This window comes from Capra hircus, chromosome 4 (assembly GCF_001704415.2).
Source record: "Capra hircus breed San Clemente chromosome 4, ASM170441v1, whole genome shotgun sequence".
NCBI lineage: Eukaryota > Metazoa > Chordata > Mammalia > Artiodactyla > Bovidae > Capra > Capra hircus.
In genome coordinates, this window is record NC_030811.1 from 1,853,822 (window position 1) to 1,997,104 (window position 143,283).

The window sequence follows — 143,283 nt, forward strand, 5'->3', positions numbered from 1 at the left end:
TGTCGTCCCCTTCTCCTCCCGCCTTCAATCCCTCCCAGCATCAGGGTGTTTTCAGATGAGTCAGCTCTTCACATCAGGTGGCCAAAGTATTGGAGTTTCCCCTTCAACATCAGTCCTTCCAATGAACACCCAGGACTGATCTTTAGGATGGACTGACTGGTTGGATCTCCTTGCTGTCCAAGGGACTCTCAAGAGTCTTCTCCAACACCACAGTTCAAAAGCATCAGTTCTTCAGTGCTCAGCTTTCTTTATAGTCCAGCTCTCACATCCATACATGACCACTGGAAAAACCATAGCCTAATAAGCATTAATACTAATAAAAACAATGAATATTTATTTAGTGACCCCATTTTTCAGATTTTTTTGAACTGCTTTCCATGAATTTGGAAGAGAATATCACTGAAGCAGAGAACAGGCTAAAAATTGATGCGTGTCTTCTTTTGTTGTCTTTGCTTTTTCATTTTTTGTTCAAATATAGTTTGCATAGAATGTTGTTATAATTTCAGGCATGCTGCCTAGTAATTTGACATTTGCCTACATTATGAAATGATCACCATGGTAAGTCACATGACTGTCATCCCTCTACAAAATTGTTGCAGCATTACCTACCATAGTCTTTATGCCGTCTGTTGCATCCCATGACTCACCTATCAGCTAACTGGAGATTCGTGTCTCTTCACCCCCCTCACCTGTCTCCCCTCCCCTCCCAGCCCACCTCGCCCTTCCCGTTTGGCAACCACCCATTTGCCCTCTAGGGCTTCCCAGGTGGCAGCAGTGGCTAAGGACCCGCCTGCCAGAGCAGGAGACGTAAGGGACGCCGGTTTGATCCTTGGCTTGGGAAGGTCCCCTGGAGGAGGGCACGGCAACCCACTCCGGGATTCTTGCCTGGAGAATCCCGTGGACAGAGGAGCCTGGTGGGGAACAGTCCATGGGGTCGCAGAGAGTTGGACGTGCCTGAAGTGACTTAGCCTGCACACATTTGCTCTCTGTATCTTTGAATCTGTTGGAGTTTAGTTTAGATGGAAACTGTATTTCTGAGAATTCATTAATCTCTTCTGTTTCTGTTCGTGTTACTGGTGCGTATTGTTTGTAATAATCTCATGATCCTTTGTGTTTCTGTAGTGATGGCTGTAACTTCTCTTTCTTTTCTGATTCTATCTATTTGGACTTCCTGTCTTGTTCTCGATAGGTCTGGCTACGGGTTCATCAATTCTGTTTATCTTTTCAAAGAACCGACTCTTAGTTTCATTGCTCTTCTCTATTTTTTTATTTTTTGGTCTCTGTTTCAGTTTCTATGATGGCTTTCCTTCTGCTAACTTTGGGTTTTCTTTGTTCATCTTCTCCTAGTTCCTTGAGGTATAAGCTTAGCTTATTTATTCTAGATTTTTCTTATCTCCCGACACGGGCTTGCATCGCTGTAAACTTCCCTCTTAGGACTGCTTCGCTGCATCCAACAGATTTTGGATTGTTGTATTTTCATTTGTCTCCAGGTATTTAAAAGCCAATTTCTTCTTTGATTTCTTCAGTGATGTGTTTGGTTTTTAGCCTCCACATGTTTGTGTTTTTTGCAGTATTTTTCTTTTAGTTGATTTCTAGTCTCATCGCATTGTGGTTGGAAAAGATGCTTGATAAACTTTCTTAAATTCGCTGAGACTTGTTTTGTAGAGTAGCATGCGATCTATCCTGGAGGATGTTCCAGGGCTGATGAGTGTCTTAAAGAGACAGGAGTGGTGCAGACAGGCTCCACTCTGGGTTGACTGCAGCGCACTGATGGAAGCTGGTTTAAGTGAGGAAGCCGTAAATTTTCTCCAGAGACCAAATGGATTTTATAGCCAGGAAGAATTATGGGCATCTTTCAGTGGAAAATATTTCCATCCAAATGTTGCCTTTTGTTATGATCTGAATGTTTGTGTCCCCCACAGGTTTATCCATTGAAACCTAACCCCCAAGGTGATGGTGTTTGGAGGTAGAACCTCTGAGAAGTGATGCAGTCATGAGGAGGGAGCTTCAAGAATGAGAGTAGTGCCCTTATTTAAAAAAAAAACCCCGCAAAGCTCCTTGCTCCTTCCTCCCCACATAAGCACACGGGGAGAAGGACCCTCTTTGAACCAGGAAAGGGGTCCTTAGCAGGCCCTGAATATACTGACACCTTAGTATTAGATTCCCAGCCTCTAAAACCATGAAAAATAAATTTCTGTTCTTTCTAAACTGCCCAGCCTATGAGATTTTGTTACAGCAACTGCTGTCTTAGATTTTGTCTTATTTTCAGGTTTTAATTTTGTGGGTAGGATCACAACATTCTCTTTAGAAAGGGCTTGACTCCTTGCAGCAGAGCAGAGAGGTGTCTGCATTTGGGGTAGACTGAAGTGTGTCTCCAAATGCTCCCGAAGCCCTGCTGAACTTCCTGTGAGAGACTTTGAGATCCCAGCATAAGACACACTGGAAGTTTCCCATAATTTGCTATTGAAATGCAACAGACAAACAAACAACACAACCTCATAGAAATAGCAGTGACATCTGCTAGCACCTCAAGAGGGACTCGAGTGGGCAGAGGGGTGGGAGTGGCGGCTCCTGGATGGGGAAGGACCAAGAGACCAAAGGACCTGTTTCACACCCTCCATCTGAAGTGTAGAGAGCCTTAAGCCACTTCTAACCATGAGAACATTGCCTACGAGAGCTTTAAAAGTAGAGACTTGACTAACTCTGTCTTGCTTTTTTGAGAAATTAGAAGTGCTCCTGGATTAGCTGCAGTCATCTGTGTAATGCATTTGTGAGGTGATGGTGGGTTTGTCCCATTCCTTCTATTTTTTGGCCTGGCCCCTCAGCCTTTGCAATATTAGTTCTCAGTCTAGGGGTCAAAAAAAAAAAAAAAAAGCTGGCTTAAAACTCAGCATTCAAACAACTAAGGTCTTATGATCTGGTCCTGTCACTTCATGGCAAATAGAAGGGGAAAAAGTGGAAGCAGTGACAGATTTTATCTTCTTGAGCTCCAAAATCACTGTGGATGGTGACCACAGCCAGGAAATTAAAAGACACTTGCTCCTTGGAAGAAAAGCTGTGACAAACCTAGACAGCATGTTAAAAAGCAAGGACATCACTTTGCAGACAAAGGTTCATCTAGTCAAAGCTATGGTTTTTCCAGTAGTCATGTATGGATGAGAGGGTTGGACCATAAAGAAGGCTAAGTGCCAAAGAATTGATTCTTTTAAACTGTGGTGTTGGAGAAGACTCTTAGAGTCTCTTGGACAGCAGGGAGATCCAACCAGTCAATCCTAAAGGAGATCAGTCCTGAATATTCATTGGTAGGACTGATGCTGAAACTCCAATACTTGGGCCACCTGATGCAAAGAGCTTACTCATTGGAAAAGACCCTGATGCTGGGAGCGATTGGGGGCAGGAGGAGAAGGGGACGACAGAGGATGAGATGGTTGGGTGGCATCACCGACTCAGTGGACATGAGTTTGAGCTCTGGGAGGTGGTGAAGGACGGGGAGGCCTGGTGTGCTGCCGTCCATGGTCACAAAGACAACAACAGCAGCAACAGTAGGGGTTGAGCCTGTGCCTTGTGCATTGGAAGCACAAAGTCTTAACCACTGAGCCTCCAGGGAAGCTCCTCTCCGCGTTCTGTAGTTGAGAAAATCGAGATATAAAGAGGTGAAGTGACGCTGACCTCTCTGGAGTTCTGCTCCAGCATTCTCTCCCCCAGGTGATGCTGTCTTGTCACACATGCAAAATCTAACACCTTGGGAAAAAAAGACTAAAGGACCCAGGCGAAGGGAAAATACTGAGGCGTCCTGGAGTATAGCGTATGCTTTGGGGGCCGACTGGGAGAACTCCCTGCTAACGAGGGAAATTCCAGTTCTGCCGGGGAAGCACCTTTCACAGCCTACGTTTATGTTTGGTCTCAGGTGAAGTTCTCTTTTGGTGTCAGAGCGTTTTGTAATGCCATGCCAACTCTATTGAAGTTAGCTCCTGATCTGAAAACTCTGATGGTGGATGAGTCTTTCCAAGGGGAACACAGAAAGAAATGTAGAGAACCCTCAGCACACACGATGAAGGTCAATAGCATACCATTCCCTGAATGGCTTATGAGTGGTTGGAGCAGAAAGACCTTGGCAGGTCTTCCGTGATTCATGATGCGTTTGCAGGGAAATCAGGAATTTGAGACTCACTGCTTTAAACAGATTATCTCTTTTCCTACTAGATCAACAGCCAGAGAGTTTTTTTCTCCAAGAGACTATTTTTAGTTCCCAGAAATAGTGACTTCTTTATTTCACCCTGTTATCAGACTTGTTTGATTTTTAAAAAGCGCATTTTCCCATATTTTAAAATCGACACTGACTTCTTGTCTCTGCCCTCATGTAGGAAGGCTTTTCGGGTGGGTGCTGGTTTTGTGAGTCACTGTGAGCGAAATGCTGGGCTGTCAGGGGCTCCTCGAACGAGGTGAAGGCGGGGAGGTTCAATTGGAGGCCACACCGTTGTTTTTATCTGCCATTCCTGAGAGGACGCAGTGTCTTTCCACGGAGTGGAACCGCGTGAAGGTACAGGAGGGGAAGGAGCGGGCTCCAGGGGCCGTTTGCCCTTGCGGACCACCCCTCTCCCAGGGGTGCGGACACAGGGCAGGGAGCCTGTGCGGCCACCACGCTGTGTGGGTCTCTGCGTTCTGACTGACAGGCCCGTCTTGTTAAGGAAGTCCTGATGGGAGGGGGCCTGCGCTGTGGGCTGTGGGCACCTGAGATGCGCCGTCTGAAGATGCTAAACCGCAGCAGCGACGGCTCTTCTCTCGAGTTCACGTCGGCAAGGCCCCCGGTGCCTTTGCCACACTTTCTGCGTGGAAAGCATCTTAGTTGTCGTGAAGCAATAAGAACGCGGTGGTTGGATGAAGCCTCTTCCTGGTTTGCTGCAGTAGTGTCTCGTGGGTGAGGTTCTGGCAGAAGCAGAGAATGCAAGTGCAGAGACCATAGTGAAGGGGTTCCTAGGTGGGGCACTGAGGGAGTTTAGGGGCCAGCCCCCGGAGGCTGCTCCAGTAGGAAGCTGTTAGCCAGGGCCAGGGGGCAGGGGCCGGGGCGGGGTGGGGGCTCTAGGGGAGGTCCCTTTATGCAGCTTCTTAGGCCTGTCTCCCGACCCTCACAGTGGCTCAGCTAGAAACTCGGAGTCACGGGGTTGGGGGGTGCACTCCTATGAGGTCGGCAGGTGGCACAGAGCCATGCAGAGAGGGTGGGGGCCACTGGGTTGCGGGGTGATGTTGACTGTTTGCACAGCAGTCAGGGGAGAACAGTGTTTATGTGGCCTGTGGCAATGCTCAACCCTGCCTGAGACCAAGATGGCAGTGAAGATCGTTAAAGAGGAAGTTGCTCCCATTTAGAAAACTAAAGGGTTTTCTTTGTTTCTTAAGGGCTGAATTATTGAGAAATGATTAAAATTATATTATATTTTGGAAGGATTGAGAGATTTTTAGTTCTCTCATGAACTTATAAGTATTAACTAGAAGAGACTCTCTTATAAGTACTTCTAATGAGAGGACAGAGTAAATTCAACCTGATAATATAAAATTTAGAAAGTCTGTGGAGAGAGTCTCCTGAGTGAGGGCAGGAACGGAGACCCTTGGTCAGCAGAACTGGGTGGACCGCCCAGGCCCTGACTCACAGGGTCAGTGCTGGGTAAGTCTGCCCCGTGGGGCCTGCGGTTCGGGACAGCCCCCTCTTTCCAGCCCCCTTCTTCCGTCTCTAGGATCCCTGTCTGTGAGCGGACATGGGCCTCGGCTCTTCCAGTAAGCAAGAAGCACGAGTCCTTAGTGGAGACACAGCCCATATGCTCCTGACTTCAGCTTTGTGTTGTTGTTCAGTTGCTCAGTCGTGTCCGACTCTTTGTGACCCCGTGGACTGCAGCACGCCAGGCTTTCCTTCCTTCACCATCTCCTGGAGCTTGCTCAAACTCATGTCCATGGAGTCAGTGGTGCCATCCAACCATCTCACCCTCTGCCATCCCCTTCTCCTGCCTTTAATCTTTGCCGGCATCAGGGCCTTTTCTAATGGGTCAGCACTTCTCATCAGGTGGCTAAAGTATTGGAGCTTCAGCTTCAGCATCAGTCCTTTTAGTGAACACTCAGGGTTGATTTCCTTTAGGATGGACTGGTTTGATCTCCTTGCAGTCCAAGGGACTCTCCAGAGTCTTCTCCAACACCACAATTCGAAAGCTTTGTGTAGAAACATTCTGTTTTCCCAGCGTGACCACCCTTCTAAGTGTCAGGGTCTCCCCAAGCACTCACTCCCCTCATCTGCTCCTATTTTAGAATCACTGGAGCAGAAGCCCAGCTCCACGTCTCACCATGAAGCCCCTTCCTGTCCGGTGCTTGGACACATAGCCCAGTCCACCCAGCACGGTGCAGCATTTACTGACTTTTTTCTGCTTTCCCACTTTCATCACTAACTGTGAACGATTCCTGGACCTGTGGTTCAAACCCTACTCTTGAGAACCCAGAGCTCTCTGTGTCCCAGTTCACCTCCAAGGAAGAGAAGGGTGTTTTGCCAGCCCATTATGGCCAAATCATGCCCCAAATCCGTGTGCTGAGGTCCTGACCTCAGTACTTAGGGTGTGACTCTGCTTGGAGACTGGACTTCACAGAGATGCTGAAGTTACATGAGGTGTGTCCGCTGTGACTGACGTCTTCTGAGAAGAGGACGTGACCCCGGGGCTGCACGTGTGAAGAGGCAGCGGGGGCATTGCTGTCTGCAAGCCCCGGAGTGGGGTCTCAAGGACATGCCCCCTGAGAACAGTGAGGAATGAGGCTCTGCTGGTAGCGGCCAAGCAGACTGGCCACCAGGGTGCGTGAGGGGCCGTCCCTGGGAGGAGCCCGAGCTGGTTCGTGTGCTCATGAATCCACAGAGGTCCGCCGTGAACACTAGGACATGCGGTGGCCAAGACAGTACGCAGACCTTCACGGCACTTCCAGAAGGGAAGCGGAATTTTAAGCTTAGTCTTTTTACGACTCAGTCACCTCAGAGAACATAGAATATGGACTCCTCGGTCACCATATTTCGTGAAAAATAAGTCGATCTCAAGTCGTCCGTGTGTGTGTGTGTGTGTGTGTGTGTGTGTGTGTGTGCGTGCGTGCTCAGTTGCTCAGTCGTGTCTGACTCTTTGCCACCCCATGGACTGTAGCCCACCAGGCTCCTCTGTCCATGGAATTCTCCAGGCAAGAATACTGGAGCAGGTTGCCACTTCCTTCTTTAGGGGATCTTCCCAACCTGGAGATCAAACCCAGGTCTCCTGAGTCTCCTGCATTGGCAGGCGGATTCTTTACCACTGCACCACCTGGGAAGCCCAACCATTTAAAACTGCTATCTTATGTAGCTTCTTTAAAAAAATATAGCTACCATATGATCCAGCCAACCCACTGCTGGGCATATGCTGGAGAAAAACATGATCTGTAAAGATACATGTACCCCAATGTTCATTGCAGCACTATTTACAATAGCCAAGACACGGAAGCAAAATAGATGTCCATGGACAGATAAATGGATAAAAAAAGGTGTGCATACACACAATGGACTATTACTCAGCCATGAGAAAATGAAATAACTCCATCTGCAGTAACACGGATGGACCTGGAGATTATCATACTAAGCGGAGTAAGTCAGAGAAAGACAAATATCATATGGTATCTGTGATCGGCGGAATCTAAAGGTACTTAATCACAAAACAGAAACAGGCTCACTGGCTTAGAGAGTGAGCTTACGGTTACCTTGGGGGAAGAATAAGGGGGGGGAATAGTGAGTTCAGGATTGAGATGTACACACACTGTGTTTGAAATAGCCAGTAGAGACCTACTGTATGGCACAGGAGACAAAAAAGTACTATTACAAAATAAAAGGGAATACAGCTTTACGCATATATTCTTCCATTTAAATTGGTCAGAAAAGGGTAACTGGCCTCCTTTCTTCGTCACTGTTAAGTAGTAAGCACAGTAAGTATAAGAAGTAAGCTTGACATGCCTGATCCTAACGTTCCCAGTTATTTTCCCTGGCACATCAGTCTGGTCCAAGAGGGGGGAGGTGACCAGCCTGCTGCTTGTGACAGAGCAGTGTGAGGCTTTCTGCACACTTGTTCACGCACAGCCTGTGCACACACTTTACACAACACCCGTTGTAGAACATGCGTGCATGCAAGCACACCCTTTGTAAACACACATGTATGCACGCGCACTGTGGCCCTTCTGTTGTGAGTAGGCGGTAACTTCATGTCAAAATAGATCCGGGGAATGCCCCTCAGCAGAGCAGCGGAATGTTCTGGGTGAGGCTCGGGTCCCATGACGTTGACCATCCAGGACCCTGGTCTCCTGGAGCCGATCCGGCTCCTGCAGCCCGTATGCGTGGGATTTCCCGCTTAGTCCATTCGATGGGGCGGGTGGCGAGGTTGAGATGAGCCCTGAGGTAACGAGGACACTGGGGCTGGCCCGTCGTTTCAGCCCCGCCTTCAGGCAGCGGCAGCAGCAGCGGTAGTGGAGCCGAGCGTGATCGATCACGACGCCGTGGCGGGTCCGAGGTTAAACATAAGTGTTGGACAGGAAGGGAAGGCAGAGGCCGTGACGGGCCGAGGCGGCGCTGTTTGCCTGGGCAGGTCTCCTGAGAGCCGCGGTGTCAGGCTCCAGGGCAGGCCGCGTCCGGCTGGACGGCGGCTGGAGCCTGGCGGAGCAGGCGGGCTGCGCCTTCTGTGCGGACTCCGGCAGACTTGACGCTCCTTTGCCCTGCGTTGCCCTCAGGAGGAGCGGAACCTGGCGCGTGCATCTCCTTCTTGCCCGCAGCAAACACTGTTCAGTGATCCTGGGATCCGCTTCTGCAGTTTATACACAGTGATTCCTGAGGGATGTGTGCGAAGTCACCATTAGGCATGGTCTGCTTTGCTTTTTGTTGTATTTATTGTCAGAAACTCCAGGTATATGGAAGAATGATAGAATGATGTAAGCGCCGGGTCAGCCACGTCTCCTTGCTGCCACGACCCTGGGGCGGAAGCACCGTGGAGTAAATTATAGATGCTCTCGGCTCAGGGGCACTTAGTCCTCCAACGCTCGGTGCCTGTGCTTCCACGGCGAGGGCGTCTTCCTGAGTAAACACAGTGCCCTCACCACGCCACACAAGATGAAGCAGCACTGTCAGATGCCCAGGCTGTGCTCACAGCGGCCAGCTGCCCCCTCAAGGTGCTGGGGCACTTCCCTTCTGTCTGCAGCATCTGACCTGCTTTTGTCCTTGCACGTGCTAAGTGATGACATGGCTGCCCGTGCTTCCTGTCTCACCGAAACGTGGTGAGAATAGGAGAGAAAAGGCATGGAGCCCCCTTGAAAAAGGAAGGAACTCGACTAACTTTTGGGGTGATTTTTATATGGAAATGAGGTTTCTCCGAGGTAAAGGAGGCTGGACTTTCCAATTAATCCTCACTCCAGCAGGTTTCATATGTGTTTGAGAGAAGCCTTTGTGTCTGGGGACTGACAGGCAGCCCCTATCACCTTGCTGGAAGTGGCCCACTACCTGGGAAGGGTGTAAACATGAAAGCCAGGGAGAAACACCCCACCTTATGGATCACGGCTGGAGGTGTGGTCTGATAGCCGCTCCCCTGAATGGGCCCCTGCTTCTGGGGGCGTTGGGGCCCCAACACTGTCCTCCTGGGACAGAGTGCTCCCAGCTCATGCTCTCAGCCCCCAGCCCTCAGGAGTCTCTCCAGCTTAGTCCCGCTGTCTGTGGCCTGACTCCTTTGCTGCACAGGTTTGCCTTGTGAAATCTGGCACACCTTGCGCTCTGTACTTTGACGTGCTCTAGGTTTTGACACGCTCTGGGTCTCTGACCTCTGCACCTAAGTCATTAGCACCCCATAGGCTAGAGATGGTGTTGTGTGCCCCTTTCATAGTGCAAAAGCTGCCACAATGCTGGGAATATCTGATAGTCATAGATTGTAATTATTGCTCACAAACTGGGAAACCCTCCTTCATTTCTGAGTAGTAAGTAAAGAATGAATGCCCATTTTATAGTTTTGATTAATTTACCACTTAAAAGAAAAACAGGCTTTTTCAAGATAAAATATATGGCATAAGGCAGCTGGCTTCTTGTGTTGCCATTTTTTTCTGGGAAATATTTTATATCCTGTATTTCCTTGAAGAATTCGACCTTATATCAAAATCAGAGGCATCAAGGGCAGGGACAGTGGTCTTGAGGGAATGCCTCCCACTGGTATAAATTCAGAGGAAGAGGAGCCTGGCTGGGAAGAAAGGCAAGAATCAGGAGAAAATCAGAGTGGTTTTAAATGATTAGCTCAGCCTTGCAGGCACTGAAGGCAAATGCCTCCGCACCTTGGTGACACCTTTCCCTTGTTTCTAACCCCGCCCCGGCACACTCAGCACCCGCCATCATGAACGTTTACTGAGCGCTGGACCCGAGAGGTGGGCTGTCGTGTGTGTGCGCGCGCGCATGTGTGTGTGTGTGTGTGTGTGTGTGTGTGTGAAGAGCTGACTCACTGGAAAAGACTCTGATGCTGGGAGGGATTGGAGGTAGGAGGAGAAGGGGACGACAGAGGATGAGATGGCTGGATGGCATCACCGACTCGATGGATGTGGGTTTGGGGGAACTCCAGGAGTTGGTGATGGACAGGGAGGCCTGGCGTTCTGCGATTCATGGGGCTGCAAAGAGTCGGACATGACTGAGCGACTGAACTGAACTGATGTGTATATGTGTGTGTATGTGTATATGTGTGTTTGTGTATGTGTGTATGTGTACATGTGTGTGCGTGTGTATTTGTGTGTGTACATGTGTACATGTGTGTTTGTGCGTGGGGTGTATATGCATGTATGTATTTGTGTGTGGGGTGTATATGCATGTATGTATTTGTATGTGTGTGTTTGTGTGTGGGTGTATATGTATGTATATATTTGTATGTGTGTGTTTGTGTGGGTGTATATGCATGTATGTATTTGTATGTGTGTATGTGTGTGTGTGGGTGTGTGTTTGTGTGTGTGTGTATATATATGTATGTATTTATACGTCTATGTGTATATGTGTGTGTATCTGTGTGCGTGTAGGTGTATGTGTGTTTGTGTGTATGTATGTATTTGTATGTGTATATGTGTGTGTTTGTGTGTGTGGGATGTATATGTATGTATGCATTTGTGTGTATATGTGTGTGTGCATCTGTGTGTGTATGTGTTTGTGTGCATGTATATGTATATGTGTGTATCTGTGTGCGTGTATGTGTATCTGTGTGTGTGTGTGTGGTGTATATGTATGTATGTATTTGTGTGTATATGTGTGTGTATCTGTGTCTGTGTATATGTGTGTTTATGTGTATGTATCTGTGTGCCTGAATGTGTGTGTGTGTATCTGTGTGGGTGTGTGTGTATGTGTGTTTGTGTGTGTATATATGTATGTATATATTTGTATGTGTGTGTGTGTGTGTGTGTGTGTGTATGTGGGGTGTATATGTATGTATGTATTTGTGTGTGTATGTGTGTGTGTGTGTGTGTGTGTGTGTGTGTGTGTGTGGTGATGAAGGGCTTGGGTTGGGTTTGAATCTCCACCTTCTCCTTTCTTACTGACTGTGGGCAGCCTTCAGGCTCAGTTTCCTCGTTTGAAACTGTGGATAGTTATCTCATCTCTGTCATAGAGATGTTTAGTGTGCCGCCTGTAAGCATTCAGTAAGCCGTAGCAGGTTTTGTTGTGGATCAGTGTGTGGTTGCTATGGTGCCTCCAGGATTCAGTAAGCGTGGCAGTGGATTGACCGGAAAGAGGCTGTGCACAGAGACTATGTATACATGTTCAGTCTCCGCACAGAAATGGTGATAACATGCACGTGGCCCAGTGGAGGCTGCAAGGCTCGCCGTTTGGGAGGACCAGATGGAGGGGGGCAGGGGGCCTGCCTTCCAGGGCTGGGGCCGCCACCTAGACCCCATCCCATCTCTGTGTAGATGGATCCATTTGTTCAGCGGCTCCCAGCTCTGTCTTTCAAAGCATCAAGCCTGTGAGATGCTCCAGCAAAGAGGAATCCCGTGTCAAATAAGTTTGGGAAACAAAGAACATTTAATCTCCTGCTTGGAGAATCACAGTGTCTTTAAATGCTCTAAATTACTGTTTAATTCGGTTAAGTTCAAAATTTCCTGTAATGATTTGTGTGGCAACCACCCCCTCATTTTTACTTTTTATGATGTCCTTTAGCATTGTGTAAACCTAATGTTTCAGAAAAATTCTTAGAAAGTGTTGTACGAGATGATCCTCCAAGTGCCTCTGAAAAGTTCATTTTTAGGTACAACACAAGGTTGATGTTTACTCCATACCTAGGATAGTTCTCTTTCTGACTTTCTCATCCTTAAATATCTTTCTCAGTGTTACTCCTTCTCTGTAACCTCAGGTTAGGCTGTTTCTAGAAAGAGGAGTTATACCACCCTTCAGTCTACTGTTTGGATTTTGCAAAAGCATGTGCACTATCAGGCCCTCTAAGTAAAACTTCGTATAATAGAATTTTGAAGATCTCATGATAGATCAATGGAATTATTAATGTTCCGTGAAGGAGATGATACTGGGACACCAAAAGCCCCAGTAAACAGCCTGTAAGTTGAAAATCCACTTGTAAAGCCTGATACATGGCCATTTAGAGCGACAGTGGGTGATAGTGACAGCAACGCTTGTTTTGGTTTTAAGTCTGAATTTCAAGGGGGAGAGAGCAACAAATCTAGTTAGTAATAACTTCCTTTGTTTGGAGAGACAGTTTTTAATCTTAAGATTTAGCTAGCAAACTCAATTAATCATCTTGAAAAATTCATGGGCCTCCAGAGACTATTTGAGATGAAAAGTATTCATGTGTTCACAAAATGTAAAGAGAGAGGAGCTGGAATAAGCAAGATTAACCATGGAGTCCAGTATTGCCATAAAACCTTATTTATCTAAAACACAGAGTGTCCTCTCTCCCCATTTGCTGGGAACTCAAGCATTGACTGGGCCCTTTCTTTTTCCTTCCTCAGTTATGAAAGTCCTTGTTAGATGGATGAACTCTGCCGTTATTTTTGTTAAAGGAATCAATAGCCAGTGGGGAAGATTTAATCTTTCTGTGTGACTAAGAGTCTTGTAGTTTGTCTGAGTCATGATTCTGAAAGCAAATTTCATTTTGTACGTGAGGTTGCCATAGAGGCTGGACACCCTGGCCGTGGGGACAGAGTCCTCATTCGGCCACTAAGTGGATGAGTGAGCCAAGCACTGTTTGCCTGAATAGAAGATGGAGAGAATAAAAGGGCCCCTCAATAGCGTTCCTGGGAGGCTCCCTGGGGCAGGCAGGTAGAGGTCTTACCTCGTGTTTGGCACATGGAACTTTGTAAATGTTAGTTCTGCTTATTGTGGACTCAGATATTATGATATCCACTCCTCTCAAGGGTATCTATAGATTCAGTGCAATCTCTATCAGAATTCCAGTGGCATTCTTCACAGAAATAGAATAGATGACCCTAAAATTTGTATGAAACCACAAAGAATTCTGAATAGCCAAAGCAGTCTTAAGAAAGAAGAACAAAGCTGGAGGCATCACATTGCCTGATTTAAAACAATATTACAAAGCCATAGTAATTAAAACAGTATGGTACTGGCATAAAGACAGATGATAGATCAATGGAACAGAATAAAGAGCCCAGAGATGAACTCATACGGTCAGTTAATTTAGGACAAAGAAGTCAGCAGTGTATGGTGGGGTTGGGGGAAGGGAGAGTCTCTCCATTAAACAGTGTTGGAAAAACTTGACAGCCAAGACAATGAGACTGGACCACTGTCTCACACTATATATAACGGTTAGCTCAAGATGCTTTAAAGTCTTGACTTTAAGACCTGAAACTGTGAAAGTCCTAGGAGAAAGCATAGGTGGTCAGCTCCTTGACACTGGTCTTGTGATGCTTTTTTGAATATGTCACCAAAAGCAAAGGCAACACAAGCAAAAATAAACAAATGAGGCGACATCAAACTGAAGAACTGAACACAGAGAAAACAAGCAACACAATATAGAGGCAGTCTATTGAATGGAAAAATATTTGCAAAACATATATCTGATAAGGGGTTCATACCCAAAATGTATGAAGAACTCATACAACTCAACAGCAGAAAGCACACAATGTGATTAAGAAATGGTCAGAAGATCCAAAGAGACATTTGTTCCAAAGATGATATACAGATGGCCAATATGAAAAGATGCTCCAAATCATTGATCATCAGGGAAATACAAATCAGAGCCACACTGAGATACCACCTCACACCTGTCCAAATGGGAGTCATTAAAAAGACCATGAGTAACAAATGTTGGTGAGGACGTGGAGAAAAGGGAATGCTTCTTCACCATTGGTGGAAATGTAAATTGATACAGTCACTATGGAGAACAGCCTGGAGGTTCCTTGAAAAATTAAAAATAGAACTACCATATTTTCAGTGATTTCACTTCTAGGTATTTATCTGAAGAAAACAGAAACACTAACCCCCTCCCCCCCCAAATACATGCACCTCTGTATTCACTGTAGCATTATTTATAAAAGCCAAGATATGGAAGCAACTGAAGTGTCCATTGATAGATAAATGCATAAAGTAAATGTGTAAACATTTATACATACAATGGAATGTTATTCAGCCATAAAAATAAGGAAATTTTGCCACTTTTTGACAACATGGATGGACCTCGAGGGTGTTATGCTAAATGAAATAAGTCAGACAGAGAAGACAAGTACTGCATGATCTCTCTTACATGTGGAATCTAAAAAAAAAAACAACAAACAAAAAAACAAGCTCCTAGACACAGAGAACATATTGGTGGTTGCCAGAGGCAGGGGTAGTGAGCAGGAGAAATGGGTAAAGGGGGTCAAAAGGTAAAAAGAAAAAAGAAAATGGTAGTACATGTTCACTGTAGAAACTTGATGTATTACAGATAAGCAAAAAATAAAAATGCAGTGTATAACAACTTTGATGAGCAGAATATTGCCTCTTTTTAATAAAAATAGAAGCCATCCAAATAGCATTTAATTGAGGTGTTTGTGTAACTCAATTCTGCTCTTCTCCTTTAGAAAAAATGAGTGACGTCTCAGCCTTAATAAAAATGAACAAAAAAGAACACCAAAATTTAAACAAGGATTATGACCCAAGGACATTTGATGAACTTTCTGTGAAGATCCTGCAGGAGTCTTCCCTGTTAACCATCTTCTAGGGCATGTGGGTCTGTGAAAGTTGGAAAATGGCTCACTGTCATTGGTAGGATTTTGTGCTCCCCAAATTGAAATGTTGAAGTCCCTGCACCATGACCTTAGTTGAAAATAGAGTCATTGCAGATGTAACCAGAGCCTGGGTGTCATCAGGGTGACCCCAATCCAACGTGACTGGTGTCCTTACAAAAAGGAAACAATTGGACAGACAGAGGCAGCTCTGCAGGGAGGACGCCACGTAATGACAAGGATGCTCCCCTTCCAGCAGGGAGAGGCCCTGAAGAAAATGGTCCCCTCAGCCTCAGTGGGGAGCCAAGCCCCTGACACCTGGCCTCCAGGACCTGCCTACAATCAGTCTGTTGTTTGACTTACAAAGTTTGTGGCAGTTTGTGATGAAGCCCTTGCAAACTGATACACTTAGCTAAAGTCTGCTGGATTTTCACCTGGAATTTTGGTTTCTGAAGCTCATGGTGGGACTTTCTTTCCTTGTTTTCCTGGGTGCTTGCTGAGTCATTTTTCACCCTTGGGGTTTTGTCTTGGTGTTTCTTCTGCAGAGCTGCCCTCCCTCTGCTTCTTCACAAACCCAAGAGATGTTCAACCTGGGTCTCCATGCAAGGGCCACTTTTCTCTGTGAAGCTTCTCTTCAGAGTGCTGCCCCATCCATCCATCCATCTGTCCATCCATCCATCCATCTGCCCATCCGTCTGTCCATCCATCCATCCATCCGCCCATCCATCCATCCATCCATCCATCTGCCCATCCATCCATCCATCTGTCTATCCATCTGTCCATTCATCTATCCATCTGTCCAGCTGTCCATCCATCCATCCATCTGCCCATCCATCCATCCATCCATCTGTCCATCTGTCCATCCATCTGTCCTTTCATCCATCCATCTGTCTATCCATCCATCCATCCATCTGTCCTTTCATCCATCCATCTGTCTATCCATCCATCCATACATCTGTCCATTCATCCATCCATCTGCCCATCCATCCATCCATCCATCTGTCCATTCATCCATCCATCTGTCCATTCATCCATCCATCTGTCTATCTATCCATCCATCCATCTGTCCATTCATCCATCCATCTGTCTATCCATCCATCCATCCATCTGTCCTTTCATCCATCCATCTGTCTATCCATCCATCCATCCATCTGTCCATTCATCCATCCATCTGTCTATCCATCCATCCATCCATCCATCTGTCCTTTCATCCATCCGTCTATCCATCCATCCATACATCTGTCCATTCATCCATCCATCTGCCCATCCATCCATCCATCCATCTGTCCATCTGTCCATCCATCTGTCCATTCATCCATCCATCTGTCTGTCCATCCATCCATCCATCCGCCCATCCATCCATCCATCCATCCATCTGCCCATCCATCCATCCATCTGTCTATCCATCTGTCCATTCATCTATCCATCTGTCCAACTGTCCATCCATCCATCCATCCATCTGCCCATCCATCCATCCATCCATCTGTCCATCCATCCATCCATCTGCCCATCCATCCATCCATCCATCTGTCCATCTGTCCATCCATCTGTCCATTCATCCATCCATCTGTCTATCCATCCATCCATACATCTGTCCATTCATCCATCATCTGTCCATCCATCCATCCATCCATCTGCCCATCCATCCATCCATCCATCTGCTCATTCATCCATCCATCCATCCATCCATCCATCTGCCCATCCATCTGTCCATCCATCCATCCATCCATCCATCCACCCACCATCCATCCATCCAGCCACCCATCCATCCAGCCGCCCATCCATCCAGCTTCCCATCCATCCATCTGTCCATCCATCCATCTGTCCATCTGTCCATCCATCCATTCATCTATCCATGCATCCATGCATCCATCCATCTGTCCATTCAACCATCTATCTGCCTATCCATCTGTCCGTCCAACCATCCATCCATCCGTCTGTCCATCCATCCATCCATCCATCTGCCATCCATCCATCCATTCACCTGTTCATCCGTCCATTCATCCGTCCATCCACCCATCCATCCATCCAGCTGCGCATCCATCCATCCATCCGCCTATCCATCCATCCACCCATTCATCCATCTGTCTGTCTGCCCATCCTCCCATCTGTTCATCCATCCATCCATCAGCCCATCCATCCATCTGTCCATCCATCCATCTGTCCATCCGTCCATCCATCCATTCACCCATCCATCCGCCCATCCATCCATCCTCTGGTTCACTCTGTTCCCACCTGGCCACAGCCCCACAGAGCTCAGGCTCAGCCTTCTCTTCCCTCTTTTTGCTGGCGTTGCTGCCCACTGCCTGTGTTCACAAATACAGTTGTAGTAAGTAGTCATCATTATTCAAACCATGTCAGTGTTTAATACATTCTTGAGAGATCTGGTGTAGTTTTCTTCACTAAAATACATGCTTTGCATATTTATTAATTTCTCCCAACTCACAGTTTCTTGCCCTTTGCAGTATTTATTTCTCTTGGAAATAATTTTTATTTGAGAATTTCTCCTAAAGTAATGGGTTTGTCAGTGAACTTCTTTCCACCTTTATTTCTTGAGATTTTAAAAAATACTCAGAAGGGCTTCACGGTTGTTGAGCTCTTGGAAAGTTGGTGTTGTTCAGAGGTTAAGGCATATTGTTGGGTGTTGGGCTGGGGAAGTAAGGAGATCCTCCTGCAAGGATCCAGCAGGCTTTGTTTGAATAGTCTTGGCCCCTCTTCCTGACGAGCTGTGTTGAAGGGGTGGACAGTTAACAGCACAGGGGATGGAATGCTGCTTCCTAGTGGAATGATTTACTGGTGTCAAGACTCTTTACAAGCGCTCAGAATTACTTTATTTATAACCCTATTACTTGGCAGATAATAAACACTGCTGATATATTTCTGCTCTTAGATTGACATTTTGTTTTTAAATAGGATGGAAAAGAATGAGTTTTATTGTATTAGCTGTCATATCTTTGCATTTTCCTCCAATATAAGCTATTTGGTACTTGTAGCTTTGTGTCAGACTTCTGGATTTTTTTTTTTTTAAGTGATGCCATCTGGCCAATAATCCAAGAAAACTCTGCTATGATTTTTTTTTAAGGTGAACGTAATGAGGACTTTGATTTTGAATAGAAGGTCAAAAACTGTCAAGTACAGATCATCAAATTGAAAATAACTAAATTAATAACATTAGGAGGGTAAAAATACTATTCAGTACTGGAAAACTAATAGGGCTATGAAGGCATAAGATTAAAAAAGCATTAACATGATGGAATAACTTCTAGTAATTGAAGGCACAGGTGAGAAGGGGAGGAAGCAGAAAGGAGGCAAATCGTGATAGAAGCTGAATAAGAAACATGGGAGGACCCTAACCTGTCTTTGTGGTGACACTGGGCTGTGTGTCAGTGGAAGTCAGTGTAAACAGGAGACATGGAATCGTGTTTCTTTACCATTCGTCAATAGTCTGGTACTTAACAAGTGTTACTGTTAGTCCCTCGGTCGTGTCCCGTTCTTTGTGACCCCATGGACTGTAGCCCAGCAGGCTCCTCTGTCCATGGAACCTCCAGGCAGGAACACTGGAGTGGGCAGCCACCCCCTCGCCAGGCAATCTTCCCGATGGAGGGGCTGGACCTGCGTCTCCTGCACTGCAGGCAGGCTCTTCACCATCTGAGCCACCAGGGACCTCAGCCCCAGACCGAGGGTGATTTTCATCAGAGCTCATCGGTAGAGGCCAACTGCTGTCTGTTAATGTTTTCTGGATCCAGATGGATTCTCTCTGTCTCTCACACACATGCACGAACACACTCTTTGTTGTGGGAAAGTCCGCCTGTCCCTCCGCTCACCCTGACCTCTTCAGATTGAGGGCTTGGGAGGCTGTGAGTGAATGTCTAGGAGGAGTCCCTGGGTCTGGACCTGAGCATGGGCCTGCTCTCGGTCTTCCCTTCCTCGTCTGTAAGACGGGAATATTACTTCCCTGGGTTGTACTTCCTTTCTCTTCTTCTGCTCTCTCTCCCTATCCTTCCCTCCCTTCCTAATTCTTTCCTTCCTTCTGCTCTAAGCCTTGATTTAATTGAATTAATTGATTAAGTGAGATATAGTTGATTTACAATACTATTTTAGTTTCAGGTGTACGACAGCGAATCAGAATTTAGAGATTATATTACATTTAAAGTTATTATGGGACTTCCCTGGTGGAGCAGCACATAACAATCTGCCTGCCAATGCAGGGGACACAGGTTCAGTCCCCGGTCCAGGAAGATCCCAGGTGCTGCGGAGCAACTAAGCCCAAGCACCTGAGCCGTGCTTGAGGGCCCCTGAGCCGCAACTCCTGAAGCCCGCAGCCCTGAAGCCTGTGCTCGGTAACGAGAGAAACCGCCACAGCGAGAAGCCCGAGCGTCAGAATGGAGAGCAGCCCCCTCGCGCCGCAGCTAGAGAAAGCCCAGTGTGACCAGCAGTAAATAAAGGGAAAATGAAGTCGTTACAGGATGCCGCCTCTACATCCCGCGCTGTGCCGCAGGCCCTTGCAGTGTGCTCACTCTGTATGCAGCAGTCTGCCCTTCTTAATCCCCTGCCCCTCCCCACTCCCTCCCCGCTCCCCCTCCTGCCTCCTCCCTAGTTTGTTGACTGTATCTGAGACTCACTCTCTGCTTTGTCATAGTCACTCATTTTATTTAAAAAACTCCACATATAAGTGATGATGTACAGTACTGATCTTCCCCTCTTTGACTTCTTTTACTCAGCATGATACCTTCCAAGGCCATCCATGTTGTTGCATGTGACAAAATTTTCTTCTTTTATGGCTGAAGAATATTCCTCTGTGTGTGCGTTTGCGGGTGTATCGCATCTGCTTTATCCGTCCATCTGTTGATGAACACTTAGACTGCTTCTCGTATTTTCTTTTTTGAGGTGAAATTTACATGACATAGAAGTGCCCGTTTTAAAGTGCACAATTAAAAAAAACAAAGCATACAATTCAGTGACATTGAGTACATGCATGTGGTTGTACGACTGCCGCCTCTAGTTCCAGAATATCTTCATCACTGCAGAAGAAAACTCCGTATCCATTCAGGAGTCACTCCCTGCCCCCGTCTCCCAGCCCCTGGCACTTGCCAACCTGCTTTCTGTGTGGATGGGTGCACCCATTCTGTGTATTGCGCATAAAGGGAATCAGGCAGCATTTGGGCTTTTGTGGCTGGCCGCTCTCAGGCAGCGTACGGCTTCTCCAGACCTGTCCCTGTGGTGGCGAGTGCTGGTGCTGGCTGAGGGATATCCCACTGTGCGGGCGTGCTACACTTTGTCTGCACGTTCATCAGTCGGGGAACATTTGGGTCATTTCCACCTTTTAGCCACCTGCCGGGGGGGGGGGTTGGTAACACACACACCATGCGTGTGGCAATCGCACCTCCCTCCTGGGGAGGGTCAGTGTGGCCCAGGGGGTGAGCAGACACGGGGTCCCATGGTCCCTGCGTCCATTGTATTAGCCAGGGTTCGTAGTTGACGATGGTAGAAATTATGACCATTCGAGACGAGAAAGGAGGATTTCCTGGAAAGACGTGGGCTCCTAAGTTAGACTGAAGGGTGAAGAGCAGAGTTGAAACGGACAGAGGCCCGGGGCGCAGAGGGTCTGAGCAGAGGAGCCGCAGAGTGGTCCCCGCACAGGCCCGCCCCAGCGGCAAGATGCAGGGCCGGGCATGGCCGGCGCCTTCTCCACATGCAGACCCCACCCCCCCGAAAGACCCTGCTCTGGCCGGCCAGCAGGGAGCTCTGCCGGGACTCGGTGGGGAAGGGGGCCAGCCCTCCTGTCTAAATGCTCCCCCAGGTGTCAGAGGAGCAGGGTGAACAGAGCGGGGCAGGAGGATGGACAGGGAAAATGACTGTTCACTGCATGGATTGTACAGTTTTCTTGCAATATGCCACCCTTCAGCAAGGATTAGACCATCTGAGCTTTTGACATCTCCCCTTGGAGAGAAGTAACAGTCTTGATTTATGAAATGGACTCAGATCAGTTCCCTTTCACTTAAATGACCGCCTTCCTTTCACAAAGATTCACACTTGGTCAGATGGAGAGGATACTTACGGGTCTTTTAAAATTTTAAAATCCTATCAGTGGGTGTAGATTTGTAAGAAAAAGCAATTTAGCAAGTAGCGATGGTTTTTAAAAAAGGATCATGTAATTGAGACCTCTTGGTAAGGTCAGTGTTAGTGGTGGTCTACCCTAAGGCAGTGTTGGACAGAGTTACGTACCAAAGATGTTAGTGATAAAAAATTAAACGACAGACAAAAACAAGGATTCAGAGTTTGGTTGTTCTGATCAGAATGGGCTAGTGTTATGCTTAGTACATCGATGCTGAGAAAAAAGATCTGTTAAAATGTTTATCTGGGGAATTGTCCTCAGGACGCATCTGTTTCAGACAGCTGCTTGTGACAGTGCCAGGGCGGTGACAAGGCCGGAGGGGGCGACACAGAGCTCAGCGGAGGCAGCAAAGGCCTGGGTGGGAGCAAGCGAGCCTGCCAAGGGGGCCTCAGCAGCTGCTGTTAACGGGAGCACAGGTGATAATAGCCGCGTTATGAGCAGGCGTTTGCTGAGCAGGTGCCATGTGCCAGGGGCTTCCCTGGTGGCTCAGCGGGAAAGCGTCCACCTGGCACGCAGGAGATGCAGTTCCGTCTCTGGGTCGGGAAGATCCCTTGGAGAAGGAAGCGGCAACCCATTCCTCTATTCTTGCCTGGGAAATCCCATGGGCAGAGGAGCCTGGCGGGGTTCAGTCCACGGGGTTGCAAAGAGTCGGACACGACGGAGCACACGCGCGCACACACAAGTAGAAAAATCTTGCGTCTGAGACACTGTGTGTGAGAATAGTAGAGACAGTGACTGTCTGGGCTGTGAGAGGGTGGGAGAGCTTTCTAATGGAGGCCAGTATTGATCTGCACCTTGCAGGCTGGGAATGGTTTGGAGGGTAAGCGAGCCGGCAGACGGATGGTCCGGGAAAGGAGACGAGTGAGGGGCGGGGCGCTGAGGATACCAGGAGAAAGCCCCGAGCGGGGACACGGCCTGCGTTTCCAGGCTCGGAAGCCTGATAGGAAGGCTGGCGCTAGCGTTAATGGTTTGCGTGAGAGACAAGCTGCTAAGCACAGAGACCAGCACGTGCGTGCTAGCCTGCAGCTGTAATTTACATGTGAGACACACCGGAGGGCCGCGGCGGGGGTCGGGGAGAGGAGGCGGCAGGCAGAAGAGACCCAGCACGGCCACAAGCTGCAGATACGCGGCTGAAGCATTTTCACCCAGAAACAGCGGCTGCTTGTGTTCGATGGGTGGAGAGCTATCTTCCTAATGTTGACCCAGGAAAAAATGAATAAGCGCGACCTCCTGTGCCTTTGGAGCCGCGTCACTGGGGTAAGATAAATACACAAGAAGAGTGTGTTTTAGCTGAGGGGGTCCACGGGTAGAAGTGGGGAAGGCAGTTAACGCAGCTGGCTTGTCTGGGGGTGGGGGATGCTCTGTTGAGGCTCAATCGTTCTGATTCCCGCTGTGATGGGCACGAGGAAGTGGAAGGAGGTGGACGGCTGGAGGGCGGGTGCTGTGAAGCCGTGAACGGGTGAGTTCTTTGATGGAAAATGCACAGGAGGGCAGGCTGAGGGGCTGCACGTTGGACGGTCCCAGCTCTGGGCTAGGAGGAGAAAGTGGGCCAGGAGTGGAAGTAAGGAATTTTGAAGAGGCTGGACGTGGCTCAGGAATGAAGGTGGCCTTCAGAGTCGTGCTGGTCAAGGGTAATGGTACTCAGCGGAGATCCTGAACTTTAGCATTAGGAGGTCGCCCACAACCAACTACAAATGTGGCTCATTTGGTAAAACAGTCTGTCTGCAGTGCGGGAGACCTGGGTTTGATCCCTGGGTGGGGAAGATCCCCTGGAGGAGGAAATGGCACCCCACTCCAGCGTTCTGGCCTGGAGAATCCCATGGATGGAGGAGCCTTGCGGGCTACAGTCCATGGGGTCGCAAAGAGCCAGACACGACTGAGCGACTTCACTCTCTGCTTTCACAACCAGCTCGTGAGAGCTCTCGAAGAGGGAGCAGATGACGAGATGAACATGGTATTTGTTCACCAACCGCCATGTTAGCTAAAGGTTTATAAATTTTATTGACAGTTTTAAAGAATCGTGTCTTGGTTCCGTTTTTATTCGTCACTTGATCGTTTTCCATTACGTTGATTTCTGCATGATTTCAGGATCTCTTTCCTTCTTATTTTATTGTCTTCCTAGCTTTTCAACGTGGAATTTTATGTCCCTAATTATAGACTTTCTTCTTTTCTAACGTAAACTTTCAGTGACGAATTTCCCTCTAAGCACCACCTTACCTGCATTTTACAAACTCTGATGTGTTTTCATTTTCATCCTTTTAAAGCTATATATTTGCTCACAATTTCTTCTTTAACCTGTTGGTTATTTATAAGTATCTTATATACTTTCCACATGTTTGGGGATTTACCAGAGTATTCTTCTGTCATCAATTTAAAATGTCATTTCATTGTAGTCAGAAAGCACTCTTTCTGATTTCAGTCTTTTGAAATTTATTGAGACCTGCTCTATGGTTCAGCATATGGTCTATCCTGGTGAACGTTCCACGAGTGTTTGAAACAAGTGCGTCTTTTGCTGTTGCTGGGTAGGAGTGCTTTATAGACCTCAGTTGTCTGACAGTGTTGTTTAGGTCTTCTGTGTCCTTACTGGTCTTCCGTCTGCTTGATCTATGAAGCATGGAGAGAGAATAGTCAGATCTTCAGCTGTGACCCGTCTCTCCTTTCAGCACTCTCCGTTTGGGCTTACGTGTGCCTGGGGGCTCTCTTACCAGGTGCGTGTACGCTGAAATTATCGTGTATTTCCGCTGTATTGGACATCTACCTGATCATCATGAGATGCCCCTCTTTGTCTTGAGTAACGTCCTTTGGTTGATAACTATCTGATGAACACAGTCGCTCCAGCTCTCTCAGGTGTAAAGTTTGCGTGTTGTTTCACTGTTGCCATCTTTGTGAAAGTGTTAGTCACTCAGTCGTGTTGACTCTGCGATCTCATAGACTGTCCTCTGCCAGTCTCCTCTGTCCATGGAACTCTCCAGGCTAGAATACTGGAGTGGGGAGCCATGCCCTTCTGTAGGCAATCTTCCTGACCCAGCGGTCAAACCTGGTTTCCCACATTGCAGGCACATGCTTACCATCTGAGCCTTCAGGGAAGCCCATGTTTGTAGTTTTGAATTTAAAGTGTGTCTCATGTAGACAGCATATAGTTAGATTTTGCTTTTGGGTCCAGCCTGAACATCCTTGCTTTTTTATTGGACCGATCAGTATATTTATATTTAATGTAATTGTTGTTATGGTTGGATTCATGTCTGCCATTTTGCTCTCCTGTTCTTCTTTTGTGTTAAATATTTAAATAGAGCACTTTAATATCCTTATTGATTTCTTACCTATATTTCTTTGTGTGCTTTTCTTTCTGTTTTATTATCTTGTGGTTGCTCAAGAGGTTGCATAGTTATTTTAAACCTAGTACAATCTACTTCAAATTAACGACGCCTCTCTTCTGGAAAAGTATGGGTGCTTTGCACGGGCGTAAGATATGTGTGTGCCTGCTCAGTTGCTGAGTTGTGTCCAGCTCTTCGCCACCCTGTGGTCCATAGCCCACAAGGGTCCTCTGTTCATGGGGTTTCCAGGCAAGAATACTGGAGTGGGCTACCATTGCCTCCTCTAGGGGATCTTCCCAACCCCGGGATGGAACCTGCATCTCCTTCACTGCAGGTGGGTTCTTTACTGCTGAGCCACCAGGGAAGCCCAGTGTAACATGTAGAACTATATACATACAGATAAACCTACATGCACATTCTCTTTGTTAAAGTCCATCAGCATGATTTGCTTTAAACATTCTTTAAAAGTCAATAGATGGAAGAAACATTTTTTGAATATTTATCCACATACTATTTCTGGTGTGCCTCATTCTTTCCCAGGAATCTGAGTTACTATCTGGCATCATTTTCTTTTCTCCTAAAGAACTGCTTTATCATTGCTTGTAGGGCAGTTTTGATAATACATGTTACTGGTGTTGTATATCTGGAAACATCTTTATTCCACTGCCCTTTATGGAAGGTAGTTCAACTGGGAATAGAATTCTCAGTTGGGAGCTTTACCCTGTTTTCATGCCATCTCTGTGTCTTTTTGCCTCCACTGTTTGTGATGCGAAGTTGGCTTTAAATTGCACCTTTGCTTCCCTGCATGCGACGTGCTGTCCTTCTTTTGTTGCTGTCAAGATTTTACTTTTATCTTTGACTTTCAGCAGCTTGACTACTGTGTGCCCAGGTATGGTTTTCTCATTTATTTATTTATTTATTTTTCAAATTTTAAAATCTTTAATTCTTACATGCGTTCCCAAACATGAACCCCCCCTCCTCCCACCTCCTTCCCCACAACATCTCTCTGGGTCATCCCCATTCACTAGCCTCAAGCACGCTGTATCCTGCGTCAGACATAGACTGGCGATTCGATTCTTATATGATAGTGTACATGTTAGAATGCCATTCTCCCAAATCATCCCACCCTCTCCCTCTCCCTCTGAGTCCAAAAGTCCGTTATACACATCTGTGTCTTTTTTGCTGTCTTGCATACAGGGTCGTCATTGCCATCTTTCTAAATTCCATATATATGTGTTAGTATACTGTATTGGTGTTTTTCTTTCTGGCTTACTTCACTCTGTATAATCGGCTCCAGTTTCATCCATCTCATCAGAACTGATTCAAATGAATTCTTTTTAACGGCTGAGTAATACTCCATTGTGTATATGTACCACAGCTTTCTTATCCATTCATCTGCTGATGGACATCTAGGTTGTTTCCATGTCCTGGCTATTATAAACAGTGCTGCGATGAACATTGGGGTACACGTGTCTCTTTCAGTTCTGGTTTCCTCGGTGTGTATGCCCAGCAGTGGGATTGCTGGGTCATAAGGCAGTTCTATTTGCAATTTTTTAAGGAATCTCCACACTGTTCTCCATAGAGGCTGTACTAGTTTGCATTCCCACCAACAGTGTAGGAGGGTTCCCTTTTCTCCACACCCTCTCCAGCATTTATTGCTTGCAGATTTTTGGATCGCAGCCATTCTGACTGGTGTGAAGTGGTACCTCATTGTGGTTTTGATTTGCATTTCTCTAATAATGAGTGATGTTGAGCATCTTTTCATGTGTTTGTTAGCCATCCGTATGTCTTCTTTGGAGAAATGTCTATTTAGTTCTTTGGCCCATTTTTTGATTGGGTCGTTGATTTTACTGGAATTGAGCTGCATAAGTTGCTTGTATATTTTTGAGATTAGTTGTTTGTCAGTTGCTTCATTTGCTATTATTTTCTCCCATTCAGAAGGCTGTCTTTTCACCTTGCTTATATTTTCCTTTGTTGTGCAGAAGTTTTTAATTTTAATTAGATCCCGTTTGTTTATTTTTGCTTTTATTTCCAATATTCTGGAAGGTGGGTCATAGAGGATCCTGCTGTGATTTATGTCTGAGAGTGTTTTGCCTATGTTCTCCTCTAGGAGTTTTATAGTTTCTGGTCTTACATTTAGATCTTTAACCCATTTTGAGTTTATTTTTGTGTGCGGTGTTAGAAAGTGATCTAGTTTCATTCTTTTACAAGTGGTTAACCAGTTTTCCCAGCACCACTTGTTAAAGAGATTGTCTTTAATCTATTGTATATTCTTGCCTCCTTTGTCAAAGATAAGGTGTGCATAGGTGTGTGGATTTATCTCTGGGCTTTCTATTTTGTTCCATTGATCTATATGTCTGTCTTTGCGCCAGTACCATACTGTCTTGATGACTGTGGCTTTGTAGTAGAGCCTGATGTCAGGCAGGTTGATTCCTCCAGTTCCATTCTTCTTTCTCAAGATTGCTTTGGCAATTCGAGGTTTTAAAGACTCCACCAGAAAATTACTAGAGCTAATCAATGAATATAGTAAAGTTGCAGGATATAAAATCAACACACAGAAATCCCTTGCATTCCTATACACTAATAATGAGAAAGTAGAAAAAGAAATTAAGGAAATAATTCCATTCACCATTGCAACGAAAAGAATAAAATACTTAGGAATATATCTACCTAAAGAAACTAAAGACCTATATATAGAAAACTATAAAACACTGATGAAAGAAATCAAAGAGGACACTAATAGATGGAGAAATATACCATGTTCATGGATCGGAAGAATCAATATAGTGAAAATGAGTATACTACCCAAAGCAATTTACAAATTCAATGCAATCCCTATCAAGCTACCAGCCACATTTTTCACAGAACTAGAACAAATAATTTCAAGATTTGTATGGAAATACAAAAAACCTCGAATTGGTTTTCTTATTGTTTATTCTGCTTGGGTTTGGTGAGCTTCTTGGCTCTCTAAGGTAATGTTTGCACTCAGTTTGGGAAGTTCTTGGACAATGTCTTGCTCCATTTCCTGTCTCTACTTCTGGGACCCCAATTGCATACATGTTGGTCCACATAGCATTGTTCCGCTGCTGCTGCTGAGTCGCTTCAGTCGTGTCTGACTCTGTGCGACCCCATAGATGGCAGCCCACCAGGCTCCCCCGTCCCTGGGATTCTCCAGGTGAGAACCCTGGCGTGGGCTGCCGTCTCCTTCTCCAGTGCATGAAAGTGAAAAGTGAAAGTGAAGTCGCTCAGTCGTGTCCGACTCTTAGCGACCCCATAGATGGCAGCCCACCAGGCTCCCCCATCCCTGGGATTCTCCAGGCGAGAACCCTGGCGTGGGCTGCCGTCTCCTTCTCCAGCATTGTTCCGCAGACGTGTGTTATTCATTCCTTATTCTCAGATCTTTTTTTTTTTTCTGTCTGTTCTTTGGATGGAGTGCTTTCTATTGATTTGTCTTCACGTTTATTGAATATTTTCTTCTGCCCCCTCATATCTGTGGTTGAGTCCATTTGGTAAAGTTTTAACTTTAGTTACTGTAATTTTCAGCTCTAGCATTTCTGTTTGGCTCTGGTTTATAGTTTCCAACCTTCCCCCAATTCCTTCTCTACTCACTCATGCTTAGCACATTTTCTTTCAGTTTTTTGAACCCATTTTCCTTTAATTCTTTGAAATATATTTATAGCTTTTTAGAAGATCTTTAATTCAACTTCTGGCCCACATGACATCACTTTCTGTTGATTGCTCTTTTTCTCTCCTGAGTATGGGTTATGTATGCACTTTCTATTTTTCTGCATATCCTGTAATCCTGGTTTGTTCCTCTGAGAGTGTCGGCAAGTAACCTGCCTGGACTCGTGGTGTAAAATGTCTCCTTGAAACGCACAGCCGTGAACATCTCAAGTCATTTTTTTGTTCTCTTTTGCCTGGCCCTAGAGGGCTCCCCATGCCTGTGTAGCTTAGCAGTCAGCTGACGATCTGAGTGGAGGTTATTTTCTCACATTTAGGACACTGAAGGTTCCTTTCTGCCACTTGGGCTGTGTGTAGGCTGCATTCAAAGGCACAGCAACTCACAAAGGTCCCATGCTTGTGACTGTTACAGACCTCCCTGGGACCTGCTACCTGCACAGGTAGCTTGTTTGATTTAATTTATTATTTTTATTTTTTCCCCAAGGCTCTGTGAAAGGAGGACAGACTTTATTTTTTTCATTTTCATTGAAGTATAGTTAATTTATGTTGTTGATTTTTGTTATACAGCAAAGTGATTCAGTTACACCTATATTTATATATTCTTTTTCAATATTCTTTTCCACTATGGTTTGTAATGATTTAAGCTGATGCTGAAGCTGAAACTCCAATACTTGGGCCACCTGATGTGAAGAGCTCACTCATTTGTAAAGACCCTGATGGTGGGAAAGATTGAGGGCAGGAGGAGAAGGATACGACGGAGGGTGAGATGGCTGGATGGCATCACCGACTCGATGGACATGAGTTTGAGTAAGCTCCGGGAGTTGGTGATGGACAGGGAGGCCTGGTGTGCTGCAGTCCATGGGGTCCCTAAGAGTTGGACCCTACTGAGTGACTGATCTGAACTGAACTGATGGTTTGTAATAAGGTGTTGAATGTGGTTGTCTGTGCCACAGTAGGACCTTGTTTTCCCATTCTCCCTATAAAAGCTTGTGTCTGCTAACCCCACATCCTGCTGCATCCCTCCCCCATGTCTCCCCTACGCGTGTAGCTCAGTGATCAGTTTGTGCACCTCAGGGCTCCCCTGGCTTGCTTGCTTCCACAGTGCCACCCCGACCCCACCCGTGCCCCTTGCTTGTCTAGTGCCACCCCGACCCCACCCATGACCCTTGCTGGTCTAGTGTCACCCCGACCCCACCCGTGACCCTTGCTTGTCTAGTGCCACCCCGACCCCACCCGTGACCCTTGCTGGTCTAGTGCTACCCCGACCCCACCCGTGACCCTTGCTGGTCTAGTGCCACCCCGACCCCACCCGTGACCCTTGCTGGTCTAGTGCCACCCCGACCCCACCCGTGACCCTTGCTGGTCTAGTGCCACCCCGACCCCACCCGTGACCCTTGCTGGTCTAGTGCCACCCCGACCCCACCCGTGACCCTTGCTGGTCTAGCTGCTTTGCCAGCACCTAGACCAAGTCCATCCCTCTGACCGCAAAGCTGCAGGCCCTCCCCACCTGCTCTGGGCGGGGGGAGGGTGGGAATGCCCCCAGGTGGGAAGGCCCCAGACTCACCCCCCTTACCTGCTGCAGGGGGGTTTTCTCCCAGTGAATGGCTCTCAAGTTGTCCCCCAGCCTGGGTTGTTTTCAGTGCCCAGTGCTGGAAGCAGGCAGCGCGGGCCAGAGGGCAGCGCAGAGCAGAGGACAGGTGCGAGGAGATGTCGGTGGCTGGGCTCACGGGACACGTGTCGGAACCCACGGAAACTCGCAGCTGCATTGCTGGAAGGGAAAGGCGTGCCCATGGGAGCAGTAATGGTAGCTGCGGAGGGAAGGGGGCAGTTCGCGAGTCGGCGGGGCTGGAGAGCCATGCAGTGTCGCAGGCAGACGGGAGAGTCAGCGCGGGGCCCCTCTTGAGTCGTGCCTAGGCTTTCTGGATACTACACCTGAGGCCCAGCCGCCTCCGCTCCAGTGGACGCTGACTACAGCCGGGCTCATCCAGCGCTGCCCGGACAGGCGCACAGCTCGCTGCCTGGTGTGGAGAGGGGGCACCTTGTGGTGTATGGTGAGCCCCTGGGCACTGCTCACCCCTGCCCCCCGAGGGCTCGCGTATCCTTGAGAGGGAGGAGGGGAGACTGGGCCTGCCTTGTTTCCTAAGTCTCTGGATGTAGCTGTGTAGACAGTGGACAGGGAAGAATGTGGTTGGCCACACTGGAACTGCGGAGCTGAGCAGGAAGCTGTCCGACACTGTCGAGCTATAGAAAGTGAACGGTTACGAGGGGGGTGTGCGTGATGACACACCCCGTGTGCAGGTGGGCGAGTCTGCGAGGCAGTACAGGAGGGAGGGAGTGACCACCAGCCACGTGACCGCCGGGGCGTCACGCTGATCTCACCCCAGCAGTTTCCTCGTCGCCCTGAGACCGGACTGGGAATGTCTAAAGGCCTCGTGCTCTAATGATCCCAGCGATCTGGTTGGGAATATTTATTTGAACAAACTTCTAGATTCTTGTACTAATAGCTTCTTTGATGTATGCGCAAAGGAGAGGCTGCTTCAGTCTCACATATTTTTGTTACATTTGTGATCAAAGCTGGAGATTTAAGCAAACCCTCTTGGCGATGTTCAAGATGCCGTCTTCTTAGGCTCACTTCCTGCCCCTAAAGACGGGCATTGCCGTCCTACTGTGGGGCAGCCGCACCACGCTTCCCTGGCGGTGTCCGCGTCACCGGCGGGGAGGACTTGAAAGGCTTACCTCCTTGAAGTTCTCTTCCACCCCTGGGCGCTCTGGTGCCTGCAAGTCCACCTTGGGAACTGCTTCCCCAGGGTTATGGAGGGGCACTTCCAAGATTCATTTTTAAATTCCGAATCCTTCCTGTAAATGATCATGAGCGGCACCCCTGGCAGCAGAGCGGGTTTTTGTTCCTGTCACACCTTCTCACCCTTCCTGGGGGTGACTGTGATCAGCGGTGCAGGTTGGGGGAGCAGGCGCAGCAGGGCAACTGTCCGTCGCAGTAACTGCCGAGGTCTTAGGACCGGTCCCCTCGCGTCCTGGGACCCTTCCTTCCTCTCCTCCCTGAGTACACGCACTGGCCTAGTCTTCTCCTTGCAGGCAGAGCTCTTTTTGCTGCAACAACCAGAAGCTCATTCAAGCTAGCTGTAGTTAAATTGGGAGAGGTGTTTATGTTCAGGAGCTGGAGAAGCTGAAGATGGGATGTGACGATCAGTGGGGTCTCAGGTCAGCTGGGAGTGCAGACAGATAATCCTTCCCAAGGTGGCTCAGGGGTAAGGAGTCCCCGTGCCAGAGACGCAAGAGACGCAGGTTTGATCCCTGGGGTCGGGAGGATCCCCTGGAGAAGGAAATGGCCACCCTCTCTAGGCTCCTTGCCTGAGAGTCCCGTGGACAGAGGAGCCTGCCGGGCTAACATCCATGGGGTCGCAAAGAGTCGGACAAGACTTAGCGACTGAACAACAGTGAGCCGGTGCTGCTGCTCACGTCCTGGTCTCATCCCTCTCGCATCACGCACTGGCTTCCTCGACTTAAACAGGGTCGGGTCTGGCCACTGCGTGGCACCCCAGCCCCTGTGCCCTTCACGCACTGCCTGAATCCCTCAGTATTGCTTGCCTCAGATTTCTGAGAAAACCTCTCACTGACTCAGCTCGACTTGGTGTGGGAAGTATCTTTGCACCAATGATGCTTCAGTAGCTGTGCCAGGGAAGGTGGTGTCCTGGGATCTTGCTCTCTGCCCCCTCTCCGACTAGGAGGGGAGTCCCCAGAGGTGCTGGGGGGCGGGGCAGGGGGTCGTGACTGTCTCTAGTGCATGTGGAGACCGGGAGCTTTGTGGGCAGCCAAAGCTTGAGCCAGAGCCTTGCTTTCTTGGAGGTTGGCGGCTGCGTTTGTGAAAATACCTGTAACGAAAATCCATTGTTTCAGAAAGGTTCAAAGCAGCGTGGGCAAGAGGAGAAAGTCAGGGTAGCAGTGGAGTTTGGAAAGAGGGATGTGGCCTGTGCTGTGGCACGAAGTGTCGGTGTTGCCCTGGGCGACAGAGGCCGCAGGAATTATAGCTCCTGGGGGTCACCAAGTCAGCCAAAGGTGAAGAGAGAAGCTGGGCCCTGACCTTCCCACTTCCTGAAATCCGGGCTAAGTGACAGCTACACGGAGCCCCTGTAAACTCCGTCGGTTTCCTAGACTCTCCAGGTGGGCAAGGCCTGGGAGGGAGGGGTGCCTGGTCCCAGCTCAGGTCTGCGTTTGCTCAGGCGTGTCTGCTGATGGGAAGGCCAACATCCGTCCTCCACGTTCCAGAGCAGCCGTGTGTTCCCGGCTCTGGGAGGAGCTCTGCCGGACTCGTCCTGTGTGGCTCACCCGCTGCGGGCAGGCCGGGTGACCGTGTCCTCGGGGAGGCAGCCTCGTCCTCTGCTCCCGCCTTTGGAGCAGACGAGCTGACCATGTCTGCAGGTTCCCGTTGGCAGAGGAGCATCTCTTTCTTATCTGCACGACCCCAAACCGGCACGTCTGTGCTGAGAGCCCTAAGGTCTCACCCAGAAAACCTGTCTGCTTGGACTTTGCTTCATTCTTGTCTTTTCCTCTTTTAACGCTGTAGCTGAGAATATGGGGGTGCCCTCTGCTCGTCTCTGCTGGCGTGGGGGACCGCGGCTCATGGGGCGGTGTCTGGGGAAAGGCCTAGGGCGAACTGAGGGGGAAAGGCTATAAAATTCAGAGTGTGTGTTTATCCTGAAAGTGGACGTATACTTGATCTACAATGTGTTAGTTTCTGCTGTACAGCAAAGTGACTCAGTCATACACATATATTCACGTTCTTTTTTTCCATATTCCTTCCAGTACGGTTCATCCCAGCACGCTGAGTGCAGGTCTCTGTGCTGCGCAGTCGGGCCGTGGTGTCTCTCCATCCTATATGTCGTAGTTTGCATCCGCTCATCCCAGCCCGTCCCCACCCCTGAGGCTGTGTTATTTTAGGTATGTTGTTGCCTGTTTGAAGAAAGAAAGCATGTTTTGTCCGACACGCTGCTGTCTGCACGTTCATTTCCTTCACAAAAGGGCAAGGTTCTGGAAGTGCCGTTTCTCTGGATCGCTTGCTCATTTAGCTCAGAAGGTTGGGAGCCTGTGAGCGGGATCTGAACCACAGATGCAGGTCTGGCAGGAAGATCCAGTTCTGGACCCATTGGCTTTGACTTGGGAAGGGTCCCTGTTGCTTAGGGACCTCACAGTTGGGTGCCTGGCATGGAGCATAAACCAGGGTCCAGCAGTAACAGAGAGGAAGCAGGCAGAGGGCTCCAGGGAGATGCTGAGACGTCACTGTTGACAGAGGGCTTGACTCTGGCCTGCGGACCAGCTCGAGGCCCAGGTTTACCCAGAAGACAGGAGTCCCCACTCTCTTCCTTAATTCTGAGATTAAGAGCGAATCGTCGCCTTGGAGAAGGTGCTGTCTAGGGGCCAAGGGGCAGTCGCTCTCCTGTTTGGCCTCATGTGTCGTCATCACCGTTAGCCTCCAAGAGACAGAAAGCAAGCACACGTGGGTTGTGAGTGATTCACAGAAACGAAGGCAGACAGAAGGCAGCAGTGGCTCTAGAGGCTTCCAGACGGTTCTGATGCATGGAGGGGTTACGTCCTTTCTGTCTTCTTCCTAAAGGATCTTTAGGGAAAGATGATGCTTTCTGTCGTAAGAGGAGTCAGCCTTATGAGGTTCATATTTATTCATTTTGATACAGTTGGGGTTTCTTTCTGAAGTCCAAGTGGATCTGAGACTGTCATTGGGATGTTCTGTGGGCAGCACACAGGTGGGGAGCCTGCGTTACTGAGGGTCAAGCTCCTTTTCGGGGTTGGGTGTTTGGAACAGGGGGCAGGTTGGTCCAGCGTGCACTGACCACGTGTGACGGCGGGGAGAGGGCACCTGCCTGCTCTGAGCTCCTCCGTCTCCCGCGCGGCCTGTGAGTCACGGCGGACAGTGCTCATCCACGGGGGCGACACCGGGTGCTTTCAGACTGTGCGGCTTTTCTAAAAGAAGTTGAACTTGACCAACAGCGCTGTGAGCTGGTGCTGTGGTGCCTTTTCATTAAAACCACTGTGCTCTTTTGGAGTGAAGAGAGCTTCACTGTGGAAATAGTGTTAATGGGAAGAGGGCTCGGTCTGGAAGTTTTGGGTAAACATGCTCTGGTTTACTTCTCTGGTGGTTCAGATGGTAAAGAATCTGCCTGCCAAGCAGGAGACCCAGGTTGGATCCCAGGTTGGGAAGATCCCCTGGGAGAGGGCATGAAAACCCACTCTAGGATTCTCGCCTGGTGAATCTCATGGACAGAGGAGCCTCGCGAGTACAGTCTAGGGGGTTGCAAAGAGCTGCACGACTGAGCACGCACAGAGGAATCATCGTGATTGGAATGTTGGTGGAGAAGGGAGTCAAGTGGAGGCCTTTATGCTTGATTAGCAGATTTGGGGATTTGATACGTGTATGTATATGGGAATGATCAGCCCAGTAAGTTAGCACTCACCACCTTTCAGTGAGTTAACACTCATCACCCTTCAGCTACAGGTTTTTTCTTTCTTCTGATGAGAACTTTTAAGATTTACTCTCTTAGCAACTTTTTTCTTTTCTTTTTTAAATATTATGTATACAGTTCCCTGTGCCACACAATAAATCCTCGTTGCTTATCTATTTTACTTAATTTCTAAGAGTTTTTTGGCCTGCTGTGCAGCATGTGGGATCTAGCTCCCCAACCAGGGATGGAGCCTGTACCTCTTGCATTGGCAGCATGGAGTCTTAACCCCTGGACTGCCAGGGAGGTCCTGCAACTCTCAAATGTACAACTCAGTGTTGCTCATCGAAGTGTCCGGAGACCTTTGGTTCAGATGTCGTGAGATCTCACGCAGACCTGTGTTGTTGGGATGTTGTTTCCAAGAGTGGCAAGCACTGAAAGATACATGTAGAGAAATATGAGAGAGGGGCAGACGCTGGGTGTGTGTGTGTGTGTGTGTGTGTGTGTGTGTGTGTGTGTGTCTGTGTCTGTGTCTGTGTCTGTGTCTGTGTCTGTGTCTGTGTCTGTGTGTGTGTGTCCTTCCAGGCAGGAACTCACTGAATGCCTGCCATCCGGTGGGGAGAGAGCCAGCCGACGGGGCAGCGAGCATCCACCTGCTCCGTCCGGGACGTATTTTCCCGAGTGAGTTCAGCTTGCCTCTTCTCTTAGTTTCCCTTTGCTTAATTGCAGGTGATGATTCAAACAGAGCCTTCACCTGTTTGCACCCGGCTTTCATCTTTGGCAGACAAAGCAGGCTGGGGCTGGGGCCTTGATCTGTGGCGTGCTCAGGGTCTGTGTATTAAAGGCACTGTGTCACCCTCAGGCTTTTAAGGTTGGTTTTTTTTTTTTTTTTTCCCCTACTAGGTTAAATTGACGAGCATGTATAATAAATTGAAGCTTTGTTGTTTGGCAGATTTTAAAAAATTTGTTATTCTTTTATCAGTTCAGAGGCTGCTGGGGGGTGTAGCATTTCCCTCCACGTCTCAGATCTGCCCTGAGATTTGTAATTGACTCGGATGGGCTTTGATATTACAAATATTTTCGTATGTTTCTCCTTCTCAAATAATCACCCTGAATTCAGGTATCCGAGAGGCTGGCTATGTAGTGTTTAGAATCACTGCAGAGTCTGAGCCGGGCCCAGTGGCCCACTGTCCTTTCCTGTGTCTCTCTGCCCTGAAGTGAGGGGCCAGACACACCTGTGCTGACCTCCTTGACTGACCCTTGGGTGCCCGGGATGTGCTGGGGCCACTTTCTGCTGGACATGGGGTGTCATGCATTGCAGACCATAGTCACACTTGTGCTGACCTCCTCGAGTGACCCTTGGGGCTCCTGGGATGTGCCGGAGCCACTCTCTGCTGGACACGGGGTCACGCGCTGCAGACCATGGTTTTCTTCTGTTTGTTTCTTTGGAGTTTCATTTCCGCTCAGAGAACAAGTGAAAGAATTGGGTGAATATCTGGTGTGTTCTTAGGGCTGCTTGCCTTTGCAAAGCACCCCAGGTCGGAAAGGCCAAGTATGCGCAACACCTGAACTGGTAAATCTGAGAGCTTTTGGACCCGCTTGTCTGGGTGGTAAGTGTACTGTCGTAAGCAGAGGGTGTGTAGGCCCTGCGTTCTGTGTGGAGAGGGGGTCACTTACAGGATGCTGTTAAACATCACTCAGCCCTGGTGTGGCTGAATACAAGATAACATGTGTGTGTGTCTGTGTGATATGTCATGTATGTGTGTGATGTGGCGTGTGTGATGTGTGCGTGTGAAGTGATGTGTGTATGAATGACATGTCCACTGCGGGCTGGGAGGAGAGAACAGGGCCCGAACGGCCTTTCCTTTGATTCCAGCAGGGTGCCACGCTCGGCGGTGTGTGGGGAGGTCACAGGCGACACGGGGAGGGGCCGTTGGCGTGGGTTTCAGGCCTCACTGTTCTCCTTGGGGTGAGGTGATTGAACTCTGCCTGTGCTTGCTGAAATGCTTGGCTCCTCTTAATTCTTTGTAAACACAACTGAGTTCCTCGCCCCCGCCCCATGGCTTACTTCTGGTTTCATTCACTGGTGCGATTCGGCCTAATCGTATCTCTTGGAAATAATATGAGAAAGTTACGCTGTTTTACTCCATCAGATTTAATAAGTTTGGATGCTTTCCAAGTATGAGGCATTAATCACACTTAAACCCAGGCCTCAATAGTTCATGCACCCGGAGTATTCATGTCAGAGACATAAAACAACCTGCTTTAATGCCCACAGTTTTCTTTAAATTGAGCACTTGCCTTGTGTTAATAAAACTTGCTTTGTACTGAGGGGCTGGGATAAGGACTGGGGGTGGGGATTTTTATGTCATGTAAAGCATTTCATGGCTGAATTTCCCTTCCCTATCTTAAAGCTTTGCAGGAATGATTATATATATGTGTGTGTGCGTGTGTGTGTGTGTGAGAAAGAGAAAGTGTTAGTCACTCAGTCGTGTCTGACTCTGTGACACCATGGACTGTCGCCCACCAGGCTCCTCTGTCCATGGGATTCTCCAGACAAGAAGAATACTGGAGCAGGTTGTCCTTTCCTTTTCTGGGGGAATCTTCCCAACCTAGGGGCTGAACTGGGTCTCCTCCTGCATTGCAGGCAGATTCTTTATCATCTGAACTTCCAGGGAAGCCCATATATACGTATAATATAATATATATACACACACGTAGTGCAGAATAAGGAGACAGGAATTGCACCTTAGCTGTGTGCAGAGTGTGGTCTCCATCAGCGAGATGGAGAGCAGCATGGTCTTTACCACCAGATGGCCTTCCTACCCTCAGCGTTTCCACTTAAGATGACAGTGAAGTGGACACGGGGATCTGCCTGCTGTCCAGTGGGTGGGTGTGATGTTCGCTGACCAGATGGCTTGCTGTGAGTGTGGGCAGGGCTGCAGGGAGGCAGATACGTGAAAATGAAGAGGACTTTCTTCGTTCCCCATGCGTTTGCTCTGTTCCTCAGGTTGGTTTGTCTGGAGTTTCCCCCCCTCCCCCGCCCCATTTGTTTTTTTTTAATCCAGGTCTCCGTGCTGCCCGAGTCTCAGGTCTTCCCTAGACATTACTTCCAAGGCCAGCGTCAAGTTGAAGCCATCTCCAAGGAGCCCTCTAATGCCCCAGAAGTATTTCACTCTGGAGGTCAGTTCTCAGAGTCCCTTTAGTTCATGGTCTTTCCTCCATCACGAAAAGAACGCTGTCTAAACCATTTTTGTTTGTTTTGGCAGGAAAGTCTTCATGTTATAGCAGTTATTTTAGAGTTTACTCAGTGACAAGAGTTCTCATTTGTGGGTATTTTGCTGATGAGTCTTCCATGTCCTTAGAGAGATTGACCCCTGGTGGACTGAGTTCACCTGAGCGTCGGGTCTCCTGGGGGAGGGGGTGGCCTTCCTGACATGGGGTGGGCTCCTCCCTGTGTCTGACCCTCCACCTGTCTGACCCTCCCCGTCTCTGACCCTCCACGCGTCTCATGCATCGTCTTCAATTGGAGGACCTTTTGGAAGCCTGCGTGAACACTTTTTATTTCTTTGGGGTAAAACTACACATGTGAGCTGTTTCAACTTCAATCTGAGAACAGAATAAACTGTCTGGACTAAAACAAAACAAGTGAGCAAACAAACATATACAACAAATGGAAAACCCAGTGTAGTAGGAGGCAGTTTCTACTCGGGTAGCAGTTGATTCACTCGAGGCAAGTGAGACAGCGGAACAGTGTCTTTTGTCTCTCTCTTTTATAACCTACGCTGACAAGGGGTCTGTGTTTAGAAACTGTGGCTCAGATCTATATGGAGTTTGTTGGTTTCAAACTGTGCGAATGTCCAAAATTAACACCACCCTTGGTTTTAATGTTCAGAATTTAGAATATGGTGAATTGGGGTTGGCTTTATCTAAGTGGTCACATATAAATCCATCTCCATGTGTCTGTACTGTGTATTCAAGTCCAGCATAGTGTGGGACACTGGTGCGATCAGCAAGGCGAAATGCAGCCTGTCCGCTCACTTTGCAGGACTGACACTGGGAGGGAAGGCGCGTTTCTTAGGAAGTCTGTAGTTTCACGTGGTAGTCGTGACTTTCCTGGAAAACGTCGCAATCCACACGACGTCATGCTGTGAAGTAAGCTGTGTTATGTGACTTGTTCCTTCAACAGTAGTTAAGGAGATGCTGGTTGAATGCCGGTTAGGATGTCGGGGACAGCGCGGAGAGGGGACAGACCGAGTTCCTACCTTCTTTCCTGGGAGGGGAAGGCAAAAGAGGGTTACACAGGAAGAAGCCCTGTCGGTCAGGATGGACAACCGCTGGGAAGAGATGCTTGTCCGGCAAGGAAACGGAGCAGGTGGGTGGAGGGTCAGAGAAGGCCCACTGATGCAGGGCACTCGGCAGAGACCTGAGTGCAGCAAGGGAGCAAGCCCTGGAGGCAAAGAACATTCTGGAATCTGGAAGGAGCAGCGGGTGCAAAGACCTCGAAGTCAGAGTGTGCTTGATGTTTTCAGGCAGCGTCTCTTGTTCTCTCAGCTGCACTGACTGTGTGTGTGTGCCCAGTTGCTCAGCCGTGTCCAGCTCTTTGCGACCTCGGGGACTGTGGCTCGCCAGGCTCCTCTCTCTACAGAATTCTCCAGGCAAGAATACTAGACTGGGTTGCCATTTGCTTCTCCAGGGGATCTTCCCGGCCCAGGGCTCGAACCCACGTCTCCTGCGTTTGCAGGCAGATTGTTTACCACTGGGCCACCAGGGAAGCCCACTGTCTGTAAAAAACGTATAAAAACACATTTTAAATTTACTCGAAGTTTTCAGGTATAAACAGATTGCTTTCCCAGCCAGGTTTATAACTATCTGAGAGCCGAAACCACATCTCAGACGTACCTTGTACCTTCATCGTGTTTAGCTCATAACAAGTCCTTGACAGATGCATGTTAGAGTTAATGGACTCAGTGATTAAAACATTAATATTAGCTGAAAAGTGATGGATATTTAGTTGATATGGAACATTTTCCAAGGGCGAGAAACAGATCCAGCTATCTCAGCCCTCCTTTGTCAGCTGCCTTTCCAGTAAGATGTTTTGTAGCCTCATCAAGCTCAGATTAATAATTGAACATGGTCCCGGGAAATGGCCCACTCCTGGATGTTGGCTAGAACGTTCTCTTCCTGGGGAATGCCCACACGATAAAGGCTCTGTCCTCTGAGTCTGTGTGGGTACGTGGAATCAGATGGGCCGTTACGGCTCCCTCATGATGCATGGTGACACGGTGCAGAGTTTGGAAGTTAATTCTGAGCTGGCTGTCGCTTTTATTAAAGTTGCACTTGCATAATACTAGTGATGTGCTCTGAAGAGAATGTATCTGGCGATTGGAATGAGCTCAGAGCGCCTCATGTGTTCAGGTTTAGAGGAGACCTGGGGTAAATCTTCAGTAAAGCAAAGGACGCGCATGTGGACCGCCCAGCCTGGTGAAGCAGGTGTCGTCTGCATGCGTGGGTGTGTTTCTGTGTTTGAGCAGCTATCATATGTAGAGAACATTCCAGAAGGGCCCTGAGGTGGAGGGCTTCTTGGACTGATCAGTGAATGCAGGAAGACGCTCTGTGGTGTTCAGCATTGTGGGCAGACGGTGGCTGGGCGCCAGGGCCCCTGCTGTGTGTGCTGGTCTCTGTTGGTGCGCAGAGAGGCCCTCTCACTGGGGACGTGCCTGCAGTCCCCTTCCCCGGGACCAGGCTTCAGGCTGCATGCTCGTGTGGCCAGTGCAGCGCTGGGGGCACCCCATGGGTGCTGCTGGAGAGTGGGCCTGAGGGGCCCTGCCTTTAGCTGGATGCCATGGGGGAGACCGTGGTGGCGACGGAGGCATGTGGATGACTGCAGGTTAGTGAGAAAAGCTGTGGAGGGAAGTCTGAGCGAGCGCAACAGGCCCGGACCGTGACCACGGGGCAGCGGGTCGAGTCCTCATCCTCACCATCATCCCGTCGGGAAGATTACACCATGCCCACCCCCTCCGTCTCAGAAAGGCGCAGCTTCCGGGTAACAGCAAGGAGGCAGGGCCACAGAGTTTGTAAGCCAGGCCCCTGAGGCCTCCGTGTGCTCGCTTCTGAGCACATGCTTTTCCTGGTCTCTTGGTTCCTGCTCCTGATCCCCCGGGCGCCGGGTGATGCTGACCGGAACAGCTCTAGGTGGGCCGCGGGGATTCTGGGATGGACAGGACAGGACAGCCCCTGCAGTCAGAGAGCGTGTGTCCCAGTCCAGGGGACAGACGACGAGCCAGTGAGCAACCGATCGGCCGCTGAGGGCAGTGAGCACGCTGTGGAGGAGCGCGGCGTGGGCCAGGGAGACAGGGTCAGGGCTGGTGCGGATGGGAGAGTGCGAGAGGCCCCACAGAAGGGACAGCGCCTGAGCTGGGCCCGAGTGGTGGGAAGGAGCAGGCCATGCGGAGCTCAGGGCCGGGCAGCCCCGGAGCAGGGGGAGACAGCACGGGCACGTCTGGAGTTCAGGATGCGGGCGGCGTGTCTTGCGGTGTGGAAGGAGAGAGAGGGGCTGAAGATGTGCTTGGTGTTTTGACTTCAAGCTCCTGGAGGATGATGGTGCAACTCCTATGGGAGTACTGAGGGGGGCCTGAAGCCGGGGGTCGGGTGGGAAGAAGTGGGGGAGACACGGCTGATGCTGCTGCTCTTGATGGAATTTCCACCAGGACTGATGAATCTGTAGGCTTAATAAGCCTGAATAGGACTGTCATTGATGATTCTCCAAATAAGTGATGGAAGTACAGTTCTGAAACAATGGAAAGTTTGCTTTTGGGGAAAGAATATTTTCTGTTATCTTAGGTCCAAATTCTATACTAGAGCAGCATTCAAAGGTTTCTGATTTCTAAAGGCTGGGGGAAATTTTCTCTACTTCCCTGGAGGCGACTGTGTCTGAAGCATAGGCTCTTCTGTTTGTCTTTGTGCAGCTGATGGGAAAGTTACACACTCAAAGTTGTTCTAAAATATCACCCACACCCCTTCCCTCGGAACGCACACCAGCTTCACTTTGATGTAAATTTACAACTATTTAGTGGCCTTAATAATTAAATGGCATATTTTGGAGGGAAATAATTCTGCACATGGAAATACATTACAATCTGAAAATGAGATACTCTTCTTATTAATCTTGGCCAGAGTCAGATTTCCCCAGCAAGCTGCTTAAATTTGGTGAAAATGCTAAAACAGGACTAAGAAAAATAGATGATACCCCGCCCCGTGACCTAAAGCAAGGGCTGGCCGACCAGGCTGGGCACGAGAAGAAGTTATGGCTGCTGGTTTGCGTCTCCTCCTTTTCTGCACGCGTTCTGCCCCGGGAGGAGATTGGTGAGACTGCTGCTGCCGCCTTTGGGGAGCCCGGAGATGTGGGGTGGGGTGTCTCCCGAGCTCACACGGAGCAGCCAAGACTCTCCCGGACATCTTGACTTGTGCCTCCTGCAGGTGGCACCATCATGGCCCAGAGTCCCAAATCGTGTTGGCCACGAGGCTCATCTGTCCCTTAAAGCCTGTCTTAGGTCATTTCTCTCTCTCAGATCACTGTTCCCTTCTTATTTGTAGTTCTAACACCAATTGCTTCAACTGATAGGAAAAAAAGCTGTCAAAAATCTTTTAAAACCTTTTGTAGAATTTATGTATCCACCATCAACCTTTGACTCGATAGACAGAAATTGTTAATTGGGCAAGTTGAATGATTTTAATATTGATTTAAGCTTTTATATCTGTTTTTTTAAAGATGTTTTATCCTAATGCCATCATGAGAATCAGGAGGGTAAAATGATTTTCTAATTTATCAAACCTCTGTATTAAATGGTGTAAACCGACGTTGAGACCTTTGATATTTAACTTGCACTTCAGCATTTTTGCTTTTAGACATTGTGGACTTTCCTCTGAGTGGATGATCAGAGACCTGGATTCATGTTCCTGGAGTGATGTCTAGGAACCTTTGATTTAGCAAATTATGGTCAAGAGCATCATCTGAATTGTAATTTTGCCCAAACTCGGTCATTTTTGGTGGTTTTCCTTTGGCATTTACATTGTTGTTCTTGTTCAGCTCAGTTGTGTCCAACTCTTTGTGATCCCTGGGCTGCAGCACGCCAGGCTTCCCTGTCCTTCACCATCTCCCAGAGCTTGCTCACACTCATGTGCATCGAGTCGGTGATGCCATCCAACCATCTCATCCTCCGTCATCCCCTTCTCCTCTTGCCCTTAATCTTTCTCAGCATCAGGGTCTTTTCAAATGAGTCAGTTCTTTGTATCAGGTGGTGAAAGTATTGGAACTTCAACTTCAGCATCAATCCTTCCAATGAATAGTCAGGACTGATTTCCTTTAAGATTGACTGGTTTGATTTCCTTGCTGTTCAAGGCACTCTCTGGAGAAGGCAATGGCACCTCACTCCAGTACTTTTGCCTGAAAAATCCCATGGATGGAGGAGCTGGTAGGCTGCAGTCTATGGGGTCGCTAAGAGTAGGACACGGCTGAGCGACTTCACTTTCACTTTTCATTTTCATGCATTGGAGAAGGAAATGGCATCCCACTCCAGTGTTCTTGCCTGGAGAATCCCAGGGATGGGGGAGCCTGGTGGGCTGCTGTCTATGGGGTCACACAGAGTCAGACACAATGGAAGTGACTTAGCAGCAGCAGCAGCAAGTCACTCTCAAGAGTCTTCTCCAGCACCACGGTTCAAAAGCGTCCATTCTTTAGTACCCAGCCTTCTTTATGGTCTTACTCTCACATCCATACATGACTACTGGAAAGCCATAGCTTTGACTATATGGACCTTTGTCAGCAAAGTAATGTCTCTGCTTTTTAATACACTGTCTAGGCTGATCATAACTTTCCTTCCAAGGAGTAAAACATCTTTTAATTTCATACCTGCAGCTGCCATCTGCAGTGATTTTGAAGCCCAAGAAAATAAAGTCTGTACCGTTTCCATTGCTTCCCCATCTATTTGCCATGAAATGATGGAATTGGATGCCATGATCTTCATTTTTTGAATGTTGAGTTTTAAGGCAGCTTTTTCATTTTCCTCTTTCACCTTCAAGAAGCCCTTTAGTTCCTCTTTGCTTTCTCCCATAAGGGTGGTGTCATCTGTATATCTGAGGTTATTGATGTTTCTCCCAGAAATCTTGATTCCAGCTTGTGCTTCATCCAGCCCAGCATTTCACATAATGTACTCTACATATAAGTTAAATAAGCAGGGTGACAATATACAGCCCTGACGTACTCCTTTTCTTATTTGGAACCAGTCTGTTGTTCCATGTCCGGTTCTAACTGTTGCTTCTTGACCTGCACACAGATTTCTCAAGAGGCAGGTCAGGTGGTCTGGTATTCCCATCTCTTTCAGAATTTTCCAGTTTGTTGTGATCCACATAGTCAAAGGCTTTCTTATAGTCAGTGAAGCAGATGTTTTTTTAGCCATGAAATTAAAAGACACTTGTTCCTTGGAAGAAAAGCTATGACAAACCTAGACAACATATTAAAAAGTAGAGACATTATTTTACCTACCAAGGTCCTTCTAGTCAAGCTTTGGTTTTTCCAGTAGTCATGTATGGATGTGAGAGCTGGACCATAAAGAAAGCTGAATGCTGAAGTGTTGATGCTTTTGAACTGTGGTGTTGGAGAAGACTCTTGAGAGTCCCTTAGACTGCAAGGAGATCCAACCAGTCAATCTTAAAGGAGATCAGTCCTGAATATTCATTGGAAGGATTGATGCTGAAGCTCCAATACTTTGGCCACCTAATACAAAGAACTGACTCACTGGAAAAGACCCTGATGCTGGGAAAGATTGAAGGCAGGAGGAGAAGGAGATGACAGAGGATGAGATGATTGGATGGCATCACTGATGCAATGGACATGAGTTTGAGTTCCAGGAGTTGGTGATGGACGGGGAAGCCTGGCGTGCTGCAGTCCATGGGGTCACAAAGAGCAGGACACAACTAAGCGACTGAACTGGACTGAGATGTCTTTCTGGCATTTACATGGATGATATAAAATACTTCCGTTAAGAACTGTGTGTGTGTGCATGGATGTTCAGTCGTGTCCAGTTCTTTGCAACCCCATGGACTGTAGCCTTCCAGGCTCCTCTGTCCCTGGGATTTCCCAGGCAAGAATACTGGAGTGAGTTGCCATTTCCTCCTCCAAGAGATCTTCCCATTGCAGGGATCAAACCCATGTCTCTCGTGTCTCCTGCATTGGCAGGCAGATTCCTTACCACTAGCTCCAGAAACAAATGTGACTTACTCAGTGGTTCATTTTTAATGTAATATATTGGTACCTATATAAAGTGGAATTTGTGAGAATTTGGTAATACCATGTGAGACAACCCAGATCTTGGCTTGCTTGGGGTGGAGCTCCATGGTTTCAGGAAGACACTCACACAGAGACAAAGGCTGAGTCTGCCGGGGTTCCTCGAGCCTCTCATCTCCCTGCAGTATGTCGGGTGGGCAGATAGATCCTTCGCTGTTTCCAGAAACATCTTTGCTGTCTGCATGGCCGAAAGCTCTGTGTCACAGCCGTCCCCCTGACCTCAGGGCAGGCTCTGCTGAGACTAGGTGTGTACAGTGTGTGTCAAGGTGGTGCTTGTCATCTTCCCCCACTGTTATCTCCATCTTTAAAAACAGATCAGGCGGTGTGGCCCAAACCCTGGCATCTGGACACTTAGAGAAGGAAATGCGCGTAATTACGCATCCACATTGTGCCCACAGGGCCAGTAAGGACACAGCCACATGGAGCCTACATTTGCTTTTTAAGGAGCACTTTCATTGATGACGTTGTTTATTTATTTATTTATTTTTGTAGTTTGAGCGTTCTTTTTTTTTTTAATTTTTAATTTTTATTTTTTTACTTTATAATACTGTATTGGTTTTGCCATACATTGACATGAATCCACCACAGGTGTACATGAATTCTCAACCCTGAATCCCTCTCCCACCTTCCTCCCTGTATCCTCTCTCTGGGTCATCCCAGTGCACCAGCCCCAAGCATCCTGTATCCTGTATTGAACCTAGACTAGCAATTCGTTTCTTACATGATAGTATACATGTTTCAATGCCATTCTCCCAAATCATCCCACCCTCTCCCTCTCCCACAGAGTCCAAAAGTCTGTTCTTTGCATCTGTGTTTCTTTTGCTGTCTTGCATACAGGGTTATCATTACCATCTTTCTAAATTCCATACATATGTGTTAGTATACTGTATTGGTGTTTTTCTTTCTGGCTTACTGCACTCTGTATAATTGGCTCCAGTTTCATCCACCTCATTAGAACTGATTCAAATGTATTCTTTTTAATGGCTGAGTAATACTCCATTGTGTATATGTACCACAGCTTTCTTATCCATTCATCTGCTGATGGACATCTAGGTTGCTTCCATGTCCTGGCTATTATAAACAGTGCTGCGATGAACATTGGGGTACACGTGTCTCTTTCAGTTCTGGTTTCCTCGGTGTGTATGCCCAGCAGTGGGATTGCTGGGTCATAAGGCAGTTCTATTTCCAGTGTTTTAAGGAATCTCCACACTGTTCTCCATAGTGGCTGTACTAGTTTGCATTCCCACCACCAGTGTAAGAAGGTTCTCTTTTCTCCACACCCTCTTCAGCATTTATTGTTTGTAGACTTTTGGATCACAGCCATTCTGACTGGTGTGAAATGGTACCTTATTGTGGTCTTGATTTGCATTTCTCTGATGAGTGATGTTGAGCATCTTTTCATGTGTTTGTTAGCCATCCATATGTCTTCTTTGGAGAAATGTCTATTTAGTTCTTTGGCCCATTTTTTGATTGGGTCATTTATTTTTCTGGAATTGAGCTGCGTCTAAGTTGCTTGTATATTTTTGAGATTAGTTGTTTGTCAGTTGCTTCATTTGCTATTATTTTCTCCCATTCAGAAGGCTGTCTTTTCACCTTGCTTATAGTTTCCTTTGTTGTGCAGAAGTTTTTAATTTTAATTAGATCCCACTTGTTTATTTTTGCTTTTATTTCCAGTATTCTGGGAGGTGGATCATAGAGGATCCTGCTGTGATTTATGTCAGAGAGTGTTTTGCCTATGTTCTCCTCTAGGAGATTCATAGTTTCTGGTCTTACGTTTAGATCTTTAATCCATTTTGAGTTTATTTTTGTGAATGGTGTTAGAAAGTGTTCTAGTTTCATTCTTTTACAAGTGGTTGACCAGTTTTCCCAGGACCACTTGTTAAAGAGATTGTCTTTACTCCATTGTATATCCTTGCCTCCTTTGTCAAAGATAAGGTGTCCATAGGTGTGTGGATTTATCTCTGGGCTTTCTATTTTGTTCCATTGATCTATATGTCTGTCATTGTGCCAGTACCATACTGTTTTGATGACTGTGGCTTTGTAGTAGAGCCTGAAGTCAGGCAGGTTGATTCCTCCAGTTCCATTCTTCTTTCTCAAGATTGCTTTGGCTATTCGAGGTTTTTTGTATTTCCATACAAATTGTGAAATTATTTGTTCTGGCTTTGTGAAAAATACCGCTGATAGCTTGATAGGGATTGCATTGAATCTATAGATTGCTTTGGATAGTATACTCATTTTCACTATATTGATTCTTCTGATCCATGGACATGGTGTATTTCTCCATCTATTAGTGTCCGCTTTGATTTCTTTCATCGGTGTTTTATAGTTTACTATATATAGGTCTTTAGTTTCTTTAGGTAGATATATTCCTAAGTATTTTATTCTTTCCGTTGCAGTGGTGAATGGAATTGTTTGCTTAATTTGTTTTTCTGCTTTCTCATTATTAGTGTATAGGAATGCAAGGGATTTCTGTGCGTTGCTTTTATATCCTGCAACTTTACTATATTAATTGATTAGCTCTAATAATTTTCTGGTGGAGTCTTTAGGGTTTTCTAGGTAGAGGATCATGTCATCTGCAAACAGTGAGAGTTTTACTTCTTCTTTTCCAGTTTGGATTCCTTGGAGAAGGAAATGCATGTAATTGTGCATCCACACTGTGCCCACAGGGCCAGTAAGGACACAGCCACATGGAGCCTAAGTTTGCTTTTCAAGGAACACTTTCATTGACGACATGGTTTAGAATCACGTTGCTCGGGTCCAGGAAGAGCTCTATTTCTACCAGTGTTGACTTTAAAGAAGGATGATGTAACTCAGCTCTGGCTTGATGGACAGGAAGTCTCTCTGTCCATCCATCCACCCACCTATCCACCCATCCACCCATCTACCCACCCACCCCTCCCCCACCCATCCATGTGGGCAGATAGAGAGATAGTGCCCGCTTGTGCCTGCTGCCAGTTCTTACTACTTTACTCACATCTTTTTCTCATTCATGGTTAACTTTGGTCTATTATATCTGTACTGTTGTAAACCATCTGAAAGCCTATTTGAAGATAGTAAAAAATGAAAGAGAACCTATTGGTGCTGAGTGTTTAAGGTTGATAATGGTGTAATATGCTAATACGCTCCATGAAAGTGTATTTGAATTTTGCTATAAGCCAAAATTTATGTGTTAAATTCAAATGAATCAGCAATTTTGGGAATTTCAAGCCCTGATGGTAAGTGGTGGGGTGTAGGGGCAGGAATCCTGCCTTGCTTTGTGTAGACAACCTACTATAAGTAAGGCCAGTCGTGTGTATTCATGTGCCATGCATGATTTTAGCTTACTAAATATGAAGCAGAGACATTACTTTGCCGACTAAGGTCCGACTAGTCAAGGCTATGGTTTTTTCAGTAGTCATGTATGGATGTGAGAGTTGGACTGTGAAGAAGGCTGAGCACCGAAGAATTGATGCTTTTGAACTGTGGTGTTGGAGAAGAATCTAGAGAGTCCCTTGGACTGCAAGGAGATCCAACCAGTCCATTCTGAAGGAGATCAGCCCTGGGATTTCTTTGGAAGGAATGATGCTGAAGCTGAAACTCCAGTACTTTGGCCACCTCATGCGAAGAGTTGACTCATTGGAAAAGACTCTGATGCTGGGAGGGATTGGGGGCAGGAGGAGAAGGGGACGGCAGGGGATGAGATGGCTGGATGGCATCACTGACTCAATGGACGTGAATCTGAGTGAACTCTGGGAGTTGGTGATAGACAGGGAAACCTGGCGTGCTGCGATTCATGGGGTTGCAAAGAGTCAGACATGACTGAGCGACTGAACTGAACTGAACTGAAATATGACTAGTCAAAACTGAGCTGCCTGATGAGAGAGTTTCTAAATGAAATCTCAGAGTCCCTGCTGTTAACCTTTGTGAGCCTGTTACTGTGTGAAACTTGACTCTCGCTGCAGCCTTACCACTCTGACTAGTAAAGAATTGACAGGTACATCCTTTGTCTTTATCAGCCGACGTTTGCTGAGCCTGTACTGTGTGCCTAACACATAGTCCGTGGGGACACAGCTGCAAACACAGCGTAGGCAGCCCTTGCCTCCTGCTCCTGAAGCCATGTCGTTAAGAGAAGGCTTCATCTATCCACTTGACTGTGGAGACAGAAGCGCCGGTGCTGTAGGAGGCCCAGGCCCGGGTGGCGTTCGTGCGGGGTCTGCGCCGGGAGGGGCTGTGTTCCTGGCTGGGCTTCCCTTCTTGGTAGGTGTGGCTGTCCTCTGGCTGGGAAGGCCCTCCTCCCAGCCCTGTCTACACGACCCTTCTTTGGGAGACTGTCCATCTCCTGAGAGCCCTGCTGCCTGGTCAGCCCGGTCGCCTGACCAGCCCTGCAGGCTTTCCCTGCTTGCGTTACCTGCTAGCATTTCTCTTCAAGCAGACAGTTATTTATTTTTTAAATTGGAGTAAAGATCTAAAAACAGAGCCCTAAAATACTCCTTAAATACTTAAGAAAAACTCTCATTATTTGAAAAAACAAACAAAAAACCCAATGGTACTAATGTAGCACATGTTCTTGGCAGAAAATGCAAACAAATAGGAGAAAATAAAATCTACCCACAACTCCATAATCAAGAGATGAATGCTTTTTCAAAACAATGATTTATTTATTTTTAGCTGCTCCGAGTGTTTGTTGCTGCGCGGGGGTTCTCTCGCTGGGGAGAGTGGGAGCTACTCTCTAGCTGCGGAGCACTGGCTCTCGCTCCACGGATTCAGTTGCCACAGCGAGTGCGCTCAGTAGCTTTGGCTCGAGGGCTAAGTAGCTCTGCTGCGGTGTGTGGAATCTTCCTGGATCAGGGATCGAACCCGTGTCCCCTGCTTTGGCAGGCGGATCCTCATCCGCTGAGCTTCCAGGATGTCCAAGAGATGAACACTCTAACATGTAGGTGTAATAAAAATCTAAATAACCTTCTAGGCTGCGGTTTCTCACCTATTGGTGTTGTCAGTTGCTAAGTCAGGGCTGACTCTTCGCAACCCTGTGGGCTGCAGCACGCCAGGTTCCCCTGTTCTTCACCATCTCCTGCAGCTTGCTCAGATTTCTGTCCATTGACTTGGCAATGCTTTCTCACCATCTCTTCCTCTGTCACCTCCTTCTCCTGTTGCCTTCAGTCTTTCTCAGCATCAGGGTCTTTTCCAGTGAGTTGACCCTTTCCATCAGGTAGCCAAAGGATTGGAGCTTCAGCTTCAGTTTCAGTCCTTCCCATGAATATTCAGGGTTGGTTTCCTTTAGGATTAACTGGATCGATCTCCTTGCAGTCCAAGAGACTCTCAAAAGTCTTCTCAAGCACCACAACTTGAAAGCATTAATTCTTTGGTGGTTAGCCTTCTTTGTGGTCCAACTCTCATGTCTGTACACGAGCACTGGAAAAAATCACAGCTTTGACTACACAGACCTTTGTCGGTAAAATGATGTCTTTGCTTTTTAATATGCTGTCTAGGTTTGTCATAGCTTTTCTTTCTAGGAACAAGCGTCTTCTAATTGTCTGGCTGCAGTCACCATCCCCAGTGATTTTGGAGCCCAAGAAAATAAAACCCATTGGCTTCCACTTTTCCGCCTTCTCTTTGTCATGAAATGATGGGACCAGATGCCCTGATCTTTTTTTTAACTTATTTTTTTAATTGAAGGATAATTGCTTTACAGAATTTTATTGTTTTCTGTCAAACCTCAACATGAATCAGCCATGCTGCTGCTGCTGCTAAGTCACTTCAGTCGTGTCTGACTCTGGGCAGCCCACCAGGCTCCTCTGTCGCTGGGATTCTCCAGACAAGAATACTGGAGTGGGCTGCCATTTCCTTCTCCAGAATCAGCCATAGTCATACATATGTCCCCTCCCTTTTGAACCCCCCTCCCATCTCCCGCCCCATCCCACTCCTCTACATTGATACAGAACCCCTGCTTGAGTTTCCTGAGTTTTTTGAATGTTGCGTTTTAAGCCAGTTTTTTCATTCTCCTCTTTCACCCTCATCAAGAGGCTCTTTAGTTCCTCTTCGCTTTCTGCCATTAGAGTGGCATCATCTGCATATCTGAAGTTGTTATTTTTCCCAGCAGTCTTGATTCCAGCTTGTGCTTCATCCAGCCCGGCATTTCACATGATGTACTCTGCATATATGTTAAAGAAGCAGGGTGACAATATACAGCCTTGATGTGCTCCTTTCCTAATTTTGAACCAGTCAGTTGTCCCATGTCTGGTTCTAACTGTTGCTTCTTGACCTGCATACAGGTTTCTCAGGAGGCAGATAAGGTGGTCTGGTATTCCCATCTCTAAGAATTTTTCACAGTTTGTTGTGATCCACACAGTCAGAGGCTTTCTTGTAGTCAATGAAGCAGAAGTAGATGTTTTTCTGAAATTCCCTTGCTTTCTCTATGATCCAATGAATGTTGACAATTTGATCTCTGGTTCCTCTGCCTTTTCTAAGTGAAGTGAAGTGAAGTCGCTCAGTCGTGTCTGACTCTTTGCGACCCCATGGACTGTAGCCCACCAGGCTCCTCCGTCCATGGGGTTCTCCAGGCAAGAGTACTGGAGTGGATTACTCACTAAACTGAGGTGACAGTCTTTGGTAAATGAAGGAATTAGCTTGGTGATGTTCTCAATATGTTTGCTGCACTATGAGACCTTAGGTGCATCTCCCAGAACTGGGTCTGTCTGTTCTCATCCACTTCTTGCATTTCTCAACCACAGAGTCACCTGTTAGTTAAATATTTCCTGACAGGCACTGAAATATTTGGCCTCCCTCCTTTTTGCTCTCTTCTCCCATGGAATAAGGTCACAATATCCTGCCTCACTGGTTAGGATTGTCTTACTTTGAGGCATCATTTGCTGTAGCCTGGAAACCTAAATCCTGGCCCTAAGATTCCATGGGATCATTTGGAATTGTGGATCAGTGCCTTGGTTATCAATCAATTGGCAGTTGATCTTCGGTGTCCCTTCCCCAGCCCTCCTGCCTGTGGGTGGAGGAAGGGTGATGGGAATTGCTGGGGTCCGTGGCCCTAGAGCAGTCGCTGGGGTCATTTGCGTGGCCTCTGCACACAATCACTGAGGACACCGAGGTCTGGAGAGGCCAAGAGACTTGTCCAACTTCATAAATCAGCCAGTTTTGTGACTTGGGAGAGGATGTAATAAAGTATTGATGGCAGAACGTTTTGAAATTGAACTGGAATGAGGTTTCTGGATTACCTGTGGACTTCAATTACCGGATCCATCTCTTTCTCACTGTGGGACAGGTATTCTGTGATTCCATATAATAAAGGTTCTTTTTGAAATGGGTTTGGCCCAGAGAAAAATGGCAAAAATGAGTAGCAGAGTAATGAATTTTGTGTTTTTTATAGATCAAAATCTAATTTTAGACTTTGGTATCACTATAGCAACGTGCTATTTCCAGCTTATTATTATTGCATTTTTGCTCTAATTTTAAACCTCTATTTGGAGAAGAAATTTGATAAATTGGAACTTTTAGGCTCGAAAGGAGGAACTTGAATGAGACAGAATAGCGATTGACAAACAGCAACTTGAATCACCCGAGGGGAAAAATCAGTAATGCAGAAAAAGTTTGGGGGTGGTGGTTGTTGTTCAGTCACTAAGTCATTCAGTTGCTCAGTCGTGTCTGACTCTTTGTGACCCCATGGAATGCAACACGCCAGGTTCCCCTGTCCTTCACCACCTCCCAGAGCTTGCTCAAAGTCATGCCCATTGAGTTGGTGATGCCTTCCAACCATCTCATCCTCTGTCATCCCCTTCTCCTCTTGCCTTCAATCTTTCCCAGCATCAGGGTCTTTTCCAATGAGTCACTCTTCACGTCGGGTGGCCAAAGTATTGGAGTTTCAGCTTCAGCGTCAATCCTTCAGATGGATAGTCAGGACTGGCTTCCTTTAGGGATGCGATTATTCATGTTGTGAAGTACCTGTTGGCTGGAAGGGTGGTCTCCCTGTGGCTCCTAGACCAGGCACCTCGCATGCCGGGTCACTTGGTGAATCCCGAGGAGGACGGTAGCTAGGATGTGCTGAGTGCTTGCTGTTTGCAGGCTCTGTCCCATCTCAGCCGCCTCCGTCATCTCGTGTCTGCCCAGCCTCACGCAGGCTCCCAGAGGTTTTGGGGCCAAGGGTAGGCCTGCCTGAGGGCCTTTGCACTTGCCATCTCCTTTCCACGTGTGCGTTATCACCCTGTCGCGCATGTGGCCCCTCGCTCGTGTCCTCAGGACTGTGCCTCTTCTTTACAGAGTGCCCCTCTCGCCCCGTATCTAGACTCACCTCGTGCCCACGTCTCCCACCGTCTGTGTCCGCATCTCTGAGGATGGCGTCACCTGGCCCCCCGCACGAGCCTGAGCTCAGAACTCCTCCCTGACTCTCCCCGTAGCTGAGGTGTTGCCAGGTCCTTTGCATTTCTCTCCCAAAGACCCACAAGTCTGTCGGCCGCCGGGCATTGCCTTCGTCTCGGGTTTTGGCATCTCTTGTTTCCCAGCTGCTGGGCCCACGGCCACCCTTCCGGTGGCTTTTGGAGCGGGAAGGAGACGCAGTTGCTGTGGCATGTGGCTGCCTGCTCCTTTTCACGGCTGCATGGCGTTCCTCTGTGTGAGTTTGTCCCGGTTTATTCATTCCCCAAGTGAGGATGCTTGATTGTTTCTGGTCTTGCTGCCATGAACTGTTCTGCTATTACCAGGCTTGTGTATTTTATTTCAGGCATGTGCCCAGGGGTTTCTCTGGGTTGTATCTACCTGGGAGGGGAACTGTGGGGTCACAGTGCGTCCAGATGCTCGACTTCACAAAATGATAGCAGATTTCTTTTCAAAGAGGTGTGTCAGTTAGTCTCTGCGGTCTGTTGGTCCGTATGCTCCCTGAGTTCTCATGTTGTCTTAGCTTTTATTAATTCAGTGGGCAGAGACCGGTGCTCACTGTTCTTAGTTTGCCCTAAGCTGATGACTAGTGAGAGCAAACGTCTTTTCATGTGTTTACTGGATTTTCTTGGTGTATCTCCTGTGGTTGGTAGTGGCTTTGCTTCTTCCTCACCAATTCTGGTGGCTGTGATGCACTGTAACTCTCAGCTGCACGGGCTGTGACCGCCCATGAGAGCTGAATTCGAGTAGCAGAGCTGGCTGACCAAGCGCCTCCCTGGCTTTCGGGGGCGCAGCTCCCAGGGTGTTCCCAGGAAGGACTGTGGTGTGGCAGGCAAAAGGCCTCCTATCACCGTGTCATTCCCTAAGTCAGAAGAATTTGGAATTCCCGGGGGACGCGCCTGGCCTCCTCTGTCCTCTAGGAGCAGCTCCCGGGGGTTGTGCCGGTCCCGGGCACCTTGTGGTCCCTTTCCCCGGAGGGTCTCCTCTGCTTCACGTGACCACTGGGAGGACGCTTTCCCAGCGAGCAGGCTAGGCGACAGGAGCGGAACTCCTCCGTGCCTTCTTGGGAGCTCAGGCGTCCTGGGGTAGGGTGTCGGCCGCTGCCCTGGGCTGGGGTTCCCGCGTGAGCCGTTCTGCACATGAGCCTGGCAACTTCAGCAGTAGCATCCTGTTGATGCGCACACACTCACACACTCTTACACATACACACACACGCAAACACTACACACTCATGTACACACACTCATAAATCACATACTTCACACACTCACAGTCTTACACACTACAAACACTCTTACACACACACAGACTCTTACATATACACAGACTCTTAGAAACTGTACACTCTCACATACTCTTATACACACCCACATGCCCTTACACACCACATACTTATATACATTCACACACTGCTGCCCACACATTCTTATACATTCTACTCACACATTCTCATACACTTTCACACACTCCTATCTTACACCCTCACACACACTCGCACACTCACAAACACACACACTAGTCACATCTACACTACACACATTACACACTCGCACACCTACACTATACACTTCACACACTGCACACTCACACAGACCACACACACGTGCTACACACACTGACACACACGTGCTACACACACTGACACACACGTGCTACACACACTGACACACACACCCACTGCACATGCAAACACACGCTCGTACACTGTACATACTACACACGCTCACACACGCTCACACTCACACACACACACTGTAGTGTGCTGCTGGCCGCGCTCAGCGTCTGGTCGCACCCGCAGCGGCTCCACACGTGCTTCGGGAAGCAGCGCGCCTCCCCCCGCCCCCTCCTGTCCCCTCCTTTCGCTGTCTCTCCTCCCGTCTCTGCCGCGCCTTCTCTTTTTCTCTTTGAGTGGACCTGCCTTTATGTCTCTACTTGCCCAGGACAGTCTCATTTAAAACAATGTCAGAGACACCTGCACAGTATTACTTAATCCCGGGCAATGTTGCTAAATCTTTTGCTCCAAGGAAAATGTTAACTGATGGTATACTGCTAATGGTGCAGGCCTGCCTCTCTTAAAAATAATTATAGATCAATAAATTATGGGGTGAATTATAAAGTAATTGACTACAGTGTTCCTTTAAATATTGATGATAATTGATTTAATTTATAAGACCATTTCTTTCCCTCTTTTCATAACTGTTGAGTAGAGCACTGGTACCAGCCCTGAAGACAAGTCCGCCTCTTGTCTGGGTGAGTATCATGAGGTGCGCCCTGTCTGTGGGTGTCGTGGGGGGCGCCCTGCTTTCTGGCTGTCGTGAGGGGCGCCCTGTTCTCTGGGCCCTGCTCCTGCTCTGGGAGGGGCGGCTGCAGGGTTTTGTGTCCGTGTCCGTGTTCTGACCCCTTGCTGACCGCCGTCAGGCTCATCGCTCGCATGGTCCCGGGCCGGGGAGGACGCAGCCCAGCGGTGAACCTGCGCACGTCCAGAGCCGCAGGGAGGTGTGGCTGACGGCGGTCAGAAGCGGCCCAGCGCGGCCGGGCCGACCCACGCGGAGGCGCCTTCCGGGAGACGCGGCCCCGCTGGTGCCAAGAGACCCAAGCGGGCTTCCTGCCTGGCAGCTCAGCGCGCACCGGGCTCTATTGGTGCCAGCGGCAGAAGTGGGTGGCGCAGGACCTGCGTCCTGCTGCTCGGGGGCACCCCCGCCCAGGACTCTCCCGCAGAGGAGAGAGACCTCGGCTTCTGCAGGCCTGGCTCTGAGCCACATTCGAAGCGACTGCCCCCTAAGGGCGGCCTGGACCCACGTCCCACTGCCTGGGGATAACCAGGCCGCAGAGGTTTTGCGCCTGTAACCCGTGCTGTGTCTGTACCGGTTGTGTGACTTGTATCATATAGCGTGTGCGATGATTCGTTTTTCACACGCCTGTTGAGAATTGAGGGCTGACGGCACTCATGCCGTGTAGCAGGAGGGCTGCCTCCCCTCCTGATGGCCCTGCCTGGAGGAGGCATTAAGGATCCCATCAGTTTCTGGCACCCTGAGTTGATGAAATTACTGAACTCCCAAGCAGAAGTTGTAAGGAAAAGGGTTATGTTTAGCCCTAATCAATTTCAACCTAAGCTGGTTTTTCCTTTTCTATGTATTCACATGATGTAACATTGACTGTTTCAAAGGGCATAATTCAGGGACATTTAGTACATCATTGCACAACCATCACCTCTGTCTAGTGCCAAAATAATTTTCTCATCCCCAGAGGAAACCCCCCACCACAGGCACTTACTCCCTCCCCGTCTCCTCCAGACCCTGGAAAACCCTGCCTTCTGTCTGTAGGCGTGACCTGTTCTGGACACTTCACGTAAATGGATCCATATGTGAGGCCTTGTGGATGGCTGCTTTCACCTGGAGAATGTTTTGAAGATCCTCCCCCCACAATGCTTTGGCACGAGTCCCCCAGCCCTTTTTTATGGCCAAATGGTATTGCACTGTGTGGCTAGACCAGATCTGTGTGATGTCAGTTGTTCATGGACAGTTGGGGCTCTTTCCCAGACTCTCAGCTGCTGTGGACAGCGCTGCTGTGAGCACATCTGTGTGAGTGCGTGTCTGAGCCTCTGCTCTCACTGCTTTGGGTGCGCGCCTCCGAGTGGGATTGGTGAGCCGCGTGGCGAGCCCGTGCCTAGCTCTCTGAGGCCCCCGGGTCCCCGAGCTGCTGTCCCTGCATCTCCACCAGCAGCGCGTGAGGGCTCGCGTCTCCGTCCCGCCTGCAGTCGCCTGCATCCACGGCTGGGCTGCGGTCAGGCTCCCAGTCGGGAGGACCGCGGGCTGCCGGCCTGAGAGCTGGCCTGGCGGGATCTGTGGACAAGCCACCAAGATCCGAGTAAGCCTTAAAGTTTTTGTCCATATTCTGAAACCTGCGAAGTTGTCATTGAAAGGGTGGTGGCCAGATAGGAGGCATTCTCATCCCCTCTTTTGTCTGCATTTCTGTTCTCAGAGAAAGTTCCTGCAGTCATCTCAACTCCTGCTTCACAGAAAACAACTTCAGCCAGAGTTTTGAGTGGGATAAAATGGGATCAAAAGGTCAGTTTCCTGATTTACTTATTAAGATTAAATGCAGTCAGTGACCACCCATCTGTCTGTGGATTTGGGTGTTCCTCAACAGGGAGGGTGTATTACATTCACAGAGCAGGCGTCTACTGCTGAACAATGGCATGAGCCTCGGAGTGTAAAACAGAGATGGTTAGAACCAATGTACAGAACTCAATCCTTTAAACTTTGCCGTTGACTTCTCTGAAGCTTCAGTTATCTGAAATAAACTTACACAAATATGAAATATAATGTTTCAGATTGCAAGGTAAGATGTAATGTAGTATTTGTAAAATACTCTAATATTAACTAGTGATGATTTGATTTGTACAGTCATGAGTTGTTAAAATGACTTCATTTTAACATCCACCAATGTGGATTAATAACGTAAGTTCAGATTTAAAGATTGATGGGGGGAAACGATGCTTGTTAATACTTCTTCCAAGTATTGGGAGTTTGGTATGTTTTGAAAAGAGTGGTTTAAGTTTTGGGTGTCAGGAAATGGGTTTTCTCAGAGCCCATTGCTGGCAGTGGGCAGGCCTAGATACTGGCACAGAGCATTACCTGTACACCTTACAAACACTGAGGAGGATAACTTGGAATAAAGTTTTAAAAGTTTTTTTTTAAATGGTGGGGCAAGCTGCTCAGGCCACAGGGTGGGATTTCTGGGGCTTGGGACCCCCTGGTGCCCTCTCCGTGCTTCAAAACCTCGGAGAGGCAGCGTGCCCACTGGCCGCCACTGGATGAAGCTTCAGAGTGGTAGGGAAGCCCGAGGGACGTCATCAAAAAAGTTAAAGGTGAGGTTGTCCCGCAGCTGGGTCGGGCGGTTATCCTTGGCGTGATGCTGGTGCCTCCACACTGGCCGTGGTGACCCCTCTTCTCATCTGCAGCTGTCTCCTGCTGGGTCGCTGCTCTGCAGGTCGGGAGCGGGGAGGAGGTGGGGAAATGGCCTTTAGTGAGAGTCCCGTGTGGCCCACGGCTCCCTCGTGGGTGGTGGTGGGCGTCGGACGAGGCAGAGGGCCCACTGGGGAAGCAGACTTGGCCTGGGCTTCCCATGGCCAGATGAGCCTGGGGGTCAAGCCTGTCACCCTCTCTTCATCCAGCTCGTCCAGCAAACCAGGGCAGTGCACGGAGGGCAGCAGGCTGGGCCGCAGTGGAGAGGAAGCCATCTCAGCGGAGCGGTCGGGCAGCGCCTGTGGTCGGGGTGGGCACCCCCTGCCTGCCCTGCGCCCTCCTGGTCCTGCTCCTGGTCCCCATCTCTCCTCGTGGTCACTGCCTCCCCATCTCTCTCTTGCCCTGTTGGTCACTGTTTGCAGCACCCTAGGCCTGCCTTTGCCCAGGTAGACCCAGCAGCGGAGCTGCCCTGAGGTGGGGGTGGAGGAGGGGCTTCGGGCAGGGCTGCCCCCCCCCCCAGCCGCCAGGGGAAGGGCCCACTCAGCCCGTGTGAGGCTGCCGACAGCCCCGTGGAATCAGGAGGCTGGCATCCTGGAATGGATGTGCACAACAGGGCCGGCCAGGCCACGCCCTGAGGAGTCAGATCTGAGTCTCCCCTAAGGGGGTCCCAGGAGAGGGCGGAGCTGGGAAGGCGGAGGGTGGGATGGGGCGCGCCTGCTGGGGGCCCTGGCTGCCGCTTGTTTCCCGCCAACCGTGGTGCGGAGATGCTACACCTCCCTGGGAGGCACAGGGGTCTCCTTTGCTTGCTCCCTCCCCATCTCTGACTCCGTTGTTGGACCACAGCGCTGCCTGTGTGGTGACCCTTCACTGTGAGCGGGACCGGTGGCTCGCGGGGTGGTCTCAGCGCTGTCTGTCTCCCAGGGCCTGAGAGCCGGGATGGCGGAGCCTGCAGCGTTGGGGGACCGCTCTGTGGTCACGAGCATTTCTGGGGAAGGACTTGTCCGCTCTGAGAAGCAGAAGTCAGCTCGACTCGGAGGTCTTTGCCGTTTTCTTTGCCAATCAGTCTGACCCTCCAAGTCCATTGTAGAGCCTTGACTTTAAATTTACCTCCTAGGAGGGGGAACTCTCTTGCTTTTTTGATGATCCAGCGGATGTTGGCAATTTGATCTCTGGTTCCTCTGCCTTTTCTAAAACCAGCCTGAACACCTGGGAGTTCACGGTTCACGTATTGCTGAAGCCTGGCTTGGAGAATTTTGAGCATTACTTTACTAGCATGTGAGATGAGTGCAATTGTGCAGTAGTTTGAGCATTCTTTGGCATTGCCTTTCTTTGGGATTGGAATGAAAACTGACCTTTTCCAGTCCTGTGGCCACTGCTGAGTTTTCCAAATTTGCTGGCATATTGAGTGCAGCATTTTCACAGCATCATCTTTCAGGATTTTGAATAGCTCAACCTTATGCAAAAAGTTGACTCATTGGAAAAGACTCTGATGCTGGGAGGGATTGGGGGCAGGAGAAGGGGACAACCGAGGATGAGATGGCTGGATGGCATCACGGACTCGATGGACGTGAGTCTGAGTGAACTCCGGGAGTTGGTGATGGACAGGGAGGCCTGGCATGCTGCGATTCATGGGGTTGCAGAGAGTCAGACACGACTGAGCGACTGAACTGAACTGAAGGAGGGGGAGGAGTACCCTGTCCCCCTCCACAGCAGAGTCTGATTGAGAAAGTGCCAATTTGTGTTTTGGGTTTCACAACAAAGCATCTCACCAGAAACCCCAGTTGGAAGTGCTTTTATTACTTAAAAATAGATGAACATGGAGAGAGCTGTTCAGTTGCTCAGTCGCGTCTGACTCTTTGCAACCCCATGGACTGTAGCACGCCAGGCTTCCCTGTCTTTCATTTTCTCTCGAAGTTTGATCAAACTCATGTCCATTGAATCGGTGATGCCATCCAACCGTCTCCTCCTCGGTCGTCCCCTTCTCCTCCCACCTTCAATCTCTCCCAGCATCAGGGTTGTTTCCAATGAGTCAGCTCTTGGCATCAGGTGGCTGAAGAATTGGAGGTTCTGCTTCAGCATCAGTGAATATTTGGGGCTGATTTCCTTTAGGATGGACTGGTTTGATCTCCTTGCAATCCAAGGGACTCTCAAGAGTCTTCTCCAGCAAGCAAAAGTTAGTGGGTTGTAAGAACTCAGTGTTGATGTCAACTGATCTTAAGGTATCCCTGCTCAAAATAAGATCACTGTAGGCAGAATAGTTTCAGAGTTAATTTTCAGACTGTCTTTGTTTTTAGTCGTGCTTTAGGATTAATGTGATGAAAGACAGCTGTCGTGTGCTTTAAAATTTTCACTGTTAGGCTAACAAAGGGATTGCGTCGTGCTTGTCTGATGGAAGCATCTTTCTCTGTGTCAGCACCAGATGGCGCCATGGTGCAGGTCCTTAGAACACGATTTCATTTGAAAAATGAATTTGGGAATCAGAGCTGCTGGGACCCTAGTTTCAATAGAGTTTGTTCAGTGTTTCAAATAGTGGATCAAGAGTCAAAAACTGAATTTAATGTTTTTTTTTTTCCGATCTCCATTCTCATCTGTTGTTGTGGAAGAAAGACTCTTTCCAAGAAATTCTGGATTTGCACGGGGTGTCTGGGGTGGAATTTCCGTGGCTTTGCCTCACAGCTTCCCTCTTTTTCTGTTCTGTTCTTCCCTTCTGCCTGCAGGAGAGTGAGTTACTAAGAGTAACTTACAGTACAAGGTTAGTGGCTTATTTCACTAGAGGAATGGGTGCAAAGGAAGAATACCATTTGAAGGAAAGAATTGAATTGCTGATGGAACATAGCTCTCGGTGACCAGCTAGTTCAGAAGATTTTTTCATTCAAGACTGACACTTACTTTCACCCTAATTTCACCGGTGTTCTCTTTATCTGGGTACAGAATAAAACCGTGTCATTTGCTGTGATAAAGATACTTTGCTAAAGGCAGATTGGGTTTTCCTTGTTTTCACAAGAGTGCTATAACTAAGAATGGCCCCCGTGAATTTACAATGAATGAAAAAATGTTTTCAGAGCGTTGCTTTGAATTCAGAGAGGAACTGTGTAAAAATGAAACAGGAAAAGACATCTGAATATCCAGGAACGCTATAATTGATGCGTTTAAATCCTAAAACACTATTTATCATTGTCACTAATGCAGATATAATATGTACTGCTGATGCTTCAAACGATGGGGTAGATTCCATTGCTGAAGTTCCACAGTCTAGTGTATGTTCTTACAGGTTATCCTTTATTTTTATAAAAATATTCCTCTTGCTGAACATATATTTTGAGATTAAGAAGTACCTTTTCTGTCTCCGAGAGGAATGTTTCTCACCCCTCAGTTCTGAAATCAGATGCGTGCTTTAGAAAGACAACCCTGTGGTGTGTGGAGGATGGGGTGGGGGGCATGAGGGCCAGCAGGCACCTCCCTCCCTCCGTCTGTTCCTGCAGAGGCCGTCCAGTGAACACCTACTCTGCGCCCAGCAATGGGGCACAGCGGCCAGCGACGGGAGGAGAGGAGTCCATTCGTGGGGTGTGGAAGGTCTGAGGATGCCCTGGGCATTGGGGTACAGCGGCCAGTGATAGGAGAGGGGAGTCCATTCCTGGGGTGTGGAAGGTCCGAGGACACCCAGAGTATGAGGGTCTTTGGGGACAGAAGGCAGGGAGTCCTCACGGTTCCCCTCTTCCCTGGGGTCTGCAGCCCTGAGACAAGCGTGGGTCACACGTACCTGGGCAGAGCTCTTCTGATTCTGTTTCTGCCCACCTCACCTCTCGCCACCCTTGGACACAGGTGTTTTGCTGATGCCTTGCACCCACACCACACCCCAAAGTTAGTTACTGGTGGGGTTACTAGTAATAAATTTTAAAAATTGCAGGCAGCCCCTGGAGTTATATCCGATGGTGGACTCAAATACTGATGGGTTTCCTTGATGGGAGTATTATTAAAGGAACTCGTATGTGAACTAATGTTCATATAGGCACTGTGTCTGTAACATGGCAAAACCCGAAAGCACTGATTTCTGGTGCCTCTTCTCCCGATTACAGTGGAATAAAGGCCTGCATTTTTCACGGTGTGGGAAGGGAAATAAGTCCTTTGTTAGAGTATGGGACGTCTACTGACTCAGCCATCCAGCGAGTATTGATGGTGGCCCTGTCTGCGCTGGGCTGGGTCTCTGTGACACCACCCGACCCTAAAGGATCTGGTGGCCCGTGCTGCCTGCTGGCGCGGAGACCCTGCTTCCATCCGTAGAGCTGGGCTACGTGAGGCCCTCGAGTGGCTCTGGGCACATAGTAGGAGCTTGACCCCTCCTAGTTCCCTTCATTCATAAGCAGGTCACAGGCCAGGTCCAGGGATGCAAGACCAATGCCAGCAACCCAGGCCTGCACTCCACTCCCACCTGTCAGGTGAGAAAGGCTCCTGCCCTGGGAATCCCATGTGGGGTCTCAGCGTCTTTTCTGCTTCCCGGCTTTGAGGACACGGGTGTTGGTTTGTAAAGCTTCCGACACTGAGAGCCAGCCCAGCCGGGGAGTGATGAGTGATGGCCAGGGAGGGCTGGCCTTGTCTCGGTGAGGGGCAGAGGTGAAGGGGCCAAGAAGGCAGAGGCGGCCCGCACTGCAGGAGGAAGCGGCAGTGCGGTGTTTATGGTGTCCTGGGCTGGTGCTTCCTCCACTCTGCAGGAGAGAGCGAGCGAGCCCGGGGCGCGCGTGCCAGTGGTTCCTGCGTGCCCCTGCCCCGTGCCCTCTCCTCATCCCGGTGTTTGAACGAATCTCTGAGATGGGCGTCTCTGGCTGCCTCCCGGCGCGTGGCCCTGTGGCCCCAGGATGACAAAGAGCCTGGACCTTAGTTACATAGGCTGTGCCCCGTGCCATGAGGGATCTTAGTGCCCTGACCAGGGATTGAACCCACGCCCTCCGCATCGGTGGCACGGGGTCTTCACCACTGAAGCGCCAGGGAAGCCCCAAGATTCTGGACTTTGATCCCAGAGTAGGGGATGCTGGGGGGTTGTTTGCTTCCAGTTCCGACCCAAACCAGAGGACAGAGTCTGTGAGGACGTGGGTCTCCCCAGCAGACGCTTGCCCTCCCTTTGCAGAGCCAAGAGCAGGACAGAGCTGCGGGCCGTGGGCAGGACTTCCAGGACTCGGGGCCGGGCCCTGGGTGCGCTGGTGACCCAGCAGGGCACACAGTGCATGTGCCGCGAGTCCTCGGTTTATGAGATGGCTTTCGCACAGGGTCACGCAGGCAGTGCCTGTCAGAGGCGTCCCCGAGCTGGGGGGCTGCCCGAGGGCCCCGGGCGCCTGGTCAGCACGGCCGCTCCTGCTCAGCGCGCCGATGTTCCGGCGCTGGCGGGGTGCCCGTGGTGCTGGGCCGTGGTCAGGGCGGATGGAGACGGGCTCCGTGCGCTCCTGCGGGGTCTGCCCGTGCGGTGGTGCCCTGGGATCTGCGATTCTGGTGTTCCTCTTCCCAGTGAGCGGTCGGTCTGGGATGAAGGCCGGCCGGCCTGGTTCGGCCCCATCAGAGGACTCGCCTCTGAGAGCGAGCCTTCCTCTCTGGTTGCTCTGTGCGCTGGAGGGGCCGGGAGAGCGGCCGGTGGTTGCCGAGTCCCGCGGTGCTTGTGTCCGAGCACTGGTGACGCTGGGCTCTGTCCCGCCTCTCACCACTGCAAGAATTCCAACCATTCCAGGCAGGAAAACCCACTTCAACTCCTAAGCTACAAGCAACAAAGACACACACAAAGCTGCCGTCCGAACGCAGAGAAAGGGAGGTGTTTGCGTGACGCCCTTCTTTTCGTCCTCCGGGTGTGAGCGTGTGGTTTTAAGGACTCATCGACGGTAGGAACCTAGGGGCCTCTCTGTTCGGTCTGTGGGCTTATCGACCAGACAGCTGCAGCTTACTTGTCATAACAAAATTTCACAGCAGGAGAAACTGTAGAATCTCTGCTTGTTTGTTTCATGTATGGGCGTTTAGTTCCTGTAACGAGGCTCGTTGTGAATGGGTCTGGATGACATACATGGCTGAGGCTTTTGTCTCAGAGACGGTCAGAATAGTAAGTGTAGTCACCACTGAATTATGTCCTGGACTGAAGTAGATCCTCACCATTAATTGAATGTAGGCCCTCTGACCTTTCTGCAGGAAGCAAACTAAAGGTATAATAATTTTTATAAAGATGAGCTTTCTGTACTTCCAGTAATTTTTTTTTTTTAAAAACACTGAAATAATTTCTAGACAATGGGAACAACTCTGACTTTACTGTCCTTGAAATAAGCACAATTTGGTTTTCAGGGTGGCCACCCGCTCTTTCCCTCACTGCCCCCCCGCCACCACCACCCCGGACCAGGCGAGGATGATCCAGGAAAATGAACACAAAGATCACTCACGTTCAGGAACAAACATCTAACTGAGTCAAACTTAGATTTCAACCAATGTTGTTTTAAAAATGATCTCATTCAGATTCTTTCCCAAAATGTCAAGCCAAATAGAAGCCAAACCAACATTTGAGAAAACTAAAAGCGTATCTTCAGTGGCACTTTTTTCATCTGAGACTAAATACTTTATGTAACATTTATAACAACCCAGGAACTAGAATATGGAAAGCAGGCTAAGAAAATCAAAGGCTCCCAATGGGCTTTTGAGATAAGATAGCCTGGATTAAGCAAGAGGAAGTCGCACATGGGCCTCAGCTTGTTTATTTCAGCTTCTGCTTTCTTTTATCATTATTAGTTTTTGAGTTCTGTCTCTTTTTCGTGGTTTTTGCTCCACTTATTGGATGGGCCACCATTGTTCCTCCTGAACACTGTGAGTTCAAGATTTTTTTTTTTCTTTTTATCATTTTCTAATTGATGTTTGTAGGTCGACTGGGGCATCCCTGATGGCTCAAATGGTAAAAAATCTGCAGTGCAAGAGACCTGGGTTTGATCCCTGGGTCAGAAACATCCCCTAGGGAAGGGAATGGCTACCTACTCCAGTATTCTTGCCTGGAGAATCCCACGGACAAAGGAACTTGGTGGGCTACAGTCCATAGGGTTGCAATGAGTCAGACATGACTGGTTTGCTTCATGATGTAAAGACTGGGCCAACTTTTCTGAGTTCAAAAATCTGACGACCTGATCAAGTACTATGTACGTAAGAAGTGCCCAGTGACTGCTGACGGTGGGATGGTTCCCACTGTCTAACACCGAAGCAGACTTGAAAGGGTGTCAGAACTTGCCTCTGCTGAGGTCCGCCCTCAGTGATGCCTGGCGGTCCCTTGCCTCTCGCCACCCTGAGAGAATCCGATGGCTCCAGGTGGATGCCTTCCAGGTGCCCTGAGCTATGCAGTGCAGGGACAGCCTTGCAGAACGGATCAGTTAACTGTTCAGTTATCTTCAGTGTTTATAAATCTGGGTGAAATAACCAGTCTGACCTTTGGATGTGAAATCAGTGTCTTGATGCAGCAGGGCAGAGTCTCTTGTTCAGGATGGCTGCGATAATCTCTGTTTGGCAGGTAGATGATGCACGAGAAGGCACGTGCCTCTGTGCATATGCTTATCTACACACGTTTTTATGAAATAAGTTTAAAGACACAGACTCATCTTCTTCTATGCCTGCTTGTGCAGCCATGGAGAGATAATTAGCAACATACATAAAGTGTGTGAGTCGCTCAGTCGTGTCCGGCTCTGCAACCCCGTGGACTGTAGCCCACCAGGCTCCTCTGTCCATGGCAGTCTCCAGGCGAGAATGCGGGAGTGGGGTGCCATTCCCTCCTCCAGGGGACCATGTTTTGTCAGGACTCTCCACCTTGACCCGTCCATCCTGGGTGGCCCTGCATGGCATGCCTCAGAGCTTCCTATGCAAGCCCCTGCGCCATGACAAGACTGTGATCCGTAAAGAGAAGCCTGGTGTGCTGCAGTCCGTGGGGTTGCAAAGAGCCGGGTCTGCCCGAGAGACTGCGCAACAGAGAAGCAAGTGAAGCGCTTTGTCAGTAAAGGCAGCAGTGCCGTCTGTGAGCGTGCCTACCTCCGCTGAACTGCCCAAGATTGTTCAGAATCAAGGGCAGTAGGCTGCTGGCTGCGAGGCTGAATGGCTTGTTTGAAGTAGAGACGTGTGGTCTTTGAAAGAAGTTATCAGTGCTATGACAGAAATCTTGAAAAACACCCATTTCAATGGGAAACTATCATCAAGGCTTTGTACTAACAGGTTAGCTGCCAAGACAAGGCCTTGGGGAATATAATATTATGCCTGAAGGTATTAGTCGCGACAATAAAAAAATGCAAAAAGCCACCACTCTGTTAATCTCAGTCGCTTCAGCTAGAACGTTATCGCGATAGCGTATTCCACAGTTAGTGGGTTCCCTAATTAGGTGAGAACTTGATTTTCCTAGTTTGGTTGTGCTAGTGAACTAGCAGAGGTTTCCTTTAGGGCTCGCTGTTGCTTCTGCCACTGGGATATCACGGGGCCCTGTAGGGAGGGAGTGGGCAAGGCTGTGGGGCTGCGGCCGGCCGGAAGGTGGTGCTGAGGAAGGCTGCAGCCTGGCAGGTGGCACTTTGCCCTGGAAACCCTGGTGCTCTTCACTGGTGGGCTGGCTCCCCGTGCTTGCGCTCGGGCGTGCCGTCACGCACGGCCCTTTGTGGCCCCGGGGACTGCAGCCTGCCAGGCTGCCCTGTCCGTGGGACTCTCCAGGCAGGGATGTTGGAGTGGCCGCCGCTCCTTCCTCCAGGGCATCTCCCAGGCCCAGGGATTGAGCCCGCGCCTCCTGCATCCCCTGCGCTGGCAGGTGGGCTCTCTACTACCGTGCCACCGGGGAGCCCTATTCTGGCTGTTATCTCCCCCAGTAAACAGATTTCGGGCAATTTATGGATGAGGAACCACTCCGTTTAACAGAGAGAAAGCCTTCTCGGAGGAAGTGGTGCCAGCCTTCGTCATCACAGCCGTGGACCATTCTGGGAGCTGGTCTGGGAGGCGTCTGTTTTGGTCCTTGGGGCTGAACTTGGGGTGGGGGGAACCACGTCCCCGTCTCTTCCTTCACTGTCTCCCACAGATACCAGTACCGGGCCAAGAGCCACTGTTCTTCTGTTCTCAGATAATCAGACTGTGCAGGTAATAGAGCTTTGCTTCTTCTGAAAATAATGTGAGAGCAGTGTTTTTTGTAGCGGACTGGAAGCCAGCGTTGTCCTGTTGCTTTCTGTTTACGGCACGGAAACCACTTCTTCACCCCGTGGGTCTCCAGTGATCAAGAGCTGCATGTTAGGGAGCTTGCCTGGTGCCATCTGTCTCCAGATTGATAGTTGCCTCTGCTCCTCAGAGCGAGTGAGCTGCCGTTTAAATCCCCACCAACTTAGAGGGAAGCTGGGGAAGCCAAATTCTGGCTTGCCTGCCTCCCTTACCGCCTCGAAAACAAACATCCAGAAACGCGTTGCTTCTGGGCAAAAAGGCACTGCTCCTTTGTGTTTTCTTGGAGCTTGCTGTGCTCCCTGAAGCTACGAGATATTCCCCCATTGTCTGTGTGAAGCTCTGTCTGTCTCCTGGGTGTCTACCTGTGTCTGTCCTGCATCACGTGCGAAAACGCAGCAGCCCTCCCCAGCCTGTCAACGTGATAGAACAGCGGCCTGGCTCTGAAGGGAGATAATCAGAGCTTATTCTGATTAAAAGGAAACAAAGTATTTTAAGTGGTTGGTGGGCGAGGGGAGTCAGGCGGCCAGGGCATCTGATAGGCAGGATCTCAGCCGGTGTTGACAGCTGAGGTTTTAGCAGAAAATTCTGCAGAGTAAAGAATGCTCTTCTCTTCCAAACATCAGCCATTGTTCCAATATTATCGACTTTTCAAGAGGGGTTTTAGAATGTGTGCAGACTTCAAATATGGAGTCCTTGAGTTCAGTTTTTTGAAGCCTGTGAAACCTAGTGCGGCAACCAGAGCTGGACATTTTATCACAAAAATAACCCACAGGGAAAATGCTGAGTGTTCTTCCAACAGCTTCTTACTGCAAAGCTTGTTAAAGCCTCATATGTACGTGCACACGCACACGTGCCATGCTCCATACGTTTGTGATAAAGTCATTGTGATACAGAGATTTACAATAAAGATGGGGAATAGAGATTGGCCCCTATAGGGCCGATTTCTGTCTAGTTATTTTTTTCTGTGCTTTATACACATATAGACCATACAGATTTTGGAAAAAAGCATCACCTTCACATGGAGGAAAAAATCAGTATAACCAGACTCGGAGTTTTAGAAAATGCTATTAAGGAAAGATTTCTTCTCTTTTTTATATAGTCAAGTTTGACCCACTCATCCATTTATTCACCCAACAGCTATAAGAGGCAGGTGTGTTCCAGGCACTGTCCAGGGTGTTTGGGACAAAAAAGGAGACCAAATCTGTGCCTTAATAGGACCTAAATTCTTATTTGAAGAGACAGATAATAAATAAGCAAATAAAATATGTCAAAGTGGTTAAGTGGAGAAAATAAAGGCGGTGTGTGTGCCGGTTGGGTAGGTGGAATCACAGCAGTTGGTTTGGTCTGTGGTGGACGGAGTCACAGGGGTGGGTGGGCCTCAGTGGTGGGCGGAGCCATGGCAATGGGTAGGGTCTCCGTGGTGGGTGAGGTCACAGCAGTGAGTGTGGTCACCGTGGTGGGTGTGGTCACAGGTGGGTGTGGTCTCAGTGATGGGTGTGGTCGCAGGTGGGTGTGGTCTCAGTGGTGGGTGTGGTCACAGGTGGGTGTGGTCTCAGTGATGGGTGTGGTCACAGGTGGGTGTGGTCTCAGTAGTAAGTGGGTCTCTTGCTGGGGTGAGTGGGTCTCAGTGGTAGGTGGGTTTCAGAGGTGGTGAGTGGCGTCACGGCGGTAGTTCATTCAGAGGGGCGTGGCTGGGTCACACAGTAATTCTGTATTTAGTCTCTGACGGGCTGTTCCCACCAGAAGACCCCAGGGCTCTAGCTTCTCCATGTGCTCACCACTTGTTACGTTCCGTTTTGGTGATGGGGCGTCTCTGAGGACAGGTCGGAGGGCCAGGGCAGAAGTACGCCCGAACCCAGGGGAGCAGTGACCGTGGCGGCTCAGGTGGGGCCGCACCGGCTGTTGTACCCAGGTGTGCTCTGCAGGCACCATCTTGTGTGTTGCTGATGGATGTTGGGTGTGGGAGAAGAAATGTCCTGGAGGAGCCTGGTGATTTGGCAGAGCGGCCGACAGGAAGGGCATTTCCCTTTGCTGAGATGGAGATAAAATTTGGGTGTATTATAAGTCATCTTCGTGTGCCTACAAGACTAGGAAAAGCTGTGGTGTAACTGGTTTGTTTCTGATCCAATCCTGAGCCATCACGTGAAACACTGGTTTCCCGAGAGTAGGCGCCCAGCACAACGTGGGAGTGCTGGACCTGTCGCCTGGCGGTGGTTCAGAAGAGGCTCAGCTTTTCACCACCCTGGTCCCCTCGAGCCTGTCCCTTCTCCCGCCTGCATCCCTAGTCCCTGTCCTTGAGGACGGTCCATCCCTCCCTGGGGCCAGGATCTCCCTTGGGGGCACCTCTGCTTTCCCTCTGGTCATCGTGGTTTCCCACCCATCTGCGTGGTGATTTCTGTGTATGATTTCAGCTTTCCACAGGGGCCACTGATGCTTAACTTTTCCAGCTCTTAGGCCAAGGATGCAATGCATGTTACGCTGTTGCTCTTTCCGACCCAAAGTTTATCTCTGGTTCCAGAGTGTAAGCCATCAGTGTCCTGGGAACAGTGGGGTCCGGTGAGGGACGCAGGAACCTGTCCAGAGGCAGGTGTCCTCCGGTTGCCGAGCCGTTTCCTGCCCCCACCCTCCCTCTCCCCACCCACGCTCCAGTCTCTTCTGGTTTAGACGACACGGTGACGACACCCAGTTCTGAGCACTCTCCCCCTGCATCTGTGGAGCTCTGCAGTTCTCAGGGCCTTTCCAGTTCCTACCCTTCTGGAAGGTCTTATCTGGCCACCGCAGCCTGTATTAATTTCCTCATTTTTCGAAATCTCACTGCAGTTTTATTTTTGCCAGTTGCAAGCCATTTGGCACTTCTGTGAAGGCACATTTTGCATCTCAGCTGCAAGGTCAGGGCGTCTGGGGACAGGAGCAATCTCTTGGATTGTCTTGTCTCCGTGTCATCTTGCAGCTCAGTGGAAGGCAGATTAGGATGTGCTCAGTGAACACTTGAGGGGAAAGGGAATCCTTCCCACATGTCGCACTCCTGGGGCCTCAGACTTTCTTTCCTGTAAACATATGGGTCATCGTAAGACAAGTGATACAAGGAATAGGCAGGCCCTTTATGCTGGGCGATGGTGGCCCTGTCTCTGCAGGTGATGTTGGGCGACAGCCAGGCTGACGTCAGCTCAAGCGTCTTGATCTGGAAACAGAACTCACTCCAGGAGGCTCTGACTTGGTCACGTGCTCCAGCGGAAGTCTAGCTATGGACTAGACCTCAGGGAGGCCTAAACTCTCAGTAGACAGAATATACATATGAAGGCATCGTCCCAGGCAGCTTGAACACGTGTGCACTGTGAGTCCTCTGTGTCCACGATGACACCAGATGTTTCAGATGTTTCTGTGTGGAAGTCTCTCCCACTGCAGACAGCACTGTCCAACCGTCTCTTTGTGCGAAGTGCTCTCGAGATCCCCTGCGGGTGTCATGGTGTCCCCTCCTGGAGCTCACCCCTGTTCTACTATATTTATTCTCAAAGGTCTAGTTTTCGGGGGGTTGACTTTTCTTAATTGTTCTGAGGGCTTCTCTGAGAGCTCAGCTGCTATCCACCTGCAATGCAGGAGAGCCCTGCACCCAGGTTTGACTCCTGGGTGGGGAAGATCCGCTGGAGAAGGGGTAGGCTACCCACTCCAGCATTCTTGGGCTTCCCTTGTGGCTCAGCTGGTAAAGAATCCACCTGCAATTCAGGAGACCTGGGTTCAATCCCTGGGTTGGGAAGATCCCCTGGAGAAGGTAATGGCTCCCCACTCCAGTATTCTGGCCTGGAGAATCCCGTGGACTGTATAGTCCATGGGGCTGCAAAGAGTTGGATATGACTGAGCGACATTCACTTCACTATCTTGGGCTTCACTCTACTAGAGCTCCAAAACTTTGGCCACCTGATGTGAAGAACTGACTCATTTGAAAAGACTGATGCTGGGAAAGATTGAAGGCAGGAGAAGTGGACGACAGAGGATGAGATGGTTGGATGGCATCACTGACTCAATGGACATGAGTCTGAGTAAACTCCAGGAGTTGGTGATGGACAGGGAGGCCTGGTGTGCTGCAGTCCATGGTGTCGCAAAGAATCAGACATGACTGAGCGACTGAACTGAACTAACTGCTGGAAACACTCAAAATGCTTGTTTTATTACCTTTTAAGTCCTTGAAGGTGGCAGTGTGTTTTCTGTACCCTTGGATCCATAGGACCCAGCCCAGAGCTGAGTTGACAACAGGCACCTTCGTGTTTCCTGAACCAGTGAAGGAATGCCATGGTGTGGGGCCCCCAAGAACTCTCCGCCTGGAGCTGGGCAGGCAGAAATGTCTTCTCTGGTTACCACGGCAGGTTACTACTCAAGAGGAATTTTTTTCAAATGTCTTCTAGTCTCCTGGAAATTCTATACATTCTCAGTCACCCACCAGGGATCAAATTCAAGCCAAAAGTCATCTTCTGAGGCTGAATACAGTTCTCCAAGTTTTATTTAGTAACCTCCCTCTACAAAGTGATTTTCTTTCCTAAGTGAGAAACAAAACCAGAATTCTAACTCTGCGTTAAACCTAAGCAAACAGTGGGTTACACAATGGGTTACGGCAGCTGTAACTGGAGAGAGCCCGGCCCTGAGCAAACGTGGAGGGAGGCGTCTTTGATGCTCTGTCCTCCTGGGCCCCGCCCTGCAGGGATGTAGGCCCCCAGCCTTCTGGGGACTTCAAAGCCGAGCCGCACCTCCAGCCTGGCCCCACCCAAACCCCGGGAGCTGGCGGAGCGCGCACCCAGCCATACTTGCGCTGAGACGCGCGGCAATTTGTTCTTGCTGCTGCGACTTTGAACTTGGGATCTCAGGTTTCTCTCTGTGTCACTGGCTTTGAACTGCAATTCCTCGCTGCCTGAATTATCTCTTTGCAACTGCTCCTCGGTACCTGTCGGAGGGCCTCACACATTCCAGGCCCTCACCTGCCGGGGCCCAGCCGCCACCCCCTGCTTGAGCCTCACCTCTCCTCATCACCTGCACCGAGACCTGGGGTCTCTGATGTGCTGAGGTCACTTCCTAACACCCTGTGTGTCTTCGCTGCCTCTTAGAGTCTTGAGGTTGGAGCTGTCCTGCCAGGGCGGAAGCAGGAAAAGATGGAGCCGGGGAGCGGTGGCGTTCCTGGGGCTGTCCCGGGATCCTGGTCCCCCCTGCACCCACCCCTAGGGGACGAGCAACCCCTGTCCCTGGAGCCCCCGTGCTTGTCCGCGCCTTTTGGCCCCTTTTCCTGACCAACCTCCAGGTTTCCTAACCAAAACACTTCCTAAATTGCAGGTGTGCCCTCAGGGCTGGGACTTCACCCTGCTCTAGTCACAGATTCCAGGAGACGGGAAGTGGTTTTGGGGGACCTGCAGTCCTTTTCAGACTGTGGGCGTGCAGGGCTCACCTGTGCTCCCTCTGGGAGAGGCATATGCGTCCAGAGGTTCCGTTCACCCCACCTGAAAAATACACGTAACCGCTTGTGCAGGAACCATGATGAACAGCTGTCTATATTCTCCTGTGAATCCCACAAATTTTACCTGGACACCGGGATGTAGCCGTGGTCACAGAGTTCTTGCGTAAGATGTGTTCATGGTACAGATGAAGATGGTAAATGCCCAGGCCCAGCGCCAGGCCCCGGGGGATTCTGGCTGTGACCCCTGCTCTCGTGGGCACACAGGCCTGGGGCCCCCAAGGGTGGGCGCTTCTCTTTGCGCTACCCTCCTCTCACTGCCCCCATCCCATTGCCGCCTCTGTGAACCTTTTCCTCTAGGTGCCTGGTCACTAGGACATGATCTGCCCCAGGGCAGGGGCCTTGTCCTGTCCACTGAGGTACTGGGCCCCCAGGCACGCCTGCTCCCCTTGGCTCCCCGGTCTGTGTTGGGTGACCGCCTGGCTTCTCGACCACACCTCGAGCTTTCTGACTCCACAGCTTTTAACAGGATGTTTTCTTGCTAAAAATCCTTACTTTTTACCCAGCTCTCCAAAACCAATCCCCTTCTTGAGGTTCCGGCTCAGACTTCCTTTTGATTTGATTTGTTTTGTTTTGGTGGCGTTGCGTCCTTGTTGAGACACACAGGCTGGTCCTTGTGACGGTCGGGCTTCTCCAGCTGTGCTGCGTGGGCACGTGGGATCTCAGTTTCCGTCACCAGGGGTTGGACCCTCATCCCCTGCATTGGAAGGTGGATTCTTAACCCCTGGACCACCAGGGAAGTCCCTGACATTTCCTTGCATGAAATCTTCCTGAAATGTTCCTCCCTTTCCGCTGAATCCCTGTACAGTCTCTGTGTGTTGTTGAAACGTAGTTTTCTAACCACATTAGGAGCATCCAGAAAAGTGTCTTTTATGCCAGCTCAGTGATCGGTCCTGTAAATGGAGATTTCCACAAGCTTTGTGTTGCAGGCCGTCGGGTCCGGCTTCAGGGAGGGTGCTGTGAGTCATTGGCCCACAAAACAGACACTCCCCCCTGGGGGGGCAGGCGCTTGGCCCGAGGAAAGGGCCACGGCAGCCGAGGCCAGGATTCGGGCGGGGGACTCACTCAGTTCCCAGGAGGCACCGATTACGATGCCGGGGCCCGGCAGACATCTCAGCGTCGGCGGGCTTTGGCGAATGGCTGGACGGTGCCGACAAAGGGCACCGTCATGAGGGAGGGCCAGGACGGGTGTCCCGGGCCGCAGGGGCAGGACACGCACCTCGCCGTGGCCAGGCTGGGGGCCCGGGGCAGCTCAGTGGTCTGGGCCATGAGCCCCTGGGACCCGGGGTGGTGAGCCAGCCAGGTCACCGTGGGATAGTTTTCTGAGCCTTCTGTCTCCCAGTCTTATAATTTGGTCCTCACGCTTTTAGCAACCGTCTCTTTCTTAAAAGACACGGGTCCTCAGATCAGACTCTTCCAGCAGCACTGCGTTACCTGAGGCGTGCCCTCTGTGTTTCCAGGTCAGCACTCCAGATCCTCTGGGAGGCTACTGGCTCTGTGGGCCCACTGCCTGGGAGGGGGCGCCACCTGGCACCGCTCCTGGTCTCGTGTCCCAGGGCTCCTCTCGCTTCTGCTGAGTAGACTGGGGCCTCGGGAGGACCAGCGTCTTGTCCGAGATCTCCACTCATGCTTATTTGGTGATGGGTTTCATTCCAACCCAGGAACTGAACCCTGGTCTCCTGCACTGCACATGGATTCTTTACCAGCTGAGCCCCCAGGGAAGCCCGGGGTTGGGAAGATCCCCTGGAGGAGGGATAGGCTACCCATTCCAGTATTCTTGGGCTCCCCTGGTGGGAGAAGCCCTGGTGGGCTTCCCTGGGTTTGCCTCCTGGGTTGGAAAGATCCCCTGGAGGAGGGAGCGGCTGCCCCCTCCAGTATTCTTGCCTGGAGAATCTCATGGACAGAGGAGCCTGGCGGGATGCAGTTCATGGGGTCACAGAGTCGGGCATGACTGAGCAGCTAAGCAGGCTTGCACATCTCTTCCTGAGTCCTGAATCTCGTGGCCTTGTTCTTACGGCGCTTACGGCCCTTCACACCCAGTCCAGTCTCCTTCAGCCTTGTCCTCCCATGCCGCTGGGCTCTGGGGCGGTTCTGTGCCCCTCTGTCTCCTCGTCACTCCTCAGCCTCCTGACTAAGTGTCTACTCCCGCAGGCTCAGCCCTCACTGCCTTTAGTGGTGTGGTTTTGTGACATGGAAACGCATATCCTTTGAAAACAGAACCAAGAGCATAATGCCATCGGTTGTACATCCCACGTGTGTGTCCACAGCCCACCCAGGAGCTGGTGAAGGTCCCTTGTCGTGAACTGGGGTGTAAAGCGGACGCGTGTAGGAGCCCAGACTGCAAGCCTCCGCGTTGGCTGTTGGTGCATTGAAGGGAGCGTTCTTGACCGGCGCGCACCCCTGCGCTAGCGTCTTGCCTGCTGTGTGCTGTGTGTCACGGTGTCGTCCTGACTCGCACGTGCGCTCAGGGCAGGGTGCTGTGACTGTGCTGACTCCAGGGGGGCAGGAGGTGGAGCCTACAGCCTGACTCCCTGCGCTGCTTCTCCTCCCAGAGCCTGGAGGACGAGTGCATCCCCAGCACCAGCCTCGGCTGTGGTCAGCGGGGCGACTGGACTCTCCCTGCTGTCCGTCACGCAGTGCTGTGGGGCAGTCATGAGCCTGCGGTCACGCTCGTCTGCGGGGACCGCAGGTTAACCCCACCTCTCCGGTTTGGGGAGTGCCTTCTCCTCTCAGCTGCAGATGACACGCACAGGGGTGGACAGCCCCTCTCCACGGTCTCACGGGGTTTCCAGTTTAGCCTCTGGATTGCACTGGTGCTGCTGTTGTCGTGTCCGACTCTTTGCGACCCCATGGACCGCAGCACCCCAGGCTTCCCTGTCCTTCACTGTCTCCCAGAGTTTGCTCAAACTCATGTCCTTTGAGCCAATGATGCCTTTAGCCTGAAATATTTGCTATAAAATTGTGTGTGTTCTGAGAAGAGATGTCTTTTGATTTGCACTTTTCCCTTCCCCTAGATGAAGATTGGGGAAGACGTTCATGGTTATAAGCCTAGAATTCTGAACGCTGCGCTCAGATGGGCGTGTCCTTCCCTTTCTCCCTTGTCTTCCACTTCCTTTTCCTTCAGCTGTTTGTAAGGCCTCCTCAGACAACCACTTTGCCTTTTTGCATTTCTTTTTCTTGGGGATGGTCTTAATCAACACCTTCTGTACAATGTTAAGAACACCTGTCCATAGTTCTTCAGGCAGTCTGTCTATCAGATCTAATCCCTTGAATCTATCTGTCACCTCCACTGTTAAAAAGCAGAGACATTACTTTACCAACAAAGGTCCGTCTAGTCAAAGCTATGGTTTTTCCAGTGGTCATGTACGGATGTGAGAGTTGGACTATAAAGAAAGCTGAGCGCCGAAGAATTGATGCTTTTGAACTGTGGTGTTGGAGAAGACTCTTGAGAGTCCCTTGGATAGCAAGGAGATTCAACCAGTCCATCCTAAAGGAAATCAGTCCTGAATATTCATTGGAAGGACTGATGCTGAAGCTGAAACTCCTGGGCACCTGATGCAAAGAACTGACTCATTGGAAAAGACCCTGATGTTGGGAAAGATTGAAGGCAGGAAGAGGAGATGACAGAGGATGAGATGGTTGGATGGCATCACTGATTCAATGGACATGAGTTTGAGTAGGCTCCAGGAGTTGGTGATGGACAGGGAAGCCTGGAGTGCTGCGGTCCATGGGGTCACAGAGTCAGATACGACTGAGCGACTGAACTGAACTGAGCTGTATAATCATAAGGGATTTGATTTAGGTGATACCTAAATGGTCTAGTGGTTTTCCCTACTTCCTTCAATTTAAGCCTGAATTTTGCAGTAAGGAGTTCATGATCTGAGCCACAGTCAGCTCCCAGTCTTGTTTTTGCTGATTGTATAGAGCTTTTCCATCTTCAACAGCATAGAATATAATCAGTCTGATTTAGGTATTGACCAGGTATTGACCTGGTGATGTCCATGTGTAGAGTCATCTCTTGTGTTGTTGGAAGAGGGTGTTTCCTATGACCAATGTGTTCTCTTGACAAAACTCTGTTAGCCTTTGCCCTGCTTCATTTTGTACTCCAATGCCAAATGACTTTCTACTTTTGTATTCTAGTCCCCTATGATGAAAAGGACATCCAGAAGCTCTTATAGGTTGTCACAGAACCATTCAACTTCAGCTTCTTTGGCGTTAGTGCTTGGGGCATAGACTTGGATTACTGTGGTAATGAATGGTTTGCCTTGGGAACGAACAGAGATTATTCTGTCAATTTTGAGATTGCACCCAAGTACTGCATTTCGGACTCTTTTGCTGACTCTGAGGGCTATTTCATTTCTTCTAAGGGATTCTTGCCCACAGTAGTAGATATAATGGTCATGTGAATTAAATTTGCCCATTCCCATCCATTTTAATTCACTGGTTCCTAAAGTTTCACTGTTCACTCTTGCCACTTCCTGCTTGACAATGTCCAATTTACCTTGATTCATGGACCTAACATCCAGGTTCCTGTGCAATGTTGTTCTTTACAGCATCGGTCTTCACTTTCACCACCAGACACGTCTATAGCTGTGCATCGTTTCAGCTTTGGCCCAGCCTCTTCCTTCTTTCTGGAGCTGTTTCCCTGCTCTTCCCCGGTAATTTAATCTTGGACACCTGCTGACCTGGAGGGCTCATCTTCCGGTGTCGTACCTTTTCGCCTTTCACACCTTCCATGGATTCTCCCAGCAAGAATTCTGGAGGCTCACTGTTCCCTCCCCCACTGTTCCCAATGTCCTCATCACATCTGAAGTGCTTCACATGAATTTAAATGTCACCCTCCCAACACACACACACACTGTCACCCTCCCAACACACACACACAGACCCCCAGCGCTCGCAGTCACGCCCAGAGAGCTCTGCCCTGGTCTCCGTCGCCTCACGTCAGCTGCCCTTTCACATGCATGAAGGGGTAGCCCAGTTTTACGAGCGGTAGGTACCTGGGTCCTTTCATGTCCTGGGTGCAGATCAGTGGCGGTGGCCCCCTCCTCCCTGGTGGGGCCAAACAGATCAGCAGTCCTCAGCTGCACCCTTAGGTCAAGCGGGGGCCTTGCACCAGCGCAGTCCATGACACAGCACTTTAACGTGACCCGAAGTCAGGGCATCAGCGCACGAGGCCTTCTCCCTCATGTTTATTTGATCGCTATGCCCATTAGGAGGCGGGTTTGCTTTCGGCCCCTGAGCCTGCATGCAGGGGCCCAGTCTTAGCCTCATGTGCTGTTGGCGGTGGGCAGCCTGCTGCTGGGCGTGGTGTGAATGCTGTGCGGGTGGGAAGGAGGCCCTACGCTGAGGACTGACCTCTGGAAGAGGCCAGGGACACGGATTCCCAGCCTGGTTGTCAGCTGGCACTGGCCCTTGGAATGGGAGGGCTCTTCGCTGTGCTGAGCCTCAGTCTCCTTGCCTGTAAGATGGGGCAGCGGGACCCGCCCAAGGACTCAGAGCTCAGGAAGCTAGAGTGCGTGATGGCTTTGGGAAGGGTGCTCCCCGTGAGGGTGGGCCAGTGGGTGGGGGGGTCTCTGCGTCCATGCGCCTGCGGTAGGGTGGGCGCCCTGCTGAGCCCGGCCCAGGCTGTCCTTCCCCTGCCCAACAGGCTCCCCGCAGACACTGCAGCCAGGCTGCTCACCTGCCTCCCCGTCGCAGACGTGGGGGGCTTGCCCGTGACTGTAGCCGTCACTGTTTCACCTTCTTTGTTCATCGATGTTTGAGCTCGGTGCCTCTGAAGGTGTGTTCCCAGATGCCCAGGTTCCAGACACTGTGGACTCACGCGAGGGTTTTTGGAACGATCTTCTTGGGTCCAGTGAGAGCCGAGTCCCAGTGAAGAGACCCTGACACCCAGGCCCAGCCTGAGTCTTCCTCTGCTGGAGAAGGGGCCGCGGAGGGCCTCAGCTCACACGGAGGAGGAGCCCTCCCTCCAGCCCAGGGCCATTTGGGTGGTGGTTGCTGTTCTGTTGCTCAGTCGTGTCCGACTCTCTGCAACCCCAGGGACTGCAGCATGCCAGGCCTCCCTGTCTTTCACCATCTCCCGGAGCTTGCTCAAACTCTTGCCCATTGAGTCAGTGATGCCATCCAATCATCTCACCCTCTGTTGCCTCCTTCTCCTCCTGCCCTCAGTCTTTACCAGCATCAGGGTCTTTTCTAGGTCCCCCCAAACCGAGGCTCCACAGTCCAGAGAGAAAAGGCAGTCTCGGGGAGAACTGATTTTTTTTAAAGCTTTGGACTGTCAGGAGACCCCCAGATCTTGCTGAGCTTCTTTATTCTGCAGAATGAGTGTTTTGATTGAATTAAATACAGGGGAACAATAATCCTTTGGGAAACTCTTGGCCCCTGCAGGTCTTCGTGCGGTCTTGATTTCACAGTGTCCTCAGAAATCTACTCAGGTGGCGCCGTCTCCACGCGTGCAGCACAGAGGAAAGGAGGGTCTGGACGTGAGAGTGGACGTGACTGTTGGGTCTTCTCACCCTGAGAACGGTGGAAGGGGGCAGAGTGCAGAAGAGTGTTAACACGTGTCCCAGATGCATAAGCAGAGGACAGAGGGCGCAGTGCAGGAGGGAACCCCACGGGCTGGCCCCCTCTGCTCTCGGGGGACCAGCCTCTCGGCCTTCAGTGCCAGGGAGGAGACATCATACACACCTGATGAGGTGAACCGAGGACACGCGCTGAGAACAGGGATGGTGGCGATTTCACTCAGTGCAGATTGAGGATACGGTTTCTAGAATCACAAGAAGTCGTAGAACTAAAAAAACATACTAGCCTGCGTCTGAGTTCATCCTTGCCTTCAAAAAAACCACACCATCTGTTGCTAAATAAATAGATAACATGATCCAAGCCGTTAAGGACGGACACAGCATGTTGGGTAATGGGGGAGAAGCCGTCCTTGATCAGATGGTGTGAAGGCCGTCAGCATTTTAGCAAAGTCTGTGGGAAGCATACAAAATATGGAGAAGTGAGAGGTTTTCCCAGTGGTGTGAGGGATTCAGTTTTTAGTTGGCCAAGTCGATAATGAACAGCTAACAACCGCTTGTTCATTTTGGCGACTGCAAGCCGAAGCCGCCTCCCCGCCGGTCTTGTCCGTGGCTTCTGCTCCCTGCTCTGAGTGAGGACCGCGTCAGTCACAGTGGCTCCTTGGTAGCTGGTCCCTTTTGCCCAGTGAGAAATAATCTGCCTGTCTACGAAGGAGACACGAGAGACTTGGGTTCAATTCCTGGCTGGGAAGATCCCCTGGAAGAGGCAGTGGCAACCCACTCCAGTATTCTTGCCTGGGAAATGCCATGGACAGAGGAGCCCAGTGGGCCAGGGTCCATGGGGTCGCAACGAGTCAGACATGGTTGAGTGACTTAGTACCCCCTTTTGTGTCTCTGGAAGAAGGTCCACGTCAGGAATGATGGAGCGCAAGGCTTTTTCAGCCACATTGGAGCTCACCTGAGCACACAGGCCCATGTCGAGTGAAGACCTCGTCCTCTCCGGCTGGTGTCCTGGTGAGGCTCTCCCGCCAGGAGGAGGGTCCCTGCGCTCCCCTCGTTGGCAGGGCTGCAGTGTCCCCAGGGAGGTGCCCGGACAGTGCAGGGCAAGTGTTCCAAACACAGACATCTCAGACCCTGACAATGTGCTGCTGCGGCAACGGAGGCCAGCCCGGAGGGAGGTTGGGGCCTCAGGGGAGCTAGCTCAGGGTGCCCTGCGCCCCCCGGCCCCTCTTCCACTCGGGGGTGTCCGGACAGTCCCCGCCAGGCTCCGGGATGCCCCGTCTTGGTTGGCCCTGGGGCCTTCCAGGCCTCTCTGTGGGCCACGTTGCCTGCTCCCCCGCCGGGAGCCGCTCTGGGTGCGTCTGGGACACCCTGCGCCTCACACCTCCTCCCCGTGGGATCCTCGCTCTGCCACGGGGCTGTCAGCTGGCCGTGCTCCCCCTGCCGTAGCTCCAGCTCCGGGAGGTCGGGGGACCCGGGCCGTGCGTCTCCTGCGGCGTTCACTGGGTGGGCAGCGAGGGCTCTAGCACTTGTGCCAGAGGTGGCTTCCAGAGGGGTCCCCCCAGACCTCTGCAGTGATGTCCGCTGTAAACACACGTCTCCAGGGAGCTGTGCGTGGGTCTGGGGTCTGTCTGCCTGTCTTCCTCACGCACCCCCGAGTGTCATTTAGCCTTTTAAGAGAGCTTTAGGTCATCAGAAACTCCTTGTCCTCTGCCGTCTTTCGTGCTTTAACCCACTTAAAAGGCCTGCACGTGGAGTTCCCGCGGCCACCTGCCACTTGTCAACGCCAATATCTGTTGATTGTCGGGTTCCAGGGTGTTGTGGGCAGCGGGGCAGAGAAGGGCTGCTCCCAGGGTGCCTTCTTCTGTCGGGAGAACCCAGCATCGGTGGGAAGGAGATCCGTGAGCGCTTGGCGGCATGGGCCATGGTGGGGGGTGCCTAGGGGAGGTCTGGGGGGCCGAGAGCCTGTGAGTTGTGGTCAGGGTCCTCTGGGAGCCACGCCAGTGAGACCAGGGTGGGACCTTCCACAAGAGGGACCAAGTGCAGGAGCCTCTGCGGGAGTCTCGGAGACCCGAGGCCCGAGGCCACGCACACTCGCCTGTGCGTCCTGTGTGTGCTTCGCGGCTTGCCTCCTCCAGAGGTGAAGCCAGAATGCGTCCTGGCTAAGCACGCCTTCTCCCCGGAAAGCAGGGTTCCTCCTCATTGCTCTCTGCACGGTGGACTAAAGGAGAAGACGCGTTTGATACTGCAGTTGGTTCAGGAACACCACATTTGATGAGACTTGACCTTTCCTTGTGAAGACACTTCTCAGAAACAAAGAAGGGACGTGGAAAAGCCCCCTTAATTTTATAAGGTCTGCATAAACGGAAATGAACAGTGAGCAGTGTGGCTTGTGGAAAAACCTTAGATTATTTCTTTGGGATTAGGATCAAGACATGTGCTTACATGCTCAGTCACTCAGTTGTGCCTGACTCTCTGCGACCCCAGGGACTGCAGCCCAGCAGGCTCCTCTGTCCATGGGGTTCTCCAGGCAAGAATCCTGGAGTGGGTTGCCATGCCCTCCTCCAGGGGATCTTCCCTAGCCAGGGATCAAACCCATGTTTCCTGTTTCCTGCTGTACAGGTGGTTTCTTTACCTCTGAGTCACTGGGAAGCCCAGGATTAAGACATGGATGACTGTTATCTGTGTTAATTTTCAACATCTCTCCTGAACAGAGAAACAGTACGTGTCAAATAAATACAAGGATGCATGGTGTAAAAATGTGACAAGGCAGGCTAAGCTGTCATTTTCATATGATTATCCACAGAGAAAGCCCAGCAGAGTCAGCGAATGAGTTACTGAAGCCAAACAGGGCCTAGCAAAGGACCTGGGTTATTAATAAAATTAACCTACAGAGAACCTGGGTTATTAATAAAATTAACCTACAGTTCTCAGTAGTGTTTTTACTCATCAGTGGCAAACAGCTGGATTATCTGGTATAAATAAGGCACCATTCGGAATAGCCACCCAGCTCTTCAGCATCCAGAACTTAGCCTGACAGAGAATGCGTAAAGACCTTCAGAAGAAAATTTAAACACGCTTTTATGGAGCACAAAAGGGGATTTTAATTAGTAGGAGGATATCTTGGTTCCATGTGCGGGCTGATGAACATGACCATCCAGAAGAGAGAGCCCCTGCCACGTATCGAGGGCCACTAAAGGGCCGGAGCAGACGCAGGGCAGAACCAAGCCCAGCCCAAGAGGAACCGTGAAGGCGACCAGAGCTGGCAAGCGCCAGGAGGTCCCACTGATGGTGAGAAACGGCGGTCCCTGGGTGGGTGGGGGAGACCGAGGCGCTCGAGGTTGCGGTCTGTGTGCGGGGGGCAGGGGCGTGGCCTCCCCAGTGGGCGGGGCAGCTCGGCAGCCCCCCTCTCCCACCCAGGCCCCGGGAAAGAACCGGAGACCACGGTGGGCGGAGCCGCGACTCCAGGTCACTCCCGCGTGTCCTAGTGTGAACGCACAGCTCACGCTGCGGTGGAGCGGGCCGCCCTCCGGGGCCTGCTTACTTCTCGGGAGGGCGGCGGGTGCAGGCTCTGGAGTTTCAGCTGAAGTTCCCTCCCGAGTCCTCTGAGGGAGCCAAGTCTTCATCTGATAGCTCTTTATGACAGTTTACAACCTGTTGCATAAATGGAGAATCTCGTCTAAATAATCCCCTTCTATCCTCGCTGCTTCTACCCTTTAAATATCTGATGATGTTTATCTTGTCTTTGCTTAGTCCACGATTAGGAGCGCTGTACACACTTGGCGGCCTTAATCTTTTCCTCCTAAATCAATCCTTGAAGCCAGCCTCTTAATATTGTTGTTGCTCCGCTCTGCTCTGAACCTCATCCAAGTCGTCTTTCTTGCATCGAGCTGCTGGGCCGGGGGAGCCGGAAGCAGTGTTGCTCTAAGTGCAGACTCTCCAACGTGCCCCCAGCCCGCCAGGCTCTGGCCCAAGCCTCCTCCGCTGCCCCGTGACCTCTGCTCTCTGTCAGCCCTGTTTTTTTAATGGGGGATTGTTGCTTTCCAAACACCTTCCTGACACCCAGAGACTGACATTCAAATCAGGAGGAGAAAGAAGTGCAGGAACCCAAAGGGTTCTTCCTTCACTGCCTTTCCAGCGCCTGGAGGCTCCTTTCTCCTTCCCTGAGAAGAACTGTTTGACATGAATCTATCCCTTTTCATGCAAGATGCCTCCAGTTCCTCTGCACGAAGGTCTGAGTGTCTCCTGTGAGAGGCGTGGTAACCTGAGGCCCTTCTAGAAGGAGGGTCAGCGGGCTGCTTCCGGTCACCCGCTGTCCTGTCCTACTGTGCATCTCACAGCGTTGTCTGCTCTAGCGGCCGGCTGGGGCCTCCTCCCCTTTGGTAAATCTGGTGTCATGCTCTCTTCCTAAATGAAACCTTAAAACCTTCCCTGCAGTAGACACACTGCAGTTGGACAACCTTTCATCATCTTATTATTCGCCCTGTCACTGCAGCCTTTCTGCACAGCTGGAGTACCCATGACTTATTTACATGTTATAAATACAGCGTGAGTTACCAAGCGAGGTTTTACGACCTGCTTTATTCTAATTACTTCTAATGTGTGACCGGGGCTTGCTACTGCCAAAATTGGCCTTGCGTACAAAAGGCTGCTGACTGGAAAGTGAAAGTAAAGGTGGGGTGACTGCGTGGGTGAAGAGTGCACAGGCCTGGGGTGCTGGTCCCCAAGACCGCCACGGGCACGGCAGTCCCCGGAGCTGCCAGCGCACAGCCTGCCCTTCGTGAGCAGAGACGCTGGGGGGCAGGCAGAGCTCCTCCCCGGGCCCAGGAGGTGGAGGAGCTTTACAAGCTCCTTTGCCTGCAGGATAAAGGCTCAAGGCGGCTTCCAGACCAGCTGTGGTTTGCCCTTTAAGCTTCGTCTTCTCCCACTTTCTGTCCCAACACAAACCTGCAGGATCCCCCGAGCTTTATCTAGCTGAACCTTTTCAGAGACTGGTCGTTGGCAATAAGTGTCCTCTCCCTCAGCAGCCCACTTCCTCCGGGGCATCTTCCCCTGTCCTGTCTGTGGAGGGGTTCTGCCCTTCTGCGCCGGTCACAGCCACACGAGGGGTCCCATCGCGGCCGTGAGATGCCCCGATTCTGCTGGGCCAGGGTGAGCCCCCAGTCAGGTCATGAGCTCGAGGACCCGACTGGCTTCCGCCCTCCTCTCTTCTGTGCAGGGTGTGTGCAGGGTGAGTGCCCAGCTCCGGGTGGAGTGACTGGAGAGATGGTTCCTCGTCTCCTGTCTCTCTTCTCTCTTCTCCACATTCACAACATCCCATCTGGGGGAAACAATGCTGCTAACAGACACGCTGGAAAAGACCCAGATGCTGGGAAAGACTGAGGGCAGGAGGAGAAGGGGACGACAGAGGACGAGATGGTTGGATGGCATCACCGACCCGATGGACACGAGTTTGAGCAGGCTCCGGGAGTTGGTGATGGACAGGGAGGCCTGGCGTGCTGCAGTGCATGGGGTTGCAAAGAGTTGGACATGACTGAGCAACAACCGCTTCAAACTACCACAAGAAAACTTTTCAACACTCAGGTCCTAATGTATGCCCATTCTGTAGGGAAACACCCCTTGTTCTTGCTCTCCAGGAGTTTGGACTGGCAAGTCCAGCCTGCTTTGCGGGAACAGCCGGTCAGCAGTGGTGTCACCTGGCAGTGGCTGAGATCGGACGTCCTCAAGGAGGTCACCACGTTGTTAGGCTCCCGAGAAGAACCAGAGACATAGGGTAAAGGCTCCAGGGCTTTTGAGGGTCCTGACGGCTTCCCTGGGGGCTCAGTGGGGAAGAATCGGCCGTCAATGCAGGAGACACGGCCCGGGAACGCCCGAGCCCGCGCGCCGCAGCCGCCGAGCCCGCGCTCTGGCGCTGCAGCAGAAGCCGCTGCCGCGAGCGGCCCGCTCACTGCAGCTGGGGAGAGCCAGCCCAGCAAGGACAGCCCAGCACAGGCACAGCCAGGAGGAAGCAGGGATCGGGAGAAAGAGTGCGTGTGGGCTCTGTGGGGCTCCCGTCACGTGGGACCCGGGAACGCGGCCTTATTTGAAGAACAGGGTCATGGCAGATGTCACTCAGGTCAGGATCTCAAGACGCAGCCAGCCTGGATTAACCAGTGGGCTTTAAACCCGAGGGCAGAGGCGCACGTGGAAGCCCGTGATGCCAAGGGCAGAGGGTACAGCCCGGGAGTGCCTGGACTTGCTGGCGGCCTCAGGAAGCAGGAGGGCCTGGAGGAGGTTCTCCAGAAGGAACAACCCTGCCGACACCTGGATTGCAGAGCCCAGTGCCCCAGACCTGGGGGAGCGGACGCCGTGGGCTGTGAGCATTCATCCGCAGTGCTTTCCTCTCGCGGCCCTTGTATGCTAATGCCATGTGGCTCTATGATGGCCGGCTGGCCAAGGACACGGGCCGCCCCCGGAGGCGCCCTGGCTCACCCCAGCTCAGTGGCCGCTGCCTGGTCTATTCAGCTGTGTCTCAGCCACGAGCAGTTTACTTCTAGGCAGGAGTGGAGAGGCAAGAGCTCTGGGCAGGCTGCGCGGGGAACCCGACTTTGTGTAAAGTCTGCTGGCTGTGAGCAGGGGGCATGTGTCCCCCAGAAGCTGCAGTGCTGGCGCCGCCTCCCTCACCAGTTCCGGGTGATTGGGCCCTTGGTGTGCCGAGCGGCTCTAACTCGAATGACTGTTGCCACCTCTGGCTGGACCCTGGAGCGTCTCTGAGGTGGAAGGGGGGAGCAGACCCCACCTGCCAGTGCCCGCGGTGTTCACGCGACCCGCTGGAGGCCCTGAGGTGTCTATTAGGGTAAAGCTCTCCCTGGACGGGCACACTCCATCTGAAGAGCTCCGACTCCAGCCCCGTCCATCGGTGGAGTAAGAGGAAGGCACCAAGGCTTCCTCTTGGAAGCCTTCCATGGACGTGGCACGGAATGCCCGGGGTCTCCACGTGCAAGGGGGCTTGATGCTGGTTTTGACGCCAGAGGTTCAGTCGCTGCGGCTCAGCATGCCGACCACGCGTGGTTGTGATATCCGTTACCCTGTGGAACAGAGTGAACACGGACACGTCTTTCCTGCTCAAACAGCCTAGATCACGATGAGGACTGTCTGGTGCGCAGACACCCACGGGTTCGAGGACGCTCCGCGGACATCGCGTTTTGTTGGTTCCACATCCAGGCAAAGTGTATCTGTGAACGAGCGCGGGGACACGCTCCAGGCAGGTAATTCCTTCAGCCTCTGGGTTTATTGTTCATTGTGGATTTTGATCACTGAGGAAGGCTTTCTTGTCTCTCCTTGCTGTTCTTTGGAACTCTGCATTCAAATGGGTGTATCTTTCCGTTTCTCCTTTGCCTTTTGCTTCTCTTCTTTTCTCGGCTGTTTGTACGGCCTCCTCAGACAGCCATTTTGCCGTCTTGCATTTCTTTTCCTTGGGGATGGTCTTGATCACTGCTCCTGTATGATGTCACGAACCGATCATAGTTCTTCAGGCACACTGTCTATCAGATCTAGCCTCTCGAATCTATTTGTCACTTCCACTGTATAATCGTAAGGGAGTTGGTTTAAAGGCAGGAGAAGGGGATGACAAAGGATGAGATGGTTGGATGGCGTCACCAACTCGATGGACATCAGTGTGACCAGGCTTCAGGAGCTGGTGATGGACAGGGAAGCCTGGCGTGCTGCAGTCCATGGGGACGCAAAGAGACGGACACCACTAAGTGACCGAACTGAACTGCACTGATGGTTTTTGAGATTATTCATTTTCCTGTTTTCTGAGTGCTGAAGAATGGATGCATTTGAACTGTGGTGTTGGAGAAGACTCTTGAGAGGCCCTTGGACTGCAAGGAGATCAAACTAGTCCATCCTAAAGGAAATCAACCCTGAATATTCACTGGAAGGACTGATGCCGAAGCTGAAGCTCCAGTACTTTGGCCACCTGATGAGAAGAACTGACTCATTGAAAAAGACCCTGATGCTGGAAAAGATTGAAGGCGGGAGGAGAAGGGGGCGACAGAGGATGAGATGGCTGGATGGCATCACCGACTTGATGGACATGAGTTTGGGCAAGCTCTGGGAGGTTTGTCCATTGGTGATGGACAGGGAGGCCTGGTGTACTGCAGACCATGGGGTCACTCAGAGTCGGACACGACTGAGCGACAACAACGGCGATAAGCTTCTCTTGATTGTGATGGTCAGGGTCACTTTCTTTTCCTCTCTGTGTACCTTTTATCCCCAGTCTAACACATCAGGATCTTGCGGGGTGGGGTGGGATATTATCCCAATTATTGTGAAGACATTCCAGTTAAGCTTTAGAACAGGAAGCACCATTGGAAATACATGCAGGTAGGGAAGATGCCACCAGTTCTGGAGGGGAGTAAAGACCCAGGGATGAGACCCTAGCGGCCCCGCCGCAGCCGGACCAACTGCTTCCTCCCCAGGCGGGGGACGGAGGCGGTTTGGGGCGGGGAAGGATACAGAGAGGAGTCAGCGATAGAATCTGGCTTTAAAGGGGCTTACGGCATAATGAATGAGCTGGGACATAATTACAATTACGATACAAGTTAAAACGCAGCAAGTTTTGTGGGAGGGATAAAAATAACTGTGGGGGCTTAAGGGGGAGTGATTTCTTCTTTGGGGAGGATCACAAAGCCACTGTTGCGAGGCATTGAGCTGTGGCTTTGCTACTGACTTCCACAAGCCAATACATTTTGTAATCTTTTTTTTTCTAGATGTTCTCAAAGCAGGCAGCCTATTCAGCTCTCTCAGAGTTGAACTTAAAAAGCAGGGAGCAAATTAAGATGGAGGAGCTTCTTGCCTGGGACACGGCGTACTGCACGGCACTCTGGAGCTCGGTAAAGGTCATGCTTTCCGTCTCGTCACACCGAAAAGACAAAATTTTTCTGCATTGGGTTGCTGTAATAAACTCCTTTCCTTTTTAATTGCTCGGCATTTGTAACTACTGCTTATGCTCCAGAAGAAGATACTTTGATGATTGCTTAGAGTGTGTGAGGGGGGGAAGGAAGGGAGAGAAAGAAGAGAAAAAGAAAAAAGAAGAAAGGAGGAAAGGAAAACCAAAGGGCAGGCAAGCTGAGAGAGACATCTTAGAAATGAGATCATCTTTTCATGTGTGCAATTTAACGATTTCTTTCGTTTGAAGCAATGTAAAAAGCAAGTAATTATTGTTATTCCTAATATCCTAGTGCCAAATTGTAAACCAAGGGCTCTGGAGAAATAAATGGGGTGCTAGGACTTAATGATCCTGTGTGCGATAGATCACGGGTGATAAGATATATTAGTGCCATTATATAATTTGATCAGGTAGCCAAGAAGCATGTCAGCAAGCTCACTTGCATTTATGTGTCTGTTTGCTGGGTGCTCTGAGTTCCTCGCCCTGGAAAATAAAAGCAATTTGCAGAAATGCACGTGGCTGTGGGGCGCCTCCTCGGGTGAACACCTCGGGCATTCTGGAAGGCTTCGTCCCAGGAGCGGGTATCAGAGGCTCCCCCTGTAGCCGGTAAGGCTGCTTCTCCATGCAGCCCTGGAAATGCTAAGCGGGTAATTAACAAGTCACAAGGCACAGGTGTGCCAGGTGAAGTTTGGTAAATTGCTTTTGATCTAAATTGAGATGCTTTGGGGATTTAACTTCTTAGACAAAAAAGGGCATAAATAAATAATCAGGGTTTTGAGGTTGGGGCTTGCCAGCGAGCTCTAAAACATCTTAATGCACTGGAGGCGAGCCCTCGACTCACCCAGCATTCCGTCATGTCGGTTCACCTGATTCGCTCAGAGCTCCGGCTTGGCAGCGTGTCCTGGGAGTGTGGAGGCGCGCGAGTTGCTCTCAAATGCCTGCAGTTTCCTTGCTGACCTCCTAAGAGGGAAAAGGGGAAGAGACATGAGCCCCTGAGCGGCTAGGATGTCAGCCCGTCATCAGGGGTCATGCTGACTGTGGGGTGGGGGAGTGTGCCAGCCAGGGGAGGCCCTGGGGTGCCCACCATCAGCACTGGGCACGAGGCCCGTGTGTGCAAGGCTCACGTCGAGTGCCCGCGAGGACCCACTGGACAAGGAAGCCGCAGGGGTCAGAAGGGTGACCCTCGGCCCTTGGAAGCAGGACCACAGGGATGACAAGGGTGCTGGCGGCTCTCTCGAGCCTTCCGGGCCACTCTCGGGCTCTCTGTGCTGGACTTGGGGGCCACCCTCTTTGGGCCCTCACTTCTCCTGGAGCAGCAAGGGGCCCGCGGCAGACCGGCCCCCTCCCTGCCCGGTTGGAACTGTTGGGGTCCATCCTCCTCCCAGGGCCAGTGGTCTTTGGAAGTGGGTCTCCCTGGCCCCCGGATGCTGGCAGCCAGGTGGCCCACATGGGGTGACTCCGGGGGCGCGTCACCTCCACGGTCAGGGCCCCTGGGGCCGCGAGCCTGCAGGGCCTGGATCGCACGCGTGCTCAGCTGCTCTGTTCACAGTGGGCTCTTCTCCCCACTGCATCTGTGCTGACACCACAGACCGCCTCACCCAGGAGGTTGTGCATCGTCCTAGGACTAAGCCCCGACGTGCGGTAGTCATCTTAGTAAGCACATGACCCTGGAGGGAAATGTACTCCCCCGCTGGAGCTCACTTGGGATTGTTTTCACTGGTTTGCTTATTCACCCACTGGAAACTTCAGCAGGAAGTGGAGCTGTGCTGGGCAGAGAGGACGTGCAAGTATCAGAAGGCACTCTTGCCAGAGCGTGGACGTTAGTTAATTCCACTAGAACGTGAGTGTCACCTGCCTGGAGAAGCAGAGCATGTGAGGGCGTACAGAGGGGCTGGGGGAGCTTTGTGGGTGCGCAGGGTTCAATGGAGCAGAGCCCAGAGCAGATGAGTCTGTGGGAGGAGCAGCCTGTATAAAGGCCCTGGGGTGGGAGGAGGGTCAGAGACACGGGGTGTGGGCTTGGCGGAGGCTCATGCGGGGGCAGGGGCAGGTGTGGGGTTGATCTAGGGGGTCTTGGAAAGACATTGGAGGTTTGGGGCACACGCTGACCAGCTCAGATTGTGGTCGTAAGATCACTGAGGCCGCTGGGTGGGGATGGGCGTGTGTGCGGGGTCTCGGGTTCAGCTGGTGAGACGGGCTGTCAGGAAGTACATGACAGCGGCCCCTTTATTGGAAACCCGGCAGGCCTTTGGGAGCAGCTTGAAAGTGAATTTGAGGAGCTCTAGAGGGGGGTGTCCAGAAGGAGCCCTGGGGTATCGCTCCTGCCATGGGGTGAGGCAGGGGTCCTTGGGGGAGGCCGATGGGGGAGGAGATTATCACTTATTTCCAGAGTCTTCCAATGCCCCCGCCGTCGACTCTGACCCTGAAATCGTGTGTAGTTTTGCTGAGCTGGGTGCTATGAGCACGGCAGATGTGGTCTGGGGGTCTTACCGTGTTTTGGTTCATGGCGATTTTTGAACATGAAACCATCAGGCAGAAATGCAACCCCGTAAGACATCACTTGGCCGGCACGAACGACTGTCAGGGAGGTCAGGAAAGGAGAAAGCGTGTGTCCCCCGGTCGGAGAAGGCCTCCTTGCCCCGGGCAGGCAGCTCCCTGCTGTGGGCACTGTGCCGCTGGGGGTCCAGTTCCTCTTCCGCCTCCTGGGGAGAGGCTCACGGGCCAGCTTGACGTCCCCGGTTATTCAACATCCAGAGCCAGTGTAACTGGACGACGGTGGTCTGGTAACTGCAGACTGTGTGCAGAGAGCTGGACATCTTAACCAGCACGTTTTTGTTGTTTTTTTCCCCCAAACGACGCCGGGCGTACCTGGGGAACGAGCACGTTTTCCCTCGGCTGGAGGGATGCGCCGCTCGCTGAGGGGCACACCTTCCTCCGGGGTCTCCGTGTGCCAGCACCCCCGTTGCCGTCTCCGTGCCTGCTTTGTGAGGACTTGTGCGGGGCTGGTGGCTGACCGCACCGCGCCTTGGCCCCCGCGGTCGCCACGGCCAGACGCCCAGGGCCAGCCTTTGCAGCTCTGCCTTTGTGTTGAGCCGGTCAGCAGGCCTGTCCGTCTCCAGCCCCGCCGAAGGTGTGCTGGGTCCAGTGCCCATGGTCTGTCTGTACCAGGGGGCCGGGCTCGGGCAGACAGCCTGGGGGAAGGATGCTCTGGCGGCGGGATTCCCGTGGCCTGCTGTCGGGGCCTCAGCTTGGAGCCTGGTGCAGGCTTTCACACAAGCGGAGCAGGACAGCCCTGACCTGGCTGCGGGGCTGAGCCCAGAGGTGGGGAGGCGGGAATGCGCCCGCTGGGAGGGCCAGGGAAGCGGGGAGCCTCAGCGGCTCCACGCCACGCTGCCGCTCCTGGCCCTCAGGTCCACGCAGGGTGCCTGCGCCATCTCAGACACCCACACCTGCGGGCCAGGGCCGTCTGGCTGGAGCGGCAGGCAGGTGTGGCTGGGACCTGCCAGGAGCCCCGTGACCCGCTCCCGCTCTCCGCGCCGGGCCAGGCCTCAGGAACTCCGTCTCCCCAGAGCCTGCAAATGCTCCCTCCTGCCCCAGGGTCCTCTCTAGGGGCCCCGCTTGGGGTCCTGTCCCCCTCGGCCTTAGCCGCCTTCTCTGGGGTTTGTCAAGAAGGACCTGCTTTATAGACCAACGCTTCAGTGCTTCTGGAAGCTTCAAGTTCAAAAATACTTTCCAGCAACTCCTTTAATGTAAAGAATCTTTTCTCAGATGGATGATCCCTGCTGTTTGGCCTTTCCCTTCTTCATATGACCTGTTTTATGAATATGTTATGTTGATATCATATACTTATGTATTGTTACACGTAATATTATATATCAGCTTCTCTGGTGGCTCAGCTGGGGAAGAATCCGCCTGCAATGCGGGAGACCTGGGTTCGATCCCTGGGTTGGGAAGATCCACTGGAGAAGGCAAAGGCTACCTACTCCAGTATTCTGGCCTGGAGAATTCCACGGACTGTGTAGTCCATGGGGTCGCAAAGTTGGACACGACTGAGCGAATACAGCTTGATATTATATATATTTTAAATCAAAGCAGAAGACAGTTAACATTGTCATTATTTTCAAGCAGTAATGAGAGCTGATACAACGGGCTTACGGCAAAGCCGTGTGCTTTTGAAGCAGGCAAGCCTTAGGAGGTTGTCTGCAGATACCTGAGTTGCTCGTCACATGCTCGGGGCTCACAGGTCCTGCCAAGGTCAGGGGGTCACCGTGTGATTTTAAGGCTTATTTTAACTTTCCGAAAACTCAGCGCTGACTCCTCAGTGTGACATCTGTGTGTTTACATGTCAGGGTGTTCTGTTTCAGAAACTGTAGTCTAACCCCTGAATTTCTTCATCTCAAATGTACTGGGAATCACCAGTCATGGCTGACTCTGCGACCCCAGGGACTGTGGCCCGCTGGTTTCCTCCGTCCATGGGATCCTCCAGGCAAGAATACTGGAGTGGGTGGCCATTTCCTTCTCCAGGGGAACTTCCCAACCCAGGGATTGAACCTGGGTTTCCTGCATTGCAGGCAGATTCTTTACCGTCTGAGCCACTAGGGAAGCCCCAAGTAGACTGTTCTTTTCCTAAACAGCGGTTAAAGAGAAGTCACCGTGAGCGTGGTGAGCATGGCTCACCCCTCTTCCTTCCCTGGTGCCGCGGTCCTGGGCAGAGCCCTTCGGCCAGCTGTTACCTGGGCAGACTTGCTGCTCGATGAAGTCAGATGAGACACACTGTTGACCCTGACCCAGATGGCCTGAGGAGAAGAGTTCATCTTCATCTTCTGTTTCCCAAATGAAGCTTTACATCTAACTGGATCTTGAAGTAACTGTGATATGGTTTCTCGAAGTGAAGGGCCTCTCATTTAAATAATGTTCTTATTTGTTTATGAGTGTGATTTACAGTAAGTGATGAAATTCTTTGCGGCTGGCACACTGCACACTGAAGGGACCCTCTGCGTGGAGCACTTTGAGCAAGTTATAAACCATTCTGGACGCAGAGGAGTTTAATTGTTATCACATTCAATAGTGCAGCAGCAAGCCCAGACCCCAGGACCCCGCGTGGGCTGCCTTTAACAAAGTGGAGGCTTGAGAAACACTTTCAGAGAATCAGTGAACTCACGCTCACCCGCCACCTGCATCAGGATAGAGCAGCTATTTTATGAAGGTTCAGCTTCTTCAGGAGAGTTTTCAGTGGGGAGGCTTGAGGGGAGGACTCCCAGATGGTATCGCTCCTTTCAGCCTCTGAGCGAGAAGGGTCCACCCAGACCTGTACCTGGGAGGCCTCTGAAGAGGTGGACGGGGCCTGAAGCTCGGGAGGGCGGGGCTGGCTGGCAGGAAGTGACTCAGGCTGCTGGAATGTCGCACTTGTTTCTTCCCAGTCCTGTTTGAAGGGTTTTTCTGCTTTTAATGGAATAAGTCACCTTACTCAGGGCCTCAAGCTAACCCTTCAGATGGATTTGCAGAACGTCCAGAAACAGAGCGTCTGCCTACGCGCTTGTCCATAAATTATGTAGTATTGTTTAGTCGCTGCGTCCTGTCCGACTCCTTATGACCCCAGGGGCTGCAGCTGGCCAGGCTGCTCTGTCCATGGGATTTTCTAGGCAAGAGTACGGGAATGGGTTGCCATTTCCTTCTCCAAGGGATCTTGCCCACCCAGGAACTGAACCCACGTCTCCTGCATTGCAGGCAGATTAGAGCTAGAGTAGACCTCTAATGTATACAGACATATATATATTTATAAATTAAAAAGTGGATTTCCATGAAATTTGCTGTGAGATGAGACGTTCAGAAGTTAACCAATGTCCGGGCGGCAGGTTCCAATGGCCGTGGCTGGCGCTGGGCGTTGCCCATAGCGCTCTGAGCCCCCAGGTGTGTGAATGGTCCTCACGAAGGATGAAGGTAGCACCATGGCGACACATACTGAGGGGCTGTCACTACGGGTAAAGAGTGTAACCGTCTCTGGAACTTGGAAGAACTGAGCCTGAGTTCCTCAGGAAGGCCTGGCTTCATCCTCTCCCCACTTTGCCCTCCACTGTGTGAGTGTGTGCGAGCCTTCTTACCCCTGCGCTATGTGTGTGTGTGAGCCTTCTTACCTCTGAACTGTGTGTGTGTGTGTGTGTGTGAGAGCCTTCTTACCTCTGAACTGTGTGTGTGTGTGAGAGCCTTCTTACGCCTCCACTGTGTGTGTGTGGTCACTCAGGCGTGTCAGGCTCTGCGACCCCGTGGACTGTACCCGCCAGGCTCCTCTGTCCATAGGCCTCTCCGGGCAAGAACACTGCAGTGGGTTGCCATGCCCTCCACCAGGGGATCTTCCCAAGCTGGGGATGGAACCCGCGTCTCTTAAGTCTCCTGCACTGGCGGGCAGGCTCTTTACCGCAGCGCCACCCGGGAAGCCCCCCGCTCTGGGGAGGTTTGTAAATATTTGAGAGAGTGACACTGAAGATTGGAAAGACAACGTGGCCCGCTCTCAGGCTTTCTTTGCGCTCCCGCCTTTGGGGAGCGGCGCCGTAATTAGGACAAAGGGATGCTTGAGATTATGCCTTAAATAAACTGGGACAGAACTCCGTTCAGCTCCGCCAGTTATTTTTATCTCCAAGGCAGGAGCACCGATATCAGTGTCGAGCTTAACTGGGCTCTCACCTAACGGAGGCAGGAGGGAGCTGGGGTGACGGTAGGCTCGGAGGCCTCGATTCCCAATCAGGAGAGGACTCCGAGTGTCCTGCTCCCGGGGGACGCAGCACTGTGGCCTCTCTCGACTCGGGGCTCTAGGGGAGCAGACTCTGCCGAGAGACCCCCTCCCCATCGTCTCCCTGTCTCCCTTTCTGGGTGAGCGGGACTGTTGGAGCTGACATGGTGGCAGGTGGGCCCGTCTGGGCTGTGTCCGCCCCAGGCCCTCTGCAGCCCCTGTGTGAGCCTCAAGGGGCCCTTTCTCCCGCCAGCCTTCGAGCTGCACGCCCTCCCATTGTGGGGTCCGGGCAGGCGGCCCGCGTGCCCTCCAGGCTCACGGGAGAAGGGCCGGGTCCCATGCTCCTGGTCTGCAGGGACCTTGAGCAGAAGGAGCGGGCATCCTGGGACAGCGAGGTTCTCTGGGGTGCTGAGGTCCTTTTCTTTTCTGGGTGAGAGGGCCCAGCCTGGGCGACAGCCTGTAACCAGTGAAAGGGTTCTTCTGCTCACTCAAGAAAAACAAGACACAGCAACACAGAGAGGGCCGAGGAGGGACCTGGAGGATTGAATGTGGGTATTTTTTTCCCCTTGTTTCAAAAATGACATTTTAATAGGTGTTGGCACGAATCTTTCAGTTACTCACAGCCTTGTAAGCCTGAGCACACTAGACACCCTTCCGAGGCTGCTTCCTTGACGTTATCACTCGTTTCCAGGCGGCTGGGAGGCTGAGCAGGGGAGCGACTATCTGAAGCCTTGAATGTAGCCCCTGTTTATGGTGGACACTTAGCTTGTTTTTAAACTGAAGTATTTACACTGCTGTGTTAGTTTCAGGCGTCCAGCGAAGTGATTCAGTTACACACACACAAACACACACACACACACACGTTAATGCTTTCCAAGAGTCTTTTTGACTAGAAGTTATTAAAAAATCTTGAATATTTTCAAAACTGTGCTATGCAGTAGGTCTTGGGTGGTTGTGGTGTATATAGTGGTGTGTGTCTGTTGGTCCCAAACTCCTGATTGATGCCCCGCCCCCCCGTGACTGTAAGGTTGTTCTCTGTGTCTTTGAGTCGATTTCTGCTCTGTAATTAAGTTCTTCTGTGCCATTTTTTTAAGAGTCCGCATATAAGTGACATCATGTGATACCTGTCTTTGCCTGGCTTGCTTCGGCTAGCATGGTCGTCTCTGGGTCCACCCCTGTAGCTGTGGATGGCGCCGTCTCATTCTCTTTCACGGCTGAGCGGCGGCCGCTGCGTACGTGGCACAGCTTCTTTGCCCACTCCTCTCCCGGTGGACGCTTAGGCTGCCTCCGTGCCCGGCTGCTGTGAACACTGGGGTGCAGGGATCTTTTCAAATTCGAATTTTCGCCTTTTCCGGAAAGATGCCCAGGAGTGGGTTGCGGGATCGGATGGCAGCTCTATCTTTAGTTTTTAAGGACCCTCCGTTGTGTTCTCCACAGTGCCTGCACCATTTACCTTCCCACCGGTCTGGGAGGGCTCCCATTTCTCCACACCTTCTCCAGCATTCCCTGTTTGTAGATTTTTGAACAATGGTAATTCTGGCTGCTGCGTGATTGGTGACTCTGACGCACTGGAGTTTTGATTTGCATTTCCCTAATAATTAATGATCCTGAGTATCTTTTCCTGTGCCTGCTGGCCATCTGTGTGTCTTCTTGGGAGGGATGTCTGTTCAGGTCTCCTGCTCAATTTTTTGACTGGATTGTTTGCTCTTAGGGGGATATTGAGCTGCATGAGCTGTTTGTATATTTTGGGAATTAAGCCCTTGGTTGCATCATTTGCTAATATTTTCTCCCAGTCCATAAGTTGTCTTTTCATTTTGTTGATGGGGTTTCTTTACTGTGCAAATGCTTTTAAGTTTGATTAGGTCCCATTTATTTATTTTTGCTTTTATTTCTTTTGACTTGGGAGACGTGGCCATTTTTAGTTTTTATTGTTGTAACAATAACCTAAAAGGGGAGCAGTCTCTTAATTAACTTCTATCTTAAATATTTTAATGAAGATGAAGGAATTTTGAAGGCAGTCTCCTGTTGGCAGATACACGTCACATTTTGCTCCCACTTGGAGTTAGGAGTAAAGTGCTGAGTAGCATCTAACGTAACTCTTCTCTCTAGTGAAATACCTGGTTGTTCATCTTCAGCTGGGTTTTCTCTGAGATATTATTTTTCCTCCTGAATGTCATCTTTAGGTTGGGCCGAGGTATGGGAGGCCACTGCTGCTGTCACTTGCCTAATATTAAAGCAGGAAAGAATCGTAGGCCCATGGTATCCATATGATGTGTGTGCGTGTGTTGATACGTGTGTTTAAGTGTGTCCGTGTGTGTTTGGCTGATTCTAAATGATTGTAAAAGGTGAAACCACCCTGTTTCCATCCATCCATCACCCATCATTCCATCTATCCATCATCCATCCCCCCTTCCCTGATTCGGCCCTCAAATGCCTTGTGTCTCTGTCGACCTTGCTCCCCCACCCTGAACTTCACATCATTAACTCTCCATATTTTGGGTCTCATTCGGACATCACTTCCTCAGAGACACGTTCCGGATCCCAGACTGTAATTCCAACAGATGATGTGAGGTTGTCAACCAGCCAAACGGTGTCCTCTTCAGAACCCACACGGCTCCACCCTTGTATCTGCGCGCCACCGTTCTCGCCAGGCAACAGACTCCAGCCTAGGGTTGCTTTAGCTTCCTCTTGGCTCCAAGCAGTGGTGCGGTGCCCAGCCCTCGCCAACATGCTGCCGTGTGGCCTCTGCTGTTGGGTCCCGGTCTCTGCCGGATGCTTGGTCATCGCCCTGATTGCCCTTGGGCTTTGCAGACTGTTTCCTCTGCCGGGAGTGACCGTCCCCCCAGCCCACCCCGGCTGGCTGTGTCTGCTCTTCTGGGTGTCCCCATTTTGGGGGGCCACCCAGGGCTGTGCCTGCAGCCCTGTGGCCAGGCCGTCCGCTTTCTGACCACGTCCAGCGTGGCCCTTCCGCTCCCAGAGGCAGCCGCCCACTCCTTGCTGCTCCTTTAGGAGGGCGACCGGCCAGAGGGAAGCGATGGTCTTGCTCATCTCTGCGTGGTGAGCATTGTCCACAACGGAATTTTAAACCTGGCGCGTGTTCCTGTGACTTTTCTCACTGAGCTGTTTTTGAGCTGTCTTACCCTCTCCTTTGTTAGATCATCTTTTATGTCACGTGTGGACCATTTGCTTGGCTCCTCCTCGGTTTCCATCCGCACTCACCTCCCACAGCTGTGAGCAGGAGGCCGTGGGGAGTGGCCTGTGGGGCTGGAGGATGGCCCCCTCCGCCCTGGTGCGTCCTGCCTGCTGCTGGCACACTAGTGCCGTCACCCTAGTCCCCAGGAGTTCTCTGTGCTGAGCTTTCCCTGTTGAAGTGACTGGAGCTTTTTTCTCCTGCTCAGACCTTGCCTGCTGCAGTCATTTCTGCTGCCCGGAGTCCCCTGGCCGCACGCCGTTAGCAGACAGGTATTCCGCAAAGCTGAAGCAGGCAACCTCCCGCCCCTTCTTGGCAGTTAACCTGGGGTATGATTAGTTCACTAGCCATACCTCAGTGATTTGAGCCTTTTCTCAAAGAGAGGAGAGAGGGACCAGTTTGCAGCAAAGGGCAACTTGGGATCAATTCACAGCCCAGGGACAGCATCGGGGTGATGACCCCGGAGGGTCTCTGGAGAGATGGGACCCTGCGGACTCTGGGAGGGGGCGTCTGAGAGCCATCCCAGCTGCCCGGGCTGCCAGCCACTTCCGTGGTGGCTCAGAGCATCGTGTTTACCGCTGTACACTGAATGAATGTGCCCTGTTCCCGACAAGCGATGGGTCCTGGCCCAGATGCCTTCTGAGCAGTAGCTGAGCCTGCAGGAGAATCTCCGTGTGGCTCTGGGTGCTCAGCTCGCGGGAGCCACAGGGATGGGTACAAGACTTGCTGTGGTCATCGGGAGGAGGGGCTGCTGGCCTGGACCCAGGAGAGGCCATCAGTCGTGAGCCCGTCTCCATGGGCGGCACTGGGCTTGCTGCGCACGCAGGATGTGAAGGTCTCATGGGAAGGAGCCGGGCGAGGCCTTGAGAAGTGGGGGAGGGAGAAGAGAACCCCGTTTCAAGGTGGGCTTGAGGCAGGTGGGTCGTGAGAGCCACGGGCTGACCCTGCCTGCACGTCTGGATCCCGGCCCCGGGGTGGGGCGCTCTGTGGCTCCTGCTTTCCTGCACTCAGGGTTCTCCCTGCTCCTCACTGGGGTCCCCCGTCACCCCAGTCCCCAGTTCTCTGCGCTGCGCTTTCCCTGTTGAAGTGACTGGAGCTTTTCTCTCCTGCTCAGACCTTGCCTGCTGCACTCATTTCTGTTGTCCTCCGTTGGTGGAAGCCACCCTGAGCCCACCTCCCCATCGGGGGTGTCAGATATTTGCAACCACCTGCTGACCCCAGCCCAGGGCGAGGCGGGCATTCTCAGATCTGAATGGTGTGTGGGTGGTGGAAAGGCCTCATCACTAGGGGCCTTTGGGAAGTTTTCGTTTTCTAACCCAGTGTGCTGTGCTCAGACACAGCTGTGTGCGACTCTTGCAATGCCATGGAGCCCTCCAGGCTCCTCTCGCCATGGGTGTTCCCAGGCAGGAATACTGGAGTGGGTTGCCATTTCCTTATCCAAGGAATCTTCGTGACCCAGGGATCGAACCTGTGTCTCCTACATTGCCAGGTGGATTCTTTACCAGCGGAACCACCTGGGAATCCCAGCTAACCCAAGAGCGCTTTAATTTTGGAAAGTTCAGGTCTTGTATGGAAGATGTGCCGTGGAAGACAGCTGTGGACTATATTATTTGTCAAGATGACCTCATAGCAGACCTCCGATTTCTCCATGATCAACAAACCAGGGTTACCTCTGATTTCAGCCCGTAATCTCATTGTGGGTCATAGCTTCCTGCTCCTGCTCTGTTAGAGCGGGTGGGTCTAGGCATCAAAACGACACCAGTAACTGTTCTGTTCTGAGGCTCTTCCTAGATGCCAAGAACTGTGAGCACCATTTTCATGAACTGTGCCGTGAGGCTGCCCCACACAGGGTGAGGCTTCCCCAAATCTCAGACCAGGAAGCTCGAGGTCACGTGGCCACTGATGTCCAGAGTCAGGACTCACACCCAGAGTCCAGCAGCTGCATCCGTGGCCCCAGGGGGCCTGGAGGTGTTTCCCTCCCCCGGGTAGCCCTTCAGGGGTTCAGGACAGCTGGCGTCGCCGCTCCAAGCCGCGCTCCTCCGGTTTTGGCTCAGAGGTTCCTGGCCAGTTTCTAGCATTGCACCCTTTCTGATGACCCTTTCATGGTGGATTCTACCTCCTCAGTGCTTTTCACCCATGACACCCACTGGACAGACGCTTCCAAATCGGCAGGGTGCTGTGAAGTTGCTGAAGTAGTTCTTAAGATGTGGATATTTATGCGTGGATATTTATATATGTTTCATCAGAGAGACGCGGTGCAGACAGTTGTCCGTCTGTGACATCTGGAGACATGGACAGTCCGCTGGGTTAGACACTCACCTTCTCTTCCCTTGTCTCGAGACTCTCAGCTGTAACTAAAATGTCAGGGACTGGCCAGCTTAAGCAAAAAACACGTCCGTCACAGTTCTGTGGGTTGGCAGTCCACGATCACGGCACCAGCCGATTTGGAGTCTGGTGGGAGCCCACGGCCTATTTGTAGCCAGCTGTATTCTCACTGTGTCCTCACATGGCAGAGAGAGACTCCTCTTTTTATAATTTATTTTATTGAAGTATGGCTGATCTACAGGGTCAAGAGACTCTTCTCCCAAGGGTGCTGATCCCACCACGAGGGCCCCACCCTTGTGGCCTGATCACCTGCTCAAGGCCCCACCTCTCAACACCATCACTCTGAGGGTTAGTGTCCCAACACAGGGCTTTCCAGGTGGCTCAGAGGTGAAGGATCTGCCTGCCAGTGTAGGAGACGCGGGGTCGATCCCTGGATCGGGAAGATCCCCTGGAGGAGGAAATGGCAACTCACTCCAGCATTCTTGCCTGGGAAGCCCATGGACAGAGGAGCCTGGCGGGTACAGTCCATCGGGTAGCAAAGAGTTGAACATGTCTGAGCACATCCCCACACACATAACACAAAAGCAGGCATGTGCGTGCCCACACACGTGTGCACACAGAATGCTTCTGAACCCACAACACGGAAAACTTTCAGCACCAGGGGTCTTACCCGTGACGGCAGGAGACAGGGGAACAGGAGGAAACCAGGCTCTGGGGCACATCCGGAGTCCAGCTGTGCTCACGCCGAGTGTCTTTGGCAGTGGACGCCCAGTGGGGTTGCCATCGGCTGCTGCCTGGGGTGCCAAGGAGGGCAGGGCTTGCATCAGAGCAGCTCAGGGTGGGGAAGCTCAGAGGGCTCAGTGTAGGTGAGGAGAGAGTCCCGTACGGAGGGAGCGGTCGCTGTGTCAGGATAAAGATGGGACAGTGTCACTGAGCCCACAGACGGGGTCACTGGGGGTCATGACCCGAGTCATGAGGAGTCTGCAGACGGGGTCACTGGGGGTCATGACCCGAGCCGTGAGGAGTCTGCAGACGGGGTCACTGGGGGTCATGACCTGAGCCGTGAGGAAGGCAGGTAGGCTGAGTGACAGGCGACAGATTGGATCGCGTGTCCCCAGGGTCACCTCATTCTGCCATCTCAGTATTTGGGGACAGCAGAATCCCGTTTTAACATTAAATATCACTTAGGGCCTCCATGAGAAAACAGATAAGACCACCCCACCTGGGAGAGTTGGGGTGAGGCCTGGACCCCCAGGCCCCAGAGCCTGAGGACCCACCTCTCGTCTCTGGTCCCCTGGGCCCAGTGCTCCTGAGGACACGCTGTGGACGCCGTCCTGCATCCTGCGTTTGCCCCGCTAACGAGCTGTCCTCGCAGGTGCTGGCCTCCCTCTCCTGGGAGATGCAGCTTGGGGCAGATTTGGTCCGGCCTCACAGAAGGTCTGTGAGCTCCATCACGGGTGGGCGGGAGGATCCCAGCAGTCGCCATGGTTGCATTTCAGGTTAATTTCTCGTGGGTGTGTCTGAAATGCGGCGTGGCACGGTGCGTCCAACTCCCGGCTGTGCAGGTGGCCCGGGCCAGAAATGCATTTGCTCCAGGTGGTGCCCGGGTCCCCCTCCCGACGGGGCTTCCTCGTCACCGCTCTGTGACCCGGGCTCCTTGGAGGGTGGTGGTTGCAGTGGGACGGGCCCCCGGTGGGTGGGACAGGTGGCCCCGGGGTGCGAGGCGTTCCCGAGAGGCTGCTGAAGACCCTGAGTTTCTTTCTCTAATTTTTAAAATTTTTATTGGAGTACAGTCGATTCATAGTGCGTTAGTCTCTGCTGCACAGCAAAGTGACTCAGTCACACGCACACGTATGTTCATTCTTTTTTAGAGTCTTTTGTCAGAGAGTATTGAGTAGAGCTTCCTGTGCTGTGAGCTCACGTTTCTTCTTCATAAAAGACTTTAGGCCTTTCCGTGGTGTTTACGACACAGTGCAGGGCCCGAGAATTGTCTGCGCTCGGCGAGCTGTCCCCTGCCCTCTGCCAGCTCAGCGTATCCTGTTCCCCCTTCTCTGGCCTTGCTTTCCTTTCTTCTCCATCTTCTTTCGCTCTGGTGAGGTCAGTGAGTATGAAGACAGGGCGAGAATCAGAATTCTCTTCCTCGGAAAGAAAGAGACATTTTCATTCTTGGGAAAGAGCAAGCCTTTTCCAAGAACTGAATGCAAAAAATATTCACCTTGGACTTTTCACATCAGGCCCTGAGGGTTGGTGCGCAGCGTCCTCAACCACAAATGCAGCAGGAGTTTCTTAATTATTTATGCCCCTGCGTCTCGGTGAAGGATTCAGAGTGACAGGGTTCATAAAGCAGCTTCTCGTAGTGACCCTCAGAAGAACACGCTGCTCGGGGGCTGAGCTGCGGAACTCCCAGGGACGAGGCCCAGATGCCCCATCCTCCGGGCCGAGGGCTGGGATGGAAAACCCCGACCACCCACCCTGACCCTACAGGGTGACGTGGGACTCACAGGCGAAAGAGACGACAAAGTGCTCAAGATTGTCCCCGGTCGCTTGTTTATCCACTACGCTGTGACTCACACACCAAGACATGAAAACTGTCTTACAGCTTTTCCTAAAACTACGTACTTCTTTGGGTTTTATGAAACGAGATAAGAATATGGCAGATCTTGTCCCGCTTCCTAAAGCTGTGGAGAGAACCCGAAACCATGGCCTTCCCTTCCCGCCGTGGCCTATTGATCCCAGGAATTCCTTGCAAGATTCTAGAATCTGGAATTCCAGGGAATGTCTTCACTGGCATGAGATTGGGCGTGTATTTCCCTGGTATTCCGCTTACTGTCTTTTTCTACTTTTGAAGGAGAGAGAAAATTCTGCTAAAAGTAATGTCCGAGATCTGTGGTCAGGGTATAACCCCTCTAGGAAGCACGCCTCAGGAGGGCAGGGTCAACTGTTCAGCCTTCTCCTCGGCACACAGAGCTGAACTCAATCAACGTCTGCTGAAAAATTAGTGGCAAGATCTGTGACAGAGAGGAAAATGGCAGCGGGATGTTTGAGAGAAGAGTTGTCAAGGGCCTGTGCCTATCATCAGTGTGAAGCCAGAAGTGTCAGGGTGGAACCAAAGGGACCGGTCAAGAGGTAGCTCACTCAACCCTGCCTGTGGTCCCCGGAAACTGGTGCCTCATGGCTGCTGACGCCTGGGATAAACTTGTTATTTAGTCACCAAGCTGCGCCTGATTCTTCGCGACGCCAAGGACTGCAGCACGCCAGGCCTCCCTGTCCATCACCAACTCCCAGAGCTTACCCAAACCCATGTCCATCGAGTCGGTGATGCCATCCAACCAACTCAGTCTCTGTCGTCCCCTTCTCCTCCTGCCTTCAACCTTTCCCAGCTCAGGGTCTTTTCCAATGAGTCGGTTCTTTGCATCCGGTGGTCAAAGTATTGGAGTTTCAGCTTCAGCATCGGTCCTCCCAGTGAATACTCAGGGTTGATTTCCTTTAAGATTGACTGGTTGATTACCTTGCAGTCCAAGGGACTCTTAAGAGTCTTCTCCAAAACCATAGTTGGAAAGCATCTATTCTTCATTGCTCAGCCTTCATTATTGACCAGCTCTCACACCCGTTCATGACTAATGGAGAGACCGTAGCTTTGACTAGACGGACGTGTGTTGGCAAAGTGGTGTCTTTGCTTTTTAACGCCCTGCCTGGGTCTGTCTTAGCTTTCCTGCCAGGAGGCAGTCGTCTTATAACTTCATGGCTGCAGTCGCCATCCGCAGTGATCTGAGAGCCCAAGAAGAGGAGAGTCTGCCATTATTTCCACCTTCTTCCCACGTATCTGCCATGAAGCGACGGGACCAGATGCCACGATCTTGGTTTTTTGAATGTTGATTTTTCACTCTCCTTTGCTCTCATCAAAGGGCTTAGTTCCTCCTTGCTTTCTGCCATTAGAGTGGAAACATCTGTGTATCTGAGGTTGCTGATATTTCTCCTGGCAGCCTTGATTCCAGCTTGTAACTCATCCAGCCCGGCATTTCGAACAATGTGCTCTTTGTATAAGTTAAATAAACGGGGTGACAGTGAACAGCCTTGTCATACTCCTTTCTCAATCCTAATCCATTCAGCTGTTCCATGCAGGGTTCTAAGTGTTGCTTCTTGACCTGCATACAGGTTTCTTAGGAGACAGGTAAAATGGTCTGGTATTCTCATCTCTTTAAGAGTTTCCCACAATTTATTATGATCCACACAGTCAAAGGCTTTAGGGTATTCAATGAAGCAGAGGTAGATATTTTCTGGAATTCCCTTGCTTTCGCTATGATCCCACAGATGGTGGCAATTTGATCTCTGGTTCCTCTGTCTTTTCTAAACTCAGCTTGAATGTCTGGAAGTTCTCAGTTCATGGAATGCTGAAGCCTAGCTTGGAAGACTTGAAGCATAACCTTACGAGCTGGGACTAACAGTACCTCCTAATTTTGCATGAATACTGAAAATTGTAATGTTTTGGTAAACGTCTGAGGAAGACTATCTTGTGAGTCTGGTAATTTAAATTTAAGCTCGTAAAAACCATTTCAGTCCCTCAGGTGAAGCTCTGGGTGGCAGGTATGGCCGTCTGCCTGATTTTTTGTATCAGTCTAGCTCGATGCCAGTGGACAGAGGTGCGCCCACTGCCCCAGCTTCCCGAGCACCGCATCTGGCAAGGACAGTGACTGCCGCGTAACAGGAGTCCCTGCCCCGCTTCAGACTCAGCCTCAAGTCTTCCTTGGGGTTGCGTCTGAGACCTCTGTAGGGAGCAGAGTGCTGTCTGAGCTGTGCCTACAGGAACCCCTGGGGTGGGGACCTGTGTGTGTCCTGTCGGTTCTGAGTCAAGGTGGCTACTTGTCCCCACCAAATGCCATCTGACCTGTTCGTTCATGTCCAGACCGCGGTTTCCTGGACCACAGCCTGGCAGGAAGGGGGCATCCCGCTTGCTGTGTGCATGCTGAGGGCCTTCCCGGGGGAGGGGTTAGCTCTGCGGGGGACAGAGGATCTGAGGTCACATGCATTTGGGAAGCACATGGTGAAACGCCTACCTCGCAGCCCTCCCAGAAAAGGCAACCTCGTAACACTCGTCCTGACTCAGGAGGACGAGTTCTCATCCCTAGCGCATTTGCTGGGCGCGCTTAGCTCCCTGGTGCCTGCGGTGCTGACACCTGCAAGCCCTTTTGTCTGAGGCAGCCCCTTGGCTTGGATGTTCGCCCGTGAGCTGTGCCCGGCCAGCCGCCCTGTGTGGCTTTCTTCCCCACCGGGCGCGTTGGGGAAGACTTTGTGTACAGCGTGTGCTGGGCCCCTGGTGGCCCGTGCGGGCCCAGTGGCAGGCCTCCCGCTTTGCGAGGCACGCGGTTTGCCCCTTTGCTCCCGTCAGGGTCTTCAGCATGGGGATCACACGACTGAACGGTCCTGAATGTCCCGGGGGTGGGCTTGTCCACGAGGTGGTGGGTGTTCGGGAGGAACCCGGGAATGCCAGTGGGCGGAATGTGTGTGGAGGCTGGGGGCCTGGCTGGGCGGGCCTGCCCCCGCCGTCCAGGGGTGCTGGCTGCGGGCTCCCCGGGGGTTTCCTGGGCGACTGAAGATCAGCAGACGGGCTTCCCCCTTGGCCTCCTTGGTGGGTGCGGCCCTCAAGGTCGAGAACTTGGCCATCATGCCCGCCGTGGTTTGCGCTCGCTTTTGCTTTTTCACACTATTGCCATTTACAGCTTCCTCCCAGTTTAATCTTTTTAAAAAGACATCATATTTTTAGAGCAGTTTTAGGTTCCTGGCAAAACTGAAAGGAACGTCCAGACAGTTCCCACCCACCTCTCGCCCCAGCCCAGCCTCCCCGCTTTCAACATCCCTGCCAGATGGTCCATTTGTCACACTCAGTGGAGCCACGGGCACGTGTGGTCATCACTCAGAGCCCGCAGCTCCCGTCAGGGTGCACTCTTGGTGTGTCCAGTCTAAGGGAAAGTGAAAGTCGCTCGTTCATGTCTGACTCCTGGCGACCCCCATACGGTCCATGGAATTCTCCAGGCCAGAATACTGGAGTAGGTAGCCGTTCCCTTCTCCAGGGGATCTTCCCAACCCAGGGATCGAACCCAGGTCTCCCACATACCAGTCTATGGGTTTGGACAAAGAGGTAACTCCGTGGGTCCACCACTGTGGTATCATTCAGAGTATTTTCACTGCTCTAGAAACCTGTGTTGATCTTTCAGCGCTGTTTCAAGACCCTCTGGATAGTCAGTGGAATGCTTTGAGCTTTCAGCACTGACTCAGCACCTCCTCTGACCTGTGCTGGACCAAACGAGGGCTCCGGAGGCCTGCGCCAGCCCCAGGGCCATGCCTGTCCTGGGCTGCAGAGCAGAGCATCGACACAGATCATCCAGCCGCTTCTTGTGGCCGCTTTGTACCCTGCTTTGTCCATCACCCATCCCAGCACACGCTTGTTAAGTGCTGAACATGTGTTAGTTGCTGAGGAGCTGATGGTAAACAGAAAAAGCTCAGCCTCGAGGTGGAGGAAGGTCTGTCATCTAATGGACCGTGTTTAAGTGCTATCATTTAAGAAGCTTCTCAGTTATTACTGTTGTTTGTTTTTAAACACAAATTAGTATCCTCAGTTTTCCCTAATTCTGCAGTTGAGCTTTTGAAGTACAGGACCTATTACATGAAGTTAGTTTCGGTCATTCAGCTATTTTTTTTTAAAGCCTGTCAGGTTACAAATACTTGTACCATGTCCCCTCGGGATTGTGTACGTATACACTTCATGGACACATTTGTTGACAGTTTCCTCTAATTGTTGCTGCAGAAATTCATCGGGTCAGGGCCCCCTCCAGAGCCCCATGTCAGCCCACTGGACACGTCCCTCCAGGAGGACATAGTCACACGTGGGTCTTCTACACAGTTGAGTCACCATTCATGTCCTGTGTGGTCTTTCTTCCCAGGAGCTTGGGTTAAAGTAGGGATTGATCCGCGGTGGTTTACTGCACTTTGAAGGCCACCTGTCTGTGCAGGTTGCTTTCCTGGTTAGTTTAGTGTGATAATATTTCGGCCTTATCCCAATAAATATCCTGTTTTGTTCAAGGAGGATGAGGAAGGCTGCAATCAGTTAACGCCCACAGAAGCGGTGACTTTCGTGCCCCTCCCAACCCGTCCTTTTTCACACAGTCTGAGATTAGTAGAAATCAGAAATCCTCAAGTGTGGCATATTGAGAAACCAGAGTTCAGTGTCTAAAGGGGAGTGTCCTTATAAGAGATTAATTCCAAGGATCCAGATGTTAATGGGGAAACCAGACCACCGAGGCCAAGTTCAGACACTTTCTAGTTATAATTGAGCTGGGAAATGAAGACCTTTGTGCAGTGTGAAGAGACCGGAGTGATGCGTTTTTCCAGCCTCAGGGCTAGATTTGGGAATATACCCAGAGACATTAGTAGGGAATTTAGAATAATTTCAGGGCCTGACGGGGCCCTGTCAGAGCCCCGAGGTGCCCCCCACACTGTGGGGTCCACGTTCCTGGGCGTGAACACAGCTCAGGAGAGGCGGCGGGCTTGTGGGTGTGCTGATGGAGCGCGCTCAGCCCAACAGAAGCACAGGTTCATGGTGTTCTTACCTGGGCTGACCTGTGTGTTTATGCAACCCTGAATGACGCGGGTGTCTTGAACTGGTTACCAAGACTGCACGTGAGGGTTGGCGGGGGCCAGGGGGCCTGGAGAGGGCCCCCAGCCTGGAGAGGCCCTGGGTGGGGCAAATCTCACATGTGACAGAGGGACCGAGGCTCCTGTGTTTTCCCCCAGCTTTGGTTGCGAATTACAGGCACACGTTTGCCAGAAGCAGTGTCACTGTCCATGGAGATGAACTCAGAGCTCAGAGATGGCCTTTGTTGTTGTTCAGCTGCTGAGTCATGTCTAACTCTATGACCCCACGGGCTACAGCGTGCCAGGCTTCCTTGTCCTTCACAATGTGATAAATATCACTGTTGCAAAGTTACTTCCTCCAAACCTGTTACCCTTTCTTCACCGTTTCCTTCACTAACACCTCTGATATTGACAATCCTGTGTTCTCATTAGCTGTTTTTTGTCTTGCTTCCCCACTGGACTCTGGACTTCTTGATACCACGGATCTTACTTTGTGTCATATGCCTTGGCCCTTGGCAGGGGATCAGACACATAGCAGGCACTTAACTTAAGAGAAGGCAGTGGCATCCCACTCCACTACTCTTGCCTGGAAAATCCCAATGGACGGAGGAGCCTGGTGGGCTGCAGCCCATGGGGTCGCTGAGAGTTGGACCTGACTCAGTGACCTCACTTTCGCTTTTCACTTTCATGCATTGGAGAAGGAAATGGCAACCCACTCCAGTGTTCTTGCCTGGAGAATCCCAGGGATGGCGGAGCCTGGTGGGCTGCTGTCTGTGGGGTCGCACAGAGTCAGACACGACTGAAGCGACTTAGCAGCAGCAGTAGCAGGCACTTAACTTTAAGGCAAAGTTGAAATTAAAGTCGTGAAGATCTAAGGTTGAAACTTCTTGTCCTGCCTCCAAAATGATGCCAACAAGTCATCCTTATGCGTCATCTGGGTGGCTGGCTTGGGTCATCTTTGGGACCCCTGTACTGGATATGGTAAAACCAGCAATGGCTTAGGACTTAGGACCTCACTCATGGTCCTTGGTGTTGTGGAGACCACAGGAGGAGAAGGGGTCCTGTCAGTAGGGAGGTGTGGTCTAGTTGGAGGTTCCAGATTGACTCCTACAAAGTGATGGGTGGCCATTTCTAGATAGTGTGTGCCCACCAGGACTTCAGCAGAAAGGAGAGGTTCTTGCAACCTGGAGCCTGGATTCCAGATTTTGGTCTCTCAGTCATGCCCAACTCTTTGTGACCCCATGGACTGTAGCCTGCCAGGCTCTTCTGTCCATGGGATTCTCCAGGCGAGAATGCTGGAGTGGGTTGCCATGCCCTCCTCCAGAGGATCTTCCTGACACAGGGGTCCAACCCACATTTCCTGCATTGGAGGTGGATTCTTTACTGGGGAAGCCCTTTGGAGAGATGGTTGGGTCCAAATTGGTCTCAAGCAAACCCTATTTCTGGGGCTGTCTCCCAAGTCCAGGTTTCTCGTAAAGATGCCAGGTTACCATGTTTTTACTACAATAGCATGGTAAGAGAGTGGCTGGTTCTAATCCAGGTGAAAAAAGGCAGCAAGGAAGGAACATTTCATCATAGAAACAGATTTTCTGAAGTTCATCAGTTGTTTTTTTCCCAAAGGATTTTGAGAGGGGAAATGATCTGAGTGCCAGCTTGTTACAGAGCTCGTTGTTGGTGGGAGGTGACTGTGGTGACTGTCTGAGGAGGGGATGGCACATGTATATGGATTCTTGGGTGGCGATTTTCACCTTACCGTTCTGCTGGCTTCCAGAGCTTGAGAGGAAACCTCCATAGGCGATCCTGACACAGTCCCATCCATTGGACTTCCTCAAAGTGCTGTAGGAGTGCCTGCTGCAAAAATTAAAGGGAGAGAAACATCTAATGCTAGTTCAGGTCAGATCTGGGCACCAAAAACCTACCAAGCTTATCCTGCGTGCTTAGTCACTCAGTCGTGTTTGACGCTGTGACGCCATGGACTGTAGCCCACCAGCTTCCTCTGTCCATGGGATTTTCTAGGCAGGAACACTGGAGTAGGGTACCATCTCCTACTCCAGGGGATCTTCCCGACCCAAGGATCGAACCTGTATCTTCTGCACTGGCAGACAGATGCTTTACCACTGAGCCACCTGGGAAGCCTAGGTTTATCATAGGCAGTACTCAAAATACAATACATGGACGTTCAAGACTGTGGTAATGACAGAGTAGCTTATCAGGTTAACTCTCCCAAGGATAATCATTGCAAAAGCTGAACAGAATATAATAATAATAAAAACCCTTTCAGTGTCGATGGAGAGTAAGTGATAATAGGCAGAAGCTGGAGAGGAGCCCACTCTTAAAATGCAAGCCACAGAGGTGGCAATATTTTTGAGTTCATGCCTCTTTGCTTGAAGGCCCTCCCCGATCCCCAGTTTGTGGCTGGGATGGCAGACACCTGCAGAGTTTCTAGACTGAGGGACCCTGGGGCTGGCTGACCATCTAGAAAGTTAGAAAATGATGAAAGAGAGGTGCCCCAGACTGTCATATACAGCCCACCCAACTGCCAGCTGACTGCTGAGCTGTGCTGTGTGTTGAAGGCTGAGAAAGTGGCATCTGGAAACCAGTACAATTAAACAGAATTTAGCTGTTGTCTACTGCAGAGTATGGTGTTTGAGCCCTGCCAAACTAACTGCATGTTAAAAAGCAGAGACATTACTTTGCCAACAAAAGTCCATCTAGTCAAAGCTATGGTTTTTCTAGTAGTCATGTATGGATGTGAGAGTTGTACTATAAAGAAAGCTGAGCACCAAAGAATTGATGCTTTTGAACTGTGATGTTGGAGAAGACTCTTGAGAGTCCCCTGGACAGCAAGGAGATCCAACCAGTCAATCCTAAAGGAAATCAACCCTGAGTATTCATTGGGAGGACTGATGCTGAAGCTGAAACTCCAATACTTTGACCATCTGATGCAAAGAGCCGACTCATTGGAAAAGACCCTGAGCTGGGAAAGATTGAAGGCAGGAGGAGAAGGGGACGACAGAGGATGAGAGGGTTGGATGGCATCATTGACTTGATGGACATGAGTTTGAGCAAGCTCCAGGAGACAGTGAAAAACAGGGAGGCCTGGTGTGCTGCAGTCCATGGGGTCACAAAGAATCGGACATGACTGAGCGACTGAACTGAACTGACCTGAAAATAACTGCTTGCTGAAATAAAAATTATTCTCCAGAGAAGCATAAAATAATCCAGAAACTACAGTGTTTCATCCATAATGACTTGTGTTTAATAGTAATTGGCGCAGTGGTGAATAATCTACCTGCCAACGCAGAAGCAAGAAATGCAGGTTTGATCCCTGGGTCAGGAAGATCCCCTGGAAGAGTAAATGGCAACCCATTCCAGTATTCTTGCCTGAAAAACCCCATAGACAGAGGCTCCTCGAGGGCTACCGTCTGTGGTGTCAGAGTCGGATGCGACTGAGTGACGAAGCACCCCACAGCTGTGTGAAGAAGCAAGAAAATGTACTCGCTCTTAAAGAAACAGCAAACAGCAACCGACACAAGTGAGCCAGATGCTGCAGTGCACGTAGGTGCGCATTAAAGGGCTTAACAGCGGGCATACCGGAGGATAAAGGAAAGTCATGCCTAGTAAGTGACTAGCTGGAGCGCTCTGGGAGAGAACTGGTGAGTAGGAATTACTGGCTTTGAATATTCAAAAATAGAACTGAAGCAGTCACAGAACTGACTTCACAGAAGAATGAAGACGGATGATGGAAGAATCAGTGAACTTGAAACAGATCAATAGAGGGCTTCCCTGATGGTCCCATGGCTAAGAATCTGCCTTCTCGTGCGGGGGATGTGGGTTCCATCCTTGGTGGGGAAACAGATCCCACATACTGCAGGGGAGCTAAGCCTGTACTGTGAAATCAGAGGGAAGCCCATTTGCGACAACAAAGACCAGTGTAGCCAAAAAAAAAAAAAAAAAAAAGAACAGGGAAAAAAAAAAAAAAAGAAAATAGATCAATAGAAATGATCAATTCTGAAGAACAGAAAAAGCGTTGAAGAAAATGAACAGAGCTTCCAAAGCCTGGAGTTAAATAGAGATCAAGGAATCTAACACATCTGTAATTAAAGTTCCAAAAAGCAATGAGAAGGAAACTGGAATGGAAAAATAGATTTGAAGAAATAATAGTTTAAAGTCTCCCGAATGTTTCAAAAAACATCAAGTTTACAAATCCAACAACCTCAAAGAATTCCAAGCAGGATAAGAGAAGAGAAACCCAAACTGCTGACCTCTAGGCATGTCGTAGTTAAGTTCCTGAAATCCAAGCATAAATATGAAGTTGAAAAGCAATTAGAGGAAGATGGCATCTTGCGTTAAGGCAAATGGCAGTGCAACCGCAGAGGTCTCTTCTGGAACAGAGACCAGAAGACACTGGAATCACGTTTTAAACTGAGGTGCTGAAAGCATCTGCCAACCTAGAACTCTATACCCAGGAACCTAGTCTTCAACACAGAGCACAGAGGCACTCCAGGGCTCAGCTGCCCAGCTCAGTGGCCACTGGCAGGAGCTGCTGAACACTTACATAGGACTAGTCTGAATGCAGATGAAAAATGCAGATATACATGTCTATTTCATAAAAATGCTGGTGGTGGTGGTTTAGTCACTAAGTCATGTCCAACTCTTGTGACCCCCTGGACTGTAGCCCACCAGGCTCCTCTGTCCATGGGATTCTCCAGATAAGAATACTGCAGTGGGTCACCATTCCCTCCTCCAGGGGATCTTCCCAATCCAGGGACTGAACCCTGGTCTCCTGCGTTGGCATGTGGGTTCTTTACCACTGACCCACCAGGGACTCCTATATATAAAAATAGAGGTATATTAAATAGATATACAACATATAGATATAATAAATGTAATATATATAAATAGGCTTTGAGGCAAAACATATCACCAAATATAAAGAAAACCCCTTCATACTAATGCAGGTCTATCAGCAAGACATAACCATAAACACTTTGTACAAGCTTGAGGCCTAGAGGTTCAAAATAACTGCACCGGGAATGACAGCATTTACTAGGCTTAGTAAAACTGTGTTGTCAGGAGTCTATAGAATAACTAGACAGAAAGAATCAGTAAAGACAGAGAATCTCAATTATGAATTACGATTATAAATCTATATGTTTATAAATTTATCCACTTAAATTGTAAACCTGAATTGTAGGATCTCAGTGGCTTAATTGACATGGATGGAAACTCTGCCCACGTCTGCAGATTTCACATTATTTTCAAGCATACATGGAATGCTTATCACGATAACTCATATGCCAGGCCATAAAACGACACTTAATCAACTTCCGAAGACTGAAATACTACAGAATGTGTCTTACGGCAACAATGGAATTGCATTTGAAATCAATAAGAATAAGAGCTCCAGAAAAGTTCCAAATGTTTTTATGTTAAATGATGAACTTGAAAAAGCCCCATATGTCAAAGGAGAAATCACAATGCGAAAGGGAAATAATTCAAATTGAATGAAAATAAAAACACTGCATGTCACATTTTATGAAATGTAGTTAAAGCAGTGTTCAGAGGGAAATTTATAACTCCAAAATGCTTATTTTAGAAAGAAAGTGATTTAAATCAATGATCTAATTTTCCACTTCAAGAAACCAGAAAAAAAGAAATGAGTACATGAAACCCAAAGTAGCTAGAAGGAAGGAAATGATAGAACTGGGAGCAGAAATAAATCAGGAACAGCCCGTAACAGCCGGGAACAGGACAACGCCCAGTGAGGTCTATTGAAAATATTAATAAAGTCACAAACTCCTGGCAAAAATAATTCAGCAAGAAAGAGAGAAAGCAAAAACTGATAGTATTAGTCAGGAAAGAAGGGAGATCATTACAGACCCTGCAGGCATCTGCAGAAGTATAATAAGGAAATATTACAAACAGGTTTATGCCCGTAAATTTGATAGATCTGACAGTTGGACATTTGTCTTTTGACATTTGTCAATAAATGAAAATTGAAATGGACAGATTCCTCAGAAAACATACAGCTTATGAAAAGTTACACAAGGTGAAAGGAAAAAGCCAAGTAAGTTTATATCTATCCAAGACCTTAAAATTCCTACAAAGTAATTTCCCACAAGAGAACCCTAGACCCAGAGGGTTTCATTGGAGACTTCTTTCAAATATATAAGGCAGAAAAATCATCAATCCTACAATAATGTTTTAGGAAATAGAGAAAGGAAACTTTTAAACTCGTTTATCGAGGGTAGCATAATTGTAATACCCAAACCTGAGAAAGAGAGTCACAGAAAAAAACAAATTATAGACCAGTATCCTCTAAGAACATTGATGCTGAAATCTTTAATGAAACGTTAACACATTGAATCCAACAATATGTGTGAAAAATACATCATGACCAGGTGAGCTTTATCCTGTGAATGTAAAGTTGGTTTAATGTTTGAGAATCGGAGACCCTAGAAATTGAAAAAAAAAAGAAAGTAATAGATTCATTTCAATAGATTCATAAAAAAATTTGGTAAAAATTAAAACCCGTTCGAGACAAACATTCTCAGGCATCTAGTGATTTAAGGAAAGTTCCTCAATCTGATAAAAGTGTGTGTGTCAGTCGCTCAGTTGTGCCCAACTCTTTGCGACCCTTGGACTATAGCCCAGCAGGCTCTGCCCATGGAATTCTCCAGGCAAGAATACTGGAGAAGTCATTCTCTTCTCCAGGGGATCTTCCTGACTCAGAGATCCAACCCGGGTCTCCTGCACGGCGGACAGATTCTTTACCATCTGAGCCACCAGGGAAGCCATCTACTAAAACCTCCAGGTTATTGAGACACTGATGCTTTTCTCTACAGCTGGGAACGAGGCAGGGATACCTCTTGCCATCACTGCACTCAGCCTCGTATGGGCGTCCCGCCCCGCGCAGAAAGATAAGAAGAAGAAATAGAAGTAAGGAGGTGAAACGGCCCTGTCTCAGACAAGCTGATTATTTACACAGAAAATCCTAAGTTATTGACAACAACCTCCACAACAATGTCTTTTTAGGACAAATCTGTACATTTAACAAAGTCTCAGGATGAAGGTCTATATTCAAAACTGCAATTGAATTTCTATAAATTAGCAGCAGCCAGTTGGAAAGTAAAATTTAAAAAAATCAATGTGTAATAGCATCAAAAAAGCATAAAGTACTTAGAAATAAAGTTAACAAAAGACATACAGAGTATGTCACACTGAAATGACCAAACTTTGATGAGAGAAAATAGGAAGTACCTCAGTAAGTGAAGAGGCATGTACCATGTTCATGAAAGGCTGGAAGGCTCAGTACTGGTAAGCTGTCTCTCATCTCCAATTTGATTATGTTTTCAACACAATCCCAGTCTCACACAGTAAGCATTTAGGTAATGAGTCTAACATTGATTTAGAAGCCTAAGAAAGATAGACCAGCCTCAAGACTGCGGGAGAGCTTGTGATACTTGACATCATGACTTATTGGAAAGTCCAGCAGCCAAGCAGTGTGGTTTTAGTCTGAGAATATAAAATAGACATCAGTAAACAGTGGAGTAAAATAGAGGTTCCAGAGCCCACCCTTATATGGCCGATTGGTTTTTAACAAAGACATCTAAAATGTTGAAGGGTAAAAGTAGGTTTTTTTAAAACAGACAAATATTACTGAAATGACCCGATGCCCGTATGGGGGAAAGAAACAAACTTGGGACTTCCCTAGTGGTCCCGTGGACAAGAATCTGCCTGCCAGTGAAAGGGACATGGGTTTGACCCCTGGTCTGGGAGGATCCCACATGCCGCAGAGTAAGCCCGTGAGCCACGGCTGAGGAGCCCGTGTGTCTGGAGCCTGCACTCTGTACAGGAGAGGCTGCTGCAGCGAGAGGCCCGGGCACCGCGACTGGGGAGCGGCCCCCGCCCGCCGCAACCAGAAAAGCCTGCGCGGGAGGAAGCCCTCGCACGAGCATAAACAGACAAATGAATGAGAAAGAAGCTCGGCCTCCCTCCCTCATAGACAAACACTGAGGTGTGTCATGTACCTATAAAGTAAAACTAGAACTATAACGTGTTTAAAAGGAGACATTGGAGAGTGTCTCTCTAACCAGGAGGTTCTTGCATGGGACACAGAAAGCAATGTTCAGAGGGAAATTTCTGATTAGACTTCTTTAAAGAAAAACCCTTCCCGTTCATTAAAAGTGTATTTTGGGAAAGAGAATGAGCAGATCTGGACTGGGAGAAAGTATTCTTGAGGCACATAGGTGACGCAGGACTTGTACCAAGAATATAATTCTTATTTTCAATAACAAAAATTAAACACCTTATTTTAAAAAATAGGCAAAGGACTTGACCAGTCAGTTCACCAAGGAAGATGTCCATTGGTCAAATGCGCCCATAAGGAAGTGCTCAACATCGTAGGTGTCAGGAAGGTGCGGACAAACATCACGAGGGTGCAAGGCCACCCGCCGAAGAGCATGGCTACGTCTGAAAAAGGGCAGCTGCAATTCCAGCTGGATTCTGGTCGGTTTGTAAAGCAGCGAAACCACTTTGGAATGTGTTTGGCAGTTTCTTATAACGTTAAGCACATGCCCTTAGACTCCAGTAATGCGATCATGTTTTTATATAAAAAATAAAAACAACACACCAACAAAACAACACAGGAAAATGTTTGTCCAAAATATTTACATCCTAGGGTTCATAGAACCTTTACTCACAATTGTACAAAACTGGAGACAACTCCAGTGGCCACCAGTGGGTGAAGGGACAAGCAAACTCTGGCATAGTCACCCAGTGGATGCCACCAGCCACCAGAGGAGTGAGCAGTGGCCGAGTCGGCCAGGCGGATGACTCTCACGGACATGAAGCTGAAAACAGGAGCCAGGCCTCTCCCCCACAGCATGCTTTATACGACTCCATTTACGTGACGTTTGAATCCCAGCTGCGCTGGTCAACGGTGAGATGTGTCCGAACGGTGATTGCTCCTGGGAGGTGGAACAGGAGGCCGCCTTTTGACAAGCTGGGATGCTCTTTACGGGGATAGGGTGTGGGCTTCACAGGTGATTTAATTTGTCACAATTATTCAGTTAAGAGTTGTGCATTTCAGCATGTTTAAGTTTATCCCCCCAAAGAAAAATATAAGGATGTAAAAATAGAAGGATGATAAGAGTTGACCGGGACCTTGAGATCCCAGTGGAAGACAGTGAAACAAAAATGGCAGGATGCTGGTCATCGTTGAACTGGGTCTTGAGAGTTCGGTGTGTGCCGTCCGATGTGGGTGTCTGTAGAGGTCCAGGTGGGAGGTGGGATGCCTCTGGCTGTCCTGGCGCCTCTTCAGTCTTGATCATGACCACAGCTCGGTGGCAGCGTGAAGGCAGCAGTTAAGAACCGTCCTGAGAGATCCCCAGTGTGTGGGAGTATAGCCTGCACCTGCTTATACGGGGAACTAAGGGAGAAGGCCTCTGTGGGAGGCGAGGCAGCCCTCAGCCCCTTGACGGGAGACCGTGAGCCCCTGTGATTTCTGCTCCACCCCCCCGCGCTGGGCCAGCCCAGGGAGCAGCATCTCCAGTGACCTTCCACACAGGTCTGGGCATCCGTGCTGTGTGGAAAGGTGGATAGAGGTCCACGCGTGGGGGCTTGCTGGAGCCGGTGGGATTTTAGCAGCTTCCTTCCCACCGCCCTCATGTTCAATCCATGCAAACGGAAATGAAAGCAGCCCAAAGCTGGTGGGTCCCTGGGCAGCAGCACGGGTCTCTGTGCCCAGGGGGCCGCGGTGCGCCCTGTGGGCGTGGCGTCTGGGGGAGCAGTGGCGGGTTTGGGCCGAGCAGCAGAGTGGCCGCGTGCGGTCGTCACTCACGTGGGCCCAGGGCGAAGCCAGTCACTCAGGGAGGGGCTATTGGCTCTGTTGCCTTAGATTTTTTTTTATTAAAATACAGGTGATTTACAGTGTCGTGGCAGCTTCAGGTGTATGGCAGAGTGGTTCAGTTACACGTATGTGTTCCTTTTTGCCTCCTCTTCCATTATCAGTTACCACAGGCTCTTGAGTATGGCCCCAGGTGCTCTCCAGTAGGCCCTTCTCGGTTATCTGCGCTCCGTTGTCTTTTGATTTCTGAAGTGTTAGGGGTGCTGACAGAGAGACAGTACTATATGACAGGAAGAATCCCAAGTTCGAAGTTTGCAAATTGTGTTGGAGTTCCACTCCACTGCTTATTAGCTAGTTGGCGGTTCTCTTCTTTTCTTTTTGTTCTTTTGTACCTACTGATGCCATCGCAGAGGCTTCCCAGGTGGTGCTAGCGGTAAAGAGCCTGCCTGCCAGTGAAGGATATGTGAGAAGCGTGGGTTCAATCCCTGGGTTGGGAAGATACCCTGGAGAAGAGCAGGGCAACCCACTCTAGTGTTCGTGCCTGGAGAATCCCATGGACCGAGGAGCCTGGCAGACTGTGGTCCATAGGGTTGCAAAGAGTTGGACACGACTGAAGCAACTTAGCATCATAACTCCAACAGCTAACACGAAGTGGTTTGTTAAGTTAAATCTTTCCGTTCATTGGAGTAAGTGTTGCATATCTGTTTGGCAGCTGAAGAGCTTGCAAGGCGTTGTGATAATCGTTTTTGAAAACACTTTATTGGCTAGAAAGTTAAGGTGGTAGGTCTACCTGGATACCATACTCCGGTGGATCTTTGGAGATGCTGTGCCTGCACAAATCCGGGCTTTGGAGGCGTTCAGACGGTTGACCCTCGTTGCTCTGACTTCCTGGGTCTCTGCTCTAGTTGGTCTCCACTTGGCCTGTCCAGTCCCCCATTCTCACCTATGTTCTGTTCTTTCTTAAATGCCGGGTTCAGACTCTGTCCGCTCTGTGCAGAGCTCACTGGTGATGTGGTGAAAAGCAAATAATTCTAGATGTAGTGAAACGGCAGTGAAGCTGTAAAATCAGGTTAACATGCTTTTCCCATTTGCTGTCCCTCTCTGTGCAGTCTCCCCAGTCCTCCCCTGGTTGTGCACCGTTGTGACTGGAGGACTGGGAGTGTCCCAGCAGGAGAGGAAAGAGAAGGACCTTGATTGTCAACTGGAGACATTCCAAACGGCATTTGTATGATGTCAAAGTCATCAGGAATGCCAGGCTTTGTCAAGAAAGGACACCTTCCCTGAGGTCCTTTATTCCCACTGTCCTGCTGAGGGTGAGGTCCGAGCAGAGGAGGCCCAGGACGTGAATGGCCAGCTCCTCTGACCCCGTGGGAAGACTGGCGAACAGGGGTGATGGAGAAGGCAGACAGGAAGCGTCCAATCCCGACTGGTCCCCACAGAGCTAAGACTCCAGAAGGCTGCTGTGTGGGGCAAAAGCAAAACCAGGTGCGTCTGCTGCTCCTCCACGTGGAGCCTGGCTCCACAGCCCAGGTGGCTTCTGCCAGAGGCGTGCGGAGCTGCGGGCTGAGCCGGTGGGTGGGCAGAGGCCTGGGCTTGGGACAAGAGGAGCTGCTTGCCCGGGGGCTCCCTACCTGGGGCCCTGGACGGCCCTGGTTGCAGTGCGGGTCATCAGGGAGCAGCCCAGTGCCCAGGCTGGAGCACCCGCAGCTTGGGGTGGTCCGGAGACGGTCCTACGAGCAGCCTCCTTTAGTCCTTGTTGCCACTGGGTCACCGAGGCCCAGACACCGGGGCAGGAAGAGTCCCCCTGGGAGACGTGGAAACGGCCCAGGCTGGGGTGACTTCTGGGCTGCTTTAATCTGCCGTCCCGCTCCCACCCCCAGCCCTCCGCCCACCAGCACCCAGGTGCCCCCCACGCCCAGGATGGGCAGATTCACTGGGAGCAAACAGCTGGAGCCTCACGTCTCTCTGCATCCAGCCTGACTTCTTGGGACTCAGTCTGCATGTGGGGTGCCCGTGACTTGCCTCCTCTTTGTCATGAGATGTCATCCTGCGCTGTATCGAGAGGGAGTGTGCAGCGCCCACCAGAAGCCTGTCTTGTCGCCCCCACGTTCCCCTGACGTGAGGGCCACCAGAGGTGGCTGTGTTTCATTATGTCTCATTGGCCCGCCCCAGAAACTCCCGTAATGCCACGGGTAACCGCCCAGTGATGCGGCAGCTGGCGGACGCGCCATGCCGTGGGCCGGGCCCCTCTGTGACTGGGCAGCCGAGACATCACCCCGGTCTGGGCCGTTCTCATATCTCCCGGGGCTGAATCTCACTGAGGGCCGCTCCCGCCGGGCCCCTGGCTCTCTCAGCAGCACAGCCGGGACACCGCGCCTGGCCTCTGTTTCCCTCACACTCTGTCTGCTGTCTGATGAAGGGACACTAATTTGTGTTTTGTGGTGCTGACCTGCCATGCGTTTCTCCTCATTTTCACGAAGTCGCTGACTTAATGAAAATTTCCAAGTGCCTTGTACGCAAAATATGTCTCTGAAACAAAAACAAACTCACAGGCATAGAGAACAGACCAGTGGTGGCCAAGGTGGGGGGCAGCTGTGGGGGAGGGAAGGACGGGGAGTCTAAGTTAGCAGGTGCGGACTATGTAAGGGACGGATACACAGGGACCTCCTGTCCAGCACAGGGAGCTGTCTTTGGTGTCCTGGGATAAACCGTAATGGAAAAGAATGCATATATATGTATAACTGAGCCACTTTGCAGTGCGTTGGAAATTAAGCATACCATTGTAAATCAACTGTATGTCCATAAAATTTAAAGCTAACTAAAAACTAAAACTAATAAAATTTAAAACTGTATGTCAACAAAATTTAAAAATTTAAAACTAAGTAAAACAAGTCAGAAAAAACCCCCAAATCTAGCTCTGAAACAAACTGAGCTCACAGCAACGGATAATGTCTGAAAGGGAGAGACTGCCTCGGTGAACTAGCCTGCGTGTCCGTCGGCTGGGAGAGCCTCAGGGCTTCCTCATGCTCACCCTTCTCGCTGCAAAGTGGACCATCACATCCAGAGATGAGTGCGTTCTTGTCTAGGAAGCGGCAGCCGTTTCTGAGAGGCGTTTCTGTAATTAAGGACTCAAACAAGCATGAGTGGGGCTCTTTCAGAGGTTCCAGGTACAATTAGAAGACACCTAATCGCTCATCACTCTCCCTTGATTACAGCCATTGTCGCTGTGCCCTTGCTTGCCCGGGTGAGGAACAGGTGCCGGGCCCAGATGCAGCCGCCTGCTCCCCGCTGAGGCTGCTCCCCGAGCCCACGCTCACCGCCAAGTGGCGGGAAGCAGCTGCCAGCCTGTGTCTGCACCCCGGCAGCCTCCGTCCCGGGACCTGCAGGAAAACCGTGCCCACATCCCATGTCGCTCACCCAGCCCTGCAGATCCGCACTTGTGCCAAGCCAGTTGAAACCCACCAAGTCGCCCCTTTTAAGTTACAGCCCTTCAGAAAAGGAGGTAAAAAAATCTGAAATGGGTTCAGTGGGACCGAAATGGTCCTTTTAAAAATGAATTTGCAGCTGTGCCCAACTGACGACGGGTTTATCGCATCACCCTGGGATCGGTAAACACCGTGCCCTGGGCAGAGCCCGACAAGCCCTTGCCTGCCGCGCAGTCATGGCAGAGCTTCTATCAAAGCCCCGTAAACTTCATCACCGACCACAAGTGAGGCTCTGTGTTTTACACGCGGCCTCCGTCCTTGTTTTTCCACCTGTTAAAATGAAAGATTCTTGGAATATCATAATATGTAAAATTTGTTTATGATGCAAATAGAGAGATGCCTTTTCATCTCTCCCCGGCTTTGATGTCGTGATACGAAGTTTTTACCGCCCCGCCTCCCAGCCTCACCCCGGAGATGCTATCTCCTCCTCAAACCTGTGCGCCCAGTATAGGACGTGGGAACCAGTTACGAGCTGGTTCTGCTTTCAGGACTTTTTATGAGGAATTTGTCCACTTCTGAATTAGCAGAAAGATGAGAGGAGTTTGTTGATACGCTTTTCTTGAAGGTTTAGAATTACATCTCGAGTCAAGTGAGGGAGGCTGGTTAAGGTGGGAGAATAAAAGAACTCAGAGTTTATTTACTCCTCAAACTTGAGGTAAGTCAAGCCCTCGGTAATCTGGCAATAAATACCTGCTTCTCTCCGGTTTGGATGAGACAGATATTTCTCATGTTATAAATATTTGATTAAGAAGCCCAGTTTTTCCAGAAAGAGACTCATAAACTTAGGAAAATGAACTTGTGCTTACTGGGGGAAAAGGATAGTTAGGGACTTTGGAAAGGTCACGTACACGTTGCTATCTTTAAAATGGGTCACCAACAAGGACCTGTTGTACCGCACAGGGAACTCTGCTCAGAGTTACCTGGCAGCCAGGATGGGAGGGGGCTTTGGGGGAGAATGGATACATGTATCTGTATGGCTGAGTCCCTTCCTGTTCACCTGAAACCACCAGAACATTGTTACTCAGCTACACCCCAGTACAAAGTAAAAAGTTTAAACTTAAAAAAAAGAAGCCCAGTTTTTCTCTCTGCCACAGTCTTGGGCTTTAACTTTGGTTAGAATCTCCCCAGATTTAAAAAATGTGGATGCCTGGACCCCAGCCCCATTCACCTAATTGGGAAAAAAAAAAAAAATCTCTCAAGCCTGGCGTGGCCTTTTCCAAGGCTCCCAGGTCACCCTTAACGTACGACCAGAACAGATTGACTGAGTTACACAAGGTTTTAATACGATTTTATTCATTTAAAAATATGCTCATTATTCAAATACTTCTGAGCGTGTAAGCACAAAGAAGCCTCAGTTTCCCAAGCTAGAAAAGTTGGAAACAGTAGCTGATACATTTGTTTTTGTACACTGGACAGTCTTGGAATAACCAACTGAAATTCGCATGAATCGAGCTGTATGCATAAACTAAAGTTAACTGCTTCGGTCTTTGTTGAAATGGCTGGTAACCCGTATGACCAAAACCAGGATTTTTAAAGAGACAATATTGCAAGACAGAATTCTGAGACTGGGAAAGACGCCTAATGTTCAATCTCCCAGGAAATCTGCCCTCAAACTTTCTTCTCATTCATTTTAAAACCTAGAAATAATACGCTCTTTAAATGATTGTTTTTGCAGAATTACGATAACCAGGAAGTTCATGTAATTAGTTAAAGCCTCAGTTATTGAAAATAATGATGATACTGGAACGTCTAAACTGGCATCTCATGGGTATTGGTGCCAGGAGAGATGTAAGCCTCTCCCTGAAACTTGCCATATTTGAGGGCCCACAGACTTTCCCTCAGGGCTTCCCAGGTGATGGTGCTAACGGTGAAGAACCTGCCTGCCCATGCAGGAGACGAAAGAGGCGTGGCTTCAGTCCCTGGTTGGGAAGATCCCCTGGAGGAGGGCATGGCAACCCACTCCAGTATCCTTGCCTGGAGAATTCCAAGGACAGAGGAGCCTGGTGGGCTGCAGTCTGTGGGGTCGAAAAGAGTCGGGCACGACTGAGCGAGAAGAACACAGATTTCCCCCCCAGACCGATGCCTTCTGCACACGCTGCATCAGGCACCAGCGGAGTCCTTTAGGTCGTTTCCCAACGATGCAGTCACGTGGTCGGGTATAATTTCGGGGCCGAGTGTATCTTATTTTGTAAAAGTATTCTCATTGTGTAAAAGCCGGTCTTCTGCATATATATGTCCTTTCTTTCTTTTTTACTGGCCAGAATGTTTAATTAATTAGAGCACCCCAATTTACCATCCTCCGGCATAATGATAGTTTACTGTACAGCTATTTTTGGCTGCCTGAGAGCGTGGAAAGCTGTCGGCAGTGCTGAGTACCTGGGTCTCTGATTGTAGACGTGAGCAGCGCACAATACCCCATCAGTGGTGATGGCGGCAGAGACGCTAATTGGCCCACTTGAAGGCTCGGGCTCCCCAGTGAGGGCTGTCGTTCATGGCTCAAGTTCCATTAATCAGCGGGCGCTCGTCGAGCCCCTGCTGCGTGCCTCGCCTGCAGTTGGAGACGAGGGGTGCGAGGCATGAATCAGGGCCCACGCGGCCCGAGCAGCTTTTGATTCAGCCTGGAGGCAAGACTCTCCCAGTTAAAAAAAAAAAAAAACAAAAAAACAAAAAACCTTACGCTTACGAAAATGATCACAGAGTATGCTCATGAAAGGACGTGCTCTCTTGCCTAGGGTGGGCGAGATGGATAAAAGAAGACACGACTACGTGCCTGGGACGGGGGAGACGATGTGCCCAGCCGATCAGAGTGGCTGCTGACCCAGAGGGGCGGCGCCCGGAAGGTCTCTCGGGGAGAAGGGGCTGGACCTGCTCTCGGGCTCCCGAGAAGGAGGATGTGGGGCTTTGGGCTCCTGTCCTGTTGTGGTTTGTGTTTTCTGTTTGCCCCGAGACTTTGCTCCAGGAATGCAGGATCGCTCAGTTAGGAAATGGGTCTTTCAGCCTGGGGAGACGTGGACCCCAAAGTCAGACACGAGGGTCCGGGTCTGAGGCACAGCCAGAGGGAACCAGCTGCTCCAGCTGGGCGAGCTGACCGCGTCGTGGAAGACCGACCGCCAGGCAGACCCTGTCACATTTCACGTGCTCCGGTTTGTGCTTTTGTCCATTTACGGGCCCCACTAAAGTGAAAATCGTGTGCTTTGTTCCGTTTACGCTGTCAGCATCTGAGATCTGTTTGACTGGCCCCTGGGTGGGCCTGCAATGCTGGACACCCGAATTTGATCCCTGGGTTGGGAAGATCCCCTAAAGGAGGAAATGACAAGTGACTCCAGTACTCTTGCCCGGAGAATCCCATGGATGGAGGAGCCTGGTGGGCTACAGTCCATGGGGTCGCAGTCAGACACGACTGAGCGAATAACACGGTCACTTTCACTTTGGGGCAGACAGTGTGCTGTGAGTATACGTGGATGGGGTGTCAGGGCCGGGCACCATGGGCGGCACTTGGGCGCCCAGGGCTCCTCCCCCAGGCTCGTACCTGACTGCCGTCATGACTCAGAAGCTTCACAAAGCCTGAGGCCTGGCCAGGACTCAGGAGGGCGGAGGAGGTGGTGGGTGCCTTGCTCAAACAGCCCCCGAGCTCCGTGCAGTCCCTTGTTGGGCTCTGTGAGGCCGGCTGTCTCGAGAGGTGCATCTCTGTGGCGTGTCTGGGGCCCCGGGCCATCCACGGTTATATTGGTCTTTGCGGCGTGTCTGAGGCCCTGGGCCGTCCGCGGTTATATTGGTCTGTGCGGCGTGTCTGGGGCCCCGGCCCATCGACGCTTACAGTGGTCTGTGCGGTGTCTGGGGCCCCGGGCCGTCCACGCTTACATTGGTCTGTGCGGCATATGTGGGCCCCAGGCTGTCCACGCTTACAGTGGTCTGTGCGGCGTGTCTGGGGCCCCGGGGCATCCACGCTTGCAGTGGTCTGTGCAGCGTGTCTGGGGCCCCGGGCTGTCCACGCTTGCAGTGGTCTGTGCGGCGTGTCTGGGCCCCGGGCCGTCCATGCTTGCATGGTCTGTGCAGCGTGTGTGGGGCCCCGGGCTGTCCACGCTTGCAGTGGTCTGTGCAGCGTGTCTGGGGCCCCGGGCTGTCCACGCTTGCAGTGGTGTGTGCGGCGTGTCTGGGCCCCGGGCCGTCCATGCTTGCATGGTCTGTGCAGCGTGTGTGGGGCCCCGGGCTGTCCATGCTTGCAGTGGTCTGTGCGGCGTGTCTGGGGCCCCGGGGCATCCACGCTTGCAGTGGTCTCTGTGGCGTATGTGGGCCCTGGGCCATCCACGCTTGTAGTGGTCTGTGCAGCGTGTCTGGGGCCCCGGGGCGTCCACGCTTGCAGTGGTCTGTGCGGCGTGTCTGGGGCCCCAGGGCATCCACGCTTGCAGTGGTCTCTGTGGCGTATGTGGGCCCCGGGCCATCCACGCTTGCAGTGGTCTGTGCGGCGTGTCTGGGGCCCCGGGCCATCCACGCTTGCAGTGGTCTGTGCGGCGTGTCTGGGGCCCCGGGGCATCCACGCTTGCAGTGGTCTCTGTGGCGTATGTGGGCCCCGGGGCGTCCACGCTTGCAGTGGTCTGTGCGGTGTGTCTGGGGGCCCAGGCCGTCCACGCTTACATTGGTCTGTGCAGCGTGTGTGGGCCGCGGGGCGTCCACGCTTGCAGTGGTCTGTGCGGCGTGTCTGGGGGCCCAGGCCGTCCACGCTTGCAGTGGTCTGTGCGGCGTGTCTGGGGCCCCGGGGCATCCACGCTTGCAGTGGTCTGTGTGGCGTATGTGGGCCCCGGGCCATCCACGCTTGCAGTGGTCTGTGCGGCGTGTCTGGGGCCCCGGGGCATCCACGCTTGCAGTGGTCTGTGCGGCGTGTCTGGGGGCCCAGGCCGTCCACGCTTGCAGTGGTCTGTGCAGCGTGTCTGGGGCCCCGGGGCGTCCACGCTTGCAGTGGTCTCTGCAGCGTGTCTGGGGTCCCAGGCCGTCCACGCTTAGATTGGTCTGTGCAGCGTGTGTGGGCCGCGGGGCGTCCACGCTTGCAGTGGTCTGTGCAGCGTGTCTGGGGGCCCAGGCCGTCCACGCTTGCAGTGGTCTGTGCAGCGTGTGTGGGCTGCGGGGCGTCCACGCTTGCAGTGGTCTGTGCGGCTGTGTTACGTGCCTGTCAAGGTTTTGTGGGGAGAAGGGGACTGGGGCGAGCCTGGAGAAGGGGCTGGGACCCCAGCCCACGCGCTGCATTCCAATGGTGTTGCCTGTCGTGACATGTTCTGGGTGCGACTTTGCAGTAGAGGGGTAAGAGCTGAACTCAACCTAATGGCAAGTTTTAAAAAGATCACAAGAAAGGTGACATGAGGCCAAAACCATTTGAAATAACACTGGATAGTCCACTTGGGAACATCCACGTGAGGAAGCGATTCTGCCAAAGAGGGCCTCGCCGGCTCCAGGAAGGCCTCTCGTTTTTAAATTCAGCATCACGGCACGGCACGCCACTGCTTCTTCTGTTTCATCCCCACTTATCCCTGCCACTCGGGCTCGGTTCACATACTTTTGATTTGATTTACAAATTCGCTGTTGGATTTTAGAGGCATTGTGGAACCCATGCTGCTGCCAAAACCCCCATCATAGCCTCCTCTGTTAGGCTTTCTGGTGTCAGCTCAGCCATCCCCTGTCATCTTATACTCCTGCGGGGACAGCACCCGAGCTTTCACCAGTCCCGTCACTGCAGCAGGAGAGACTCGAGTCAGACACACACAGCACAGGCAGCCCTTCTGTTTCCCATACACTGTGACCCTGAGAGCCCGTCAAGGTGCAGGGCGGTCCAGAGAGAAATGGCCCTGCTCTCTACATGGACAGTTTAGAATGTTACGTGTGATCTTGTTTGTCTTATTTAGTCCATTTAGGCGAACTTTTGAGTGTCATGCGGAGAAACAGCAAATGAACATGAGAAAGACTTAGCCAGCATTGCATCAAAAGTAAGAAGTGTAGCCTAAACTAGATACTGCTTGCGGCATGGTGTAAGGTAACAAGAAGTGTGAGAAACGGTGGCATCCTCTCGGGTTCCACGGCGGCAGGTGGGCCTCCATAATGTAGGATACTCAGTCTGTTCACTTATACTAGACTTTGCATCTATAAACATCTTTTGACTTATTTCCTGGCTTTGGGGAGAGAGGGGCTCCAATGGAGAACGTCATCTCACCTGAGAGATCAGAGTCTTCATATTTGAAACCTTTTGCTACAGTTTGCAAAGAGACATTCAGAAAGGTCACACTCAGACTCCCAGCATGTGACACCGTTTCCCCAGTCACCTGGCAAATGCAGGCTTTAATCTTTGCTGCCTTGCAGTCTTTATCTCTGAATTAACCTGTCTCATACCATTATATTGGGTATCATATTGGAGCATCTGGTCCCATCAATTCATGGCAAATAGTAGGGGAAAAAGTGGAAGCAGGGACAGATTTTATTTCCTTGGGTGGATGGTGGCTGCAGCCATGAAATTAAAAGATGCTTGCCCCTTGGAAGGAGAGTTATGACTAACCATCGTTGTTGTTCAGTTGCTCAGTCATGCCCAGCTCTTTGCAACCCCATGGACTGCAGCACGCCAGGCTTCTCTGTCCTTCATTATCTCCCGGAGCTTGCTCAAACTCATGTCCATGACAAACTTAGCATATTAAAAAGCAGAGATATCACTTTGCCAAGAAAGGTCCATATGGTCAAAGCTATGGTTTTTCTACTAGTCATGCACAGATGTGAGAGTTGGGCCATAAAGAAGGCTGAGTGCCAAAGAATTGGTGTTGGAGAAGACTCTTGAGTCCCCTGGACTGCAAGGCGATCCAACCAGTCAATCCTGAAGGAGACCAGCCTTGAATGTTTATTGGAAGGACTGATGCTGACTGAAGCTCCAACGCTTTGGCCACCTGGTGTGAAGAGCCAGCTCACTGGAGAAAACCCTGATGCTGGGAAAGACTGAGGGCAGGAGGAGAAGGAGAGACAGAGGATGAGATAACTGGATGGCGTCACCAACTCCGTGGACATGAGTTTGAGCAGACTCTGGCATGTAGTGAAGGACAGGGAAGCCTTGTGAGCTGCAGTCTATGGGGTTGCAAAGAATCAGACAGGACTTACTGACTGAACAACATTATATCTCTTTTTGTTAAGTATTTCTTTGTGCCAGTTGCCACTTTGACCATAGTTTTCTTAATTTTCCTATTGATTGTAGTTGCAGATATTTTAAAATATTGATGTTTTCTATTCATTGAATTTGTGATGTCTCAATTTGCAGAAGTTGTCAGTTGTCTTGTAATAGCGTCTACCAAGGTTTTCCCTTACTTTGTCTTATCTTGCCACTCTGCTAATATGAGTTACCTTTACCTCAGGGTCAAAAACAGGTTTAAAGAATATGGCTTCTTTTAGTTTATTTTTAATTAATTAATTAAAATTAATTATAGTTTTATTAATTAAAACAAACTATAATTTATATAAATTATAGCTATATAGTTATATAAATTATAGCTATATGATTTAAATTATAATTAATTTTAATTGATTAATTATATCAATTATTTTAGCTTGTTATTTCTGGTTTTTCTTTTAGTTTATCTATGGGTTTCCCTGGTAGCTCAGCTGGTAAAGAATCCGCCTGCAATACAGGATATCCTGGTTTGATTCCTGGGTCGTGAAGATCCACTGGAGAAGGGATAAGCTACTGACTCCAGTATTCTTGGGCTTCCCTGGTGGCTCAGCTGGGAAATAATCCACCAGCAATTCAGGAGACCTGGATTCAGTCCCTGGGTTGGGAAGATCCCCTGGAGAAGGGAACCGCTACTCACTGCATTCCAGCCTGGAGAATTCCATGGACGGTGTCGTCAGTCCATAGGGTTCCAAAGAGTGGGACACGACTGAGTGCCTTTCACTTTCACGTTTCTTCAGTGTCTTATAGTTTATTTTAATGCATAGCTTAATTTACTTCTTTCCAAATAGTTCATGAGCTTTCTCTGGATCATCTTTAAAACCCGCTCCTCCCCCTGGTGATTTCGGACACCGTCCCACCAGGGCCTAAGTCTTATTCCCGCGAGGACTGCACCGCCCAGAGCATGCCCCTCAGGCCATGGTTACGAGAGGTTTTAAGAGAGGTGGTGTCTGCAAAAACCTGCTCGCTCCACTGGTCTGGGGAAGCCTGGGTGGGTCGACGCTCACCAGACTTCCCCACTGTGGGCGTTCTCAGAGCCTGTCCCTGCTCAGCGTCGCGGAGGACGGCGCCACCGAGAACGCCCTGACCGTCCAGTGCCCGGGCTCCGCTCTCAGGGCTCTGGTGTGCGAGCTGTGCCTTCCGCCTCGCTGTGAGGTCGGTGCTGCTGCTACCCCGAGGGACAGGCTGGAAACCGCGCCCTGGCTTCCGGACGGCGGCGACGTTCTAAACCGTCCTGGCGCCCAGCCCCGCGCCCAGCCCCGCGCCCGCGTGTGTTCCTCTGCGGCCGCAGGTGGCTCCTGCAGACTGTGCGTGTTCGCCTGCGGGCCTCCGGCTTGCGTCGTCTCACTGCGTTCTTTTAAGCTCTGGTCTTGGAAGGTTTATCTTGAAATTCTCAGTTGCATTAATTCTTTTTGCCAGATTATGCTTTCATATAGATGTTACGCTCATTTCTCTAATTATACAAACAGCAATCAAGCAAACATAAAACTTTAATATTGTGAGTAGAATCGCAAGACGCTCACAAGTTAATTTGAGGACCGTTGACAGCGCTACAGTCCTCAGTTTAGCTGCATCTGTCCATTTCTGTAAGTCTTTTGTCTCTCAATGAGGCTTTTAAATTTTCTTCATATGGATCTGGCATATTTCCTAAGATGTAGTGTATTTCCAGATATTTCTGATTTTATTGTACTTGTTTTTGTTAAGTTTGACCTTTTTTTTTTCCATTTTAATTTTTCAGAGCACAGAAAAGGAAGCAGCAACAAGGGGTCATAAAATGCAAATTATAAATATAATGAGAGAAGTGAAATATCAGTTATAACAATAAATACAAGTGGGTTAAAATTCTGCATGAACAGTCAAGACCTTTTCTCCTGGTTCAGAAAGGAAAACCATATGCTCAATGAGAAACAGACCTAAACAAAAAGTTGGAAGGGGTTAGGCCAAAGACATCAAGAAAACAAACAGAGGAAAGGCATGGCATTAATGCTGAAACATCACTAAAAGCAAAAATCACCATGTGATACTGCAGTTTGTCCCATATTTATAAACGTGAAATAAACTGCACTGTTTTAGTAATCATTCGTCTTCAGTGCCCAATAAGATATTGAAGGGTATATAATGAATATGATTATACGTAGAAAGAGTAGAAGCTTTTGCTTATGGTATTTGTAACAAGCTTTCCTGTTTCACTTTTTGTGGTTAGTTCTGCCATCTCCATGTAATTAATTTATATGCATAGTGTGAAGTAATAATCAAGGCTCTTAAAAATATATCTGAATGTCCTGAACTCTTTTATTAGGAAGAATAATGTCTCACTCTTTAGCAGAACATTTGTATTACTCAAAGTGACTGTAAATTTTGGGGTCTGTTTCCGGCTGTCATTTCTGGTGTGATCATTAATTTGTTTATTGTTCCATCAATACCTACCATAGCTTTAAAAGATCTTATATTTAGTAGAGCATGTCTCCTGTCTCCAAAGTGTCTTGGCTGGTCTTTGCTCTTTGAATTTTCATGAAATTTTAGGATCAGCTTGCCAAGTTTCTTAATAAAAAATAGTCTCTTGGGTTTTGGTTAGGATTACATTTACTATACAAATCAATTTTGGTGAATGAGTATATTTACCATATATAGTCTTCCAATCCACGAATACTTTATATGCTTCCACTTAGCCATCCTGTTACAATAATATCCTATATTTTTCTGCAGCGAGGCCTTGCGTATCTCCTGTAAGAGTCATTCACAGTTTACAGACATTGTTTGGTGCTACTCTAGATGGTGTCTGTGTATACTTCCCGAGAGTAGAGCCTGAGGCAAGAGTGCAAGCGTGAGCAGTTTAGTTAGAATGCAGGTCCAGGGGTCAGGGCACAGGAGTGTGCCGCGGTCCAGCCCCCGGTGGATCCAGGGTGATTCGAAGGTGGGGACGGCGTCGGCGTCCTTGGAAAAATACGTATTTAATCACAGATATATAGAGAGATTAGAAACGGATAGTGTAGTAGGAAGATTAGTGGAGAAAAAGAGGCTGAATAACTTGGTTTACGTGGAAATAGCATCCATGCTCCAGATGGGAATTCAGCCAGAAAAACGGGGAGCAAGAAAGAAACGACATGGGGGAATCAGTCTTTCCAGACACTGATCCAATTTCTTTATTTTTGGGTTTGCTTATATACCTTTTGTTACACATAGGGATGAATACAGAGTCACGCGGGGGTCAGCAGTCCTGACCTTTATCAAAATCAGGTGCTTCAGATAAAAAGGTCTTAGGGATTTTACATCATCTTCTGGCCATGAGGCCTGCTGACGTTTTATGATCCTTTCTTTCTGATAACCAAAAAACTTATTTCTTCCAAGGGTGTTTTTTCTTAAACCAGGCACCACCCTCCAAATAAAGCTACATTCCTATAGGGTGAGGGTGTAGTGAGTTACAATCAAGAAAGGAATTTATTTAACCCAAGGTTAACATGATTAATCTTCAAGGTTAATACTTATTTATCCTATATGCGTAAAGGTTAATACTTATTTCTCCTATATGCTAGTTATATTCATTATAAGGGCAGGGAACATGGAGATTTAGCAGCAAACATCAACCCAACAAATGAAAATCCTTTCACCAGTGTTCCTCTTAAGATCTATTTAGTCTTAAGATAGTGATAAAGTTACATTTTTACATAGCAAGGACACAGTGATTTATAACAAAGTACAGTGATCTATTACAAAAGAGAAAATTCATTCACTCAAAAAGTCTAGTATTGCTAACCTTAAAAACTACTATATTTCCTTTTTTATATTCCAAATACATTGATTAATATATTCCCAGGTGCCTAAGGATATGGAGGCCTGGCGGCAATCTTTGACTCAACAATGAGAAAAGCCCTATGCTAATTAAGACTCTCAAAATACTCCAAACTCTCTGTGCTGTTTATGGTTGAGAGGTAGTCAACACTCATGTGCTAGTGGCAGGAGTATGGATAATCCTGTCACACAAGCTAGTCTGTCAGCAGAGAGGTTTGACCTGAGACATCCTTGTCCCACCCAGAGCAGGGAATTAGCAGCAATTATTGACACAACAAATGAAGAACCCTTCAGCAATATAATTCCTAACCAACCCACTATACTGACAATTTCCAACTTCCCAAAGGAATTTGCCTTTAGTAAGTCTAAAACATCTCATGCCTCTCAGGTTGGGAGGCTGTAAACAATCACATGTGGCCAGACGAACCTATACAGATGGGCTAGATAACCTTCAGAGGAGTCCGTAAGCTGAAACACTCTTGTCACGCCCAGGAATTTTTATTGACTTGGAGCTGCACGTTAACTCCTTCTCCGAGAGAAACGGTTATGTGGGAGAGCGCCCCGTAAAGTCAGAGGTGTAGGTGAGAGCATAAAACAGGCTCTGGTTTTGGGGTAGATGCTCGGGAACAGGGGGTTTCCTGAGGCTTGATCACACCTTTGCACATGCCAAGCCTCCTTCCTCATGACCTTTGCCATGGGCGGAGCTCCTCGCGCTGGCCCCCGGCAGGAGTGGGCCAGGGGAGAGAGGAGAGCCATCAGAGTGGGTGTTAGTGGATGGCTGGGACCCAGTCCTACGGAAGACGGAGGAGAGAGGGCCTGGGCTGAGCCCACCAGAGAACAGGGTGGGGCCTTTGCCAGCAGCCCTGGTCCTCTGGTGGTGCAGGTTGCCCCGGGGTGCAGCTGCTGGGCCTCTGAGTGTCCTTCGCACAGGCGGCAGGGCCCTGTGAGCTTCAGAGCCCGCAGCACCGGCCTGACGTGGGGCCCGGGCGTGCGTGGAGCTGTCCACCGCAGCTGTGCTGAAACCAGGCCAGCCTGGAGCCGCATCCCAGCGCATGGCAGAATCTCCTGCATTATTATTTTAAAAAAATGTTCCACTGGCTCTTGGTGGAAAGTTGCATCATCTGTGAATAACGGCAGTTTTATTTCTTGTGTACCGATTCTTATGCCTTTTCTTTCTTTTTATTGAAGTACCTGTGCTTTCCAGGGCAGCGTGGAGCAGAAGCGGTGTGCACAGGAGCACCCCTATCTCGTAGAGAAACTTTAAAATGTCACAGTTAAGCTGGGAGGTTTGGTGTAGATTTCTTGAAGCTATCTTTCATTCAGAAACGAAGATCATGGCATCTGGTCCCATCACTTCATGGGAAATAGATGGGGAAACAGTGGAACCAGTGTCAGACTTTATTTTTGGGGGCTCCAAAATCATTGCAGATGGTGACTGCAGCCATGAAATTAAAAGACGCTTACTCCTTGGAAGAAAAGTTATGACCAACCTAGGTAGCATATTCAAAAGCAGAGACATTATTTTGCCGACTAAGGTCCATCTAGTCAAGGCTATGGTTTTTCCTGTGGTCATGTATGGATGTGAGAGTTGGACTGTGAAGAAGGCTGAGCACCGAAGAATTGATGCTTTTGAACTGTGGTGTTGGAGAAGACTCTTGAGAGTCCCTTGGACTGCAAGGAGATCTAACCAGTCCATTCTAAAGGAGATCAGTCCTGGGTTTTCTTTGGAAGGAATGATGCTAAAGCTGAAACTCCAGTACTTTGGCCACCTCATGCGAAGAGTTGACTCACTGGAAAAGACTCTGATGCTGGGAGAGATTGGGGGCAGGAGGAGAAGGGGACGACAGAGGATGAGATGGCTGGATGGCATCACTGACTCGATGGACGTGAATCTGAGTGAACTCCGGGAGATGGTGATGGACAGGGAGGCCTGGCATGCTGCGATTCATGGGGTCGCAAAGAGTCGGACATAACTGAGCGACTGAACTGAACTGAACTGAACCTTTCATCAGGGTGAAAACATTCTTTTCTGCTCATAGTTTCCTAGAAGCTTTGATTACAAGTGGATACTGAACTTGACCATTTTTAATTCTGTAGAGATACCTTTTCTTGTTTCCTATATTTTGTGGTGAATTACCTGGGAACATGTTGTGATTCAGTTATTACTGAAAGATCTTTATGAGAATGGCATGGATGGAGAAATCAGATGTTTTGTTTATCCATCCACTATACTAATGACATGAGTTTGAGCAAGCTCCAGGAGCTGGTGATGGACAGGGAAGCCGGCATGCTGCAGTCCATGGGGTCACAAAGAGTTGGACATGACTGAGCAGCTAAACTGAACTGAATACTCAAGAATGGTAAGAACAGTTGTTTTAAGGCAGAGGTTCTTAATTTTACTGTTATTTTTCTTATTGATTAATTGATGAGTTTCCCATAGACCTCTGGTGAAGCCACTGGGACCCTTCACAGAATAAAATTTCTCGGTGCATAAAATAAAATGTACAGGATTTCAAGAGAAACAAATTATGTTGTAGTCTGTTGTTTCAGAAGAAACCAGATATGTTGTAAAAATGTGAAGCTAACTGGTGATATAGTAACGTATGTACTTTTAGAGCACCGTATCAAATCACAAGACCCAGCGGCAGATTTTGTAATCACTGTCATCCTAAAGTAGTTCTGAGCCTCGACAGTATTTGAGGAATCTCCGACAACGGTCACGGGAGGTGAATTTCTCTGTGATTTCACTGGTAGTTGGTCTGATTGCCTGCGAGGTCAGTCAGCCTGAAGCTGGAATTCCCGCCTAAGTGTGCGTGCCCGTGAATTCTCCCTGTGGGCCCCATGGGGCTTGTTAGTCCCGGGTGAAGAATTTCTCTGCCCTAGGGTGCCGATCCTGCTTGGGTGGGGCCCGGCCATGGGTGACCTGTGCAGGGACGCGTCCTCCTGAAGGGCCTCACGCCCGCTCCCCCTGCCGTTCTCCACTCACAGACGTGTTCCTGCGCCTCTGCACGGCGGGTGCATTTTGCCCGTGTAGACTGACTTCCGGATCTGCTGCCCGTCTCCCTGCTGGCCTCTAAGCCTCTCGAGGCTGTTCCATTCCTCAGCCGGCCTGCATGGGAGGTGGTGGTAAATGTGTGTTGAAAGAGTACAGACAGCTCCTTCCTGCGTGCGTCTCAGCCCCTGAGGCTATTGCAGGAGGAAACCCGGTCAATGGCGTGGAGAGAGGGCTGCCCACCATGGCGTCTGCACCCCTAGCCTGGACAAGGCGGAGCGGGCACTTCTCCGTCTCAGGGCCTGGAGCAGCTGGGCACACTGCGTCTCACTTGCCACCACGGTGCCTTCGCTCTGCCCCAGGAACTGTGACCGCTGCTGCCCGTCCACTTCATTTGCTTGAGAACTTAGATCCGGACTGTGGCCCCACTGCGGCCTGCATGGGGCTTGAGCGTGTGCCCAGTGTTGCAGGGCGACCCCTTCAGTCTTCCTTATGCTTCCATCTAATTGCAGCGCTCGCCAGGAAAAAACTGTATTATTGCGTTGTGCTTAAAAGCAGCATCTAATTGCTTCTTTTTAAGGAACGTGTGTTTCCTGTGTCTTACTGGGGTGGAGAGCAGGGGAACAGATAGGTGGGTCCAGCCTGACGGGGCCAGATGCTCCCTGGAGCGCTCTGTGCCCAGCCTGGTGACAGCAGGTGGACGTGTGGCTGCCCGGCTGGGCCCACACTCGGGAAGGCGGGGCAGCCCCTCCTTCTGGCTGCACGGAGCCCAACGCTTTGTCTTTCAGGAGCATGAGCCCGAGGTGGGCTGGGCAGGTGCCCCCTGGGGTGGAAGCTGTTCCTCATGCAGGCCAATCAGTCAAACACACCCCAGGTTTTTAGGGAAGATGGGGCAGGTTCCAGTAAGCCGCTTGCTGTCCCGACGGCTGGCTGATGTTCGTGTCTGACTGTGAGCTCGTTCTCGGCAACCCCTGCCCTTTTTAAGTTCTGCTGCGTGGAAGCTTTTAGAAAGACTTTTTGGGCAGAGGATTTTCATGAGGGTTCTCAGCACCTCTGCACCCCTGCCTTCCAGCCTCCAGGGTACAAACCAGCTCCCCACTAATGCCCCAGAGCGACTTTTCTTGGGCTGGACCTCAGTGTGGAGCGGGTTCGGGGTGGGGATGGCAACATGGTCAGTGGTCCTTAGAGAATTTAATTCCGCACAGAAAATAAGAGAATAGGATACAGCTTTTTCTTCTTTTCTTCCTTTTTTTTTTTTTTTGTAATTTATTTATAATATAATCACACATTCCTTGGTGCTGTCTTCATAATGAGATACTTTAGCTTTCAAGCACGGTGTAGCTTTGGCACAGTTAATACCGTGCGTGCTCAGAGATGGTCTTCACCACGGGAGCTGCTGTAAACATGCTTCACACGTCTTCCCACGTGAAGGAAAAAGAGTGACTTTTGCCCCACCTTTTAGCGTGTCATTCCACTGCTGAGAACTTCAAGCCGGGAGTGAGGCCCGTGCTCAAACCTCTGTGGTCCTTTCGAATTCCGCAGCCGGGCCCTCCAAGGCATCTGGCTGTTCCGTTGGGGCTCGTCTCTTGTCTGTCTTTTCATTTGGCCCGGACAGCACGAGACTCGCCTCTCATTTCCGAGAGCGTGCTCTTCTTCCTGGTTCAGATGGACACTTCTGCGGGGCGTTGCAAAGCCGTCTTGATTTTGTGAGTGTCCAGTACATTTTGGCGCCTGGTAAACGTTGCTTGATGTCATTATCGTCTACACCTGCTGTCTCTGGGGTTCAGTCTGCCGAGAAAGGACACGTTTGTCTGAATTAATTGGAGGGGAAGGGGGAAAGGCAGCTGGTCTCAGCCTGTGGCCCTGGATGAGCTACGCTTGGCCACAGCCATTCCCCTCTCCCCCACCCCCAGGAGTGCGCAGGCCTGAGCCTCTGACATCAGCTGGCCCAGGGCAGGTAGTGAGCACCGGGAGGCGTGCTCCTGGTCACCGAGCTGTTCACTGACACAGCACATTTAACACAATTCTATGGCAGTGACACCAGCCTCTGCTGAGGCACTGGGGTTAATTGCAGGGGGGACACTGGTTTTCTTCTACAGCTTTCAACATCACCTAGATGTTTTCCTGAGAATTCGATGGGAAAAGAGCCATGCCCCAGCTCCTTGAAGTGGGAGCCGAGGTCCAGCCAGCCTCAAGGGTTCGGTCTGGGGAGGAGGCCAGAATCGTGGTGTTGGCCATCCCGTGGGCTGGGTTGTTTGCTCAGCTCCCTTCCAGAAAGCTTGGCGTTTGCAGATGACAGTGAGAACCAGATATGTACCCGAACTTCTGGGAAGAATCATTCACATGACTCAGGGAAGGCCGTCATCCACCTTTATGCAAAACAGAGCCAGCTGGGAGGTCAGGATCAGCAGACACACGGCACTTCGTATGGGACGGATAGCCGGCAGGGCCTGCGTGTGGTGCAGGGCCTCTCCTCCGTGCATGTACACCTGAGTCCTTGAGCTGAAACCCGAAGCCGGGACAGCACTGTAGCTCAAGTAGACTCCAGTTAAACAAAGACAGAGCAAGTATTAGGGACGACTTCCTATAAAGTTAAAAGACTGAAAAATATTAGGGGTGAGAAAGAACTCGGACATCGTCTGGCTCAGCCGTCCCAGAGGCCTGGGGTTCAGGTGGGCAGGAGCCCGCATGGCTCCCGGGGCACAGGACGGCCAGGCCCCTGCTCCCCGAGCCAGGTGTGTTGGGAGCCGTGCTGGGCTGGCTGCTGGGCAGGGAGGGACATCGTGTAAGGAGCCCCGGAGCCCCATGCTGACCATGTGGTCGGAGCCAGGAGACCCCAGGGCTGAGCACCTGAGGCAGAGCTGGGGGGTCTTTCTTGTTAGGAGGGGGGCGGGCACCACGAGACCAGTGACACGGAGTGAGATACACACAGACAGACAACAAGCCGGGGCCCGGTCCTGCACCCAGGCCAGGCGGCTGCTTTCCGTCACAGAGCCGGGCTCCTCTCTCCAGGCTGTGCTGCTCGAGGCAGGATAGGAGCCTGCACCCCACAAGGGACATGGACCCCCCAGGAACAAACCCCATTGACTGGTTGGGTCAGAGAGACCCAGAGAGGTCAGCATGTGTCCCGACTCTCTCTCTCACGTGCGGTTCAGACACGCAGTTCAGCCCCTCCACTCTCGTTTGTCCTTATCTACAAAGTAGGAGTAATTACACCATCTTCTAGCAGGCGATGCTGGGCAGTCCACAGACAGTGCTTATCAGACACTCATCAGTCAGAGTCCACAGACATCTGGCATTTTATTCACAGCAAACTTCAGCTGGGGTGAAGTGAGTAGCGGGGAGACCAACACGTGAGCAGTGAGGTCGCCTGAGGACGTGAACCACAGTGACTGGCCCACAGCCCCACGGGTTCCAGCCCCGCCGGGCGTGCAGTCAGCTCTGGGCCGTCCTGAGCCTGCTCAGCGTTTCATGCTCTGGGAGTGGTGTGCCGGGCAGTTCCGTAGCATCTAAAGCTGAATGCCAGATGACATGTCAGCACAGGGACAAGCAGGGGTGACCCTGGGTGGGGCGGGTTGGCAAGCCCGGGTCTTTCCTCCTCTGCCCTACAGGCTCTTGAGGAGAGAGGCTGGGGGCTCCTGGAGGAGACTGTGAGTGGGCAGGGGGCCGCAGCTGCCCTCACTCATGGAGGAGTCAGGCCCCTGTCCGGGAGCTGGTGGCCTGTGCTCAGCACAGGCTCCCATGAGCCAAAGGTGTGGCCCCAGGTGTGGCTGCCAGCCTTCCCGGGACGGCTGAGCCCTCCCTGTGGTTTCATGTGTAGGTCTGGTGTTTGGTGCTGGAGTGCACTTGCTAAAGCACGGTGCTGCCCATGGTGAGAGCAGGCAGAGTCGTTTTCAGCTGATGGCAGTTTTCCGCTGATCCCCATCACCCAGCATGGTTGGACTCAGAGCCTGCCCCTCGGTCAGCAGGGGCTCCAGGTGGCCTGGGGCCTCCGGTCTCTGCACGTCTCTGCTGGCGTCCTGGGTGGGGCGCAGCTGGGAGTGTCTCTCATGGGACCCGGGTGGGTATCCCAGGCTGTCCTCGCAGAAAGGTGGTTTTGGTGGAACGGAAGCGGATGAACAGATCCTCTGGGTGCAGGACAGATGGCCTCTCGTGGGTCACGGTCTGTGATGAATGGCGTGTGTGCTGTGCTCATCTGTGTCCAGCTCTTCGGGACCCCATGGACGGTAGCCCACCAGGCTCCTCTGTCTGTGGGACTGTCCAGGCAAGAATACTGGAGCAGGCTGCCATTTCCTTCTCCTGGATCTTCCCGACCCAGGGACTGAACCTGTGTCTCTTGGATCTCCTGTACTGGCAGGTGGATTCTTTACCGCTGAGCCACCAGGGAAGCGCCGTGAATGATGGCCCCTCAGCAAACATCCGCCCGCTGGACTCTTCTCCACGTGGCAAGAGGACACTGAGGGGGTCTGGAAGGGTAGCCGGGCTGGTTCTGAGAGCTTCCTGTTGCTGTGTTCAGGACATTAGCCTGTGCGTTATTCCCAAGAACAAGAAATGCACCTCTTCCCTCCTGGAACCTGCAGCAGGGCCCCCAGATTCATCCATTTGCCTCTGCTCCTGGACACGTCCTAAAAGCTGCTTCACAGGGAGGGTCAGCTGTAAGGAGAGCCAGGTCATTGCTTGTGAAGACGCCCACTTGGTGGTTTCATTTCATGAAAATACTCGACTTTCTTTGTGGTCCTGTGATCCAAGAGCATCCTCGGATCCAGGATGCAAGCTGTGAGAAAGTTCCAGCATGGGGAGGGACGGGGTTTGATGGCTGGAGAGCTTGGGGACTGCTTCTTGGGAGACCTTAGCCAGCAGGCCATTCTCTGCTCCTGCAAGCACCTCGGTGCACTCAGCAGCAAGTCCTTGATGTTGTTCAGGCCATCAGATGTTTTGCAGGGGATCTTACAGTTTTCAGGCGTTCTCCTTCCAGTGCTGCTGATGGGTTAAAGAACTCCTCTGGGTTCAGACTTGTCTTTAACAGCTCGAGCAAATGGCATGGTTACTATTGGTATGATTGTTCTTCCAGAGTTTAACCTCATTCGTCAAATGCAGCATCGAAAGTTTAAGTGCATTTCCTCTGGTTTTGAATAAACAAAAATTAGGGGAACATGGGGCAAAATAGACACAGGGATCTGACTCCTCGTTCTCCTGCTGAGTGGCCTGGGCAGTGGAACACGTGCCCGTCTTCCTTAGGAGAGAACATCTTCTGCTCCTTTGAAGAATGGAGGTATCACCTTAACTTGCTCAAATGTCTTAGAGCTAAAAGCTACCTCTTGAACCTGCAGTCCTTCAAAATTTGCAGAGAAACATGCTACGTCAGGCTCAAGGAGGCTGGCCCCATGTAAAGTCAATACTTGTCTGAAAGTAAACACAGTCTTCGAATACAAGGTCAAAGCGAAAGAATGCCATCCCCCATTCCTGCCTCCGACCACTCGTCTCCCCCCAGAGACTGTGATGGTGCCCAGCCCGCTGCCCCCCTCCCCACACCAGCCCATGTGGGTCAGATGCGTGTCATTGCAGACACCAGAGTTAATATTAAACCCCAAATTAATAGATTGGGTAACTAGGACATGCCTTTAGTGCCAGTTCGTGTTATAGCTGTCTTCCTGCCTCCTCTTACGACGCAGGAAAGTACAACACATCCTCGCCCGTGGAGGGTCCGCAGGAGGAGGCCTTTGTGCTCCGATCGTCCCCGACTGTCCGGACACGTGTAATCCGCTCGGATTCTGCCCTGTGCCGGCGTCGCGAGGGCCCTTCAGGCAGGGCCATTAAAGGGTGCTCCTAGCTGCAAGATTTATGCGAGCTTATGCTAGAACAACAATAATGCAGTGGTATTTGTTTGAAAATGAAAGGATTATATGGTCTTTGTAAAATGAGGAATTTAGTTTTGGGGAGAGGCAGTGAAAGGGTGATTTATTTTTTGTTGATGTTCCTACGAATCCTTTGATATGTCAACTTCTGTCACTGAGTATTAGGACACTTGTAATTTCTTGAATCCACCAAGATGAAATACACACGGTCTCAAATAATTTATGTCAAAAACTCAGCTGCGCGACGTAAGTGCCAGCGCTTGTAAGGTGAGGCCGGGCCGGGCCGTGGTCTTTAGGAGCCTGCAGGCCATCACACTTGGCGTTTCAGCGGGAGAAGGCTGCAGCGCTGCCGCGCGGTGGGGGCTGTGCCTCTCTCACTGGAGGTTTTTCCCAGGAAGGGACGATAGAAGAGGTCACTCCTGAATTTTGGTTGGTTTCCTTGGAAGCTGCTGCTGTTTCCCAGGATGATAGGCCTCCTCTCCACCCGCACTTGGGAGTCTGGAATTTCCATATGGAGTCATGTCCAAGGAGAGGGGTGTCTCGGGTGTCGGGGTGTGATAAGTACATTTGCTTTCCTCTGGCTTACCCCTGGGGGCAGCCCCGCATGTCTGTGCCATGCGGCTCCTCATCTGCCTCTGCCGCCTGCTGCACTCTGAGCTCCCAGGAGCATGGCCACTGGCTTGGTGTCCCCCTTCCCTTCATCCCGTGTGTGGCCCAGGGCCTCGTGGGCCCTTACTCCATGTCCGCGGACTGTTAGATGTGTGGGCACAGACCACACCCGGGCAAATGAGGAAGCTGTGGCCTGGGAGGGGAGATGGCTTCCCAGAGGTCACCCCACTGCCCAACAGACCTGGGTCTTGGCCTCAGATTTCTGGACCCTGGGTTCAAAACCTTGAAAGGATACTGTGCGTTGTTGACACTTCCTGATGGCTTGCTGACAGGTCACCATTCCTGTGACAGGTCAACCAACTGCGAAAAGACAAGCTACCTGAAAGTGAAACCCAACTTGGCTCTCATTCCCACTGGTAACAGCACTCAGGTTCCCAGGGGAACTTCGTGTGCACACCTTTCCACGTGTGATGGTGCCAGTTGGCACTTTTCTCTTATTCTCGTCCTTGTCTGGTGCTGTCCTGTAACAAACTGGCTTCAGTGAGGCATGCTGTTTGATCAGTTAACAGAAGAATAGCCAGCTTAGAATCTGAGGAAGGTGCGGGAGCGTGGAGAGTATGTGAGGGCAGTTGCTGGTAAGGCTGAATTCAGATCCAGCCACGTGGCCTGGTCGCTGTCCCTCAGGACACTGGCCGATCCCGGTGCTGGTCTGCAGTGATGCTCACAAGAGCCGTGCTGGGTCTGGGAGCACATGGGTCTCACATCCTCCCTGACACAGGGAGGCCGTCCTTGTGGTGTTGAAGGCCCGGCCTGGTTTTACCCGAAGGTAAAGTGGGGGGCCTGGCTCCGTGTTGGGACAACATCTGTCTCAGAGATGGGTATTCTTGTTGGAAGCGGAAGTTCATTACTGAGCCCTCTGGGAATCGGAGACGACAGAGAGTGGGGTCCTGCATTTCCCGCTATTAATTATGCATCGCGATCGGATGGCTCGGTGGAGCTCTGTGAGCACGTGGAGCAGAGAGCCGGGCCCCTTCTCCAGCCTGGGAGCGGCAGCTGTGCTGT